Source organism: Callorhinchus milii, unplaced genomic scaffold (assembly GCF_018977255.1).
Source record: "Callorhinchus milii isolate IMCB2004 unplaced genomic scaffold, IMCB_Cmil_1.0 Scaffold4, whole genome shotgun sequence".
Classification (NCBI taxonomy): Eukaryota; Metazoa; Chordata; class Chondrichthyes; order Chimaeriformes; family Callorhinchidae; genus Callorhinchus; species Callorhinchus milii.
In genome coordinates, this window is record NW_024704745.1 from 11,121,723 (window position 1) to 11,265,901 (window position 144,179).

At 41.7% G+C, this 144,179-nt stretch overlaps 5 protein-coding genes across 8 annotated transcripts; 2 read left to right on the forward strand and 3 right to left on the reverse strand.

The window, feature by feature from the left end:
- The first annotated feature begins 15,977 nt into the window (after positions 1 to 15,977).
- creg1 (cellular repressor of E1A-stimulated genes 1) lies at positions 15,978 to 25,016 on the forward strand. The gene is made up of 4 exons (XM_042334523.1): positions 15,978 to 16,262; positions 22,672 to 22,791; positions 23,690 to 23,901; positions 24,300 to 25,016. Exons 1-4 carry the CDS (start codon positions 15,993 to 15,995, stop codon positions 24,301 to 24,303), a joined length of 606 nt encoding a protein of 201 aa, XP_042190457.1. The 5' UTR covers positions 15,978 to 15,992; the 3' UTR covers positions 24,304 to 25,016.
- A 748-nt stretch (positions 25,017 to 25,764) lies between these two features.
- On the reverse strand, positions 25,765 to 40,972 carry LOC103180149 (immunoglobulin-like domain-containing receptor 1). Its single transcript, XM_007895821.2, has 8 exons — positions 40,794 to 40,972; positions 33,858 to 34,028; positions 33,178 to 33,327; positions 31,527 to 31,646; positions 30,816 to 30,962; positions 29,711 to 29,842; positions 27,794 to 28,632; positions 25,765 to 27,193 (listed from the first exon to the last, which is right to left on the reverse strand). The coding sequence occupies exons 1-8, from the start codon at positions 40,837 to 40,839 to the stop codon at positions 27,152 to 27,154; spliced, it is 1,647 nt and encodes a 548-aa protein (XP_007894012.1). The 5' UTR covers positions 40,840 to 40,972; the 3' UTR covers positions 25,765 to 27,151.
- Positions 40,973 to 48,434: 7,462 nt separating this feature from the next.
- On the reverse strand, positions 48,435 to 93,733 carry LOC103180150 (immunoglobulin-like domain-containing receptor 2). Of its 2 annotated transcripts, XM_042334497.1 has the most exons (10): positions 93,582 to 93,733; positions 72,334 to 72,675; positions 72,074 to 72,193; positions 58,258 to 58,314; positions 55,032 to 55,178; positions 54,234 to 54,398; positions 53,254 to 53,367; positions 51,338 to 51,530; positions 50,010 to 50,634; positions 48,435 to 48,858 (listed from the first exon to the last, which is right to left on the reverse strand). In XM_042334497.1, the coding sequence occupies exons 1-10, from the start codon at positions 93,622 to 93,624 to the stop codon at positions 48,823 to 48,825; spliced, it is 1,842 nt and encodes a 613-aa protein (XP_042190431.1). In that variant the 5' UTR covers positions 93,625 to 93,733; the 3' UTR covers positions 48,435 to 48,822. The 2 variants fall into 2 exon arrangements, with proteins under 2 accessions (XP_042190431.1, XP_042190432.1); XM_042334498.1 differs by lacking the exon at positions 58,258 to 58,314 and having other exon boundaries at positions 93,582 to 93,732.
- A 5,013-nt stretch (positions 93,734 to 98,746) lies between these two features.
- LOC103180151 (protein maelstrom homolog) lies at positions 98,747 to 112,664 on the forward strand. 2 transcript variants are annotated; one of them, XM_042334723.1, is made up of 12 exons: positions 98,747 to 98,896; positions 100,868 to 100,969; positions 101,583 to 101,667; positions 103,455 to 103,610; positions 104,199 to 104,240; positions 105,221 to 105,351; positions 106,275 to 106,329; positions 108,426 to 108,567; positions 109,321 to 109,383; positions 110,822 to 110,951; positions 111,340 to 111,421; positions 111,916 to 112,664. In XM_042334723.1, the coding sequence occupies exons 1-12, from the start codon at positions 98,765 to 98,767 to the stop codon at positions 112,110 to 112,112; spliced, it is 1,317 nt and encodes a 438-aa protein (XP_042190657.1). In that variant the 5' UTR covers positions 98,747 to 98,764; the 3' UTR covers positions 112,113 to 112,664. The 2 variants fall into 2 exon arrangements, with proteins under 2 accessions (XP_042190657.1, XP_042190658.1); XM_042334724.1 differs by having other exon boundaries at positions 111,343 to 111,421.
- Positions 112,665 to 117,792: 5,128 nt separating this feature from the next.
- Positions 117,793 to 131,239, reverse strand: LOC103180152 (cell surface A33 antigen). Of its 2 annotated transcripts, XM_042334571.1 has the most exons (9): positions 131,035 to 131,239; positions 126,502 to 126,668; positions 124,778 to 124,994; positions 123,503 to 123,667; positions 122,339 to 122,455; positions 121,483 to 121,609; positions 120,011 to 120,061; positions 118,246 to 118,593; positions 117,793 to 118,197 (listed from the first exon to the last, which is right to left on the reverse strand). In XM_042334571.1, the coding sequence occupies exons 1-9, from the start codon at positions 131,084 to 131,086 to the stop codon at positions 117,888 to 117,890; spliced, it is 1,554 nt and encodes a 517-aa protein (XP_042190505.1). In that variant the 5' UTR covers positions 131,087 to 131,239; the 3' UTR covers positions 117,793 to 117,887. The 2 variants fall into 2 exon arrangements, with proteins under 2 accessions (XP_042190505.1, XP_042190504.1); XM_042334570.1 differs by having other exon boundaries at positions 117,793 to 118,593.
- Positions 131,240 to 144,179: the final 12,940 nt, after the last annotated feature.

Sequence of the window (144,179 nt, forward strand, 5' to 3'; positions counted from 1 at the left end):
GTAGATTGCTCTTTGTATAGTGTTAACTGGAATGTTCCTGGTCCATTGTAATTTCATGCTCGGAGGTGGGGGGGGGGGGGGGGGGGGGGGAGAAAAAGACATGTTTTTGCCATTAAAATGCTGGAGTGAGGAGTACTTACTGGAATATAAGGGATGGGGAGGGAGTTTCCTACTTTGTTTAAAGATAACTGGGGTACTTTTGATGTTCAATTTCCTGCTGTTGGAAAGTCCCAAATTTTTTCCTCTATTGAAGTGTGACTATCCTGTAAGTATGGGAAACCACCACAGCTGGACATGTAGGTAGAGAGTTTCATTTCCAAGAATAGACAGCAGTCATAAGGAAATCCATGGGCTACTCTTGGATGGAGCAGGACTGCAGAGGGGAGCAGTACATGTGTTACAATAAAGAAGGTGATGAATTTGAGAAAATTCTAAAGTGAAAGATGGTTTTAGCCCAGTACGAATGCCATATTATGTGCAAAACTTGAAATGTTCTCAGCTTGCCTATTCCTCCAAGAAGCATAGGTTTCGAACACTTCTGAGTTAAGGAAAATGAATAACATTGATTAGTTGCCCACAAAATACACAGTTACACCACTTTACAGTGTATACTGTGAAGTGTTTTGAGACATCTCAATGACGTGATAAGACGCTATATCAAATGCAAGGATTATTATATTGTTATGATAACCTCAATTTTTCTACTTTTAGTTCATTGCTGCCAGGTGTCTCATAACCACAGTGACCAACTTATGATTCAGTTTTCCTTCAAATAACAAAACTGTGAATTCAAGCCTTACCAAGAGACGTTTAGATTGATACCCGATATATTGACATCCAAAGTTGAGGTGCAGTATTAGTACAAGGATTCCTAGGACTGTCCAAGGTGGTTTCCTAATGAAAACTAAAAGCTGAGGAAATTTGACTAGCGAAAAATGCCCACAATGATCTTTCACATACCACTGAAAAGCCTAGACTCAACAATATTAAATAAGTAACGGAAATTGGTTAGATCTCAGAAGTGGACCATTCTATTTCCCCATTTTCCAAAATACCATCTATAATCCTGAAGATTAACATCCCTGCTCTGTAGTCTCGGTGTAACATACAGACTGACAAACTCACTGGGTGTACATTTTATTTGGAAATCTTGGTTTTGGTTGAATGTTTTTTTAAAGACCAGTTTATAAACTGAATTAATTTCATGAGGGTCTTCCTTCCCTATTAACGCATATTTATTCTTTCAAATCCTGCCCTCAGCACAGTGGGTGTGTAGGCATGATTATTTTGGATTCAGTTTTATTCCTTTGCAAATGGATAATTCAGCGGCTTCTGGAGTTTGGAAACCCTTGAGAATAGAAGAAAGCAGATTGGACTCTTTAAAACAGACATGAGCCGCCAGGAATAGGCAGATATACAGGTTAATAAGATCAGTAGAAACCTCCAGATTCAACATGAATTCAGTAAATATTGGGCTGCAGTCTAAAATTAGGGAACCAAAATCTCCACTGTGATTACTCCTATATTTTCCATAATCTTTTATGTAGGTGCATTGCATTTGTAATGCATTGGTTTGTAAGCTTGTATCAGATTGTCAGGATCAAAGTAAAGCAATATTTTCTTAAACGTTAAACAGTTCATGTCAATTTCCGCTATTTTCTTTGGCAGTGTAAACCTAATGTTTCTGACAAAACAATGGTGACGTTACTTTCCTTTTATAAATATCTTGTGCCCTTTTTGTGTCATTGTTTCAAATATAACAACTGTGTGAGAGCCTATTTAATTTCAACCTTTGTTCGTTTGGGTCACTTAGGTTCCCACTGAAATCAATAGGAAACAAAACCTTTGAAAGTTGCAATATGCTGGCAGGAGTCAGAACTATGAAGAAATAGTTGGCAATTAGGATAAATGTAGCACTAGAAAAGTTACTGTAAATATTGTTGCGTGCTGCCAAAACAGATAAACAGCTTCAAGTGCATCCAAACATCATTCTGTGAAATGATGTGCAATCTAAACCAAAACACACACATCACAAACTGTAACACAAACATCAAATAGGAAATGTATCATTATATCATTAGATTTCGAGGATGTACTGACAATCTTGTAGCATAAAAAGGAGACCATTTAGCTGATCGAACTTTGGCCTATGAATTCCTTCAAAATAAATTTGGTCACTCAATTCATGATTGCTTATGGGACACTGCTGTGTGCAATTTCACCCGCAAAATATACAGTCAATTCAATTTACTGTATATTCTGTGAAGCGCTTTGAGACGTCTCAAAGACGTAATAAGGCGCTATATCAAATGCAAGGATGATTATTATTATTACTGAAGTGGAGGTGCCAGCTTTTCCGCTGGAGCTAACTATTCTAGACCATTTCTAATTGACTTTAACATCTTTGTCCTGATCTTTGAATTCCTAGCTAAGCAATCTCTTACAACCCTCCTCTCTTGCCTTTATCCTTTGCTCTTCCAATTCTCGTCTGTTGCTCACTCCTCGCGGTCCATAATTGGTGGCTGAACCTAATGACACTGTTCTTCTGCCTGTCAAATGCTCTTACAAAATTTCTTCACCTTGCTTCCTCTCTACCTGTTTTCAAAACCACTTACAACAACAACTATTTATATTGCGCCCTCCATGCCGGACACTTACATATCTCTTTGACCGCACTTTCAGTCAACACCCTTAATTCTCTCTGCTCAGTGCTCCCCATCACATTTTGTGAAGTCTTTCAAGACATTTATCCGACATCTAGCTAGGTGATCACAATTTAATTTAAATCCCTTTAGTTTAAACACTACTGACATATAAAAATAACAATAATCCTTGCATTTGATATAGCGCCTTACCACGTCTTCGAGATGTCTCAAAGCACTTCACAGAATATACTGTAAAGTGAATTGACTGTTTATTTTGTGGGCGAAATAGAAATATCTATTATACAAACAAAGTACACTTAAGGATCAGTTGTTCAAAGAGAATAAATCAGCATGACTCATGTGTTTAGTGTGTTATTTTTTATTGAATCATGAGTTCCCACTCCACTGATAGCCTGAAGGACATTGGTCAACGAAGTTCCCATCCACAACAGCCAGGAGGTTGTAGTCTGATCTCATTCCAGGTGGCAGCAGTAGCACTACAATTGACCTAATGTCCCATGAGTATGAAAGGAGAATATAAATCAATTCACTTTACACTATATTCTGTGAAGCGCTTTGAGACGTCTGGAAGATGTGAAAAGCGCTATATCAAATGCAAGGATTATTATTATTGTTAAATCAGCTATTGCAGACCTCAAGGCTCTAAAATTTAAGATGGTGCAGAATTTTCTAAAATGTCACATTATTACAGTGCCAATACATTTTAACAGTGCGTTAAAATACAATCTTGCACTTCTGGGATCTCAGTTGGAATTCAGACCATATGAACGAACACTGTAAAATATTGCTTGGTTGTAAAAGGTCTTAAAATCATCATGGCCAGAATCATCTCCACCAAGTTCATAGTAACCAAAAATTAATTGCGGAAAGCTGCCCAATTAAGATAAGTTGGCAGTCTTGCTCAGAATCTAGGACTGTTGATAAGTGGAAGCGGGGAAAGCTTCTGTTGCAGTAGATAAGCCATTTTGTTTCAGAATATACTGCTGTGTCTGTCTGATAAAACTATGAATAAAGACATAGCTTCTTTACCTACTGTGAAGAGGAATCAAAAATGTAATCTTGAAAATACTCTAATTTAGTATAGTTCTGTACTTCGGATCGTGTTATGTTCTTTACAAAATGTGGTTTGTACTCAAGATATCTAAAGCATGCATTTTCATCTATTACACATTGTTTGGTTACTCTCCCAATGGTTCAGTGACTACAGCCCAGTGCAGTGCTGAGCCAAACAGACCAGAGGTCCCAGGTTCCATTCCCGCTCTTTACTGCTTCAGCTGACCTTAGCAGGAGGAGCAGATGAACCCAGGAGCCTCGCACTGGGTAGGGGTGGGAGAAAGGGGGAAAGGGGAAAGAGGAAAATCATCTGATGTTCCCACTCCCAATTGCAATTCAATGACTGCCAAGAATGCAGCAGAAACCTTCGCCCACTCCTTCGTCACTTCCTGGCTGGACTATTCTAAAGCCCTCCTTGCTGGCTCGGCCCCGGGATCCGTTATTGTGAAGCGCTCTGAGACGCCGTCCGGCATGGAGGGCGCTATATAAATCCAAGTTGTTGTTCTTGTTGTCGGTCTCCTCAGCGCCACCATACGCAAAATCTAATTAATTAAAAACTCCACTGCCCGGATACTCAACCGCACGAAACTCCGTACCCCCATCACAACAGTCCTTGCCAGGCTGCACTGGCTCCCAATCACCGGACAGATCGATTTCAAGATCCTCTTACTCATTTTCAAATCACTTAATTCCCCTGCACTTTCCGACCTATTCGACCTGCTTACACCACCACCCCCTGCCTCCACTCGGCTGGCTCCGGCCTCCTATTTGTCCCTCGTGTCCTCCGTTCCACCATCAGTGGCCGTGCCTTCAGCCACTATGCCCCGAAACTCTGGAACTCTCTCCTGCAATCACTCCGTCTTGCCCCCTCCCTCCGCACCTTCAAATCCTGCCTAAAGGCCTTCCTTTTTGATTGTGCTCCTCTCTCCCTCCCTCTAACCCTGGCTCGGAGTCAGACTCCACCACTGTGAAGCGCTCTGGGACTCTACCCTGCGTGAAGAGCACTATATAAATGCAAGTTGTTGTTTTAGTTGCTTCTTCAATGTATATCCATGTGGACATTGAGCACAACCAGAATGAGACTCCACCGTGAGGTGTTTCACCCTAGTCGTACACCCTGATAACACTCGTGCCTGGACTCACATACAAAGAATAAACATTTGAGCAAGTGACTAGAGGAAATGTTGGCATGTCAAACCTCACTTCATTACCTTCAGGAGAAGAGAAAATTTCCCGAAAATGGGAGTTTTTTTTAAGCTAAACTTTATTTACATTTGATATTGTTGAACTATTTCAGGAATTATGATGTGCTAATAAAATCGGGTGTGTATGCTACAATTTCCTGACTTTGCTTTTCCTGGGGGAGGTAGGGAGGAGAAGAGAATGGAATTCACACAAAGCTTCTCAGTTATTGAGAAAGATAAGCTGTAAATGCACACGTCCGGTTAGCTTAGGAGAGGTGGAGAATCAGACGAGTCCTATTGAGAGAACTACAGCAAAACAGGATATCAGTTGAAAGCAGCAGTGCTGTTTGTGCAGATGAATGAAGGGGGAAGAACTTAGAGGAAGTTGCTACTTGTTGTTCACTGTTGATATGAACCAGTTGAAATATAGTGGTACCAGTGAAACAAAACATATTGCTAGATAACCATCTACAAGATTAAAAAATGCAGAAATTCTGAAATAAAAACGGAATATTAACATTAACATAAAAGTTTCCAAAGGTAAAGTTTCCAAAGTTTCCTCTGTTCAGCGGGCTCCGGCCTGCTCCATGTCTCCATCGGTGGCCGGGCTTTCAGCCTCTCTGCCTCCACACTCTGGAACTCCATCCCACAGTCCCTTCGCCTATCTTCCTCCCTTGCCTCCTTCAAGGCCGGTCTCAAGACCCTTCTCTTCGATCGTGTCTTCAGTCGCCCTCTCACCTCTCTGCCTTCCCTCACCCCTACCCCATCCCTTCCCCATGCTCGGGTGCCAAACTCCTGACTGTCCAGCAGTTTGGTGGAGACGTCCTCCTGACGTGAAACGTGCTCTATAAATGTAATTTTGTTGTTGTTGTAAAAAAAAGAGTTCAGTTTAATCTCAAGGCCTCCTCCCGAGTCTAAGCGATGGACGATTCAGTGCTTCTTGCTCAGGATTTTCACATTTGGAGTCCTGTAGCTCAGTGGTTAGAGCACTCGCTTTGCAAGTGAGAGACCTGAGTTCAATTCCAGGCAGAGCGAAACCTTGGACAAGTTTCCTTACTCCACACACCTAATAATAATCCCTCCAAAACCCCAAAACAATAATAAATGGGTCATTTTCAATCTACGACTGCTTGTGGGACATTGCTGTGCGCAATTGGCTGCCGCGTTCGCCCACAAATATGCAGTCAATTCACTTTACAGTGTGTTCTGTGAAGCGCTTTGGGACGTCCTCCCGATGTGAAAAGTGCTAAATCAAATGCAAGGATTATTATTATTATTATTATTTTTCTGGGGGCCAACTGTTTAACTGATGTAAACTGATTAAAATGTGTCTTTAAAAATGATCTAGTTTAGTGATGCTTATCCTTATGAATGGTTTGACTGATTGACTCTGTGTGGATTTACTCAGACAATGGGAGCTTTAAAAATAATAGTGCCAACATGCGGTTATCACCAGCAGCCGCTGGAAGAACCAACGGGGGACTGTAACGTATGCACGTGTTAGCATTTCACTCAACATAATAATATAATAATAATCCCTACAAAAAAAAACAATAATAAAATGGCCATTTTCAATCCACGACTGTTTGTGGGACACTGCTGTGCGCAATTGGCTGCCGGGTTTCGCCCACAAATATACGGTCAATTCACTTTACAGTCTATTCTGTGAAGCGCTTTGAGACGTCGAGAAGACGTGAAAAGCACTATATCAAATGTAAAGATTATTATTATTATAACATTGTGTGTGGCTCTGTGTGAGATTACGGAACATCATAAAATGAAGGGGAAACCCATTTACGTTGCGATCATCGACTTCCACAAGGCTTTTGGAAACCACGGGCCTAATACTTTCTGGAATTAGGTAAGCAGGATGTGTCCTTCCAGAGAGGGAGCGCACATTCCACTCCAATAATCTATCTCTGGAATTTCCATGCATAGGTGGGATGCATTGAATTCTCAGTTCGGTTTGGATACTCTTAAGCACGGTGATGGATTTCCGCATGTGTCAGGCTGAACAAAAAAAACTTACACTGGTAAATTTGTAGAAAATGTTTTACTCAAATGATCTTCAAAACTCCCTTAAAAAACATCCTTCTTTTGGTTCTACTTTCAGTCAACAATCTCCTCTCCTCCTTCATTCTTTGTGGTATCCCTGTTCAAATAACACAGCGGAATAAAAAATACAAGCTCCCCCTTTTTATGTTTTATCAGCAGGTTTGCTGATTTCAAACGAAATGATAGCTTTTGGTGATAGAGTGACCCTATATTTCAGGAATGTGATGGGTATCTCAGAATTGACAGTCATCGCATTCTTTGCCAACGCTAACTTAACCATTGACTTGCATTCCTCTGACTTTATCCACTGTGGATTTGTGGACCTAGAAATAACCACGTGTACTTATTGTGCTAGGAAAGCCTTCATTTTATTAATGCATGGGTTGTATGCAAAACGAGGGATATCACAACTGAGGCACACAGCAACTTTCTTGGTGGCTCAGACAGGACTGGATCAGACATTTATAGAAACAGGATTGACATTAACTATTTGAAGGATCCTAGGTAAGCATTAGAACAATATCACACAATACCATTTACATAGTGCCTTTCACAACAGGAGAATGCCTCAAATCACTTGACACCACTGGCTGGGCACCCGAGCTTGGGGTGGGAGCTGAGGGAGGGTGGCTCTGGGATGCAGAGTAACGTCCCAGAGCCAAGCTCTCTGGGCGCTACCCTGCATGAGAGATGCTATATAAGTGCAAGTTGTTGTTGTTGGGTATTCAAGGGAAAGATGACTGAAAACTCAGTCAAAGAGGTAAGTTTTGAGATTTATTACACAAATCTCAGTGTCAGTTGTTCTTTAAAGTGCTTCCGAGATTTTATCCTGAAGCAAAAAAACACTTCACTCAACTAAAGTTGTGGTGAATTAGTTTTGGTCTTGTTTCCACATATTTGGTCTGAAGCAGTGGCTCTGACTTCAATTGTGATTCCCCAAACACAGCCACAAGAATGCTGCTGTACATTGGATGCACGCTGCTATTAGGCATTAATACGAAATTTGCTTCAAAAATTACTGGCCAAAAAACAGTGAGAGAAAATGCGAAGTGGGTCCAATTTGATGGAAGAAGATATAGAGACAGAAAAACTATTTAAAATAAAACTGCATTAAAGCTGCAATGTTAAGTTGGTAATGGGAACATTCTTCAAAAGAAAAGCTGATAACTTTCAATGAGGAAAAAAAGGGCTACAATGGTTTATAACACTCAATACTATTCGAGTGCTGTTTGAATCGCTATTAAAGACACATTATAACAAGGACCGACTGTATATAAATAAAGCACCTACAGGAATAGAACTGTTTATTTTTTATAAAGAACACTCAAACGTGAAGAGTATGGGGAAAATGAATATCAGTACAGTTTAAATACCTGCAAGTGGGCAGTTTGTTAGTATAAAGTGTACATTCTGACCACGGTAAAATAAACAATAAAAAGTAAACTGGCAGCCTCACTAGCATCAGTAAAAAGCTTGTTTTGTGCCTTAAAAATGTATGAATCAGATCCTCATTTTTCTTGGTAAGCTTCCCTCTCCCTCTGCTCTGAACGCTTTCTTATCTTAGGCGACTTCAACCTCCACTTCACCGCCTCCTGCTCTACCTCTGCCGACTTCTCCTCCCTCCTCTCTTCCCTCAACCTCTCCCTCCTCATCCACTCCCCCACCCACGACCGTGGCCACCCCCTTGACCTGGTGATCACCTGGGGCCTCACCGTCTCGGACATCACCATTGTCGTTTAAAGCCATCTCGGACCACTACTTCACCTCCATCAACACCTCAGTACCCCTTCCCCTTTCCCAACCCTCCACCATTACATACCCTCTATGGTAAAAAAAATCCTCCCTCTCCCTCTCCACTGCCCTGGAGTCATCTGAACTCCTGCACCTCTGGCCCTCACTGACCGATCTCCCCTCCTCACTTTCCTTTCTCAACAACTCCTCCATTCTAGACTCCCTTGCCCCCCTCACCTCCCGAACTGCCTCATACTCCCGTAAATCCCCCTGGTATACCAGCCATCTCCGTTCCCTCAAGGCACAAGTGCGAGCTGCCGAACGCGCCTGGATCAAATCCAAACTAACAGTTTATCGGCAGATTTGGCTTCACCACACCAAGACCTACCACTGCGCTCTTGCCTCCGCCAAATTCTCCTTCTACTCCAAGATTATCTTGGAGGCAAAAGACAACCCCAGGCTTCTCTTTTCCACCACAAACCGTCTCCTCCGTCCACCTTCCGATACCTTGCCCATCCTCTCCTCAAACTCCAACTGTGAGGAGATGCTGGACTTCCTCGAATCCAAAATCGAGGGGATACGTTCAGCCACCTCAGCCCGTCCACAGGCACCCCCACATCACCTCTCCCTCATGACTCACCCATCCCCCCTATACTCCTTCGACCCTGTCTCTTCCTCCTGCCTCATCATGACTGTCCGCAAACTCAAACCCACCACCTGCTCCCTCGATCCCATCCCCATCTCCCAGCTCCACCTTCTGGCCCCTCTCCTGTCCAATGTCATCAACCTCTCCTTGTCCACTGGTTCAGTTCCCACCGCCCTAAAAACAGCCGTCATCACCCCCACCTTGAAAAAACCTTCCCTGGATCCATCCCTCCTCTCCAGCTACCACCCCATCTCTAACCTCCCATTCCTCTCCAAGGTCCTGGAACGAGTCGTCGCGTCCCAGCTCCGCTCCGTTCTTTCTTGCCATTCCATCTTTGAGCCCCTCCAATCCGGCTTCCGCGCTGCCCACAGCACAGAAACAGCCCCGGTCAAAGTCACTAATGACATTCTGAACATCTGTGATCAGGGCTCCCTCTGCCTCCTTGTCCTCCTCGACCTCTCTTCCGCCTTCGACACTTGTCGACCACTCCATCCTCATACACCGCCTCTCCTCTTTACTTAATCTTCACGGACCTGCTCTTGCCTGGTTTGATTCCTATCTCTCTCACCATCTCCACTTTGTTGCCTCCAACGGTTTCTCCTCCAGTCCCCGCACTGTCATGTCTCCGGAACATCGCCAGACTACGGCACTACCTCACCCCTCACGCTGCTGAAACCCTGGTTCACGCCTTTGTCACCTCAAGGCTGGACTATGGGAACTCTCTCCTCGCCGGCCTTCCCGCCACCTCCCTCCACAAGCTGCAGGTCATTCAGAACTCTGCAGCTCGTGTACTGTCCCGCACCAGGCTTCGCGACCACATCACTCCCACCCTCGCTCGCCTCCACTGGCTCCCCATCCCCCAGAGGATTGATTTCAAGATCCTCATCCTCACCTACAAGGCCATCCATGCCCTTGCTCCCTCCTACCTCTCCAACCTACTATCCCCCTACCTACCTGCCCGTACCCTCCGTTCCTCTGGCTCCGGTCTGCTCCACGTCCCCCGCCGCAATCGCCCTACCATCGGTGGTCGGGCTTTCAGCCTCTCAGCCCCCAGGCTCTGGAACTCTATCCCCCAGTGCCTTCGCCGCCTCCTCCCTTTCCTCCTTCAAGGCCGGTCTCAAAACCTTTCTCTGACCGTGCCTTCAGCTCCCCTCTCGACTCTCTACCCCCTCCTCACTCCCTCCCTTCCCTCCCCTCACCCTGACCATTTCCCCCCTCCTCGCTCCCTCCCTCCCCTCCCCTCACCCTGACCATTTCCCCCTGCTCGGGTCATGACCCAACTGTGCAGCGCCTTGGGACGTCCTCCTGACGTGAAAGGCGCTTTATAAATGGAATCTTGTTGTTGTTGTTGTTGTCTGGCGTCCCCACGGCTCTGTCCTTGGCCCTCTCCTCTTTAATATCTATATGCTCCCCCTTGGTGACATCATCTTCAGACATGGGGTCAACTTCCACATGTTGACATCGAACTCTATCTTTCTGCCTCCACTCTCAACTCCAGGACCACTGCTGTCCTGACAGACTGCCTGTCGGACATCAAGTCCTAGATGAAGGTAAATTTCCTACAGGTGAATGTGAACAAGACTGAGGCCCTCCTGATTGACTCGCGCCAGCGCCTCAGCACCTCAGGCTCTGGCAGCATCAACCTCCATGGTTGCACACTACAACTCACCGCCAGTCAGGAACCTGGGTGTCTTGTTCAACCCTCAACTGTCTTTTCTCCCCCACATTCAAGCCATGACCCGCTCTGCCTTCCCTCATCTCCATAACATTGCCCGAGTCCGCCACTACCTCACCCCTCAGGCCACTGAAACTCCTGTTCATGCCTTCATCACCTCCAGGCTCGACTATGCAAACGCCCTGCTTGTTGGCCTTCCCAACTCCTCCCTCCACAGACTGCAGATAATCCAGAACTCTGCAGCCTGTGTCCTCTCCCGCACCAAACTCCGTGACCCCATCTCACCCACTCTCGCCTGACTCCATTGGCTCCCTATCCTTCAGAGGATCCATTTCAAGATCTAGTCCTCGCCATCCTGCCTCTGCAACCTCCTAACCCACCAGCCCGCCCGTTCCCTCCGCTCAACCGGCTCTGGCTGCTCCATGTCCCCCGACCCACCTGCCCCACCATTGGCAGGAAAGCCTTCAGCCACTCTGCCCCCAACCTCTAGAATTCCATCCCCCAGTCACTCCGCCTTGCCCCCTCCTTCAAGTCCCACCTCAAGACCCTCCTCTTCAACTATGTCATCGGCCCCTTCCCCTCCCCTCCCTTTTCCCCACCGACCCCAGCTTGGGTCTGAAATGCTGTACTCTGTCCAAAGCCTTGGGACGTCCTCCCGACGTGAAAAGCGCTATACAAATGTAATCTTGCTGTTGTTAAGAGGAGCTGTTTCTTTCAGTCTACACTGGCATCTTGTGGTTGGAAGGTCAGATTGCAACCACAACCTTTAATGTGAATTTCCTCTTTGGGGAGGTTTTAGAGGCACAAAACTTCAGTCTACACCGGCATCTTGTGGTTGGAACATCAAATGACACCTTGAATGTGATTTTACTTCTTTATGTAGCGTTGGAACCATAGAACTTTACTTCACAAAATAAGGTTTTCCGATCATTGTGTCTGTGTTGGCCTTATGAATAAGTAGTGAAGCCCACTGTGTGGAGCGAAAAGGATGGTAGGGAGTTAAGAGGGCTTTGAAGGTGAGGACCAGGATCTTGAACTGTATCCTTTGTGTGATGGGAAGCCAGTGGAATTGGATGAGGATAGGGGCGATAGGGTCATGGAGCCTAGTGCAGGAGAGGACACGGGCTGAAGAGTTCTGGATGATCTGCAGCATGTGGAGGGAGGATTTGGGGAGGCCGACAAGCAGTGAGTTTGCATAGTCGAGCCTCGATGTATGAAGGGGTGTATGAGGGTTTCAGTGGCAGAGCTGGGCAATGTTGCGGAGCTGAGGTGGGGGAAGGCAGAGCGGATCATGGCTCAGATGGGGAGTTAGAAAGATAGTTGAGGGTCAAACAATACGCCAAGGTTGCGGACTAGCTTAGCAAGGCGGAGTGTGCAACTATGGATGGAGGTGAGTAGGCGCTGACAGGAGCCAATCAGGAGAACCTCGGTCTTGTTGACATTCAACTGAAGAAAGTTAGCTCTCATCCAGGACTTGATGTCTGATAGACATTCTGTCAGGACAGCAGTGGTCCTGGAGTCGAGGGAGGAGGCAGAGCGGTAGAGTTGGGTGTCATCCGCATACATGTGGAAGTTGACCCCATGTCTGCGGATGATGTCGTCAAGAGGGAGCATATAGATGTTGAAGAGGAGGGGACTGAGGACAGATAATCATAACATATGATTAGAAACTTTTAAATACACTCAATGCAAATTAAATAATATGCTATATGGTCACCGCTGTTTGACATCCTATGTGCATAACTGTGTTTATTCAATCAAATATATATTATAATTATACATATATTGGTATATGTATTCTATGTAAATCCCCCAAAGCAGCACGTGAATTCTAGGTAATTATACACAATCCTATGCCTATTCTATGTAAATCCACCCGGTAGTATGCATATTCTAGCGAATTTGTAGAGCTGTATGTATATGCTAGGGAAATGTATTGTAACTATGGCATTATTCTATGTAAATCCCAATAGCTCATTGTAAAGGAATGTGTGCGTGTGTGTATTCTGTGCTAAAGCGAGACATATCAGTGTGTGTATATTCTGTGCGTGTGTATTGTGTGTATATTGTTTGTGTGTGTGTGTGTATATTGTGTGTATTCGTGTATATTGTGTCCGTGTTTGTGTATATTGTGTGTGTTTGTGTACATTGTGTCCATGTTTGTGTATATTGTGTGTGTGTGTCTGTATTCTGTGTGTGTATATATTCTGTGTGTGAGTGAGAGTGAGTGTGAGTGAGTGTGTGAGATGTGAGTGTGAGGGAGTGAGTGAGTGTGAGGGAGTGAGTGAGTGGGAGCTGTGCTGAGACTGTGAGTGAGAACTGTGCTCAGGCTGTGAGTGAGTGTGAGTGAGCGTGTGAGTGAGTGAGAGTGAGTGAGAGCTGTGCTCTGGCTGTGAGTGTGAGTGAGTGTGAGAGTGAGTGAGAGCTGTGCTCTGGCTGTGAGTGTGAGGGAGTGAGTGAGTGGGAGCTGTGCTGAGACTGTGAGTGAATGAGAGCTGTGCTCAGGCTGTGAGTGAGTGAGTGAGTGAGTGAGTGAGTGAGTGAGTGAGTGAGTGAGTGAGTGAGTGAGTGAGATGTGCTCTGGCAGTGAGTGAGTGTGTGAGTGAGTGAGTGAGTGAGAGCTGTGCTCTGGCTGTGTGAGTGTGAGCTGTGCTCAGGCTGTGAGTGAGTGAGTGAGTGAGTGAGTGAGTGAGTGAGTGAGTGAGTGAGTGAGATGTGCTCTGGCAGTGAGTGTGAGTGAGTGAGTGAGTGAGAGCTGTGCTCTGGCTGTGAGTGAGTGTGAGCTGTGCTCAGGCTGTGAGTGAGTGAGTGAGTGAGGTGCTCTGGCTGTGAGTGAGTGAGTGAGTGAGTGAGTGAGTGAGTGAGTGAGATGTGCTCTGGCAGTGAGTGTGAGTGAGTGAGTGAGAGCTGTGCTCTGGCTGTGAGTGAGTGTGAGCTGTGCTCAGGCTGTGAGTGAGTGAGTGAGTGAGTGAGTGAGTGAGTGAGTGAGTGAGTGAGTGAGTGAGTGAGAGCTGTGCTCTGGCTGTGAGTGAGTAAGTGAGTCTGAGTGAGAGTGAGTGAGTGAGAGCTGTGCTCTGGCAGTGAGTGTGAGTGAGTGAGTGAGTGAGAGTGAGCTGTGCTCTGGCAATGAGTGAGTGTGAGTGAGTGAGTGTGTGAGCTGTGCTCTGGCTGTGAGTGAGTGTGAGTGAGTGAGTGAGTGAGTGAGAGCTGTGCTCTGGCTGTGAGTGTGAGTGAGTGAGTGAGTGAGTGAGAGTGAGCTGTGCTCTGGCAATGAGTGAGTGTGAGTGAGTGAGTGTGTGAGCTGTGCTCTGGCTGTGAGTGTGAGTGAGTGAGTGAGTGAGTGAGAGCTGTGCTCTGGCTGTGAGTGAGTGAGTGTGAGTGAGTGAGAGCTGTGCTCAGGCTGTGAGTGAGTGTGAGTGAGTGAGTGTGTGAGAGTGAGTGTGAGTGAATGAGAGCTGTGCTCAGGCTGTGAGTGAGTGAGTGAGTGAGTGAGAGTGAGCTGTGCTCTGGCAGTGAGTGTGAGTGAGTGAGAGCTGTGCTGAGGCTGTGAGTGAGTGAGTGAGTGAGTGAGTGAGAGCTGAGGGTGTGAGTGAGTGTGAGTGAGAGCTGAGGCTGAGAGTGAGTGAGTGAGAGTGAGTGAGTGAGAGCTGAGGCTGAGAGTGAGTGAGTGAGAGTGAGTGAGAGCTGAGGCTGAGAGTGAGTGAGAATGAGTGAGTGAGAGCTGAGGCTGTGAGTGAGTGAGTGAGAGTGAGTGAGAGCTGAGGCTGAGGGTGAGTGAGTGAGAGCTGAGAGTGAGTGAGTGTGAGCTGAGGGTGAGAGTGAGTGAGTGAGTGTGAGTGAGTGAGAGCTGAGGCTGAGAGTGAGTGAGTGAGAGTGAGTGTGAGTGAGTGAGTGAGTGAGAGTGAGTGAGTGAGAGTGAGTGAGTGAGTGTGAGTGAGTGTGAGTGTGTGAGAGTGAGTGAGTGAGAGTGGGTGTGAGAGTGAGTGAGTGAGTGAGTGAGTGAGTGAGTGAGAGCTGAGGCTGTGAGTGAGAGTGAGTGAGTGAGTGAGAGTGTGTGAGTGAGAGTGAGTGAGTGAGAGTGTGAGAGTGAGTGAGTGAGTGTGAGTGAGTGAGAGCTGAGGCTGTGAGTGAGTGAGAGTGGGTGTGAGAGTGAGTGAGTGAGTGAGTGTGAGTGAGTGAGAGCTGAGGCTGTGAGAGTGAGTGAGTGAGTGAGAGTGGGTGTGTGTGTGAGTGAGTGAGTGAGAGCTGAGGCTGAGAGAGTGAGTGAGAGCTGAGGCTGTGAGTGAGTGAGTGAGAGCTGAGGCTGTGAGTGAGTGAGAGTGAGTGAGTGTGAGTGAGAGCTGAGAGTGAGTGAGTGAGAGTGAGTGAGTGAGTGTGAGTGAGTGAGTGAGAGTGAGTGAGAGTGAGTGAGAGCTGAGGCTGTGAGTGAGAGTGAGTGAGTGAGTGAGAGTGAGTGAGAGCTGAGGCTGAGAGTGAGTGAGAGTGAGTGAGAGTGAGTGAGTGAGTGAGAGTGGGTGTGAGAGTGAGTGAGTGAGTGAGAGTGGGTGTGAGTGAGAGTGAGTGAGTGAGTGAGTGAGAGTGTGTGAGTGAGTGAGAGTGAGTGAGTGAGTGAGAGTGGGTGTGAGAGTGAGTGAGTGAGTGAGAGTGAGTGAGTGAGTGAGAGTGGGTGTGAGAGTGAGTGAGAGTGAGTGAGTGAGTGAGAGTGGGTGTGAGAGTGAGTGAGTGAGTGTGAGTGAGTGAGTGAGAGCTGAGGCTGTGAGTGAGTGAGTGAGAGCTGAGGCTGAGAGTGAGTGGGTGTGAGAGTGTGTGAGTGAGTGAGTGAGTGAGTGAGAGTGGGTGTGAGAGTGAGTGAGTGAGTGAGTGAGAGTGAGGGCCATGTGATCGCGGTGGGGGATCAGGTGGTGGTGACAGACAGCGGTCGGGCAGTCGGGTTCGGCGCTGCCTCTCTCTCTCTCTCTCTCCGCCTCACCTCAGGCCCTCCGATGGCTCCGACGGCCCTCCTCCTCCTCCCCGTCCCCCTCCTCCTCCTCCTCGGGGCTCCGGGCGGCTCCATCCCCCCCCCCGGGCAGGTGGCCCGGATGGCGCGCTTCCTGTCGGCGCGGTGTGTGTGGGGCTCTCTGGCCTCCCTGAGCTGCCGCCGGGCCCCCGGCGCGGGGCGGCCTTTCGCCAACGTCTTCTCGGTCAGCGACGGCGGCAGCGGCGTCCCCTACATGTACCTCACCCCCCTGGAGATCTCAGTGCAGGACCTGCAGGTGAGGACATCTCCTCCTCCTCCTTCCTCCTCCTCCCTCCCTCCTCCTCTTCCTCCTCCTTCCTCTTCCTCCCTCCTCCTCCCTCTTCCTCTTCCTCCCTCCTCCTCCTTCCTCATCCTCCCTCCTCCTCCTTCCTCCCTCTTCCTCCTTCTTCCTCTTCGTCATTCCTCTTCCTCCTCCTTCCTCTTCCTCTCTCCTCCTCCTCCCTCCTCCTCCCTCCTTCCTCCCTCTTCCTCCTCCTCCCTCCTCTTCCTCTCTCCTCCTCCTCCTTCCTCCTCCTCCTCCCTCCTTCCTCTTCCTCCTCCTCCTTCCTCATCCTCCCTCCTCCTCCTTCCTCTTCCTCCCTCCTCCCCCTTCCTCCTCCCCCTTCCTCCTCCTCCTTTCTCTTCCTCCTTCCTCTTCCTCCCTCCTCCTCCTTCCTCCCCCTCCTCCCCCTTCCTCTTCCTCCTCCTTTCTCTTCCTCCCTCCTCCTTCCTCTTCCTCCTCCCTCCTCCAGAGGCTGTGCACGTGCTCTTGTTTTGGCACTGGCCAGAGAAGGGCCTCGGCTGTTTATTGGGGGTGTAGGGGGTGGTGGGGGGGTGTAGGGGTGGGTGGGGGAGACTCATAGAAATGATTGCAACCCAGTCAGAAAAATAACATTTTTTTTTGGGGGGGGGGGGGTGGGGTGGGGAGAAGAGGGGTTAAAAATGTAGTAATAATAATAATGATGATGATGATCGTTTGGTCACTTCGACGGGCGGGCGGGCGGTCCGGCGGTCCGGCGGGCGGGCGGGCGGTCCGGCGGGCGACCGATCGTTTCTCCCGCAACATCTCGCGGTCAGTTCGCTTCGTTCACTGTGTCCGTCCCCGTCGAGCGCTTCGAGACGTCTCGGAAGACGCGAGGATTATTCTTGTTACTATCGTGATGATTATTCTTCGGCGCACCGTGCCCGTGACTGCTCTTTGAAAGGGCTGCCCGACTGGTCCCCGCTCCCCCGCTCTTATCCCCATGGGCTTGCAAATGTTTTCTTCTTCAATTCCCCTTTGAAACTTATTACTGAATCCTCTTCCACCACCCTTTCAGGCAGTGAAAGGATCGTAGCAACGCGTTGTGTGTGTAAAAAAAAATGTCTCCTCGTCTCCCTTCTGGTTTTTTAGCAAATTGCCTTAAATCTGCGTCCGCTGGTTACCGACCGGTGGAACCAATTTCTCTTTATTTGCTCTTATCAAAACCCTTCATAATTTTGAACGTCTCTGTTGAATCTCCCCTTTTATTTAAATACAACACAACATACACCCGGTGGACTTCAGATGGTAGTCTATTTACCACCTTTCGGACACTTAAACCCGTATTCCTCCTTTTTTTCTGTTCTCTGAAACTCTCTTGTGAATCATCCCCCCCAATGCCATCCTATCCTCTTGCTCCAGTTTCCTCTTCGCTTTCAAAACCCACTCTAAAACCTGTCCTTTTGGAATATCTACCATGCATGTTAAATGCACGGATTATTATGTATTTACCAATTGTAGAAGACATTATTTTTGCGCAAAAGTTTTAGGATGCGGAACATGTAACCTTTGGGACGTCCTCCCGACATGAAAGGCACTAAACAAATGTCATTTGTTGTTATTGTGTGAGTGGCTATAAGTTTCTATTGACACTGAGCCAATCACACGTTTAAAATCAATGACGTTATAACCAGGTGAAGATAAAATACCGTATGCAAAAGTGTCCCGGGAAATGGGATTAGACTGCAGTGAGGAGCTATCAAAGCACATATACGATGGGCCAAATGGCCTTCTCTTCTGCCGAGACATCTATTCTATGAAACAAGTGCAACTTTGGCTTCACGCAGTACGCACAGCAGTTCGAACACAATGGGATTTAGAGTGCCACAATTATGAGAGATAATAATAATAATAATAATCCTTGCATTTGATATAGCGCTTTTCACGTCGGGAGGACGTCCCAAAGCGCTTCACAGAACACACTGTAAAGTGAATTGACTGTATATTTGTGGGCGAACGCGGCAGCCAATTGCGCACAGCAATGTCCCACAAACAGTCGTAGATTGAAATGACAATTTATTTTTTTTTGGTTTTGGAGGATTATTATTAAATGTAAAACGGTATTGATTAAACCAGTCTTAATTTGTTTGTTGTTATTATGAAACTAAGTAACTGAATTTTATAAGTATTTCTCTCTTGTTGCTGTATCCTTTTCAACTTGAGTTTGTAAAAACAAACAATTTTAGATAAACATAACTGAAATATTTTGCTGCTGCCCCACCCTTGGCTGCTGCCTGCTGATAATAATAATAATAATCCTTGCATTTGATATAGCGCTTTTCACGTCTTCTAGACGTCCCAAAGCGCTTCACAGAATATACTGTAAAGTGAATTGACTGTATATTTGTGGGCGAACGCGGCAGCCAATTGCGCACAGCAATGTCCCACAAACAGTCATGGATTGAGAATGAACAATTTATTATTGTTTTGGGGTTTTGGAGGGATTATTATTAAATGTAAAACGGTATTGATTAAACCAGTCTTAATTTGTTTGTTGTTATTATGAAACTAAGTAACTGAATTTTATAAGTATTTCTCTCTTGTTGCTGTATCCTTTTCAACTTGAGTTTGTAAAAACAAACAATTTTAGATAAACATAACTGAAATATTTTGCTACTGCCACACCCTTGGCTGCTGCCTGCTGATAATACGCATAGATCGAAGGCAAAGCAGTTCTGGACACTTTGCTGAGTTAGAAACATGTGACTGTCAAACAGCCCTACGTACTGCACCTCTGAGCACAAATATCCCACAAATTAATTATATAATGCAAATCAGGAAGTACAGCAAACCTGGCGTGCTTACAATCAAGTCCTTTAAACTCACAAATCAACATTTTTATATTTGTTTTTAAATGACTGTTCCTCCCCATTGCTGCGGGAAGGGTGTGGGTGGGGAGACCTGTTATGCTTTTGTTGCTTGTGAACTGTTCTTAACTTCATTCGTGCCCTCTTATCATCGAACACTTAACTGAGGTCCTTCTAATAACATAGCGTATGAAGTTTAAAACGAGGGAGCATAAATATAAGGTAGCTTGTGTTGGATCTATCAGAGAGTTTAGAAGGAGCTTCTTCACACTGAGGGTAGTGACGATGTGGAACTCATCGCTGGAAGCTGTGATTGAAGCAAAAAGCATCAAAAGTATTTCAGAAGGAACTTGATGCATTCATGAGGAAACCGAGAAGTATAAAGGAGAGGGGAATAGGGGAGTGGAGACGTGTGTAGAGAATACACACCAGCGCGGACTAGTTGACAACGTAATCCTAGAGTTTACTTGATTTTGAAATTTAGGTACATTATGTTAAACCAAAGTTTATAAGCTGTGTACAGGAGAACATGAACAGGATATTGTGAGACGTACACTGGTGATTTGTGTAAACCACACCAGGTTTACTGTACTTCCGAATTCACCTTAAAAAATAAATTTGTGGGAAGTTGTGCTCAGAAGTGCCGTACTCAGAAAAATGTGAACTGTCGTACAAGGCTGACTCAGCAAAATGTCCAGAACTGCTGAGTCAATCTTTGTCTTTGGATCTATGTGTTTCGATCAGCAGTAAAAGCATGTGCAGCATTACAGTTACATGATCATAGAATCGTAGAGTTATACAGCACGGAAGGAGGCCATTCGGCCCATCGTGTCTGTGCCGGAACTTTTAAAAAGAGCAATCCAATTCAATTCCACTGCCCCCGCTCTCTATAGCCCGGTAAACTTGTCCTCTCCAATGATTTCAAAGGTTTCTTTTATAGCGGTCTTTCAGTTATTTCATTGGCTTTCCTAATTGCCTTACATCTTAAAAGGACATCCTACGTTTTCCCTTGTCCAGTCTTATTTTCCCCCCCCGCCACCACTCTAGCCTTGTTCTTCCACTACTCTCTCTGGTTCTTTCTTTCCCTTATCTTTTTCTGCATTTTCCTTCTGATAACTTTCCCCATTTTTCAAAATGTTCATCTTAAAGTTCTTTACTTGGATAGACCCAGTTTGTTTCAGCTTCAGTAACTCTTAATACTCGGCAATTCAAAACGTTTGGATCCTCATTGAATTCATTCTCTCCCAAATCACCTGTCAATTTTCTGCAAATTTTTGTTTTTCCATTTCCAGTGCGACAAGATCCATTTCATCCCTAGGGAATTTAGCCTCTGCGGGGGAGAGATTCTATTTACACTCTTCTAATACAATCCCCTTTTCTAAAATCTTAGATCTGTTCCTCAACACTTTTCTGTTTCTGTTAATAACATAATATCATTATTATTATTAACATTGATGTGATTGCCTTGTTTTTATCTGGGTCCAAGTGTTCCACTTTGAGCTCTCTCTGCTGCTGTTTCCTTCTCTCTTTTCCGCTCCTTGTCATGTTTCTTCCAGTCACTATATCTAATGTCACTATATTAGACATTATATCATCCAAAGACAGATCCATATCCCTTTCCATAGTTGCAAAGTACTCTCTCACCTGATATATTCAGGAACATAGCAGAGGTAGTTGCCTCAAATATTGAGGCTATCACGAAGGTTTATTTAAAAAAAACCAACCTTCTGATCTCTCTCCTCAAAACAGTACCCGTTGCCTTCGTTCCTTCGGGTCTGGCCTCCTCCTCGTCCCCCGAGTCCTCCGCTCCACCCTCGGCGGCCGTGCCTTCAGCCACTACGCCCCGAGGTTCTGGAACCTTCCTCACTCCATTCGTCTCGCTCCCTCCCTTCCCATTTTCAGATCTCTGCTGAAGACCTTTCTTTTCGACCGCACCTTTGGTCACCTTCCTCCCCCTCCCCCTGGATCCGTTACTGTAAAGCGCTCTGAGACGCCGCCCGGCATGGAGGGCGCTATATAAATCCAAGTAGCAGTTGTTGTTTTAAAATCACTCTCAAGCCGGTGCCAGTTGTGTCTCAAGTTCCCGACCAACTTGAGTGGACACGGTATTTGCACATACCTTGGTATGGCAACTGATTCTCCTGTTCCCGAATTCATTTTTTTTGTTTTAAAGTCTGTGTTCAATCCAGTGGTTAATTCCAGTCCAAGTTCAATGTTACTTCTGACACCATGTAATGATTCTCAATCCACAACCCTGGCAATATTTAATAATTCCTTTCTTCTCTGCTCACAATAATTCAATACTTCATCCCAGGATCCTTTTATACTTCCTGCTTCCATTTCATTAGCTCTTTCTTAATTGCCTTTTACTTCTTAAAGGGATATGGCTACAGAAATACCTGCTTCTGTTGCTTTCTTTTCATTCTTCTAAAGTTTACCTACACACACCTACACTAGAATTCAATGTTTATGAACTCGAATTTTTGGATTCAGTATCTCAAAGAAGGAAGCAATGAGTTTACCACAGTTATAATAATAATAATAATCCTTGCATTTGATATAGCGCTTTTCACGTCGGGAGGACGTCCCAAAGCGCTTCACAGAACACACTGTAAAGTGAATTGACTGTATATTTGTGGGCGAACGCGGCAGCCAATTGCGCACAGCAATGTCCCACAAACAGGCATGGATTGAAAATGACCAATTTATTATTGGTTTTGTTTTTTGGAGGGATTATTATTATTATTAGGCGTGTGGAGTAAGGAAACTTGCCCAAGGTTTCCCCCTGACCTGCCTGGAATTGAACTCAGGTCTCTCGCTTGCAAAGCGAGTGCTCTAACCACTGAGCTACAGGTTCTTCTTAATACAGGGAGTATCAGAGTTAATGGGGTGAGGGAATGATTCATGGCATCTACCAATATTCCGTATGGGGTGTTGGAGAAGAAAAATTATTTTAGTTTGTTCTCACCAATGTACAGAGCAACACTTACTTTAATATTGGACTTTTTCTAAAACAAAATGGAAAATGCATGAAGAAATACATCTTAGAGTTCCGTCCCCTTCACACTGAAGTGCTCCATGATGCCACCTGACTTGAAGGGCGCCATATAAAAGCAAGTTGTTCTGTTTATTTCATGCGTTTGAAAAAGGATGCGTGCAAGTTATGAAGTAATAGGAAATACTGGAGGAGCCTTGATGCACTTGAAACATTGCCTTGTCTTGCTCTTTCAGTTGCTGTTTAGCTAACATTCATTTCCAGCATATCTTTGCTTTCAGGTTTTCTTTCATATCCTTGTGCTCCACCCTGCATTTCTCTGAAAAGGATATACAACAATAACTTGCATTTAAAGGAACGTAGGCATTCGTAAAGAGGAAGGTCTTCAGATGCGATCTAAAGATGGGTAAGGAGGGGACAAATGTGAAGGGATTGAGGCAGAGAGTACAGGAAACATGAAGGAAACACACTGACTTACCATTTATGAAGTATGATTTACTTTAGATATTTTACGATTATTTTAATTTGTATTAATTGGTATTCTCACCTTTGGTTCATTCAGTGTAATCCAACAGCATCCATGGTCATGACTTTGGCTGAGACAGACTATTGTCGTAAACATGGCTATGACCCCCAAAGTCCCCTTTGTTGTCGTGTGATCTTCTCTGGCACAGTTATGAAGGTATGTTGCTCTTTAGGACGGTTTGATAAATCCTCCCGGCTGTGAAGGTACAAAGCTCTTCTGATCTTCCTCCTTGATATTTTTTTCCAAACAAAATCTGTTGTTTTTTGTTTACCTTGTCATAAGTTTCTTGCTATTGAGTTGTTAAATGATGAGCTGTCAATATTAATGCTGGTCTTCAACATGGAACAAGGAGGCGTGCAACATTGTCAATTTCTGACCCATTAGAATTAGATTATTTGTACTGTATGCTGTACTCAGCTACCTCCAAGATTAAAATGCTGTACACTGTCCAGCGCCTTGGGACGTCCGCCCGATGTGAAAGGCGCTGTACAAATGTAATCTTGTTGTTGTTCGTAGTCAAATTATCCTCATGTACAGAGGTAGGATAGTCCAGTGCCAGGAATCCACATCCATTTGAGTATGTTAATGCTTAGTAATGCCACCGTCCTGTGGTATTATTGTCAACAGAACAAATTACAGTGGGAGGCAGGCAGGGTGTATTCTGCACCTCCAGTGTTATATAATAATAATCCTTGCCATTGATATAGCGATTTTCACGTCTTCTCGACGTTTCAAAGCGCTTCATAGAATAGACTGTAAAGTAAATTGACCGTATATTTGTGGGCGAAACGCAGCAGCCAATTGCACACAGCAGTGTCCCACAAACAGTCGTGGATTGAAAATGACCAACTTATTATTGTTTTGGAGGGATTATTATTAGGCGTGTGGAGTAAGGAAACTTGCCCAAGGTTTCACCCTGCCTGGAATTGAACCCAGGTGTCTCACGTGCCCGGCGAGTGCTCTAACTACTGAGCTAGTTCCTTTGTTAAAACACTTTTCCAATTTATTTCTTGTCTTGCAATCAATCAATTTTATGCACCTTTTATTTTTTCAGGTGAACGGATCAGAGGAGGCCTTTGCCAAAGATGCCCTGTTCAGCAGACACCCAGAAATGGCTGATTGGCCTCGTGATCATGGATGGTATTTTGCCAAACTCAACATTACCAATATCTGGGTGTTGGATTACTTTGGTGGAGTTAAAACAGTCACACCGGAGGAATATTACAGCGTCCAACCTCAAAGTCAAGTACAGAAGAACACTGACTGGTAAGAGGTTACTAACTTTTATAGCAGTTTGGGGACAAATGGCAGATCAGTGGTTTTAGTACTTTTTCTGTGTCCAGCTGCTCGAGATTAGATCTAGAGATTATATTTTGAAAAAAAATTCTACAGAACACATCCCACTCTTAGAATTATGCACGAAATTGTGAATAAACCTTTTGCAATATTTTTGCTTTCACCAAATAAAGCATTCAATGTGCTATCGCAATAAGTCCCGTCTTAGTTACTGCAAAGCTGCCATAGATAGCAAAATTTGGATCAACTGTACTGTTTTTAAACTCGCACGGGGCAGGGGACAGGGTTGCTTACCCTATTAAGAACAGCCGAATTAAGTGGCCTAACATCCAGGTTGCTTTCAACATTCTGTTTTTGCTTCCCTTTAGGTGAACAAGCTTGGCTATCATCAATGAATGGAAGTTTCACAATTAATGCTCTGCGTTGCTTTGATAAGATTTCTCCAAACAAAAGGTCGGTGGATTTGAAGACCTTGTGCTAAATGTGGTACCGATCGAAGAAATCAAACGAACAAATATTCAGGGTCTTTCTAACATTGATAGAAACATATTTTCCTAAAATTGTTGCTCTGGAATTTAATTGATTGCTTGCATCTTTCACCAGAGGACGTAGAGGATAGGGGTGTTATTAAAATTCCTTTTTTGTAATCTTATGCATAACTTGTAAACAAATTTACTAACAGTCCTATTTCTTGTAATGGGCCAAGAAAGTCACTTACTTATGTATTTTTTTGTAAACCGTAAGAGCTGTTTGAAATACAATTTACATTTGTTTAGGAAGGACGTTTCAAAGCACTTTACACATCTGACTGGGATCTTGAGTGGGGGTGGGGGAGGTAGGGAGGAGAAAAACAAGAGTTGCTCAATGTATCGGAATCTAAATTCACTTCTATTAAAATTGGGTATTTCAACTTCATCACATGTTAAGAGCAACATAAATTCAAAACTACAGTCATCCAGTGCATAATGTTGGATGTTATGTTGGGATATATTTTAATAAGCATGAAAAATTGACATTGTGCCAATATAAGATTTTTTAAATAATTGTCAATACTGTTTCATATTAAATGCTTTGGTTGGCTGAGATTACCTTTTTCACTTCCAATTACTTTGTCTATATGCAACTTATTTTATCTAAATAAGCAATATGGCTCAGGCTGCTGACTTCTTGTCAATCATCCCTACTCTGATCAGTCAATATGAGGCACCCTTGTGGCGGAATGAAAATTATGCATTTGTTATGGTGCCTTTTCAAGTAATCAAAATATTTCAAAATCTGTCACAAGATTTACTGTAAATGGTAGTGACTATGCATTTGTAGATGAATACGGCAGACAATTTGCTTACAGGACTATCTCACAAACAGTCATGAAAGGAATGATCAATTTTAGCAGGAGAAGTGTTGGCCAGGCTACCGGGAGAAACTCCCTTCTCTTTTTGGATAGTACCAACGGGATATTTAATGTCCTGCCGACATACAGAACCTTGGTTTAACAATTCATCCAAAGGATAGCACTTCCAACAGTGACTGACAGTAACTGACTGAATTCCCAGCTGCTGCCAATATACTTAAGGCAAAAGTCATTCTTAGGATTACTTTTCAATCCATTTGGGATCTTACCTAATGACACAACGGGGAACTGGTCTTCAGCATAAAAATGTGGTATTTATCATTGTAGAATGTGTAAGAAAACAAATTGCTAGTATTGTTTGCAATGCTAGTTGCTGAAGCTGGAGACCTCTTAAAATTTTAGATTTTTGAGTAGGTCACATTTTTAATCAATCATAATTGCTATTACTGTACTTAAATTTGCCAATCATCACACACTATTGGTAGGTAGCAAACAACATTTATTGAAAAAAGTATTGTACACTAAGACTTCTTAAAGATTTAAACATAAGGGACAACTTCATAATGGGGTCTCATTTATACAGTTTGAGGTTCAGATATTTCATCCGTCTTACACTGCACCTTGGCGCTGGTTGCACACTAACAGAACTGGCTGGAATAATATCAAATTGGCGAAGCTGTGAACACACCTCAAAGTGACCCAAGTCCTGCACATCATTCGTGCAGCCTACAGCAATGCAGTGAAAATAAAATTACTGGCAATCCAGAATACAAAACCTTCCACACATCAAGGCTACAACAGTGCATAGATCTGAGCTCCAGCCTATATATATATATATATATACACACACATACACACAATAATGCTTGACCCGCCAGTATTACCGGTCAGACAACATAAAATAGCGAAAAAGAATTTTAGATGGTAAAACTGAAGATTCAGTAATAGACTATCTCATATGTACATTTTTTTTTAAAAAAGGGTATAAATTCAGTGCTACAAACAAGAAAATAAGTTGTATCCATACAACATATTTTTGTATTAAAATACAGAAACAATTATGCAATTTGTTTTATTTACATAGCATTTAAATTTCAAGAAAGGGAGCACAAGTGTCAATAACAGATGTGGAATTTCAATTTAAAAGCCTATTTATAATCCTTTTGACATTACAATTTTCTTTGCAGTTTATTCAAATTGAAAAAAATAATAAATTGGTCACTTCAATCCACGATGGTTTGTGGAACACTAGCTGTGTATTGACTGCCGCATTTCGCCCACAAATATACAGTCAATTCACTTCACAGAATATGCTGTGAAGCGCTCTGACACATCTAGAAGACATGAAAAGCGCTATATTAAATGCAAGGATTATTATAAGAATGTGTTCAGGATTTTTTGTTTTCCAGTTCCATAACTTGACTCAAACCGAAATGCTCACCAGCCGTCTCAAGAGTTAATGTACTATTTCTGGCCCCCTCACATTTAAGGAATATTTTGCTCATTCTTCACACTGGCCCCATAGAAACAGCTGGATAGAATTTCAGAACAAGAGTCAAACTGCAGTCGTGTGCATCAGTCTAAAAAAAACAACCACATTCACACTCGAGATAAATCTCTAATTGTTCTACTTCTGCATGTTTCTCAATGAATGATCATGGAATAAGCTTGTTTATCCTATAAAGTTTGTCGCATTCCAAACAGACTATCTGTTATCTGCTTCAAACAGAAGCTTGGCTCAATTACTTTTTGTGCTGTGAAAGTCTCTAATGAAAGAGGTTTGCTTGAGAGAAGATAAAGGTCACCAGCTGCTTTGCAACCCACACCACGACCATTGGGTTGTGTAGAAGTGATGAAGGGGAGATTACTTCATATCACCACACTTTTACCGCTGCGAGAACTTCCCCGCTCCTGTCAATGTAAAAAAAAAAGCATGTTGATAGATTTCGGTTTGCGCAGTACATCAGGGAGTAGAAGGGAGTTAGGAGTACAGACATTGCCACGGACTGGTAGGGTCAAATGTTCCATTTCTTTGCTGTACATTCTATGTAAAACTATGCTAGTGTAGCCTGTTCATTCATTTCACTGGGTAACTCAGCAAATATAAAAAAAACAAACTGATATGAAACACAAGGTAGAGATACTGTAGATGAATTAGTATTTGCAGTTTGATTAGCTGCTGAAAAGCAGCTTATTTATTGACTCTCCAAAACTTGCAGTGAGAGTCCCAAAGAGACAAAGCTGAGCAAAGCTCGATGTTTATTTCTCATCATGCCAAACATTCCTTTGACAACTCTCTCATCGCTTAGTTGCAAATTGGCCTAGAACATGAACATGCATTGCGTGCTCCAAGTATTGTACCAATGCATCTGCATCTTAAACCATGCAACACAGCAGAATCCGAGTGTGCAAGAGTCAAGATTCATGCTCGCAAGCAGATTGTGTAAGGACAGCAATTATTAACAAGTTATTTGCATTCGGAAAGGTGATCCTTTAATGACCAAGACTCACCGACTGGCGGCCGTTATGTGATCTCCGTGCGCTGCTTTCCTGCGATGCCCCGTCCACTGAATGATAGCTCGGGGGCTTCTCATGGTATTTCAACGGCTTCTTGAGGGATTCCAGCCAATTCGCCATCCGATCGTCTCTTCTATCAGAATGAGCTCCGCCGTGCTCATAGTTATCCAGGGAACTCCATGATGCCCTCCGTCTTCCCAGCGACGGGGGAGAGTAGCTGCGCTCCCTGCGGCCGCTCCTTCGCTCAGTCGAACGGTCGGCACTCGTTCCGCGGCGCTCTCGCCGCCTGTCCTCTTCGTAACCTCTTCTGCCGCGTCTGTGATTGGAGCCGCTCCGTCGCGACCGCTCGTCGTAATCAGAGTCGTCGCTGTAACTGCCGTGGAATCGGCTCCTTGAGGGCAGCCTGGAACGACCCTCGTCCAGGTTATCTCTCCTGCTCCCCGCAGGGCGGTTGGATCTTCGGTCTTGGGAGCTGCGGCTGGACCTCGATCCCTCCTGAGGCCTCTGATTCCTGGGCTGCCTCTCATCGTGACGGTTGTTCCTGTGGGACGAGTTGCTGGTCCGGTGCGATGAGGGAAGGCTGGACTCCGGGATTCGCTGCAGCAACGGAGGCAGTTGGATGACCCGGCGCTCCACCTCTCGAACTCCGTTGTCCAGCGATGAAAGTATGCTGGGATGTGAGCTGCCGCTTATATGGATTCCATTTTGTAAAGACTGGGATGCATTCATGGTCTTCACCTCATGTTCTATGTAGTCCAGCATCTTGTTAGAAGAGCTTGGGTAGCCACTGTAAGGGACCACACTCAGTGGAATACTGTGCTTCATTGAATACTCTAACACGGAACAAAAATGAGCACAAACAGACATCAGAGATGGGGAGGGGGAAAAAAAAATATGTATACTCTGCTTATTAAAAGTGCCCAATTTAGTAGGAATGGTAATTTAGGACTCCGTCTGTGAATTGGAGTTCAAATATAATTAAGCACAATCACAAAGAAAAGTAGGAGATGGATGGTGGGGCTTTTTCAGTTTAATCCTAAAGTGTAGTTCATTGCATGGAGATGCGGGAGGGAGCAAGAGAGAAAACGATCCTGGATTTCCACACCCAGACTGACATCCGGTGAGCTCTGCTGCAAAGTGCATGGGTCAAACAGGATCAGCCTTGGCTGTGGTGCCCTCCACTGGTGAACTGCCTGCCGACATTCAGTGATCAGGCTCTCATGAAGAACCATCTCTTGGGCTTGTGCGCATGGAATGGTTCATCATTATGAGTAATTTAACATCAGGAGAGAAACTGCCAATGGGTAACAATTTCCTGTAAGGCTCCACCCTTGGCCTTTGCACTTCCAGCTTATGCTTTTATTTCAGATTTCCAACATCCCTGTTGTTTCTCTTTATTTATTCTATAATAATAATAATTCTTTCATTTGATATAGCACCTTATCGCATCTTTGAAATGTTTCAAAGCGCTTCACAAAATATACTGTTAAGTGAATTAACTGTATATTTTGCAGGCGTAATGTAAAAAGCAAAATACTGCAGATGCTGGAAATCTGAAACAGAAACAGAAGTGGCTGGGAACACTCAGCAGGTCAGGCAGCATCTATGGAAAACGAGTCAACGTTCTGATGAAGGGTCGTGGACCCGAAATGTTGACTCACTTTCCTCTCTCCATAGATGCTGCCTGACCTGCTGAGTGTGCCCAGCAACTTCCGTTTTGATAAAAGGAAGTAAATGGGTATATGAAAGTTACAATACAATAATTTGCATTGAAAACTTACAGGCTTGAAGAGGTATGGGGAAGCGAGATTGAAAGTGGAGCTTGTACTGAGAAGCGGTACAGACTTGATGGGCCAAATGGCTTTCTTCTGCGCTGTAAATTTGCATGATTCAATACACAAACATATGTACCTCTTGGAATCGGCATATTTGGATGATATGGAGGCATAAAGGTTTGTCTCTCTTCATCACCATACATTGACGGGTCCATCCATGGGAATAAACCCTTCTTGGCTTGTTTGAACAACTCGTGCCTCAAAAGAGCTAACAAAAATAAAATGAATTAATCATCAAATTTATACTTTCACACATCATATGAAACATATAAAATGCAGGCAGTTATTAAAGTGACTAAATCGTAAAACTTGTATTAAACTCACACATGACCCAAAGTGCTTTGTCCATAGTTAAGTGAACATAAGAGTTGTATTGGGTTTCACCAGAAAGATAGTCCAAAGTAGTCACAAGTTGATGGCTATATTAAAGTTACATAGTCACAAAGACTTCCATTAATACTGTCTGTTTTTGCATTGACTGGGAGGAGCTTTGGAGCCTAATCTTGTAGCCAAATTAAGAATCCCGATGGGTGAAAAACAACACTTTTGTCTTGCTAAAATCTAAGAGGTGATGGTGGGGAAGAATAAAGTGGAGAGAAAGATTTAAGGAACTTTAATATTTGTATATAAGGAAAGCAACACCATTAAAACAAGCTTCAATGTAGTCCAGAAGCAGTGAAGTCCAGTGAAAAACTTCGGAGGTGGGAAAGTTGAAATAAATGAAGTTAGTCATCTAGCTCAGGACTCTGTCTTTCTTTACTGGGTTCAATTCATGGCTTCATTCAGCAGCATGAATTTCGCAGATCGATCTTTTGTTTTTTGCTGTTCTCTTTTCTATGTTTGCAGGGCTACCTTCAGCTACACATGTGAGTTTTATATTTTGTTAATTTCCTTCCAGCCCCTAAATCAATGCTATAAATCTATCAAAAACAGGTTCATTCCTTTTATGTACACTTGATTCCCATAAAAATAAGGCTTCCTTTTTATTTCCCAAAATCCAATTTTCTTTTCCTCTTGATCCATTTATTTTTCCGTTTAATGAATACTCATAAATCCACAGGAGTTCTCTTTTATCATGCTGTGCTCATTTTGTCAAGCAGAAGGCAGAAGACCTCACTATTCTATAGTGCTTTGTGCAGACTTCACTCTCCGGCTACAAATTGGCTCTTAAAAACATTTACCTTTCTCTGGACAGCAGCAGCGTTTTGGGCAACAGATACATCGGACATAGCAGCAGCAACATTGTGGGCAGCACTGGCAGAAACAGACGCCGATCAACATAAACAGCAAGAGAGCACCAAGGATAATGAAAAGCACAGTCAGCCAGTCTGCAAGAGAAGGAACAGCATTTTAATAGGTGGTATGACTTAAAGAGCTTATTGTAGACAAGGTCGCGGACAGCTTTGCTGAATTAGATGGCGCTTTTTTTTAAATTCAAGTTTACTGTACAAATTTACAGAGTTTTTTAAAAAAGAAGTCTTCCCTCTGCACAAAAAGTACGTTCAATATTTACAAAGAATGTACAGCACGGAAATGGGCCACTCGGCCCAACCAATCTATTACAGTGTTTAATACTCCACATGAGTCTTCACCCATTCATTACTCTCTCCCATACCCTCTAGTCCCCTCTCCCTCATATGAAGGTTTAGCTTCTTATATATACACAGCCAGAAAAATACAGGCAATTCCCAACTGCTCTTCTTGTGACTGCCCCTCCTCACATACCCCCCAAAAAAACTTTAGTTAATATGCTATTGTGATTTTCCACTTTTAATGAAGTAAATACAGTAGAGCATAGTAATGATTTCAACAGAGGATTTTAACCAGCAAATACATTGAAAATTTATGGAACCTGGTCCTTACGATGTTTAAATTGAGTTATAAAAACATACGTAAAACAATGAGTCGAACTTCCTTGTCTGGGTCTCCAGTGGTGTCACCGGGTGCCTCAACAGAACAGAAATAGACACCATGATCCCACCACATCACTTCAGTAATTAGTAGATCAGCTTCTGCAAGGTAAACACATTCACATAAGATAATAATAATCCTTGCATTTGATATAGCGGTTTACCATGTCTTCGAGACGTCGCAAAGCACTTACAGAATATACTGTAAAGTAAATTGACTGTATAGTTTGTGGGCAAAACATGGCAGCCAATTGCACACAGCAGAGTCCCACAAACAGTCATGGAGTGAGTGTCCAATTTGTTATTTTTTTTGGAAGGAATTATTACCCCTGGAAAAATGATCCGCCAATTGACTAACAATCGGGTTCCTACTAAATGCTAGATAAATAGTTGTGTGTGTGGAGTAAGGAAACTTGCCCAATGTTTTGCCCTGCCGGGAATCGAACCCAGGTCTCTTGCTTGTGAGGCGAATGCGCTAACCACTGAGCTACAGATAAAGTAATCTGGAGTTACAGCTTTGACTATTAATGTTGAATTAAAAGGAAAATATTATTAATCCTTACATTTGATTTTGCACTTTATCATGTTGCCGAAAAGCACTTCACAGGATTTAATGCAAAGTGTAGTGTTTGTGCATTTGGCAGCAGCCAATTTGCACACATGAATGTTTCACAAACAGCCATGAAGTGAATGACTAAATTTTATCTGGGGGATTGTTGGCCAGAACACCAGGAGAAACTTCCTTCTCTTTTTGAATTGTACCATGGGATCTTTTAACATCCACCTGAAGAGGCACATGGGACCTTGCCTCTTTTTAAAAAAAATCTCATCTGAAAAATGACACCTTTATAATAAAAAATAATCCTTGCATTTGATAAAGCACTTTTCACATCTTCTAGATAATAATCCTTGCATTTTGATATAGCGAATTTCACGTTGGGAGGACGTCCCAAAGCGCTTCACAGAACACACTGTAAAGTGAATTGACTGTATATTTGTGGGCGAAATGCAGCAGTCAATTGAGCACTGCAGTGTCCCACAAACAGTCGCGGTGTGAGTGACCAATGTATTATTGTGGGTTTTTTTTCTTTGAGGGATTATTATTAGACGTGTGGAGTAAGGAATCTTGTCCATGGTTTTGCCCTGCCAGGAATGGAATCCAGGTCTCTCCCTTGCGAGGCGAGTGCTCTAACCACTGAACTACAAGACTCTACCTCCAACAAGACAACACTCCACCAACACTGTATTGGAGTGTCAGCCTTGACTGTGAGCTCAAAGTCCTAACATGGGGCTTGAACCCATAACCTTCTGAGCCAGAGGCCAGAATGTTAGCAACTGACCCAGGCTGACACTTCCAAACAAGTCAAGACGACAACTAAAATTAATTAGACATTTAGTTAAAGAATTGGGAAATAAAGAACAAGTCCTGGATTTGGTGTTTGGTTGCATGATGGCAGGCTTTAAAAGGCTGGGCAAAGAATTTAGTAAATAATTGCAGAAAGTTAATCTACGCCAAGGGGAGAAACCAAAGTCATTTTAACCCATGGCTTGTGAAGGACTTTAACAAGGGTGTACCAGATGAGTAAAAGCTACTGGATGCCGGTCCCTAATGATGACTCAATGCATTACATACGGTTCTGAATGGTGATCTTCCTCTGTCTATACTCCGTCCCCAGGGTTGGCTCATTCTGTCCCCGTTTCTGGATAACGATTCGAACCTGCCGTGTATCATCTTGACAGTCATTAGTTGGATCTTGGCCCATACTCAGCATTGCGATGTATGCTGGAAAGATGAGGCAAATGTTACAACTGATCAGTGGGGATACCCTTTACCCTTTCTCTCCCCTCCTCTCCCGATGGCACTGCCTCGTATTGTTCTGTACGATAATTCCCCAGATGCCGCAGACCTGCAGTATCTCCTTCAACTGGATGTTCTTCAGGTACAGGACAATACTTTGACAATCTCAGAGGCTCATACAATCAGGGGCATCAATGCTAGATCTTATCCCATTCACACCAGAGACCCACATGAACGGATTCCACAGCAGGGATCATTGGAAAGCAATATAGAGCTAGAACCCTCGCTGATATTTCCTTTCCCTAACCCGGGTGAATAGATTCTCCAAGAACAGATATCTCAGCACAGATCAGAGGCTGAATTCGAGAATCTTTCCGTGTGCTAAACCATACAGAACACATTTACCCACCAAGGCATTGAGTACACATGGGTGACGATCTGAATTATTCCCAAACATTCTGCATTTAAAATAGGTGGGAAATTAGATCTTGTAAAAGCACAATGTTAATACGTACAGGATGAATAATAATCCATTATGGGATCTTTGCAAAATGACTTGTAGCGCCAGGTAACGAGGACATCCTGAGCCTGGGATGCAGTTGAATATTCACATTTGACGAGAATGGAAGCAAACAGCATAGTGTAACGCCGGGTATCCTGGACTCTCACCAACAAACCGAGGCACGCTGCAAAAGAAAGTTACAATAGGTCAACAAGAGCTTAGTGAGATATTCAACATTAAATCTCTAACTCTCTAAATAAACAAATAAATTTCTAAATAAACAAACAAATCTTGTATTTGATACAGTATAGCACCTTTCACATCGTGAAAATTTTTCAAACCGCCACACAGGATATATTCTAAATTGTAGCGACTGTGTATTTTGTAGGGGATTCATTGAAAGCAATTTGTAGAATATGTTTTGAATTAATCAACACTCCGTGGTCCTTTGATTTCTCACAGAATTTGCAGCCTTCTGGCCAGCCTGCTTTATAAAAGCAACTGAGTGCCACTCCAGCAGCCCAGAATTGCTCATGGTTTTAACTTCAAGAACATTATCTTAAGAGTTAAGATTATGCAGGCTACATTTTTTAAGTTTTTTCCTGAATTCAGGTTTTACCCTGAGTTATACAAGTTTTATTCTGAGTCTCCAATATCTGAGATGTTCTCCTCACATCTCTCTTGTACTCCATTTTGTCTGATAGGTACTCCTTCCTGCCCTGAGTTCTATCTTCTCTGTCTCTATCTTTTCAACAGGTAACACCACTCCCAACATTTCCTTTCTTATTCCTCCAGTGTCTTAAATTCATCCCACACTCTCCCTTCACCGCATTGAGAACAGGATACCTCTCAGTATCATAACTCATTCCTTCCCAGGATAGCAAGATTCTGGGACGCAATCCCACACGGGGAACGCCACATAAATGCAAGTTATTGTTGTTGTATGCTTTGCCTTCCTCAATCTTCCCTTCCTTTTGCAATGTACAGGCTCAGAAATCGCCAGTGCCACATTTTGCTAAACTACCTTCGACAATGATAGCTTGCTTCATTAAAGCCTTTCGGCAGTTTAAAGAAAAAGTCAACTGTATTTTCAGAAATGGCCGTTTGTCCTTAAAGGGTTAATAGAAACCACCAGTTCAAGTGATACTGGACTGGCTATGATTTGGCAGTTTCTAATTGCACAATAGCTGGTCTTGGCTGCTGGCCAATTTCTTTCACTTTAATGCGTTATCCATTAGCTATGCAGACTTTAACTAAGCTGCATGAACACAACAGTTCAATAAAGTTCTCGGGTATTGCTTGGGTTTGAATACAGGTCCGACATCTGCAACATTTACACCATTTAAGAGCCCAGAAACCCGCACAACAAGAAACCAAGGTGGTTCGACAATGTAGCACCACTCTGGCCCTTCCCATCAAGTCTAAACAAAATACAATTCAAATGAACATCCCTGTGTCACTTCAGAGCTATTCTTATAACAACAACAATCCTTGCTTTTGATATAGTGCCTTTCACTTCGGTGAGGACAATCTCAAAGTGCTTCACAGGATTTACTGCAGCGAGCAGTGACTGCGCATTTGGCAGGCGAACTTTGAGTTATTCCAGTAAACACATGTGGGACACCAAGCAGAACAGTATAATATACAGGAAGATTTGTACCAATAGGATACAGAATGATTTGCATTATTATGTTGATACCAAATAATGGCCACTGTGGTGTGCATCCTTCACGCTCTATATTCCAGTTTATATTTGTCTAGACCAGCTGTTCTCAAAGACTCGCAGATGGTTGCATTTGAGAACATTTGGTCGAGTCAGGCATCTTCCATTATAATAATAATCCTTGCACTTGATACAGTGCCTTATGTTGTTATTGAGACGTCTATAGGCATCTTCCATTATAATAATAATCCTTGCACTTGATACAGTGCCTTATGTTGTTGTTGAGACGTCTATACAGGATATACTGTAAAGGTGCAGTGACTGTGTTTTTGGCGGAGAAACACTGCAGCCAGTTGCTCACAGCAATGTCCCACAAACAGCCATGGAGTGAGTAATTTGGGAGATTTTTGGCCAAGACACCGGAAGAGAGAAACTCCCTTCTCTTTTCGAATAGTGCCACAAGATCATTAACGTTCACCTGAACAGGCAGACGTTGCCTCGGCTTTAACGTCTCATCCAAAGGATTATACCCACTACTCCCACATTTGACTAGGAGTTTGCTTTCAAAAGAATGATAGTACATATTGCCCAGAAGAGGCAGGCTCCAAGAGATTTGCAATCACAGAAGGACAAGTTTACAAGACTATGGAAAGAGAGCAGGGGAGTGGGATTGATTTGGATAGCTCTTCAAAGAGCCGGCACAGACACAATAGGCTGAATGGCCTCCTTTTGTGCTGTATAATTCTATGATTCTACGAGAAGCATTAACTTAATAGTTCTTGTAGTTCTGTTCAATGTTACATTGGACCAGAATTTTATTAACAAGCAGACCAGCATCCAACTATATCTTCTGAAGTTCGGTTTCAATCCTTTAAAATAAATGATAAGACTTGTTTATTTTCATCTATTGTATTGTGGTGTTGTAGCTTGGGACGTCCTCCTGACGCGAAAGGCACTATACAAATGTAATCTTGTTGTTGTTATAGCTGCAGTGCGATTGCTGTATCCAATTCCCTCTCTGGGGCAGCCAACAAGCATTACATCAGCTCTTATTGATACCACAGCCTTTGTTTGCATTTGAAATCCCTTGTGGAAACTGGGTCACCTGAACAGGTCCCATTCCATAACTCAAACCAGATTCACCCCAAATGCAAATAAGGTCATGGGATTCAACGTACATCAAGAGAATGCAGCTCACAACACTGCTACGTATGTTATGCTGAAACTTACACTGCAGACAAACAAGAAAACAAAACACATTACAGGCAGGAATTCTGACACTTAAAAAGGATTTAGAAATAACCCCCACACAAAAAAAAAACACTTCCGCATGAGCCACATTGCTTATGTCAGGTCAATGCTTTCAACAGGCCACACAGTTTTTTTAAAAAAAAATTAAACCACGTACAGTTGCGGATATAAAAATCTTGGTGAACATGGGTTAAAATGGGTTAAAATACCGACTCGCTGGGATTTGAAGTCAAATGAAGCAAAGCTTCACGGGATGAAAGTCACCTCCCTCTGCTGGCTACAACATTCAAGTAAAACCAGTTGGGAGAGTTTGGAAAATGCCCTACACGGTTTCCTTTGTCTGAAGCGTACACCCAGATTCTAATTGAAAAGTAATTCCTTTCTCTATTGTACCTTGTTTTTTTTAAAACCCCCCACAAATTCTATGAATTAACTATCCAGCTTTAAGAAAACTAAAATCTGCAATGTAGTTTATTGGGCCTGTTATACCTTCAGCTATTTGGGAATGCACAATAATTCTGAGAGGAATGTACAATTTATTTTCCCCTCCCCATCCCCTGGGCAACCAACTCCAGCTCAGGTGCACATCTAGCTTTATCAAATGCTTTGAGATGTCCTCCTGGCATGAAAAGCGCAACATAAATGCAAATTGCACTGTATTCTATCAATACCTAAAGGTAGAATATCTCCAACACTATTTTCTCTTGAAAATGACAAGTCTGGAATATGATTCCACGGTCACCAATTGCCCTCCAGTTACTCACCCTAGAAACTGCTCTTGTGCGAGATTAGAGAGCAAAGTAAATAAATAATCCTCGCATTTGATATGCTTCCTATAACTGAAGTGTCCTAAAGCACTTCACAGGTTATGGCTATCAGGGTTGATTTTACATGTTTGTAGGCAAGTGGAAGAGCCATTTTGCATTCCATCTTATTTTGCATCTTATCTGAAGGATGACAGGATTAATGACATTCGCAGTTGCAATTGTTAAACAGATCATATTTTCGTGATTGTTGATAATCATAGAAAATATGAACTCAGTAACACTGATCATAACCACAGCAGATTTCAATTGAATGATTAGTGGGTGGAAAGAGATAATTCCTCAGTATAATGGAGTTTCCAGGTGTGTGGTTTAGTGCCAGATTAAGCAATGTATTTACTGTGCCAAGTCTGACTGGAATGCACTTAGTTTGTACAAACTCAGCCTTTGTTGCTCCTCTTCCTCTTTATTAAATTTTTTTTTTTGACAAAGACAAATAAGTGAAGAAATGCCAGAAAAACACACAAGGTAATGAATATTTTACAAAATAAACTGTTCTTTCAAACACAGTGCTTCATCAGAACTAAAACTGTGGCCTGCAACCCCCATCCAGAGACAGCAACCGAGACCACTAAACCCAATTTAGCAGGTGTGTTTAATCACCTCATCTCCTATAATAATAATCCTTGCATTTGATATAGCGCTTTTCACATCTTCTAGACGTCTCAAAGCGCTTCACAGAATATACTGTAAAGTGAATTGACTGTATTTGTGGGCGAAATGCGGCAGCCAAATGCGCACAGCAGCGTCCCACAAACAGTCGTGGATTGAAAATGACCAATTTATTATTGTTTTGTTTTGGAGGGATTATTATTAGGCGTGTGGAGTAAGGAAACTTGCCCAAGGTTTCGCCCTGCCGGAAATTGAACCCAGGTCTCTCGTTTGCAAAGCGACTGCTCTAACCACTGAGCTACAGGACTCCACTGTATAATGTATACATCCATAAATGTTTGAGCACCCATGACCCTCATTCTTCACATGAATCAAAATTTCTAATCATAATCTAAGCAGTTTCACCTGCAGGGAAGTTGGGTATCAAGAGAATACAATTTACATTTATATTGCGCCTTTCACGTCAGGAGAATGTCTCAAAGCACTTGCTACACTTTATTCAGCTTAAAATCAATAAAGTATTAAAACAAGTCTCAACTACATGATGAGGCATTATATCAAATGCAAGGATTATTATTAATAAAATAAAATCTTGTGGTTGTTTTCTGTCCCAGTTTATCTGTGGCTCAATACTCCACTAACCAAGGACGTGATCTGCTCCCACCTTTACTTATATATAATGTATCTTGCTCAATTGGATCAGGGGGTCTTTGATCATTTGTTATTTCCAAAGCAATTCTTCAGTGTGAAAGTGTACAGCAGATTTCCTGTTGACGGTAAATTACATTTACTAAAGCAAACTGCCCCTATAACTAAAGATCAACAGTGAGCTCAAGCCTGATGTGGAATAAAATGTTGGAACAGGCTCGAAGGGCTGAATGGCCTATTTCTGTTCCTATGTTCCTAAACACAGTCTTTCTGTGAAATGCTTTGAAATGGTTTATGTGATAATGCATTACCAAATACAAAGATTATTATTATTTTGCCTGCCCTCCTCCTCTAAATATTTTTCAAGGAAGGCATGCCTATGAGTCATTAACTTATGGAACCAACAGGAATCAAACTACAATCAATACGTATACAGTTGCACCAATATATTACAGGTACAACAGAAGTAACATGGTCATGGATCTTAAAACCAGGCTAATGGGCGAAATTGTGTGTGTTCAGTAGGTTCCCAAGTTTTCAGTGCTCAAGGCATGGCATCACTTTCCATCATGTATCACTTAAGGCAGGTAGATTGACAACAGGATGATTTGCCCTCCCACTGAGGAATGTATTTCAAAGTGGTAGGGTGCAGGCAACTCATTTTTTTACGCTGACATAAAATCCTAATAAAACGAGGATCTTTTAAGGCAATCTTTTGGATAGGCAGCTCGCTCAAAGGCCTGGATCCACATAGTGGTTTGGTAACAAAGCAACCCAACAGTCTGCCGAGTCTCTTTGCTTATGCTTCTCCACGCGCATCTTGAGTGGATGGTTATTATTTTTTTTTAAAAATCCGAACAGATCTGCAACAAGTAAATAAAATGCAGAAATGAAATGGACGCATTAAATTACAGAGAGTGCAATTTAATGCAATTCACTCAGCTCAAAAGGTGCAGGTGCTGGAGCAATGTGAACACACACAGACACCCCTAAGCTACTCTTTAACACTCTCCCTGATGGAACTGTTCAATATCTTAGGGAGCAAGTCTCCTGCTTGTAGCAACCACGGTTTTAAAAACAGCAACGCGGAAATAACTGGAAGAAATTGTGGAAAAAGCCCACACGTTTAAAGAGTTTAGTAGCAACCACGGTTTTAAAAACAGCAACGCGGAAATAACTGGAAGAAATTGTGGAAAAAGCCCACACGTTTAAAGAGTTTAATAGGAACAATAAAAAAGACAACGAAGGATTCTTCTCCCCCTCCAAGTTAATTTTCTTTGGGGGTGGGGTGGCCAAACAGGCTTTCTCCCAGAAACCTGAGCCACTTTTGTAAGGTGGAGAGATAATAATAAAAACCCTTGCATTTGATATAGCGCTTTTCATGTCTTCTAGATGTCCTAAAGCGCTTCACAGAATATACTGTAAAGTGAATTGATTGTCTTTTTGTGACCCAATGTCCAGGTAAAAAGGATCTAAACGCACACCCAAAGATTGGAACAGGTGTGGTGGTGTGTTTGTGTGTGGGGTGTGTGTGTGTGTGTGGGGGGGGGGGGGGTGTGGGGTGGGTGGTCAATGGTTCAATTCACATTAACTAAGATTATCGGAAATTCTGAGTTTACAGGCGATACAAATGAAATGGATCAATAATAATAATATTTGCTTTAGTAAATGTAATTTACCGCCAACAGGAAATCTGCTGTACACTTTCGCACTATTATTAATTATTATTATTAGAAATGGATCAAAGGCCAGGAAACCGCCTCCCTGACCAGATATTGGGAGTTGGGCTGAAAATGGACCAGGTTCCCAATACACCTGTTGCCATTTCCCCAGTTTGCGCCCTCCTCACTCAAAATAAATTCCGCACACATTTACCAAGTTTTATAAAGTTGATAGTATATGTTTTCTAATTAACCCCTTCAGTGGGGTTCGTCTGCTGATGGTTTCTTACCTGTGTACGTGGTCGAAAGGATGGCGCAAAGGAGCAGTTTGTTCATGGTGACTGGTTTCCAATCCAAAATGTCTCTTGACTTTGTGTTTGTTCAAGACTCTCCCTCTGATCAGAGTGAAATCATCCAACCAACTCCCACCTTGTCCTCACAGGAACAGGAGTGGGTTGGAAGTTCTCCCAACAATTCAAATGAATTGAGATAAAAGGAAACCAACCAACCAACAAACACACACACACACAGTAAAGTTGGTGGTGAAGTTTCTTCCAGTTTGTTGAAAGCAAAGAGTTTGTTGGTTAGAAGCTTGAAATGCTGTTCCTGTTTTCTCTCCCAAACCGGTTGGATTCGTTCAAAGTCCTGTCCTGCCCCAATGCAATGGTTTCACAGTAAAAGTCTCCTCTCTCTCTCTCTCTGTGTGTCTCTCTCTTGTTTGTAGCTTGAACCTGACTCGCCAAACAGGTGCAACATGTGACACAAAAAANCACCTCCATCCACCTTGTCTGGCAAATCCTGAGGACTTCCCACCCCTCCCAGTGTCACCTGAAGGACGAATGCATCAACGTGGAAAAAATCTGCATATCTTGTTCCAGCTTCAGATATTTGTTTTTTGTTAAAAAAAATCTCACCATCTTCCTTACAATGCTTAAGGATTGCCCCAGTCAGGAAAGCAAAGGGCAAATATATGTGTGTGTGTGTGGTTAGAGATGACAAAGAGCAATCTGGGGATCATACATTAAATAAACTACAGAGACCAGAACTATCTGAACTGCTCCTATTTTAGAGGTAAGAGAAAACTTATAGTGATGTAAGTCGAAGATCCAATGAATCTGAGACTGTTCCTTTGTCATCTGAAAGCCAGACAGGTGTTTCCACAGGGAACAGTCTGGGAGGAGCCCTCTCCTTAACCTTGCAAGGTAAAGGCTGGTAGGGATTTTCAGAATGAAAACAAGAGATCTATTAACACAGGGAAGACACTTTATTTTCACTCAGTGGAATTATGTGTGCCAAATTCACTACTCTGCTTTGTCCTTGTATTTTGCAGAGCCAGTCACTTGTGAAAATACAACCAGAAGCTCACAGATTGGGAGGCAGGTAGGATGAAGAATTATTTGGATGAACTGGAAACTCTGCAAGTGCTGTTACTAAGGCAACACCACCAGTGGGGACTGAGAGGCAAGCTTTACATCATTGTAAGCTTCATGAGTCTAGGATAATCATTAACTTCTCCAAAATTTGGAGGAGAGCAACACACAGGGTTTTGATAGGTTGCAATTAGATTTTGATCAAACTCAGTTTTGCCTTCCTCTTCGACTGTGCTTATAGTCACCTCCACCCTTCCCGCTGCGTCAAAGGATAATGACTCCATTATACCGTATATATAGTTGCTGCAATGTCTGGGTGCCAGCTTGAACGTTTTGAAGGCACTGTACCGTACATTTGAGATTTGACCTCATTTAATTGGGATGAAATGGACAATGTTTGACAGTGGCTTTTGTATCACTCACTGAGGATATTGCGTTTTTAAGGTAGTTGTATTTTCATCTTGTGACTGCGGCTGTTGGTTTACACTGTGTCCCAAATAATCCCAAATCTGTTTTTATTCAGTGGACATTTTCCCTCTGCCTCTGGTCACCCCGTCTCCGCGCCCCCCACCTCCCCACCCAGTACACCCAGGTCCAATACCGTCCCTGATCGAACTGCCACTCCGCCTTTGTCAAGCGCATTGAGATGTTATCCCGACGTGAAAGGCGCTATACAAATGTAAATGCACCTCCCTCCACAAGCTGCAGGTCATTCAGAACTCTGCAGCTCGTGTACTGTCCCGCACCAGGCTTCACAACTACATCACTCCCACCCTCTCTCGCCTCCACTGGCTCCCCATCCCCCAGAGGATTGAATTCAAGATCCTCATTCTCACCTACAAGGCCATTCACGGCTTTGCTCCCTCCTACCTCTCCGACCTACTATCTCCCTACGTACCTGCCCGTACCCTCCGTTCCTCTGGCTCTGGTCTGCTCCACATCCCCCTCCCTAACCGCCCTACCATTGGTGGCCGGGCCTTCAGCCTCTCAGCCCCTAGGCTCTGGAACTCCATCCCCCAGTGCCTTTGCCTTGCTTCCTCCCTTTCATCCTTCAAGACCGGTCTCAAGACCTTTCTCTTCGACCATGCCTTCAGCTCCCCTCTCGACTCTCTACTCCCTCCTCGCTCCCTCCCTCCCTTCCCTCCCCTCACCCTGACCATTTCCCCCCTGCTCGGGTCCTGACCCAACTGTCCAGCTCCTTGGGACGTCCTCCCGACGTGAAAGGCGCTCTATAAATGAAATCTGGTTGTTGTTGTTATTGTTGTTATCCCTACATGAAAGGTGCTATTAGAAGTACAAATTCCTGTTGTTGTTCTATCCCCTGTACTTGTTAATCTGGTTGTTGAGTGGATTGATTCCATGAGGAACAACCAATAATACATTTACAGTAGTTGCTGTGGGATGCTACCCTTGTGAGGGGCACTAAATAAATACAAGTTGTTGTTGTCTTCACCTGAGTCCACCATGAACTCTGTTATAAGAAAATAAAACAAGAGATCATAAACTGATGCTTGCAATATTACATTTTTCTCCCGAAGAGAAAGAACCTGTTATGTTAGCTTGGCTGAGTTGGTGGCAGGCTCGGCTGATTGGGAGGGTTGTGTATTCAAGCAGTGTTGGGAGTATGCTGCATTGTTGGAGGTGCCAACCATTGGTTTCTCAGGATTTACTCATAAACCATAACGACTGATTTTGGAGGTCTCCTTGGAGCTGAACTGGCTCCAAGGTTACTTGTCTGGCAACTGAATGTCGGAATCGAGCCAGCCCTCTGTGGCGGCCTCAGTAGTCCGGTTCCTGAGCCAGGCGGGTCGACAGTATTCCAGGGCACAGCACACCGAGTCCAGCTCATTGGCAAGACCTGGAAGACTGGGGACAGGGATTCAGCCCACTCAGCTCCTGTTAACCCTGCAAGCCAAAGCCCTAACGGGTACGGTGGTCCTAGCTGGACAAGCAGCAGAAAGCTTGCTGGACAGCAATATCAATGGCAAGCTATGCAGTTTTAGCTGGTTGGACTCCAGCAGTGCCCCAACACACACTCTATGGTCCCGAAGCCTTTGCTCTTGCCAACCTGCGCCTAATACTTTCCAGAATTTTGGTAAGCAGGAGAGAATGCACTTTCCGTTCCAACTATCTATTTCTGGGATTTCACGTGTTGGTGGAACGCACGGAAATCTCAGCTCGGTTTGGATACTCTTAAGCATGGTGAAGGGTTACCACATTTGAGGGGCACCCAGCTGACCAAAAAAAAATTGGTAGGCAAAATCCAGCAGACAATTCGCACACAGGAACGTCCCACAAACAACCATAAAGTGAATGATTTTATCTGTCGGACTGTTGGCCAGGACACCAGGAGAAACTCCCTTCTCTAATAGTACCATGGAATTTTTAACATCCACCTAAACAGACAGTTTCGACTTCTGATTGCATATATTTTGGATCCAGTGATCTTTCCTTGTGGGAGTCCGAGTGCCCTTTTGCCCCCTTGCTGTATGCAATTAATCACCAACTACCACTTCAGAATACTATTCTTCAAAGGTGGAGTATCAAATGCAACCGTATACTTACTTAGTGAACACAGAAGGCTAGGTCTGATTTTCCAGCAAGGTGTTGAACATGATTATTTAAATTTGGGGGAGAGGAAAGAGTTGGGGAGAGGAGTGAAATGTTTACTAGGATGTTTTAGCACATAATTTCCACTGGTGAGATTTAAGCTGTATTGTCTTACTGTACTAATTTTAAGACCCAGTCGGAAAATTTAAATTGCTTTTAAGCGTAATTGACAACTGACTGTGCGTTGCTAGGTGGTAGCTGCTGGCTCAGTGGTACTGCTGTTCTGAGTCGGAAGGCTGCAAGTTTAAGAGATGCACATTTGGTACTTGGTTCATATCTAACAATAAAAGCATGATGCAGTCAGGAATTTAGAAGAACCAACTTTGGATGAGATTTCAAACCAGATCTCAGGTACCTGTATTGGTGCCTGATAACGATCCTATGTTGCTACTTGTAAAGAATGAAAGCACGTCTGGTATCAATATTGCTCAAAGGGAGCCCCTTCTGAATATTCCCATTATTTTTCATCTCAAAGATATGATAAGGCGCTATATCAAATGCAAGGATTATTATTATTATAAATAGGACACTCAGTCTCATTGGGTACCTAGTTAAATATTTTCAGCAATAATGACAATTTAATATTTTTTAATACAATTTCACAGTTTACTGTCTATGAAAAAGAAGATATTTTTTGAACATTTACACAGCATGGTTCAAAAAAAAATCGAATACACAAAAGCGTATACAAGCATAATATCCACCAGCCAAAATGTACTGGTACTCTATGAGGAATCTGGATGAACATCATTCAATAATTGTCTTGTATGTATTATAGCACCAGGCTACTCACTCTTTTCCGGTTCAGATTACAAGAGAATTAACAACTCTTCTGTCAGGATAGGAAAATAAATAACAAAATGATTTAATCTCTAGAGCCATTTCCTCACCTTGCCGTAGACATGACCACTCAGGACAGCCTGAGACTTGTAACCACGAGAATCAGAATAATAGAATAACAAACAATGACAATAATTGCAAATTTCAATGTAATAATAATAATCCTTGCATTTGATATAGCGCTTTTCACGTCTTCTAGACGGCCCAAAGCGCTTCACAGAATATACTGGAAAGTGAATTGATTGTATATTTGTGGGCAAACGCGGCAGCCAATTGCGCACAGCAATGTCCCACAAACAGTCGTAGATTGAAAATGACCAATTTATTATTGTTTTTGGTTTTGGAGGGATTATTATTAGGCTCTGTGTGGAGTAAGGAAACTTGCCCAAGGTTTCGCCCTCTGCCTGGAATTGAACTCAGGTCTTTCGCTTGCAAAGCGAGTGCTCTAACCACTGAGCTACAGGACTCCGATCTTTGCAACCAGTAAGTTCTAGAGAAAGACTGTGGTGAAAATGCCATACGACGCATTTTAAAATAAACACTCCCAAAAATACAATTATGCCAAAAGCCTCAGAAAGTTTGTATTTTCACTGTCACCTTTGACTGTCACTCTTGTTTCATCTATTTACAAGTGGAATTCCCTTGTCTACAAGCAAAACAATTACAATTGGCAATAAGTCTGGGATGTGAGGGCAATTTTTTTCTCTAGCTCTATTGTAAGTGGGAATTAGACAGAGGCTTTGAGGAGTTATTTTATAATCTGAGTTAAAATAGCTTTGCACGTTGTTAAATTGCTGAAGTGATGGATAAGTTACAATACTGTATTTGTTGTCCTTTGCCTGTTGCTACATAACATACAGCATGCTACAGGTTACATTAAAACAGGGAATATACCCACTATAAGAATTCCTACTTTGAGATAAGCTAGTGATAGGGTACAGTTCTCAAAAGGCACTGCAGTAGCATTGATAAGGAACATGTTGTTCCCCACTTCAAGGCATTATTGGGTCTGAGTTAACATTTTCTACTATCAGAACTAACCAGTGGTGGACTAGTTACTGACACAATTTCAGTGCTGTATTGTAAAATATACAAATAGATGTCAGAAGTGTTTTATACTGTACATTAATTTGTGGCATGTTTTAATAATGTACCCAAAATGGACCATTTTTTTAATACTGGTAATTACAGAGCCTTCTCAAGTAGGGAGGAATTAACCTATTATGTGTCAGTAATGAAAACGGCACTTTTGGCATTGTTTTGTACACTAATGTACTGTTAGTATTAGATGCCTTCACTGATGCTAAACAAAATATGAAATAATGTTTTCGGCTGCAAGCACATTCTTAATGAATCCTATCTGGAGATTATTTTACCACAAATAAAAAATAAACTTACATCAAATACATGGTGAAGCATTTGACCCACAGGCATGTTATCTTATAAAGATTGTACAGGCAGCAGTGCTTTGTTTTCCAATATTGATTGATATTAATACATGCAACGTCCCAGAGAGTATTTAAAATATTTATAGCTGGCAATTTTTTTAAACCAGTTCAGACAAATTCTGCTTTTCTATGATCTATCAATTTGGCTCCTTAAAGTATCAACATTTCAAAGAACAATAAGATATGGCAAACCTGATGTGTGGTGCTAGTAATGCGGTGTGTATAATGATAAGAGGAGCACAGGGGAAAAGTCCAGATCGAACTGCTCTTATTTTCGTGTCCCACTATCACAACCCATAATACAGGGGAAATAAGGGTAGAGGTACAATATGAGTTATGATCTCACATCCTTATACTTTACCTGTTCCCTCTTGATAGGGCTCTTCCATGGCCCATTCAGAAAATACAATAGATTATATGTCTGAAAGTAATGCTGATTTGGCAGTGCTCCCAATTGCCAACAGCAGGAAAGTCAAGATCCATCAATTGTTTTTAACATGACCCGTAACAGTAGGCAAAACTAACACTGGGTTGTCACTGCTGTTGGCAAAGATGAACAGATGAAGGAGCCACCCAATGGCTTTGCATTGTTCGCTCAATTTTCTTTTTGTTTTCTTACTCATAGATTGTCACTTGACGACGTCCAGCTTTTATGTTACACAGTGGAGCGTGATTACTTTTCCATGCCCAGTTTGTCAACCGTATTTAGGATGGAACGTAAACTATAAATTACTGCAGTATATACAAAAAAATCTTAATAATTACCAATATTGATTGTACATCAATAGACCAGTCATTATAGGTGGACCTCATAAGATGTTTGATTTGAGGAAATGTTGCTGAAAAAAAACTGCGAGTAGTTAGCGATGATGGAAAGCAAGAATATATAAGGTGATTTTCACCTGCATTGTACAAAGGAATTAACTGGTGCTGATATTTAGATATAGGCCAGGAGATATTTCACCATGTTATGGCCTGTAGGAAGGAGGGAGAGAGCAGAAATGGAAAACTTACCCAAGGAGCCATAGTTTGTCAGGAGGGGGATTATTATTTTGTTCTAGATGATATCTGGGAGAGATTCTAAAGGATTCTGAATGGGTTACCCTGAACTAAAAAATCCAGTAAGAGTTCAGGTTGTATGTGTGTCTGGAGAATATATGGAGTTTGGTTAATTGGACTGGGAGAGATTACTCTAGGAGAGGGAACCTTACAGAGGTAGATACAAATCTAAATGGGATTAAGAAAGCAAACCAAGAATAATGCTTTCAGATACCACTATGGGAGCAGAACCAGAGGGCACAGTTTCAAGACAGACACCAAGTATCATGTTTTCTTACCTAGAGGATAACTAACAATTGGAACAGGTTGCTGGGAAGGGTCGTTGAGGCCAGGACCTGGGCTCATTTAAGAAAATGCTTCATCTGTGATGGGACTGTGGGTATGCTGGAAGGATGAGATCAAATGAGCCTAATGACCTTCTTAATTCAAACTAATCCTGTGATTTTTGTGACAAGAAGCATTTAAGCTTTTTTTTATTTATTTATTGGCTTCTGAGGACTCCTCAAAATGGCACTGGCCACCCATATTTAAATTTAGGTGAGATGCAGTAACCTATAGGAGTCGTAAATAGACTGAAACATATACGAGGGAATAAGTCATGGCATGGTGTGTTAACACTTTATGATGATAAATGGTTTGTGGCACAAATGGGGTAAGATAAGCACACTCCACTGTGAGGAACAATAAACAGGTACATAAAAGGTTTTCCACAATATTGGGAGGTAAGCACCAACCATAATGCTGGTTATGGCAGGTTTCAAAGCTGCCATGTTAATACTGAATAATATACATGTAAACCAATCGGCTGTAACACTAGAGGACTTGTACTGCAGCAGCCAGCTCCCATTACTTTGTAAACCATTTCCTCATTCATGTAGCGACCCTGCATTGAAACCCATCATATTCCCTGGGGTTTGAAATCCATGGCGTTTCCTTTTCTCACAGAGTACAACCTTGGAAATAGAAGCCTTCCACAATTCTTTTCAGGGACTTTACACCACCAATGCATCTCTGGCGGGGAACTGATTCTGTAAGGCAAAAGCACAATAGTCAGGCCATTGTAACAAGATGCTTAACAATATATTCCCCAAGTCTATTCACTGCAGTATTTTAATCCCATTGTTTTGACATTTCTTCCTGCAATTGTTCAATACACTATTACACTGCAAGGAAAATATGCTGTGGTCTTACACATTCACTCATGTTTAAAAGAAAATTAGATAAATGTCTGAAAAGTAGAAATATAAAAGGGCGTGAGGAAAAAGCAGGAGAATGGGTCTACATGGATTGGTCTTCCAAAGATCCAGCCTTCTTTTACGTTTAAATATCTGTAATGCTTATGGTTCCCATGTTGAAAAGTGATAAAGCTGCATAACTGAATCTTTCTCATGCAGTGCAGTGAAGTGCATTATTTACAAATGACTTGCTTGACATAGTGACTTAAGCTTCGACAAAGTGACTTAAGCTGGCAACCACCACGGCAAATCTGCCCTCTGAATGCCAATGAGGCTAGTGGCTGACTTTGGGTGCAGCTATCATAATGGGAGTCAATTGTGTGTGAAAGGTGCTCTATAAATGTAAGTTGTTGTTGTTGATTTTGTCAATTAATCGATGGCTCAACGTATTTCAATGATTATCAAGTGACAATTTTAATTAGCAATCACGTGATAATTTTAATTATTTTAAAAGTGATCATTTTAATTATCACCCGTGATGGTTAACGGCTCACATTTTCCACCTTCTCATTTCATATTTGGCTGTGTTGTAGCGGTTGACATTGCTCAGAATTTAACTGAAACACAGCAACGTCCTAGGGCATATCAATTCTATCAGTTAGATGTATTTCAATATTTTTCAAATTTACTTGTAATAGCATATTAATAATAATCATTGCATGAGGTGGCATCTATTAACATCTCAAAGCATCTCAACATAGTTTCTCTAATGTGTAGTGGCTGCATTCGTAGATGATTGTAGCAGTCAATTTGCATGCAGCAATGACATGCATGACTAATTTTATTTGACTGATTTGTTGGTCAAGACACAGGGTGAAACTCCCTTCTCTTTTCAAATTGGGATCTGAATGGGCAGACAGGACCTCGGTTTAATGTCTTGGCCAAGGGATGACACTGAGAAGGACTGCAATTTTTCTTTGGCCTAGAAAAGTAACCAAACTCACCATTTTCTTCTGTCTTGTTTGTTCTTTTCTGTCATTCTCTCTTTGTTGATAGTAGGGCCTTATTGCCAGATTCTCTGGTCTGGCTCTCTGCAGCTGCATTTCACTGTATGGAGGCAAAATCTCTTCCTCTTCTGCCCTATAGCTTGAAGGTTTCTCATAGTAATAGTCATTACCTCGCCTGCTGCTACTTTGGGAAGGTATTTCATTGCAGTAGCTCTCATCGTAAGACCTGCAATTGGCTTTTCTCTCCAGAATACTATTGATGAATGCATCGTCATAGGCTCCGTCACCGTCATGCGTGTATCTCAGTGGATATTCCTCCCGCCTCTCTCTCCTATTATTATAAGCATGTCCTTTGTCACCATCGTACACATCACTCCTGCTTCGACTTCTTTTGTTGTAATAGTCATCCGAAGAGCAGTCCTGACCATGATACCGATCTCTGAGCGCTCTGTAATATTCTCCTCTATCCGCATCCTTTCTCTCCCAATTTGGCTCTTGGGAGTTACCCCTCCTCCCCCTGCAATGATATGATTCAGCAAAATCCTCCAGCTCGTTCATCGACCTTGATTGTCCCTTGTCATGAAATTCCATCTTTTGCCTTTCACAAGATCGAGACCTCGACCTACAGAGAAATAATGTAAGGTTTATCCAGGGCCATTCAAAAGGATTCTGCAGAACTAATGCAGGTTTCTGCTGTGTGTGTGTGTGTTTAAGCTACTTGAGTAGAAATGTAACATCCCAAATCGTTTGGTGCCGTTTCATTGTCCTAATCCCTGCTCTACAAAAAATGGTTAAAAGACATCTGTAAAACGAACACAAGAAATGTAACATGTATTATGACCCCCCCCCCACATATGATTTGAGAGATTATACAAACATTCCCCTCCATCGTATAAGTTTCCAAACCATAAGCAGGGTCATAGTACATTTTCTGAACATATCCACTGCTGTTATTAAAAAAAAGCTTGTATTTTTCTCGATCATATTTGACAGAAGCTGCAACCGCAGTCAACTCATTTTTCCTATTGAATATGCCAATAATTTGCCAACAATTCCTCCAGCCTTATTACAAACAGATTCAATCATTGATGCAATTTAATTCAAACCTTCCCCCTCCTTCCTGTGGGTTCTGCCCCCCCGCCTTCTCGGAGTGCGGCTGTCACCCCTCTTGGCGTGTGAGCCAAAACAGTTCGAGTTTGCAACTTACTCTGCTCCAGATCACTTGCTGCTTTAACTTTAAACAGGCCGAGCTTCACTCGCCAGACATTGTGTTAGTATCACTCGTTGAAGGTGGATCTATTCTTTGACTGTTTTTTATACTGCACCTGTGGCTGTGGCGATCATCGTCTCTCTTTTCTCTGCCACTGAAACGTCCAGACCTTCGTGCCAGCTCAGCTCTGATTCCAGACTCCTCTTGGTCGCAGATGGTGGGCAGGGCTGGCTTTCGTGCCTGACGCAACACTTGCCTTAAATCAGTGTCCTGCTCATGCAGCGAGCTCAGCTCGGAGATAGTGCTGGCTGGGTTTAGGACAAAAAGTTTTTAAGTCACTACTTTCGATTCTCTCCTGAACATTTAACACCACAAACGTAGACCAGAAGCCTTGGAGCAGCTGCTCTTTGTCAAAATCAAAACCGCATCTGACCAGCATTGCATAAAGGGGAAATTATGTTGAGCTCTGTTGTTAGCTCTGTTGTGGCAGCATCCTCTCTATCAAAATGCCGGCGTGCTGTTTTGTGATGCAGCTGAACAATACTGGGCCATTCCTCACTGCTAGGAGCTAGACTGAAAGTAGAAGCAGCGTGGAACTTAAACAGGCGCATCCCTCTTGTGCAACAAAAGCTCCATCAGGTTTTCCAATTGTTTCTTTGGTCAGCTGGGTGTCTGACACACACAGAAACCCATCACCATGTTTAAGAGTATCCAAACCCACCTCCATGCATCCCACCTACACATGGAAATCCCAGAGTTAAATTGTTGGAATGGAATGCGCACTCTCTCCCTGGAGGGACGCATACTGCTTACCTAATTCTGGAAAGTATTAAACGCAGATTGGCAAGAGTAAAGGGTTTTACAACACCATTGTGGCACCAGCATCACCTGCACTAACATTTACAACTTTTTTAAAAAAAATTAAAAATAGCCCTGCAACAAATGAAAATAATAATGATCCTTGCATTTGGTACACTACCAAACACAAGGACCTCCCAAAATGTTTTGTGAGCATTGCTGCAGGGATCACATCTGTACCAGCTAACATGCCATCTGTGGAATTGGACGTCTCACAAACCTGACAATGCTTATGTAAGGTTACAAGCTCTTTACAGTGAACATGTTTCACCCAGAGTAATATTCTTCTTCAGTTATTCAGTTACTAAAAAAAAATTGTATGCTTTACACAGTTTCTTTAAAGCTGTATTCCACAAGCAGTGAAGTGAGTTCTTAAAAGCTTTCTGAGTAGAGGGGAAAAAAAACAAAGCACCACGTCTCCTCCAGCCTCTGAACAAGGTGAAATAGCTTCAAAGCATCCTTCAATGTCACGCCAGTAGACAGTATGACTGAGTATGAGAGACAACTAGACATGTTTCGAGATGGAGAAGGAATTGATAGAGATGTTAAGAAGGACAACTTGCATTTATATAGCATCCTTCATGCAGGGTAGCGTCTCGGAGTGCTTAATAATAATAATCTTGCATTTGATATTGCGCCTTATCACATCTTCAAGAAGTCTCAAAGCGCTTCACAGAACATACTGTAAAGTGAATTGATTGTATATTTCGTGGGTGAAACGCAGCAGCCAATTGCGCACAGCAGTGTCCCACAAACAGTCGTAGATTGACCAAATTATTTTTTATTTACTTTGAAGGCATAGGTTGATGCCGACCAAGGGAGAAAGAGGAGGTGACCATGGGTAGGCAATGTTGAAGAGGACTTAGTTGCTGACAGGTAATTGCTGTTGGCAGATATTAAGAAGAGATGGACTTGTTGGGCCTAATTACGTTTTCATGTCCTAAAACATCTTAGGTTGTAAATGCCAGATGAATTTTATGGTGCAGTAGCATCAGTTCCTTCTCACTGAGGGACATCTCCAGGCACTTTAACCAGGAGCCTGGGTGAGGGCTATCGAAACTCAACCCAGCTGTGGTGTAGCACATGAAAGTATGACAAAAGCAAGACTCGCTCCACTAATGCCAGCAGAAGAAACCCATCCCACAGTTTCCTCTCAATACCTATGCTCCGTACATTTCTCAAACTTTCTCCGAGAGGGGTCAAACTCTGCCAGCTCCTTCTCCACATAGTAAAGAACCTTCATGGAATCTTGCTCTTTGTTGGCTTGAATCCGGTATCCGCTTCGTACTGTGAAAGAAGAAAAAAGGGGACTTATTGAAATCTGATTTTATAATACAAGCTCATCAGCAGCCTCCAGTGTAAGAAGCAAAGTGGCAATGAATCTACGCTATTTGATTTGAACAATATCCATTCCTCAGCACAGTTGAAGTATCTTAGGTCTGTACATTTGTACCAGCCTAACAACAACAACAAATTACATTTGTTATGTATAGCACCTTTCGCGTCAGGAGGACGTCCCAAAAAGCTGGACAGTCAGGGATCCACACCCGAGCTGGTGGTTGGGATCAGGAGGTAGAGGGTGGGGAGGTTAAGGGTAGGAAGGGGTCCAAAGGCATGGTTGAAGAGGAGGTTCTTGAGATAGGTCTTGAAGGAAGCAAGGGAGGGGGCGAGGTGGAGTGCCTGTGGGATGGAGTTCCATAGTTTGGGGGCAGAGTGGCTGAAGGCTCGCCCGCCAATGGTGGGGCGGGCAAGGCGGGGGACGTGAAGCAGGCCGGAGCCCACTGAGCGGAGGCAGCGGACAGGTTGGTATGGGGTTAGGAGTCACAGAGGTAGGGAGGAGCAAGGCTGTGGGGGGGGGGCTTTGAAGATGAGGACCAGGATCTTAAACTGTATCAGGATCTTGAACTGTATCTTGAACTGTATAAGGTACTCAACAGCTGAGTACCTCAGCTCAGGCGGCTTTCAGTGTGTTAGAGAGATGGGTAGTAACTGCTGATTGGACGTACATTACCTGAACTTTGATCATTTGAATCAGTGTGAGACTTAGTGTTTAGATCTAGAGTCACAAGTGTCATCCTTCTATCATGAGGTTGCTCCTATAATATTACAAGATCGAACTGACCTTTGGTTTGAACAAAAGGTTGTTTTCTTACCAGATCCCCCAACATCGTTCTCCACAAGCTGAGTGGGTGGTGGGGCATTTGTATCCATTACAGTTGATGTAATTGGAATTGGTACCCTTGAAACACTGGGAATGCAATATGGCTGGTAGGCTGCTATATTGTGCCCAGCTTTTATTGCCTTCCCAGCCTCGTACACTGGGGAAGAGAAAGAAGGATAATGTTACATATTTGTCTTTTACTTTACAGAAACAATGTTGGTTTGAATTGTATTGACTTTTTATTTCCAGAGCGAGGAAACCCACATTATTACTAAACATCATTATATTATTACCAAAAGGAGGCTGGATGTACACATGAGGTAGAAAGTAACAGAAGAATATGGGAGGGAGTAGGAATGAGTGGAGAATCGTGTGGAGTATAAATCCTGGCATAGACTGGTTGGGCTGAATGCCCTGTATCCATGCTGTACATCCTATGTAAATCTACACAAAAATGGCAGGCACATGAATGAACATCTATTGCTTGTAGGGTGTCCGAATCCTTTGCCGCTCAACAGCCAAAGATGACTGTCACACAAAACCAGTAGTGAACCATTTCCGTGGCCACATACAAATTTTTGTCATCATTGACTTTTATGATCTTTCAGTGGTCTTTGTACACATATTTTTGCACAGAGAAGCTGTCAAATGCTCACAAATGTGATCTGTTAGCAGCATAGGATCCCAGAAACTCCCTCAGCGCTTAACAAAGGATTTGCGATCTGTGTTAACTGTAAAGGAGATAACGTAAATCCCTCTATCAGCTGGAGTGTGGGAATGACATACTCACAGGCTCGAGGGCAGCAGCAGGACTCTGGACAGCAAGGGCAGCGGACGTAGCAACAGCAGGTATGAGGGCAGCACTGGCACCAACAAATACCAAACAGGATAAGGAGAAGTAAAGTGCCCGAGCCCACCAGACCAACAAATGCCCACTCTGTAAAACAATAATATTCAATACAGCTCTGTGAAAGAATTATAGGATCGTGCGGAATGCAATGCATGCAGAATAACAAAAAAGTCTCACTGTTATATAAAATATACATCATATGTCGCGTTTGTTTATTGAATCACAGACTTTAAGGAGCCCACGCCACCATCAGTGCCCAAGCCTTCCGTTCCTATGCCCCTTTTATTGTCCCATGTTAGAGTCGAAAGTTAAATTGATGTAAATCAGCCACTAACTAACTAACAAGGGCACTGCTTTCCAATTGTTTTTAAAAAGCCCCTTTTACTTTTGCTCCACTTGCCTTATCACTAATGTCAGCTTCAATATCCTTCAAGGTTTACTCTAATACATGATTAGTTCAACACAGAAACACGATGATGACTCTAAGGGGTTAATGGGCATCGATGAGGGATTATGGAGGGAGATGGGAAATCAGGAGGGAGATGGAAAATCTCTGCAGGCAGACAGATGTGAAACCATGACAGAAATCAGACATTTATTCAATCACTTGCCAGAGTAAAAGTAATGGGCTGTGTCGTCAAAGGTTTCTGACTTGAAATTGAGAGGCTACTGCCTTTTGATATTGAGTTATTGCAATAACTTTCTGCTGCTAGACTTTTGTAACAATCTCAAATTAGTGTTATTACATTAGCTGAGATTATTGTGCAAGAGTGTGCGTGTGTGGGAGGGGTGGTAAAGGCAAGTATAGAGGCATGATATTGTATATCTTTTTTACCAAGACTAAAAAAAATTGAGGAGATAGTACATATCACATAACACATCCTAGGATACTGAAAAAGATACATCTCAGGGGATCTAATAGAGAGATGTAAGCTTTTAAATGGGATTGAGAAAATAAATCCAGAACGATACTTTCTGATGAACCAGGACAGCAGAATAGGGTTGCAAAGAGTAATTTCAGGACAAGACATGAATAATTTCTGGGTTATTACTTATTTTGCTGTGTTCATGAGTTTCAGGAACAGAGGGTATTCAAGGTATGCAGTGGAGGTTGCAAAAAGACTAGATAATCATTATAAAGATTATAAAGGAATTAAAACTGCAGTATCCTTAAACATATTCCATTCCTTATTTAAAGAACGTCATTAAAATGTGTTTTGAATTATTGCTCTCCTCCAATTTTCAATAATATAGTATGATAATAATCCTTTCATTTGATATAGCGCTTTTCACGTCTTCTAGACATCTCAAAGCTCTTCACAGAATAGACTGTAAAGCGAACTGACTGTATATTTTTGGGCGAAATGCGGCAGCCAATTGCGCACAGCAGTGATCCACAAACAGTCGTGGATTGAAATGACCAGTTTATCATTGTGTTTTTTTTTGATGGATTATTTTGATAATAATCCCTCCAAAACCAAAAACAATAATAAATTGGTCATTTTCAATCTGCGACTGTTTGTGGGACATTGCTATGCGCAATTGGCTGCCGCGTTCGCCCACAAATATACAGTCAATTCACTTTACAGTGTGTTCTGTGAAGCGCTTTGGGACGTCCTCCCGATGTGAAAAGCGCTATATCAAATGCAAGGATTATTATTATTATCAGGTGTGTGGAATAAGGAAAGTTGCCTAAGGTTTCACCCTGCTGGGAATCAAACCCAGATCTATCGCTTGCAAAGTGAGTGCTCTAACCACTGAGCTACAGGACTCCACATAGAGGTACAAAAAAATTAAGTAGTCAATAGGTGCAGAAAAATCAAAAGGGATTCAGATAAATCATAATACCTTCTGAATTTCACAAGGTTGGTGACGTGACTTTCTCTTCAGAGATCATTTGGGTATATGATCAGCACGGTCCAACATTAATCAGCTTGGTTAACTACATTCCTATGTTCCAATGTGTATTAGGGGTTTGGGAAAAAGAAGGGGAAATAGGACTAAAAGATCTAACATGATGCAATTAACTGTCAGAGCAGGCTGAATAGGCCTCTCTTTTTCCCATGAAACGTTCCATCTTTGTGAACAAAGGATGAACAATGACACATTTAATATTGGAAAAGATGGCCCCGATGCATTTTGCTTTTGAACCTGATGTCTTGGTACCTGCTGGATTTGAACTTGGTCTGCAAATAAAAGTCACTCGGCTGACCAGCGACTGACTCCCTGTGGCGCACTTTACCCTTTCTTTTAAAATGTTAAAGTTGCTATATCAAATGCAGAGGAATATTATTACTGGAAAGGTCTTTCAGAGGTACTCAGACAGGAGACGACACTTTGCAGCTTCCCCGCATTCCCTCAACTCAAAGCTGGGAGCATTCCCAGAACGCAGCTTACCCCTCCACTCGCCTTGGCACTTAGATAGGAGTGGCAAACTAGCGGCCGATGTAAAGAAACACTATACACAAAGGAGCACTGAGACAAGCTAACATCCCCACCCTCCTCCTGTAACCAACTCCTCAATTTTACCTCAAATTAACAGGTGAATGAATCACCTGTTGAAGTGGCTGCAAACTGTGTGTGAATTTGATCTTGGTCATAAAAATAAATTATGGGTGGGATTCTGTACCTCCCAGTTGGCAGATAGTGTCACTTATAATAATGATAATAATCCTTGCATTTGATATAGCACCTTATCACTCTTCAAGACGTCTCAAAGTGGTTCACAGAATTTACTGTAAAGTGAATCGACTGTATATTTTGTGGGTGAAACGCGGCAGCTAATTGCGCACAGCAGTGTCCCTCAAACAGTCGTGGACTGAGTGAGCAAATAATTATTATTATTTTGGGGGGGATTTTTGTTTTGAAGGAATTATTACCCCCGGGAAAGCGATCCACCAATCGCCAATCCGGTTCCTACTCACTGCTAGGTAAACAGAAGCGCATGGCAGTATCCCACAAACAGTCACATTTTGTTCGGTGAAGTGACAATTTGTTTTTGGTGAAAAGAGATCCGCCAAATGATTAACAACCGGGTTCCTACTTACTGCTACAATTGTTGTGATGGGAAACAAACTGAACACTTTGGTACCACAGTCAGTGCAGGTGGTGGAGGGCTTGGGGAGGGGTTAGAGGGAAGAACGGACTTCACGAGAAATACCAGTACCTGGCATAAACTCTACATCAAAACCTGGCAACAGATCTGCAACCACTCCACTCCTGCCTAGGAAAGAGAGAGAGAGAGAGAGAGAGAGAAAGAGAGAGAGAGTGAAAACGAAATTAGAGAAAGAAACATGATTACAAAGAATGAATACAGCAAGTTCATTCTGTACTTCTGACCAATGTATGTGTTGTCCTTGTATGCTTTCAAATCTGTGGGCTGCATGTTAAAGCTCCATTTCTACACAATCGTTTTTTAAAAAATTATATTACATAGAATGAAGAGCATTGAAACAAGACATTCTGTACCAGTGTTTATACTTCACACGAGTCCCCAACCCATCTAATCCCCTCTTCTGTATCTCTCTATTCCCTTCTCATGTTCAGCCACAGTCACTGCACTTTACAGTACATCCTATGAAGTGCTATGGGTCATCCTCCCAACATGAAAGTCACTATTCTAAATGTATAGATTATTATTATTATCATCATTATCAAATTTCCTCTTAAAAATATTGATGCTATTTGCTTTAACCACAGCTTCCAGCAGTGAGTTTCACATCCTCACCACCCTCTGCACAAATAAGTTCCCCCTGAACTTCCCTTCAGATCTGCTACTGGCTATTTAATTTCATTGCCTCGTTTTGGATTTAACAAGTGGAAACAGGCTATATATGTCCACCTTATCAAATCCTTTCATGATTTTATACACCTCTATCAGGTCTAGTCTCAATCATCTCATCTCCAGGGAGAAAAGCTTCAACCTGTCCAATCTTTAGTAGCTGTATCCATTCACTCCCAGTAAATCTATGCTACACTTTCTCCATTGCAACCATATCCTTCCTGTTATCTGTTGCCAGAGATTAAATTAAGTGCTTGGCTGGAGAAATTAGGATCAAATGTGATAGGAGTAGGCTGGTGTTCAAATTGAATTGAGAAAATGCAAGAACATATATTATCCAGGAGATTTTAAATATCTGAGGCTTCGTATAAAAATGTGGGATCAGTATTTACTCCATCCAGTACACAGAACACTGAGAAGACCTATGTGGAAGTAACAACTGAGGTCAACCCAGTGAAATAGCTGTGAAATTAACAAAATCAGTGTGAGTGGGCAGAAGTTCACACCCGTCATTCCCCCACACAGCGAGTTAAAAAGTTTATCAGGGGTATTATCAGGGAGAGACACTGGAGGGACAAACCCACATTGCTTCGTGTTGCCAGTCATTCAACAGCAAATATAAAGACGTGGAAACAGGTTGCCTGCCCCCTTTCTCAATGCTTTGTGAGGCAAAGAGAGACACAAAGCAAAAGGAGAGGCAAAAGAATGGAGTATAAAGAGTGGAGAGGAGGTAGGCAGAAAGGGGAATAGAAATAAATTACAACAAATGTTGTATTTTCAAAAAAAAGTCCCTTCTTTTTCTCCATTTAGCACATGGACAAAAACAGCTCGAAGGCAGTTACAAATTCTATTGTTTCTGTATTTTCCACAGGGAGCTAAACATTAACATGGCGGTGCTTTGTTGCTCTGAGTTGCAAGAGATCTTGCTCGCTTGTACAATAAACTGAGCACTGCAACTGTTTTCCACTCTGTGCTTACTTATTCCGTGCTTTACAAGGGCTTCTTATAAAACCTTTGGTGGGTCATGAAGCAAAGTTATTGTGCAGTATTTTAAAGCTACTGCAGGTATTTTGCGACGGTGAATTACAGAATTCTTTTGAATCATCACCTTGAAGCTGAGCGCAAATCCAAAATGACAAGATACAAGCGTTTGTAAGAACAAAAACAGTCAAAAGTAAGACTGAATCAAGCCTCTTGAGGTTTGGAATTTACATTGGTATTTTTTCCCCCGTAATGCATAATAGAACTGCAGGGACCCAGGCCTACTTCCTTATGCTTAGTTTTGCTTCAATTCGTGGCAGCCTCTGCGTTGGGAGAGGGAGCTGGGGGTGAATCAAGGTCAAACCTAGACCGGCAAATAAAAAAAATGCCTTCATACGTGTGGTGGCAGACAAATTCACAGCACCAACAAAAACTATAAGAAGTATTAAGAGTAGTTTAGTTTGCTCAGACACTAGGTGGCGATGTTGCCTAATTTAAAAGGTGCCAGTGAAACATTTCATTGAAGTTTCAACTCAGCATTATCAAACAATTTAAGGCTTCTTTTGTTGATGTATTTTATGGGACGTCTCCTTTTTTTTTAAAAGAAAAGAAAAACACAGCAATTAGTGTCACTTTTTGCTAACATCAAATTCGAATGGGGTTTATGCTTTGCATTTTTTCTTCTTCGTCTCCAAGGCTGCAGACACCCTCCGGATGGGATTGAAAAAGAAAATGCAGAGCACAACTCAGATTTGCCAAGGTAGCAAGGACAAGAGAGTGTGCAGTCAAGGTTGTGCAGGCAGGATAAATCTCATGGTTCATATCCTGGGGGAGGCGAGAGGGAAGCGGCTTCTCAGGAAAAGGGATTGAAAGACTGAAGCCTGTTTAGATGCATTTACTACAGGGAATGGGATTTCCAGAACATGGGAACACATCATTGCCTGTCTTCTTGCACATGGGAAGCCAGCTAGTGTGTTGATCTACTGTACAACAAGGTGTTAGGCTACTTGTTCATACTTATGATTCACCACAAAGCAAGTTAAGGTAAGAGGTGTCAGCCTGGCTCAATGGTGGTATACTTGTGAAGTCCTGTAGCTCAGTGGTTAGAGCACTCGCCTCGCAAGCGAGAGACCTGGATTTGATTCCCGGCAGGGAGAAAACCTTGGGCACGTTTCCTTACTCCACATGCCTGATAATAATCCCTCAAGAAAAAAACAAAACACAATAATAATTTGGTCACTCATACAGTCAATTCATTTTACAGTATATTCTGTGAAGCGCTTTGAGACGTCTAGAAGACTTGAAAAAGTGCTTTATCAAATGCAAGCATTATTTTTCAGAGTTATTACGCTTGTCTCTGAGTCAGAATGCTGTGGGTTAAAGACACGTCAGGGCTTTGAACCCATAAAGTCGAGGCTGACATTCCAGTACAGTGCTGGGGGAGCGTTGCATTGTTTTAAGGTGCAGTTCTTCGGATATGAAACAGAAAATCAAGGTCCTGGCTGCCTATTCAGGTAAACATTAAAGGTCTCATGGCACTATTCCAAAAGAGAATGGAATTTCTCCTGCCCTGGCCAACAATTCACTTCATGGCTGTTTGTGGGATGTTGCTGTGTGCAAATTGTGTGTATTCACCTACAAAATACACTGCACTTTATGTAAACCCTACAAAGTGCTTTGAGATGCCTCGCTGACATGATAAGGTGCTATATCAAATGCAAGAATATTTGTATGATTATTAAATATGCACTGACCATACCCACAGAGATAACAGCATTAAAGTGGGTAAGTAGGTTTTGTGTGTCAGTTAACTCAATTCAGCTCTCGTTAATTATACTTTAAATAACTGACTGAAGTGATTGAGTTCAGTAATATCTAGTTGCAAAATGCAATAACAAGAGATATAAGTATAAGTGCAGGTTATTGGCAGTTGATTAGTACAAGATAGATCACTGGAGTCCAAGGCCTGAGCTGAAGGAATCTACAGTCCTGCCCTGCCCACAGCACAGAGACAGCGCTCGTCAAAGTAACAAGTGACATCCTCTCTCTCCGTGACAGTGCTCCATCTGCCTCCTCGTTCTTTTGGACTTCTCCGCCGCATTCAACACAGTCGATCACGCCATCCTCCACCACCGCCTCTCTCCCCCCTCATCCAATTTAGTGGAACCGCACTCGCATGTTTCGAGTCCTTCTGAACAAATCACCAAAAATGCACCTCGGAAAATGCTTTTTCCTCCCCCGAAACTGTGGAACTCACTCGCTCAATCCGTCCACCTTGTCCCCTCCCTCCCCTCTTTCAAATCCCGTCTTTTTGATTGTGCTTACGGTCACCTCCCTCTCCCCCTGGCTCAGGGTCAGACTCCGCCACTGTCACCACCCTGTGTGAAGGGCACTATATAAATGCAAGTTGTTGTTATAGTGTTAATACTGTCTCATGCTGTACATTTCTAATAATAATTTCACTGGTTCACAGAATGTGCAGTGAAATAAATTGCCTTATTTTTTTCTGTGAACATAGATCAAGTAAAAACTCCTACAATTGCTAAATTAACATGTTGATGCAAGTGGAAGCAGAGCAATGTCACATCCAGCAATAAACCAACATGGCGAGAGAAAGCTGTTTTATAGGTTCTGGGACGCTACCCTGTGTGAGGGGCACTATGTAAATGCAAATCGTTGTTGTTGTATACCTTTCACTCCTCAGACACCCATCCTGGGCCGAGGAGAGTTCTTTGCCTGTGTAACTAAGCAGCTGTGCAGAACTTGAATATGAAACACTTGTTGTGTTTAATGCAATTAAAGAACAGAGTTGGTTGGTCTTGACGGGATCTTTAATAACATTAGAAAATGATCCTTTGACTTTTAGAGACTTTTTCCTGAGCTGAGACCAAACTGATTTACATGCATTAGCTGGGGTGATCACCTGAAGTCCTTGTGAACCATGTTACAATTGAGACCCCATTAACCAGAAATTAAATGTATTTTCAAATGTACTAAATCATTGCCGAAACCGAACCCTCTATGTTACGGTGCGAGATCCCACTAATTGATTGAATGGTATTAACTGTTTGTAGATATAGGTGACGTTGGTGACCCAGTGCTATGCAGAATGACAACATCTATGCAGCAGAACAGCTGAGTGTAGGGGAGCAAAGCGAATAAAGCATCTCATTCCACCAGGAGTTTGGAAAAATACATAAAGAGCATTTGAACCACAGTGCCAGAGGTTAACCACAATTAAAGATGAATCATCATGAAAAGAAGCATTTCTAACAGCATATCTGGTGTGTCGGAGAAGCCTTCAGGCCAGAGAAACATTTCCATTCACCTGCTCGGAGGTATAAAGGGTTAAAATACTCAAGGGACAGAATTCAAAATTTGGGATAAATTAAATATATTTGTGAGAAAGAATCAGTTGCACTGCCAATTTGGCTTAAGACACATTATCAGCAACGTCATAAGACTGCATATGGGATAATGGCAGTCTGTTTCATTTAAATGAGATTTGTCATTAATTGTCTTAATTGGCATTTTACCAGTGAGCATTATTCCATTAAAGCTTTGTTTAACGTTACGTGAGCGATGCAATGTAGTCATAAATTAACGCAACTGCTAGACTACCAGATTGTCAGAAATTTGACATTTTCTATTGGGTATTAAACGTAACCCTTTTATTTTAAAACAAAATAAAAATGTTATTGCTGGGACTCTTGCTATACATGTCAGCAGAAAATGGTGGGGGGAATGGAAAGAGGCACATCTAGGAATAGGAATATACCATTCTGTTATTTTAAAAAGAAAGCAACAGACACTGAACTCAAGGTACAGCACGATTTTCCAAATGTTCTTTCAAACTTATGAGTGCAGTGTTTTCATTCGAAATTGCCTTTCGCCCTGACTCTACCAGGGTTTGCTAGGAAATAATCCTTGCATTTGATGTAGCATCATTACCGTCAAAACGTACCAAAGTGCATCAAAATACAGGATGTTCACAAAATCCTGTTACCCCCTATTTTTTTGTCCTTACAATGAGTATTTTTATTTTCTGTTGCAGATGAGTCAAGTATAACAATGTCTGATACCAGTAACTTCCTTATCACTCCACCCATGTTACGGAAGATGTCGCACTGAACATAGCGACAGATTATTATCTGCCAGGGAAATGATGGCGCACACTCACGCCGATCCTCTGGACGTCTAAATACAGTCAAACACTTTTACGGAATACAATTAAGTACTTCTAAATACAATTATCATCATTCTTCCACATGTTTCAGCTGTTGGTAGTGCACTGCTGAAAAAAACCACGGGGATAAAAGGACTTTGTGAACACCCTGTACCGCGCTGTATTAGGTGGAGATATCACAGCTGCTAACCGTGTGTAGCTATACTGTGTAGTACAAGTGTTATTCAGAATGCAACTGCTTTTAATGCTTAAGACCACATGAAATTAAAGTACAGCGAGATTAATTACTACGCTCGCTGAGTGCTTTCAGGGCCCCCGAAGGTAGGAACGACTAGACTTCTTGTTGGGCAGACTGTTAGGCCACACAACTGCAGTACTTGAAACCATTCGCGCTCTCGGCAATCGTATTCTTCCCTTTCTCCGCTGCGCCACGCTGACTAGAGTCGGGGAGTAAAATCCATATCTGACCCCTGAGCCTCCCCTTCATTCAAGCCAATTGTTGTCATGCCAACAGGCGATGAAGTCGAGAGGCTCAGCCGAACAACACTCCCTAATTGGAAGCCCTTTTTTTTTCATTTTAAAAAAAAAGGAAAAGAAAAGAAAAAGAAACACAGGAGGAGGAGCAGCAGCAGGTCATCCAAGGGAGCCGGGCTGCGTTTGTTCATTATTCAATGAAGAGGGGTGGGGGGGTGGTGGGGGGGAAACCCACACGCAAACACTGCGGAAAGCAGACAGTTCGAGATGTGTGGACGGAAAACGAGAGTTCAATTAATTTGTTTTACTTCTGTTTGGCTGGCGGGGGTGGGTGTTAAAAAAAAATCATCCTTCTCTTGGAGCTTCTCGGGAGAAAGGGATGTCGGCTCACGGAATAGAAGTGCTTCTGTGAAGATCAAAAGGCCTGACAGGCGACAAGAGCCTTTCAAATGCGGTTGCTGTGGAAACGCCGGTCGAGGCTTTAATCTTCAAAACTGCTGCTACTTACAGCTTCTTATTTGTGTCCTTCCCAATAATGAATCCGCAGTCGCTCCACTTCGAATACCCACTCTCACACATCATGCACTGAATTGACAATGATTCACTTATGGAAGATTGAGCGTGCGTTCATTTGTGTTCTAAGCTTGTGCCTTTGCGTCTTTTTTTGGTGTGGGGGTGCATGAGGGTGCGGGGGGGGGGGGGGTTGGGGAGAGAGCCCAATAAAGCTCCTCTTGATCCATTTGCACCAGCAACGACAACTTGCATTTATGCAGCGCCCTTCACAGTGATGAGGAACAGGGGACAAGCCAGGAAGGGAGGGAGTGGGAGCGACCGTAGGTGCAGTCGAAGAGGTAGGATTTAAGGCTTCAAGGCAGGAGAATGGGCGAGACGGAGAGGTAGAAGGAGGGACTTGTAGAGCTACGCGGTCCAGCGGTGATGTGGGCAGGACGGGGACGCACTGCATGCCTGCGTTAGCGGAGGGGGAAGGGGGAAGCATTTGAAAAATGTAACCACATTAACTCAAATGTGTTTCCCCCTTTTTGGTTACACTTTGCCAGGTTTCACCTGGAGCTGCTGATGGATCACCTCAAAGAAGTGAGGCACTCACTCTATGTTGGGGGAGGTGGGGGAAAGAGGAGGTAGGAAAGGAGGGACAAGGGAAGCGTTTGCTGATCCAACACCCTCTCGTTGTTTCCCCTGACAGACACTAACTTGCCAGCAATGAGGGGGCTGGCACGGAAACTGCATCCTTGGAAGACTGCGGCCTCCCAATTGGAGGGGAATCCGTGCTCACGAGAGCAGCCCACAGGGAGAGGCAAATGAGAGACGAGGAACAAAAAACTGGGTAAGATAACAAGCATAATGAGAAAACTGCTGACCCTTAAATTTGGGTCACTGGATAGCAGATTGCACACGATTAATGCACTCCCAAGGATGCCTGTCAAGCCCTGGTAACTCTTACTGACATGAGGCCAAATGTATTTTACATTCATTTTGATAGATAAGGTGTTGGGCTTCTGTAACCATTATTAGATTACGGCTTACTTCCCACTATTATAAAATACAGCCCTCCCCATGACGAGTAACACACACAGCAAGCCAATAAAACTGATAGCAACTGCACCAATTCAAGCTACTCGTAACTGGGGATTTTGAGGTCGGCCAGGGCTTTGAAGATATGATGGGCTTCACCGATTTATGGCACTAATCCTATATCTGTGTATTACATTACGACTAGAATCCTGAATCCAGGTAAAGGCCAGAAGGAATCTAAATCATTAATCAAGTGCTTTTTTTGTATATACATATAGCAACAGCCTGATCTTGGCCACTGGAAACAAAACATGACACATTAATTCAGCTGCCTGCTTTAATCTCCAATCCCTGAAACCTTTTTGATTGTAAAGGAGTTTCCTTTTTACTACTTGGGGCAGGAAAGCTTCTCTCCTCCTATAGCATGAACATCTCTCTCCCTCCCCCCACACCCCAACCTCAAATGGAGAAGGAAAATTGAAGCAGAGAGCTGAAAAAAAGAGGAATGCGGCTCAATTGTGGGAGAGGAATGGGAAATGAGACAAGGGGGCTAGAAATGGATGAGAGAACAGAGGCCCAGAAGGTTAAACAATGAACACAGTGACAAGTCATCAGCATCACACATTTATCCTGAATTCTAAACTGCATATGAAAACGTGTAGGGAAAATTATCCAGCAAAGCTCAAGGGAAAATCCTGGGAGAATTTTTTTAATACTTTTTTTAAAATAATATATACATATGGCAACATCCTGATCAAGTACTGGAGCAGTATTGCAGGTGTTAACTATTTTACGTCCGACAAAGAAACTGCAAAGCTGTGTGCATAAATGTGATTAGAAACCAGAGACCCGAAGCAGTCTCAACCTAAGAGCAGGAGAAAAAATGATCACAATCTTCAATTTTAACACTAAGGCTAAGACTCAAGTGTTTGTGCAATACAGCTAACACTGTATTGTTAGCTGTGGCTTTCGTATGTCCAAAAATAATTGTCTTCTGTGTGTTCTGTGTGAATCGCCTCATATTTACCTTTGTCTTGAAGAGTACCTCAAATCAATGGCATACGTTTTGGAACTTGTGGTATGTTTAAAGGAGCTGCAATTTATTTTACGTTTGGGGCTTATTTTACGTTTTGAATTATAGGGGTGGGTGGGGAGATCTAAGGAGGACTTTACAAGTAGATTTTACATGGACAGTTACAAGGAGTACTGAAGTGCCAGGCTATGAACCGAATGATCATGAATTCCTTGTCCCGGTGGGACTGAGTTTTGGGATATCAGCCTGGGTGATAGATGGAGCTCCATGCTGTTTTGGCAGACTAAAGGAAAAAAAATACCAATTGCTAGGAATCCTGTGGGGGTGGTGAGGGTGGGGGGGAGGGGAGAATCTGAGTGACCACAAATAAATATTTTTAAAAAAACCTCAGGCAGCACAGGCTGACGTGTGTTCAAAGATTCAGTTTGATACCCTGAGGTTAGGTGAATCGCAGATTGCTCTACTTAAGAAAATAAGTCACGGGGTGGGGGGAAGGGGGGGGCTTCTAATTAACTAACCTGGCAACAGTAATAACAGGTTACTCTTATATATAGCATCTTTCTCACAGGAATAATGTCTCCAAGTAATTTACTATGACTGAGTGGAAGGGCGATGGGGGAAAAAAAAAGTGCCAGTGTTGTGGCAGAGAAGGTACAGGGCATGAAGCAGGCTGGATTTGGTAGAGTGGCCAGAGGAAAATAGAGCTGCATGAGATTGCAGATTTAGGGTTTGGCATGGCTGTGGAGGCATTTAAAGGCAAGAATGAAGAGCAAGCAAATATTGGGAGTGGTCAGTAAACCTATAAATTAATGACCTCTTTATGCACTTATAAATGTAACCACCGAGTGGAGAACAACGTGCCTGTCAGCAAGGTTTGTAAATTTATTGACAAGTGGAGAATAAATAAAGGCTTAATAAATACAAAGAGATTGTCTGTTGTTTTCTATTTGTCCACATAAAACTTGTATTTTCTTTTTGGTTCCTTTATTTCATCTCTCCTCACACTGCAGTTCTACCTAGTCTGAGTAACTACAAGAGGGTTTTTGTTTCACAAATTAAGATTGCAGGTTTTGCGCAGAATTATGGAAAATTCTTAAATCCAACCTTGATCTAGAAGCAGTTTCCCCATGGATCTTAAAAAGACGCAGCTTTCAATTTCACACCGAATCAACACTCTGAGACATTGTCCTATATGAAGTTGTTGTGGTTGGTTGAATTTAAGATTTTTTTCTTAATTGGGGTCAATTTTGCGATATTTCTGAACAGATTTCTTAATTGAGAAATTAATTCTTAATTGAGTGGGGACTCCTTATGGTACCTGGAAGTTCATTACCCACATCACTCCGACTCGAAGGAACCCTGCTCCAGAAATAGATCAAGTTGGAGTTACGGCTTCCAGATTTCTTAAATAAGAAATAGGACAATACTGCAAAAAAAAAACCTGGTTCGAATACGTGTGCTTAACTATTCAAAAAGGACTTTTAAATTCAGTCCGGATCAGATAATTGTAAGTTTCAGAATATAGCAGCTGGTAATATGAGATAAGCTTTAAAGAAAAAAATAATGCCCCACGGTTACATTTTTAAAAAAAAATACCGTCAACTTCTCGCAACCACCTAAGCACAGTTCCCGCGAGCAGAATTTATCCATCTCTCTGATCCTGCAAAATGCGCCTGTTTACTTATGAGTTTTCTGGGTTTGTGCCTACAAGGATAACAATCGCCTATGACTAATTGTTCGGATTACTAGACATTACACAGTCATGCGCCATGCTGCCAAACTCTTGTTATTGTTACTAAAAGATAAGAAGCTAACGGACCTTGACAAAGTTTAAAATATACTTGCATTAATATAAAAAATTGATGCAGCTGCCTGTAAAATTAGTTAGTTATTAAATCAGAAGCACGGGTACTTAACAAGTACATTACTCATTTAAATACACCAGTCAATTCCTTTTACTTTCTTTTAAAAAAGAAACAAAATCACAGCTGCAGACTTCAGTTGAACTGTCGTTTGTAAAACAATCCCAAACGGCTTCACTTTTTCTGTTCTGTCCTACAATGAGTTCCTCTCACTGACTTTACTTTTCTCTGGCTCATGTAGATGTAAGCTGTACTTTCTGCACGTACTGGGTCTCAATCACTGATCACTGGTTATTGAGCTGCTGTTTGTATGACAAATAGGAAGTAGAGATTGGCTCTCCCTGAGAATTACCTTCTTTGTCCTAAAATGAGGACTGAGAGTTTTGCTTTGATGTTGGAACCTTTGGATTTGTTTTCTCTCCACAGATTTCCGAATCCAGGCTTTTTTAAAAATATATAATCACAGACATTTGTGTTTCAACAGTGACATATCAGCCGGTGTGTACTGTTCAGTTTCCTCCACATAATTATCGAAGTAACTCCTTAACTCGGACTACCTGTTAAATAGGGTACTAAATGTCCATCGAATTCACATTCAAATTTGGTAAGACTGAAATGTACTTGCACCTCTTTGATGGTAAGTGACAAAGAATCAAAAAAACATCTGCCTGATTTATTATGACCGCAATAATACTCATTTGTCACATCCACCCTTTGTAGAATTACAGACAGCGAAGCTGTCCTACAGGGAACTAAAACGCTTTACAAAAGCCCTTTTAGTCGCTTGTAAATCAGTTATCCGCAGTCAGTGATTCTACAAGTTCTGCTAGTGCGAGGCTATGTATCTTTGATTTGCATTGAGAACTCAAATCTCTATGGATCTGCATGGGATTTTCTCCCTCTGTGACACAGCCCCCTCCTCTCGAAAATTAAAATCCCTGCAGTTACTGTGGGTCTGTTGAATACCTTTCATATATAGAATTGTTTAGATATTCGCAGATGTTATCACCCTTAGTTCTAAAGCAAATTTGGGAATTCATTTCTTTCCTAGTTAGTGGATGCGTTTTTATTTCCAGTTATTGGCAAGTCAGGATCTTATTATACTTTGGCTAAACTCTTGGGTCCTGCCCTTTACCTAGGATCTTCAGATAGCGACCATCTTCCCCCACAGTTCATGTCACGCAGCCTCGATCCTTACCCCCTAGGTTATAAACTCCTGCCCTGAAATCACACTAGCTAGATAGAAGACAGATAAAATAATCCAATTTAAAGTCCATTTCACTAATCATATACCTGCCAAGGGGCATTTCTCATTCTTGAGCAAACACTCTCTCTCCGTTTCTCATAAAATCTACTGTAATGGCGACTTCTTTTTTGAAGCAGGTTTAAGCAGTAGATTTGTGCCTGCCATCTGCTCTTTGCAAATGCTAATCTGATTGATCAAAATGTCAAAATGTCTATTTTAGGAGGCCAGTCTGAGATCTCATTATTCACAACCTACTAGCCTGCCAAGTGTAAATGCCACAATTCTAATGGCTCCATTTTCATTTTTGCGCAAATGCCTGTGCCCAGGGCACCATTGCCTCTAAGCACCACATATCTATGCTCCAGTAGTGCACACAGGGTGCAGAGAGACACTGAAACTGCTTGTCAATGACATTTAAGCACAGCATTTAAATGTAGCAGAAGTTGTCTTCCTTTTATTGCTTTGCTTTGTGGGAGGAACCTTAAATCATTGATTGACCATCACTGTGGATATTCAATACTAATAATCCCTGCATTTGGTATAATGCCTTTTACATCAGGAGGATGTCTCAAAGCGCTTCACAGGATTCACTGTAATTGTAGTGACTGTATTTGTAGGCAAACACTGCAGCCCATTTGCACACTGCAATGTCCCACAAGTGGCCATGAAATGAATGACCAATTTTATTGGGGGGGAGGGGGGTTGACAGGAGAGAATTGATGCCCAGGACACCAGAAGAAACTCACATCTCTTTTGAGTAGTGCCTTGGGATCTTTAATGTGTACCTGAACAGGTAGATAGGTATACTGTTTAACATCTCATCTGAAGGATGGCACTCCAACAATACAACACACCACCAACAAATATTTATCATCTTTTGAATACCTTTTAGAAAGTTTTGTCTCAGTCTTCTCTCCAGAAAGCACCGTTACTTGACTCTATTATCTTATCTAGTTACCTAAGTGATCAGCATCTGACTAAAGTGACATATCAGCTATTGTGATACTCGATTCCTCTACAACACCATTAATTAAACTACCATTTCAAGTATTCCATTTATTTTTGCATTCCACAGTATCCCTGGTTATTTGTGGTATCAAAGATTGAAAATTGACGTGATAATTATTATGGCTAATAATTGTCACATCACCCAAGTATCAACTGGCGGCTAAACTGTTCGAGTGTAATTGTTAATGAGGCATCTCCGTTGTCAAAAAACATTGGGGCACCATTTAGTTTAGTGATGGAAAAGGGCAGTTTCATAAAACCGTAGAAATATAGGCACAGACGGAGGCCTTTTAGCCCATTGCATCTGTACTTTGCTTTCAAAACAAAATTCCAGTTGTACAGTTTGAGGTTATGCTCTATAATGTCTGTAAACATATGTCAGTCTTCTCTATCTCTAGTGCACATTTTTGATGGTTTTATATTTACGCATTTATAAGAGGAACAGCAAACAATTCAAACTCCCACTCCATTAGGAGCATCCCTGGAATCATCGATTTGTGTTTCACTTCATTTAAATTCTCCCTGCTGAGCCGGACAGATTAGAGAGGCCCCAGGGTCAATCCCTGGCCTGTACTGAGATGGCTTATTTTAGCTGAGGGGAGGTAGAGATGCTTATAATTGGTCTCAACATCCAAGGTAAGAAGGGACAAAACAGTCAAAGTTACCCTCAATTGTGTTCTACCCTATAATCCTTGCTGGAAGTGCAAAGGTGAGGACAGTATCAGGCTTGGCTACACTGCCTCCCACAGTTGGATAGCCCAGTGACACTCACTGTCGAGGCTAACAGATGAAAAATGGTTACTTGGTCAATTTGCTTAGAGAGTGACCTTGTGCCTGTAGAACAGTACCTCACTAACAGTCAAACACACTGTACTCACCCATCACAAGCAGCTCCATTCTTTGTTCGCTATTACCCACAATGTCATCTGAAGTGATAACTGAGCAGTAATAAACTCCACTGTCACCCCAATATAACCTCCCAATCTGGAGATCTGCATCTGAAAGAAATCAAGCGATGAAAGGTCACTGACCTGGACAAAGCCCAAATTTCCTTGAGATCTAAGAGTCTGTGGTAGGGTCATATCATACTGTATTTCTTAATTGTTAGTAACAAATAAAAAAAACACATCTGCCTTACTGTTGCTGATGGTAATCTCCCGTCCCTTGTAATATTCTCCTAAGGTGACTGCAGAACCCTGACTTGAGGCCACAACTCTGACAGTTCGACTGTTGTCAGCGCAGTCCAGGTACGGATCCCAGTTGAGGTTCTTTGGGTTCTGCGGATCGAACACGTGTGTGGCTATGCTCTGGATACGGAAGGCATCTTTGGTGCGGTCCTGGCAGTAAGACTTGAAACGCCACTGTACCACTGGCTTCTGGTTAGAGGTAGTGGTGTACTTGCACTGCAGGACAACAGGCTGGAACAGCATGGCTACCTTCTTATACTCCGAAAGAGTTACTTGCACACCAAGGCATTTACCTGTAAGCATAAACAAATGTGCTAGGCATTAAAAAGAGTACAAACTAGTCCATTGCTGTGTATTTTATGACATTCATTGGAGCTTTTGCCGTTACTGTATTCATACTACAAAGTTCTATACTGTACAGAACTCAGACTCCATCGTTGTGCTCTCAGAGCTCCATTTGGTTGTACAATGCCTGAGTAACAAACATGCGTCAGCCCGGCACTGTTGGCAGCATTCTTGTCTCAAGAGTCAGAAAGTTGTGGGTTCAAGCCCCACTTTTGAACTTGGAACTCATATAGTCCAAGCTGACTCCATCGCAGTGCTGCAATGTCAGAGGTGCCGTCCTTTGGTTGAGAGGTTAAATGGTGACCCAATCTCCATCTTCAGGTGAACAGGTTCTCGGTTTAACATCTCAACCAAAGAACACCACTTACAATCCCTGGCACTATTCAAAAAGAGAAGGGAGTTTCTCCCACTGTCCTGGCTAACAATCCCCCAAATAAAATTTATCATTCACTTCGTGGCTGTTTGTGGGACACTGCTATCTGCAAAATGGCTGCAGCATTCACTCACAAAGAATAGTTACTGCACTTTACAATATATCCTGTGACGCGCCTAGGGACATCTTTCCTACATGAAAAGTGCAACATCAATTTTTTAAAAAATTAAATTGACTACCAACATGCACAGTATTAGCACAACAAAATTCACTTAGATACACCAGACAGAGTGGAATACCATCAAAGTTTAACCATATTGTTAATTTCATTACAGTGCTTTGTCAATGTCCATTTTAATATTATGTAACAAAACACTTCCAGTTTACTGCACTTGGTTCTGCAGGATTTCTATATCTGCTCAACTTCTCTGTCAGTGATCAGTAAAGTCATGGATTTGTAAAGAAAAGCTCGAGTGCAAAAGCACTTCACAGAATATACCGTAAAGTGAATTGACTGTATATTTTGTAAGCGAATGCTCTCTGACCTTAGTTTAAAGTGGGTCCTGGAACTCAATATTGTGGTTTATAAATTTGCCCCACTGACACAACAATGGGAACAATTTTCATTTATCTTTCACATCGGGAGGATGTGTCAGGAGTGGAGTGGAAAGGTGACTGAAAGTACGGTCAATGAAATGGGCCTTAAGGTGGGTTTTAGAAATGGGGAGGGAGGCACTCTGGATGGAGTTCCAGAGACAGGAGTGGGTGGGGAGGGGGTAAAGAGTGGCTGAACACTTGCTCACCAATGGTGAAACAAAGGACCTGAAGCAAGCCTGAATTGGCAGAGCAGAGGGGGTGGAGGGTGAAAAACAGAACCCCAGAAGATCACAGAGATATGGTACAGCAAGGGTGAAGGCATTTATAGGCAAGAACAAGGGCTGTCATTAACCAAGGCCACCATAATTAGCTTAGTTTCAGATTCCTTTTCTACCAATGAAAGCAAAACATTTGATTTGAAAGCACGTTTGCAACACTGGTGTCAAATCCTTGTGTGTTCTCCATCTACTTGAGCAAATTAATTCACCTCACCACAGATGCTGCCTTGCATCTGTTTCACCTGGACAAACGCAGTTTGACAAATTAATTTTCCAGCAGGGTAGTTTGCATCCTAAAGCTGTCGTACAGATTGTCAACAGCTTGTTCTAAAAAGAAATTCAGCAGCATAGAAATGAACAGGAGTGAAAATCTGCATGGTGATCAGATTTGTTCTAATTCAATCTCATCCTGTGTGGAAGAGTGTACAAATTGGCTGCCATGTTCGCCAACAAATACACTTTACAAATACACTGTCAGGTTCACTACACTTTACAGTAAAATCCTGTGAAAGGCTATGAGACATCTAGATGATGTGATAAGGCACAAAATTATATGCAATGATTATAAAAGGTTGCATTCTGTTTGAATCAAAGAATGTTACAGGGAAGAAACAGGCCATTCTGACCCTCAGGTCTTTTCTCTACATGAGTTAATCTAATCCTAATACTCCTGCTCACTCCCTACAACCCTTTAATATTGTTCATCCTCTCTGCATCTGCGTCTGTTGTTGCCACTTTTGCAGACTGACTTTTGACTATTCCAAACCTACCACTGATATAATGGCAAAATATAAAATCTTATGCCCTCTACCAAAGTAACTGTGCAACTTCTGTTTAAAAAGCAGTGTACAATTTCACATGAAAGCTAAGCTTTTCCTTTATAAATCTCTCATCATACACATTGTATCCAGATGTATGGTATCCATATATATTGGACCTAAATTGTATCCATATATGTGTGCTTATCAAGATGACTGTTGTCAGTGGTGGGATGGCAATGTGTTACTACGTTTTGCATGTGTCAGCAACACACACTCGTGATTAGAAATGGAGCAGGCACGAGATATAGAAGGAAACTCCCTCTTTTCTGCTAACAATAGGCACAAAATTCCATCCACTCACATGGCATGTGGTCCCTTGAGATGGTAGAGAATTGTGGAAAATTCTTAAATCCAGTCTGGAGTTGGAAGACAGTACTTTTTCAGATCCAAGGGAAAAACGGCTTTTCAATTAAAATTGAAATTTTAAGAATTTTCCACATTGCTGCACGTTCTTAAGTTTTAAGATAAAAAGAGCTTGTAAGCTAAAGATTAAAGGTGCAATTTCAGACCTAATAGGCCTTAACCCAGAGAAGCATTTCTCTCTTGCAATATTCTGCCCTGCTCTCAGGAACTCCATTCTGAGTGTCTCCTCCTTGTCCCTTCCCCCAACTTCAAAGCCCACCTTAAGACCTCTATTTTCAGCCACAATTTAGGTCATCTTTCTTTCCCCCCACCCCTCACCCCCACCCAGCACAGTTCCCAGCTGACACTGTGAACGGGTTTGTGATGTCCAACCTAATGTGAAAGGCACTGTATAAAAGTAAAATTGTTGTTGTTGAAATAAGCCATCTTGAGCGAGATTGCATATTTTGAAATTATGGACAGATACTCCTGCTGTATACCCATATTCTATACTAGATTTTGACTTCCCAAACTCTCAGCAGCACCCTAACTTGGACCCATTTGTTTCAGCGCAGAACTGCATTTTATACACAATAATCAGTAATTTAGTTACATAGTGTGATACCGCATAGAAATAGGCCATTTGGCTCAACTGGTCTGTGCCAGACACTAGCCCCATCCATGCTATTATCTTCAATTATGCTCTCCATTCCCTTCTCTTCATTTACGCATCAAATTCTCTGTTATGTTCTCACTGCCCTCTGCGGAAGGAAGCCAGTGGTTAGATTTCTTTCAAAATGCCTGGATGAAATTATTTTTCTCTTTTTGTTACGATTTACGCAACACATGAGCAAATAGCAATAATGAAACAAAAAGGGTCCTACTAGATTTTATATATATATATAATATACACACACTCTTGCATTCTTATTGTATGGATTATAATTAAATAAACCATGTCTAATAAATAAACAATTTAACTAAAGAGAGTTAAAATTCTTCTGTTCAATTTGCGTTTAGAAGAGCTTGTGCGAGATGCAGAACTGTAAATAACCCCCTTGAATCTCTGCCCCCCCCACCCCACCCCCCATGACTTGCTCATCAAAGGCTATGAAGGCTCTGTATCCTTGGAAACAGAGCTTGTGACCTTTGCTGCGATACATAGCCAGGGTCATTTTAATCTTGAAGTATTGTGCCTCATTTGTGAAATGTTACCACTTCAGGATTTCTGTTCTAAAATAGCGATTAAAAACAGGTCAATATATAAAATATTACTTGCATTTGATATAGCGCCTTATCATATTGTTGAGATATCTCAAATCGCTTCATAGAATATACTGTAAAGTGAATTGACTGTGTATTTTTGGGGCGAAATGGAGCCCAGCTATCATTCTGTTGGTTGCGATTAACCCCCCCCCCACCCACCCTGACCTCTGGCTTCAATCCCTCCCATCATAAAACGCTTCTGCCGTCAATGAATAAATATGTCAAAGGACATGTAACCTACAGGCGCATAGGAAATCATTTGTGCTGATTTTTCAATGTTCTGTGTGAACAGATATTAAAAGTTACAAAGCACTATCATACTCAAGTAATTGTTGCAATGAGTGCAGAGGAACAATGGGCCATTATAACAACATCAGCTTTCAATATACAAGTCATCTACATATTGAAAAATCATGACAGGAAGAGATAAAAGGGTTAATGTTTAAAATAATCCCTGCTTTTTTTAAAAAAAAACAGTGCCTTTAAATGTCAAAACATGTTAATTGCTGCTGAGTGTAGTGACTGTTTTGTAAGCAAACACGGCGGTTAATTTACACGCAACAATAGGGCACAAACATTTCTGAAGTGAACGATCAATTTATCTGGAGGATTGTTGGGCAGGACATCAGCAGAGAAACTCCCTTCCTTTTCTGAATGGCATCATGGAAATTTTAATGTCGACCTGAACAAGGCTCTCGGGTTAATGTGTCGTCACAAAGGACGACGCAGCCAACAGAGCAGAGCTCCTCCAGGACTCTATTGGATATCAGGTCAAAGTCCAGTCACAAGTGTTTCACCCACAACCTTCTGAACAAGAGATGAGAGTGCTACCAACTGAGCCAAGCTGAGATCTGATGTACTGTTTGGCTGGTGATTAAGATTTCTAGACATATTTATTCTGTGGCAGGGGAAACGTTTTATGATGGAGTGGGGTATGGGATGAAATGGCAACCAAAGACCCCAGAATGATGGCTGGGCTCCTTTATCGTGTCCATCCTCACCACTGATAACAGCACTTTTGAGGTGAAATTGACCGCCAGGGTCTCCTGCCTGACCCATGGAAAAGTGAAATCATCCCAAATAAACAGCAGTTACAGGAACCTGGAGTGGATGATTTATAAACTGGTTAAATGGCACTTCTAAGTAGGAGCCTGGTTTTAGTCAATTAGTGGATCACTTTTTAATTCCTTAAAAACAATATATATATATATATCATTTGGTCACTCAATCCATGACTGTTTGTGGGATACTGCTGGGCGCAATTGGCTGCTGCATTGGCCCACAAAATATATAGTCCCAACACTTTACAGTATATTCCATGAAGGGCTTTGAGGCGTCTCGAAGACGTGATAAGGTACTATATTAAATGCAAGGATTATTATTATTATTGTACCGAGGCAGATCATATCAGAGACGGGACAGTCTTGACGCTGAACTAAGCTCATCATCGACAGAAGATTCTTACATGGGGGAGTAAGGGAGCAAAAACATACTCCCCCCCCACCCAAATTTGCTCACCCAGCCGTCAGATTCCGTTGCCAATGTATTTGTTGGTTATCCAGAAATAAGAATTTTTCTTCGAAAGTCTGCCACATTATTTCTAAGCATCCTAGCTGAAGTGAATTCTCTACATCTGTTCTGAAAATTTTGAATCCTGTATATCTGGCGTTAGCCTGGCTTAGTTACTCTCACCTCTGTGTCAAAAGGTTATGAGTTCAAGCCACACATCAGATCTTTGAACTCATAATTCAGGCTGACACTCCAGTGCAATGCTGGGGGAATGTTGTATTGTCAGAGGTGCCATTTTTCAAATCAAATATTAAAGCCAAGTCCCATCTGTCTGTTCAGGTGGATGTTAAAGATCCCATAACACCAGTTGTTCTGGCCAACAGTCCCTCAGATAAAATTGGTCATTCACTGTGTGGTTGTTTGCAGGACATTGCTGTGTGTAAATTGTCTACAAAATACACAATCACAACATTTTACAGTGAGTTGTATGAAGCACATTGAGGCATTTCAATGATGTGATATCAAATGCAAGGATTATTATTATTATGATTGTTATACACCCTCTTGAATAATATTTCGGCTACCTGTAATATGCACCTACTGGCAGACAGTTGACAAATACCACCAAGGATTCTGGATGCTACCTGGACACTGACAGCAGCAAGAAATCTTCAAGGCAAGTGTCAGTGAATTGCTAACAGTGATTGTTTGAAAGTCCTTACTCAACAGATGGTACAACTCTATCGTTGACTCACAAGTCAAATGAAATCTCAAAGTACATTGATCCTTTGTTATGTCAACCCTTAGAAACATGATCCCCATCTGTCTGCCCTCACTATACTGTTTGAGGTCTCGGTCTGCTCTCGGCAGCAAATATTTTTGAATAGCTTTAAATTGCTACTTTTCCTACACAAACCCTCTGATCAACAGGAAATCAATGGATAACAACAACAAAATTACATTTGTATGGCACCTTTCACGTTGGGAGGACTTCCCAAGGCGTTGGACAGTCAGAGTTTCAGACCCGAGCTGGGAATCCAGATTGGGGAAGGTGGAGGGCAGTAAGGGTAGGAGGGTGATCAAAAACACGGTTGAAGAGGAGGGTCTTGAGATGGATCTTGAAGGAAGCAAATGAGAAGGCGAGGTGGAGGGACTGCGGAACAGAGTTCCAGAGGGTGCGTGTAGAGCGTCAGAAGGCCCACCCGCCAATGGTGGTGTCGGTGAGGTGGGGGACGTAAAGCAGGCCAGAGTCCGCTGAGCGGAGGCAGCGGGCAGGATAGTAGGGGGTTAGGAGGTCACAGAGGTAGGGGGGCAGCAAGGCCGTGGAGGGCTTTGAAGGAGAGGACCAGGATCTTGAACTGTATCCTCTGAGTGATGGGATGCCTCAGGTGAGGATGGGAGTGATAGGGTCATGAAACCTGGTGAGGGAGAGGACACAGGCTGCAGAGTTCTGGATGATCTGCAGCCTTTGGAGGCAGGAGTTGGGGATGCCGACAAGCAAGGAGCTTCCATAGTCATATATATGGAATATATCACATAAACCTTAATATATCACATAAATCAATTTCTCAGTGAACAATAGGACATTAATTGCCTTGATTACTGCATGGGACAGTGAGCCATAACATTTAAAAAGATCAGATTTGGCTAGGCCACACGCTTAATAATGATCCCTCCAAAAAAACAAAACAATAATAAATTGGTCATTTTCAATCCATGACTGTTTGTGGGACACTGCTGTGCGCAAGTGGCTGCCGTGTTCGCCCACAAATATACAGTCAATTCACTTTACAGTATATTCTGTGAAGCGCTTTGGGACGTCTAGAAGACGTGAAAGGTGCTGTATCAAAAATGCAAGGATTATTATAGTACACGATCACAAAAGTACAGACAAAGCCTGGGTAAGTTGGCAGTACTCTCGCCTCCAAGTCAGAAGGTTGTGGGTTCAAGCCCCATATCAATGTCGCATAGTCCTATCTGACATTCCAATGCAGTGCTGGGGGTGTGCTGCATTCTTGGAGGGGCTTTCCTTCAGATGAAATGTTAAGCCAAGGCCCCAACTGCCTGTTCAGTTGGACGTGAAAGATTCCATGGCACTCTTCAAAAAGCGAAGGGAGTCTCTCACAATGTGTTACCCAACGATCCCCAGTTGGTCATTCATTTTTGTTTGTGGGGTACTGTGGCTGCAAATTGGCTGCTGCATTCACCCACAAAATGCAATCATTACACTGTCCAGTAAATCCTGTAAAGATCTTTGAGACATCCTTCCGATATGAAAGGCGCTATATTAAATTAAGGATTTTTTATTTTGTATCATCCTAAATGTTTAAGACAGAGTCGTCTTAAGGCTCCATGGATATCAAGTCTCAAGAAGGGGCTAGTAAATTGGAATGAGATTGAGTAAACTGGCAAGGGAGATCCATAGGTGAAATTTCATTGATTTATTACTAGATTGCCAAATATTTAAGATCTAGTGAAATAACTAAAACACTTCTCCATCCATTCCAGACATGTTTTTAAAATGCTGCTCCAGAAAGATATGAGAAAAATAGTCTTGTAGAACTGTACTATTAATTCAGCATAATGTCAATTGTCTATTGAAAACTTCATGTGATACGCACTACTTTGCTACAAAGATTTACAAAAAACAAACATTCAGGACAATGCTCTCACTTCTCTCCCAAAGTGTTGTCAGTGGCAGTCCTGCGCATCATGCACATACAATAATAATAATAATCCTTGCATTTGATATAGCATCTTATCACATCTTCAAGACATCTCAAAGCACTTTGCAGTTTACTGTAAAATGTAGTGATTGTATTTTGTGGGCAAAACGCGGCAGCCAATTGCGCACATACAGTACACAGCAGGTGGCGGGCGACATGACGGCTCAGTAAAGATCCTGAACCTGATGGTTTACAACAGTTCTGGTAACTGTGGGCCCACTGGACGCCTGCACTGCACTGAATGCACTGAAAACATACTTAAGATGCAGTGAAGTGCTTAATAATGGAACCACCCTGAAGTTAAAAGTAATTGGTAAATTAGTGCAGGAAAAGTTTCAGCTAATTGCAATTACTGAAATGTCTGTACAAGTAAACAGCATAAATTTATAGCAAACAGGAACTGTTTGTGAAAAAAAACAAAGAAACCAAGCAGCTGTACTGTAGTAGGAATGAAAAACAAGCCACTTTCCCAACAAACAAGCATGATCATCTGCTGTATTCTGGTTTACAATTTGTTGAATACAATGAAATGGGATATTTCAGCACAGGTTAAGAATTGGTAATGTTTTTACAGAGAGAAGGATTGTAAACTCTGCATCTCTTACTTTTAGCTCGATGATCATATTGGACAAAATATTGGACAAGATACCCAAAACTCACGAAGAACATATCATAAATCAAGAGTTATAACTTAAAGCTACAAACTAGTACAGAACACTGAGCACTCAGCCCCTTGACAATGACAAGTTCCAGTTGTGGATGTCACTGCTTGGTAGGGGTCTTATCAAAGCTAACAGATTCCACTTACAAGAATGCACTGCACTCACTGCCTAATTCACCAATACATTCCTTTCGTGACAGCAAACCTCACCTCCCCAAGTGCCCCTGACACCTGAACAAACAGAATTAAGACTAATCACCTAAATCGAGAATGCAAAATGACAAAGTCCGATAAACAGTTGAGAAACACTACGTAAACTATAAATAATGAAATCCCTTATGAATAAGATAAATTTGATATCCAGAGCCTGACATTAACTTTCAGCGCAAGGATCCGTATAGTATCATCAAGCAATGGCAATTGGAATTCAGTTTAGATTTCCACTTTGCAGATGCTAGAGATGATTTGGCAACATAGTACTCCCTTCCTCCATTATCCACTGCTGTCTCTATAGTGGTTAATTTACTGATGGTAAATACAGCCGCTTAATCAAATACAAGATGAAATCAGATAAATCAACCCCCTTTAACTAAGGGAGGAGCTACTTGTCTCTTATATGCAAGTCGAACATTAGTTGAGCTGAGGGTTTAGAAAATAGTGGACAAAAAAAGTGATAAAAACTTAATCCTTTGCTGAGGTGAATGTAGGATTACATCTCCAGGTGCTTCACAGGATTTACTGTAAAGTGCAGTGACTGCATATTTTGCAGCTGAGTCCAGCAGCCAATTTGCACACAACATTGTCCCACAAACGGTCAAAAGTGAATGACAATTTTTTTTCAGGCGGACTCTTGGCCAGTTGGTCCTTTTCTTTTTGGGCAGACAGTTACCTTGGTTTAACATCTCATCCGAAGGTCAGCACCTCCAACAAGGCAGCACACACTTTCAGCACTTCATTGGAGTATCAACCTAGAATACGCAACTTCAAAGTCCCAACGTGGGACTTGAACGCACAATATTCTGATTCAGAGGTGAACGTGCTACCAATGGAGCCAGCCTGATATCTTGATGAATTCATTCTGAGGTTAGGGATTTTGGAAAAAGCATTCGACGAGCAAACTGCCTTTTAACTTACGGATTGTGATCAATTTTCCATTCCATTGTGTGAGACTGGACAGTGAATGTTGGCAAGTTTCTTTACTAGAGTGAAAGCATGGAGCTACCAGAAACATTATTTTGCTTATTTTATTAAAGTGCAAGTTTTTATTATTTTTTGTATCCATGTCAATTTTAGTGACAAGTGTAGTTTCATCTAAAGGACACTGCCATTGACCAGCCTTTGCTATTAAAACTGCACCTGCTGCCCTGCTGATCTCAAAGATAGACAGTAATTATGGAGCTAATGTCCGGGGTCCACACTATCACCCACCCAGCATGACAGCAAGCAACCTGCATAGAGAAGGTAATGGGAAAAACAGTGCAGGAAAATCTGTTGTTTCATTCAAATTCAGATACAGAATTAATAGTTGGATGCAGTGAAGTATGAATACTACAATTTGATGCTTTTTTTATTTGTAGTTCATAGAAAATTGGATCAAAGCTTAATTCTCATTCAAGCAAAGCATTTTGTGGCAAACGTGCACTGTTTCTCAAGAGTATTTTTCTTCCATCATCCTCGCAGCACTCTACCCTTTGGCTAGGAAACTGTCTCATCTCTGACATGCTCCAATTTTTACTCTCAAAATATAGGCAATTTTACAGGAGACTGCACACTGACTATCCTTACCGATGTGCTAAGAAATACATAATATAAAGGGGCAAGTCCAAAGTTTGTGGGAGGTTCATTTCATAAAACATCTTCCCTTTCAAAAGGATTTTTTGTGAAAATGTCATTGCAAACTAGATTTAAAGAAGCATCGCCATATTTTCTGCTTGCAAGATAATGCCAACCCCAAATGTTCCGAGTGCCACAATGGTAATTTTCCCTATTATTTTAGAAGATAAGGATTTTACGGTGTATTTAAAGTATATTAATTCCAATAGCTCTTAAGAGTAGTGCCTTTTATTTACTGTTTAAATGGTGTGTTTTGCTTTTGCGGAGCATGACAATTCTGCCATGTGCAGAACTCCACTTTATTTGAAATTAGACACGAGTCGTTTAGAGCAGGCAGTAAAATTCCAGTTCCCCATTCGAAATCACTCCACTGAATTCAGGTATGGGATTGGTGGAGTACATCATTCTTGTAGATGCTACAACAGATGAATATGGTTTCTGTCTTTTAAAGTGCTGTGAAAATTCACCAGATTCCATGTTCAGAGTATTTGTTGTTCTTTTTCTATTTGCCTGGCTTGATATCAGTATTCCTGATTCCCCATCCTATTTTTTCCTCAAACCAATGAAAATATAATGACAATGGTTTGTATTACAATTTATTTCCCTGCATTAGAGTCTCTTAATCACAATAACATTCACTTTAGTTTCCAGAGTATGACTGAACTGAATAATGTCTGCTGTCAAACGCTACATAGAGAATATTGCACTTGCTGGTGAGGGGTATGTGTTGAAACAAGTTTAAAATCTTGCTTTGTTGAGGAGGTGGCTGTTTTCATAATTTGTGTTTTCAAACATTGCAAGGGATACAATGTGGATTAAATGTATATGTAGCTGCAAAGATCGATGATCGACAACTGAGCAAGGGTGTTTTGGCAGTAACACAAATGTTTGTTTAAACAAAGCAGAGTGAAATGGCTACCACCAAGCATGGAGATGGAATGCTTCACTGGGAATAAATGAAACAAATACTTCGAGGATAGTGCTCACATTTTAAGCTCTGCTTTCTCACCATTTGCAATAAACCCACTGTAGTGTAATAGATAACCTTCAAATACGATCAGAACTGATACACTCCCTAATGCTTTTATTTTGAACATTCCTCGCGTTAACCCACCTCATTTTTAAAAAATGACAATACGTCTTCTCCTTTATTATCTACGATAAAGGTTTCGAAACACTGACTCAATAGTCAACATTGAGAAATTTGGTTTAACAAACATTTGTGTTACTGCCAAAACACCCTTGCTCAGTTGTCGACCATCGATCTTTGCAGCTACATATACATTTAATCCACATTGTATCCCTTGCAATGTTTGAAAACACAAATTATGAAAACAACCACCTCCTCCTCAACAAAGCAAGATTTTAAACTTGTTTCAACACATACCCCTCACCAGCAAGTGCAATATTCTTTATGTAGCGCTTTGACAGCAGTGAATAAAATTACTGAATTTATGCATTGTGATGAAGGGGCTCACATCCTAAATAGTAACCTATCATCTTTCAAAGGCTGATGGTGACTTGCTTTATAATTTCCAGCACCTTCTGTTTCTATTTCAGACTCCAAATGTCAGCGGGTTGCCTTTCATCACTGCAATATTATGAATATGGATTAAAATTGTAACGTGTTCCGTAACGTGTCCCGACAATGACAACATATGTGCCAAATTTTATATTTTGTATTTTGGATCGGCAATTTTCCCCAGACAATTTAATCTCAATTAACTGGTATTTTGTTTGACTGGTCATTCTGTGCACAATTGGCTGCTGTGTTTCGCCCACAAAATATACAGTCAATTCACTTTACAGTATATTTTGTGAAGTGTTTTGAGACGCCTTGAAGGTGTGATAAAGCACTATATCAAATGCAAGGATGATTATTATAAACTATTGGCCATGAGGTTCTCTGCTTGGCAGTTGGACCAGATAGGACCTGTAAACTTGGCCATCACCAATGTCAATGCTATTCCAATGCTACAGCTGAGGATTATTGGAAATCCATTGAGTCAGTGATTGAGACCAGGATATTGGGCTCATTTAAAAAAACAGCAGGATGCTGTGATGCAATACAAAATTACAATAAACAAAGTTATATTTGTACAGCGCCTTTCAGATCGGGGGGATGTCCTGTGATAAGAAGGTGGTAGGCACCCTGGAAGGATTAGATCAAATGGGTCAAAGGGCCTTCTTCATCCGAATCTCTCTTGTGATCGTGTGTGAAAGGCAATGTTGGCATTTCAACTCATAACCTTTTGGATCAGGTTGCAAATGGCAATGAATAATCCATAGTATTTGCAACAACTGTAATCTTGATAAACATGAGGAGAAACTTCAATCTCACAAAACCAAATTCAAAGACTGGAAACCGTATTAACATCGGTATCAGTCCGATGAAGAAACATTTTTATTTGTATTGAACAAACTAAATTGTAGTGATATTTTACAATAAACATTCCACTGAATTAATGGCAACAAAACCCTCTTGATTTATCTGTATGATGCGCCTGTGGATGCAGTAGGATAATTGTTAAAAATTAATTTGACTCCACTTCCAAGAGTAGAATCATTGGAGCAGGAAATTTGATTTGGTACAGGACATGTGAATCATTCTACTGCTGAACCTTACTTTTAAGCATCAACCCGGTAACCTACGATTAGGGTCGGCTTTTATCTCAAGTTAAAAAACAAACTGGACTTGAATTTTTACTGAAGGCTGAGTTCCATTTTGTTTATCAAACAGATACTCCTAAAATAACAAATATTTTTGGATTTGATACAGCATCTTTCACATTGAAAGGTTGTCTCAAAGCACTTCACGGGATACGCTGCAAAATGTAGTGACTGTATTTTGTAGACACACCTATGCATGTACTTTTAGTGTTGATTCATTGTGGAAACTGCTTTGAATCTATGCTCAGTGTGCAGTACGTGTATTCCTATAGTTCTTCAGGATTTGAAAAATTCAAGCCCTGAATGTCCTACAGGAATGTCTCACCATTGAAATTATCACTTAAGACATGTTCACAATAATTATACATTTTTAAAAACAAGTCTCAGTGTGCTGATGAATCATCATCCCAATGTTGGCATGAATATATTCTTATTCAAATCAATTTAATGTAGGATGGTGCACATAATGGCAGATTTCCACTTGTCTTGTGCACTGTTCAACATATCACTAAATCGTCAATTGTTAATTCAAGCAATAGTTTCTAGTCTGATTACCCTCACTAATGTTTAAAGTCCAGGGCACAAGTAGCATTAACACAAGGAAGACTCATTAAATTTGAGATCAGTAGATGCCTGGCCGAATTTGTTCTCCAGGTGAAAATATAAAATTGGTCATTCACTTCATTGCTTGTTTGTAGGACAATGCCATGCAAAAATCTGCTGTTGCATTCCACTGCAAATACACAATCACTACATTTCACAGTAAATCCTGTGAAGCGCTTTGAGACATCCTTCCAACGTGAAAGGTGCTTTGTCAAATGCAAGGATTATTATGATTATATTATGATTATAATAATACTAGTCCTTGCATTTGATGTAACATGATAAGACACCTAGAAATGCAGCAGCCAATTACACACAGCAGTGTCTCACAAACAGTCATGATTGAATGACCAAATTATTATTTTATTAAAAAATTCTTTGCCTATAGTTTCTCCGTTTCCAATTCTTTCAAGGCTCTCTGCAATTTCCAGGTGCATATGTGTAGGTGTGTGCAGTCAAATCTGTACAGTGTTATGTCAATTCCATTTGAATTGTGAATAAATGTTTCAATTGGTTTCAAAGAACGAGTGAGAGGCCATTATGCAATTGGAATGCGTGAAATGTTTTACTTGTGCATACCTAGAATAACTGGGCCATATTAATTCAAATTGTTTTAAGTGCAACAAGTAGTTCTAGGTTACCTTATTAAACACGGTTAAAGTTTCAGTGTTTGATATATAGTAGCTGTGAAGCTCTGAAAGCAATTTATGTTTATTTAAAATAGTATAATTAATAACTACTAAAGAACAATTTAAAAAAATAGGAGTTTGACATATTTATAGTTTGCACAAATAGACTCTCCATTATATTTCACTGGAAGGTCAAAGATCAACTATCATTCCTGTTTTAAAAGTAGCTTCAGGATTGCCAATTTTCTTCCCCTCTCCACTCTTAAAAGCCCCGACCCAGCAGCTCTCCAGTAACTCTCTTGAGATGGATTTAGGAGCAGAGCTCAGAATCAAACTAGCAATTCGAATCTGATTTATTTTGCAGTTTTAGCACTGATTCAACAAGAAGAAACTGCAGCGCTGAATCAATGCTAATCTGAAGTATAAATAGAGCATAAATGTTTTCTGTCCAGCTGAAAACTCCCATCTTTTATCTCATTAAAAAAATGAATCACTTGGATCACTGCTGCCAGTGGATCAATATTAGAATAATTATACAAGAGCACCTCTGTTTGTGTCCTGACACGGTCAAATCATAGATAGTTTAACACATTCTTTTTTGGAACAAACTCCTTTTGTTGAACTACTTGTAAGAATGGTGATCCATCTATTAAAGACTTTATAGCAGTTGCATATTGACAATCTGGAATCTGTAAATAAATCTTTGCACTTAATATAGAACGGTTCACATCAGGAGGACATCTCAAAACGCCCCAGGGGTGGTTAGTCCAGAGAGTTGTCCAAAACACCAATCAATAGTGAGGATGCCATTGCCAGAAAATGGGGAAGTGGAGCTTCAGTCAGCTGTATTGAAGCAATAAGATGGAGACCTCGAACTAAGGTTTTGCGGGTTATAACTCACAGCAGAGGGCAATGATTTTGAAAAAGCAACCTCATTGTAATCAGCTTTGCTAACTGAAATGGAAACATTTGAATAAAGTGCCTAATACACACTGGGATTCCCAAGCAAATTTGCATTGTCATCTTTTATTTCAGTGATATCAGTAATCACCATACCAACAGCTCAGGCTGTTCAAGGCTGTGATCACGCTCACTGCTTCAGTCTCCCCATGGGTTGACATTGGGCCTTGAAGGCCAAAACAATGGGCGCTGTGTCTTTAATTAGACCAAGCATGTCGGAGCAGAATGGAATGTAGGCCTGGAATGAACCCGTTGCAGTACCTTTATTTCTGAAATAATGAGAAAGCTTACTGCTTGGAAAGGAGCCACTTCTGTTATTACAGAAGTTGCGAATGGACAGCAGCATTGTCAGAAATTGTTTGCTTTCCCACCACATCAAGGAAACCGTGAGCGAGAAATTCATTTTGCCACAAAATGTAGCACTGGCGTCAGTTTTGCGACTTATTTAATACTTATCGCATTGAATGCACCTGCATGTACTGGAGATGGGATCTCCTCCGCCCTATGCTATTCTCAACAGCGTAACATATGTGAAGTATATATTGGGATGGTCTGTTGCCACGTCTGCTCAGCTAACTTGGGCTTGCTCACATCTCCCATTCTATCCTCGATACCATCTGTGGCCAAGCTTTCAGACTCTGCACTCCTAACTTCTGGAACTCCCGCCGTCCCTCTACCCGACCTGAAGATGGGGAAGGAGGGGGCAAGGCAAAGGGATAGAGGAAGAATGTTCCTTACAATCTACCTGATCAAATGTGTTTGCCCCCACTCCCCCGTTCTTCTTGCACTACCCCTCTCTCCTCGCTCTACCCCCCTCGCTCTACCCCCCTCTCCTCGCTCTACCCCAGCCCCCCCTCTGCCTCCCCATCCCCCACCTTCCCCTCTCTCCCCCGCTACCCCGCCCCGCTCCCCCCGCCCTGCTCTGCTCTCCCACTCTCCTCGCTCTCCCACTCTCCCCCACCCCGACTCTCCTCCCCCACCCCACCCTGCTCTCCTCGCGCTCCCCCACCTCCTCACTCTCCTCGTTGATGAAACTTGAAAGTATTTAGGATTTGAACAATATCTTTGGCGCTAGAAATGAGATCCTTATACTCTGCTATGGGTAGTGTGAACAAGAACACTGTGTGGTAATAACACAAGTATAACAGCAGCTAATCACATCTGACCCACAACAACATCACATGACACTCAATTAAGGTTGTGCCCTTCACTAGATTACTTAAAAATGATCCCTGTATGAAAATATCATAAGGGTGGTTTAACTTCCAACTAGTTTTCAACTCTTACAGATACTTAGATTACAATTGGCCATTCAATTTATTTTCTTAAAGAAGAGCATTATCAAGAATTGTATAAAAAACATTAACAGGGCACTTACTACTGTTGGCCTGTTACCAGAAGATACGCAAGAGCTATGCTATTTCCATCAATGCGTCACTGCAACATTTTCAATCCCATAGATATAGCAGTTTCTGAACCTTGAATTCTGGCAACATTCTTCCCTTGGAAAAGCATGACATGGTTGTTTGAATCTACAGCTCCATTTCTTGTCTCCCATTTCATCAGCCCTCCTTGATCACCAGGAAACCATGGGTGGAGCCCCTCACTGTTCAAAACTTAGATCTAACTACAGTACATACAAACAAAACCAAAGGATAAGAGATAAATGATTACTGATGACAAACTGCCCAAAACAATACAGCTTGGCTATCAATCCACAAGCGCTAATGACAATGATATGACTGACTACTGCTGCTATTCTTTTGATATGGTTGCGCCTGAAGACTTTCCTCTTCGACCATGTCTACGGTCAACTTCACCAACCCCCGGCTCACTGTCTTGCCATCTCTGGGGTCCCCCAGTCTTGGCTCTTGCGAACTTGCACTCAATTCTCTCAGGAAATAGGTGGACAGGGTGCATTCCCTCCAGAAAGAGAGTGAACACACCATTCCAGACACCGAGAAATGTCCATGTGTAGGTGATATATATATGTGGAACTCTCAGTATGGTCAAGATACTCTTAAGCATGGTGATGGGTTTCTACAATGACAAAAAAAATGCACTCTACAGTAATAGTCACTCTTATCACACTGTGACAAATCAGTAAATCAAAAAATTAACATGAATTATTTTTCAGAAAGCTCCAGCAAAATTCTTTATAAGATCACTGAGGACACACTTTTTTCCAGTCTGACAACTCATGAAAATAATGTTCAGACTGTTTGCACATTTTGTAACAAGGTGTAAAAACAAAACTTTATTTAGTGGTGACTTCTTTAGTGGATACAAGCTTAGCAATGTTAACTTACTGTTTCTAGGGTTGTGGTTTTAATTTCTGCAGGGAATTTCTTTCCAGTTACCACCGATGGTGTGCAACAAAAAACATGATTTATTTTCTTGCTTCTAAATCCCATGCCAGACATATAATTTGTCATTTTGTTTGCACAAATCATTGCTCAGTATTGACTGTTCAAGAGAATAACTATCAGGTGACTTGATGTTTTACTATGTGCTGTCAAATAATATTTTTTCCCATGTTATTGATGGAACAAAACATTTGTTCAGATTGTGTTACTGCCATTAAACATTTTACATTAATAATAATAGCATTTGATATAGCGTCTTATCACATCTTTGAGATATCTCATTGTAATTTAACCGTGCTGAATCTTGGTAACTTATGATTATTCTCTTTAGTTTACATTTAATTTATGAAATGCAATATTAAGCTTTGTTACAAGAGTTAAAACATTCACATTGAGTGCTAACTGGGCAGAAGTGCTTCCTCTTGGTTTTGTTAAAAGAAAAACAAAAGAAAATGCAACTGTAGTAATTTTAGAAAACGTTTTGTTATTTAAAATCTCCACATTATCACCTCTTTCCCTCATCATAGTGGCAGCTATACGTTTGACTTCTTGTTATAGTGGGGGGGAAGTTTCCAGATACTTTCTGCGGTGGGGGGGGGGGGCAGTATTCTGATGCATGCATGTAACACATATAACATGAATTTTAACTCATGAATTGGCATTCCATTATAAATAACATTAAACTATACGTTTGGAAACTGTGTTACAGTTATTTATTAAAAACAGAGGAACAAACTCACGAAACCCTCGTGAAAGGAGCGGAAATAGGAATAGGACTTAACTTGAACAAATTCATGTTTGAGGGCTTGCAGAGCAGAATTAAATCCCAAATACTGCAGTGTGTTGTTTCAAAATCAATTGCAAAACTGCACTTCAATTTCGGTGGCTTTTCAGATTGCCAAGCAACGAGAAATGTCGCAATTGTATTTAATGCAAGGGCTTGGAAAACACACTCAATCGGCCAAAGAGAACCCACTCTCGTCCTCCAACAACTGGAACGGCCACAAAGCTTTGGAGAACTTCTTAAGTTTTGAAAAAAAAGACCCACGCTTCTTATTCAAGCACAGATTTTTCCAAAGTCCAGTTTCTATTACTCGGTGCTGTGTTTTGTTTTGTTTGCGTTGCGGTCCCGAACTCCTGATCCAAGCATAACATTTCTTTTGAACTTTGGGTGGAGAGAAACGACAATAGAGTTGACTGAAACTGGGGTCAAGAAAGATGTGCTGAGTATGAGTGAGTGAGCAAACGAGTGAGTGTGTGTGTGTGTGAGTCAGAACTTGTACAATGCCAGTGTAGGGGGTGGAGTGGGGGGGGGGGGGGGGGTGTGGAGGGAGTGGAAATGGTGTGCAGGAATGAGTCAGGATGTGCACTTATAATAATAATAATAATCCTTGCATTTGATTTGCATTTGCATCTACAGACTGCTAAGTTTTGCGGAAACAAAAAAGATGTTGTTTTTTGCCTTTCCCCCCCCCAAAAAAAAAACCTGTTGTTTTTTTTAAAACAACACAACAACAAAAAAAGAGCATAAAATTACACGATGCAAGTCGGGATCCTGTCGTCTTGGTTTGTTGGAAAAAGGGGGCTGCAGAGAAAGCCATCCCATGGCTCACACCCCACACCCCACACAAGGCACAAGACACGAGCACAAACCAGGAGGGGTGGGTGGGTGGGTGTTTTTTTTTGTGTGCCTTGCGGATAACGGAGTCCTGTAGCTCAGTGGTTAGAGCACTCGCTTTGCAAGTGAGAGACCTGAGTTCAATTCCAGGCAGAGGACGAAACCTTGGGCAAGTTTCCTTACTCCACACAGAGCCTAATAATAATCCCTCCAAAACCAAAAACAATAATAAATTGGTCATTTTCAATCTACGACTGTTTGTGGGACATTGCTGTGCGCAATTGGCTGCCGCGTTCGCCCACAAATATACAGTCAATTCACTTTACAGTGTGTTCTGTGAAGCGCTTTGGGACGTCCTCCCGACGTGAAAAGCGCTATATCAAATGCAAGGATTATTATAACGGGCTCGCAAAGAAATGCGGGTGTGCAGGCACTTCCCCCACGCAAATCAAACGCGTTGCAAAAGGAAATAAGAAGGCGTGGGAATGAGGCAGAGCCTCGAGGGGAATAAACACCGTTAAAAGTTTAGCTGCTGGTGGGTGACATGTGGGCGAAGGAACAGGAGGAGAGGGTATGGGGTGGTGCGGTGTGTGGGTGTGTGTGTGTGTGTGTGTGGGTGGGAGAGGGGGTGAGGGGTGTGTGTGTGTGTGTGGGTGGGAGAGGGGGTGAGGGGTGTGTGTGTGTGTGTGGGTGGGAGAGGGGGTGAGGGGTGTGTGTGTGTGGGTGGGAGAGGGGGTGAGGGGTGTGTGTGTGTGTGTGTGGGTGGGAGAGGGGGTGAGGGGTGTGTGTGTGTGGGGGGGGGTGGGAGAGGGGGTGAGGGGTGTGTGTGTGTGTGGGTGGGTGGGAGAGGGGGTGAGGGGTGTGTGTGTGTGTGTGTGTGTGAGAGGGGGTGAGGGGTGTGTGTGTGTGTGTGTGTGGGTGGGAGAGGGGGTGAGGGGTGTGTGTGGGGGGGGTGTGTGGGGAGGGAGTGTAAGGGAGTGTTTGGGGAGGGGAGAGAGAGGGAGGGAGAGAGAGAGAGAGAGGGAAAAGTGGGACAGAAAAACTCCTCCAAATCCCTCTTTTAAAATAAAAACGAAGTGCGATGCAATCCTCTGGCGGATCAGCGCAGGGAAAGAAACCGGTGGAACACGATCGTGGCGGTGGTGGTGGGGGACGGCTTTTGCAGAGAGAGGGTGAGAGTGGGAGCAAAAAAAAACACCACCACCACCACCACCACCACAACAACAACAACACAAACAACGACCAAACAACAACAGCCCCTCCTGGTGATGATGGAGAAGCCCATGTGGGATGGGTTCACTCACCCGCTACACTCCTGTGGTGTTTTGTTAAAAAAAAAACCACTCACACACACTCACACACTCCCAACACCACAGTCGCGTTTGGGGTATTTTTTTTGGTGGTGGTGTGTGGGGGGAGGAAGGGGGGAGGGAGGGGGGGGGGGGGGGGAAGGCTGCAAAAGTTCAAATGCATTTAAGTTTGAAAGGCTTTCCCCTCTCCCCCACCCCTCTCCCTCTCCCCTCTCCCTCCCCTCTTCTCCCTCTCCTCTCCCCCTCTCCCCCTCTCTCTCTCTCCCCCCCTCCCTCTCTCTCTCTCTCTTACCTGTCAGCCAGAGGAGGCAGAGGGGCACTGAGACCATCCACATTGTCGCACTGCTTTCACGTTACATGGCAGAGGCTTTGTTAGGACCGACTTGAGGTGGTGGTGGTGATGGTGGGGGGTGTGGGTGGGATTTATAATTCCCATTGCAATCAGCTCCCTCCCTCCCTCTCTCTCTTTTCTCTCTCTCTCTCTCTCTCTTTTCTCTCTCTCTCTTTCTCTTTTCCCTCTGCAAACTAAGACGTAAAAGTATCTCAGCCAAAGGCTTTGACAGCCACCTGTTACTGGCCACTGGTGGGGAGGGGGGGGGGGGGGGGAGGGAGAGAGTGGGGGGTGGGGGGGGGGGGGGTTGGGGGGATTTACATTGGCGTAAACAGATCAACAGTAGCACTTAAGAGGTCGGCTGATACCTTTCGTCATCCGGATCGCCATTGACCCACAAACCAAACCCCGGGTTGTCTACTCCACCCTCTGCACCTCCCACCCCACCACCTCCTCCTCCTCTCCCCCCCCCCCACCCTCCTCCTCTCCCCCCCCCCCCCCCCCCCCCCCCCCACCACCTCCTCCTCTCTCCCCACCACCTCTCCTCCTCTCTCCCCCCCCCCCCCCCCCCCCCCCCCCCCCCCCCCCCCCCCCCCCCCCACCTCTCCTCCTCTCCCCCCCCACCACCTCCTCCTCTCTCCCCCACCTCCTCCTCTCCCCCCCCCACCTCCTCCTCTCCCACCCTCCTCCTCTCCCCCCCACCACCTCCTCCTCTCCCCCCCACCACCTCCTCCTCCCACCCCCTCCTCCTCCCCCACCTCCTCCTCTCCCCCCACCATCTCCTCCTCTCCCCCCCACCTCCTCCTCCTCTCCCCCCCCCACTCTTCCTCCTCTCCCCCCCATCTCCTCTCCCTCCCCACCTCCTCTCCCCCCCACCTCCTCCTCTCCCCCCACCACCTCCTCCTCCTCACCTCCTCTCCCCCCCACCTCCTCCTCCCTTTGCCTCTCGATGGACTTTGCCAATCACATGGCTCCATTCAAGCCTCTTCAAGGTTGGGTTGAAGTTGGGATGACATAGCTGTGTGGGTTTTTTTCCCCCCCAATTGAGTCTTTTTTTTTCTGTTTTCAAAAAATACTGCGTTGAATCCCCACTCCCTCCCCCCCCCCCCCCCCCCCCCCCACTTTGTTGTTGTACACCCTACCAGCTCTTTAGATAAACAATGTCAGTTCTCCTCGACATAAATACATGAAGTTTTTCCACCAACAAGGAAGACCTTTAGTAATAATAATAATAATAATAATCCTTGCATTTGATATAGCTAGCGTCTTATCATGTCTTTGAGACGTCTCAAAGCGCTTCACAGGATATACTGTAAAGTGAATTGAGACTGTATACTTTGTGGACAAAACGTGGTAGTCAATTGCGCACAGCGGTGTCCCACAAACAGTCGTGGATTGAGTGACCAAGTAGTTGGACATTGACACTGGATTATGTTTCAAAGCTCCACCGAGACTAATGTGTTTAGTTAGGAAGATCTGCTGCAATTGTTAGCAAAAATATTTACAGTATTTAACTTGCGGTATTAACATGCTTTTTTGTAACCAAAAACTTTTTGTGCTGACAGACAACAACTTGCATTTATGTAGCTCCCTTCATGCAGGGTAGTGTCTCGGAGCGCTAATGTTAATGAACAGAGCTAAATAATTTCAATAGAGCAATAAGCATATCCTAGTGAGGTGTATAGAATCTGCTAAGATCAATGGGGTCTAATATATGGTGAATACCTAAAAAAGGTACTGTTGTTGTAACAAGATTCCCTAATAGGAATCCAAATGGGTATTTCTATCAGGAACTGTAAGTGTATCACATAGACATCATAATCATTCCTGAATGGACACAACCCCGATAAGGAGAGAGTGGTGCTACATTCTTGGAGATGCTTCTCAGATGTTAAATGGAGGTCTCCACCCTCAAAGCAGACTCCATCAGAGTTGAGTTCCTGCAGGTCAACGTGATGTGCTTCCATTTGCATATTTACAAAATCCTTCCACAAATCACCTTGCTGCACATTAGACCTCAATGAATTCAATGATCAGTCTTCTCATGCTTGGAGTGTGCACCCCTACATAGCACTGAACACATTAACTTTTATAATAATAAGAATCCTTACATTTGATATAACACCTTGTCACATTGTTGAGATGTCTCAAAGTTCTTCACACGATTTATTGTAAAGTGAATTGACTGTATTTTGTGGGCGAAACGTAGCAGTCAATTGTGTACAGCAGTGTCCCACAAACATTCGGGGATTGAGCGACCAGAATTTTTTTTTAGGTATTATTATCCTCAGAAAGCCAATTGACTAACAACCGGGTTCCAACTTACTGCTAGGTAAATGGAGGTGTGTGGAGCAAGAAAACCTGCCTAAGGTTTTGCCCCGCCAGGGAAACAAACTGGGTCCTCTCGCTTGCTTATCAGTCAGCAACTGAAGCAGTCAGAATTAAGTCCAAACTATGGTGTGTGAATCATGGCTCTGAAATTTTGTGTATCACATTCCAAACTGGTGAACTCCTCCCTTCCTGCTACAGGAATTACATAATTGCATAATTGTATAATTATAAAATTGTACAAATTGGCTACCACGCTCGCCTTCAAAATACATAGTCACTACACTTGTAAAGTATTTTTGCCTACAAATATACAGTCAATTCATTTTACAGTCCATTCTGTGAAGCGCTTTGAGACATCTAGAAAACGTGAAAAGCGCCACATCAAATGTAAAGATTATTATTATTATATATCCTGTAAAACACTTTTGAGATTTCTCCTGACATGGAAGGCAATATATCAAATACAAGGATTGTTATTATTATTACTGCAGGCTTTTAAAGCACATGCCTGACCTCATTTTGTTACTTTTTGATTTATCAAGATTGCTCTGCGACTCTTTTCAAACTAATATACTCTTAACAATACAAGACCAGAAATGACCATTGTGATCCTTCTAGCTGGTCCCAAAGTTAAAATATACATTTGTATTTCTTCAAAGAAATGGTGCTGGACACGTATGTATATTTCTTCAACTTAGTTCTCCGAGATGCTACCCTGTGTGAAGAGCCCTATATAAATGCAAGTTGTTGTTATTGCTGTCTTGCAGTGTGCACCTTAGCCATTCACCCAGGTTGCACAATGATTCTTTTTAAAAACAATTACTGGGCTTAACACTTTCCATAGAGCAATGCCTTTATCAGATCATGATGAGGCTTCAGATGAATATTTGCAAATAGATCCCACAGACCTCCATGTGGTGAATTAACTTTTTTGTGGGCCTGGAGCTTGTTTGCTTGAGCAAACCTTTCCTCTCTTTTTAAAGCGTGTCATTGGATCTTTAGCATTTACCCGAGGATGGAGCCTCAGTTTAAATGTCTCATCCGAATGACAGCGCCTCCATCAACATGACACTACACCAGTACTGTACTGAATTGGCATCTTGGACTATAATCTCAACAACCACCATTTATTAATCTTAACAACAACCATTTTTAAAGCAACCTTCACACAAGATAGTGTCTCAAGCCCTCAGGTCCCGATATGGGATTTGGACCGATGGCCTTCCAACTCTGAAGTTAGAGTGCTACTAATTGAACGAAGTTGTCGCCTAAAACTTAATAATAAATAATAATAATCCTTGCATTTGATATAACGCTCTTCACGTCGGGAGGACGTCCCAAAGCGCTTCACAGAACACACTGTAAAGTGAATTGACTGTATATTTGTGGGCGAACATGGCAGCCAATTGCGCACAGCAATGTCCCACAAGCAGTCGTAGATTGAAAATGACCAATTTTATTATTGTTTTTGGTTTTGGAGGGATTATTATTAGACGTGGGGTAAGGAAACTTGCCCAAGGTTTCGCCCGGCCTGGAATTGAACTCAGGTCTCTCACTTGCAAAGCGAGTGCTCTAACCACTGAGCTACAGGACTCCACGACTTGCATTTATAAAATGGATGAACCTCTCAAAGCACTTGACTTGACGAGACCTCACCGGTCTCCCCTCCTGCACTCTTCACAAAATTCAGCTCATTCAAAATTCCACCACCTGCATTCTCACCCGCATATCCCGATTACCCCAGTCCTTGCCAAACTCCACTGGCTTCCTGTCACAGAGCGGATCGACTTCAAGATCCTCACTCTAGTGTTTAAATCCCTTCATTCCTTGGCACACTCCTATGTCTGTAACTTCCTCACTCCCCACAGCAGTACCCATTGCCTCTGCTCTCCTGGGTCCTGCCTCCTTCGTGTCCCCCGAATCCTCCGCTCCACCATCGGCGGCCGTGCCTTCAGCCACTATGCCCTGAAACTTTGGAACTCTCTCCCTCAACCCCTTTGCCTCGTTCCCCCCCCCCCCACCTCCCCCCTTCACCAACTTCAGGTCGCCCCCGAAGTCCTTCCTCTTCGACTGCACCTACGGTCACCTTCCCCCTCTGCCTGGCTCGTTCTTGGGCTCCGCCATTGTTAAGCGCTCTGAGATGCCGCCTGGGGTGGAGGGCACTATACAAATGCAAGTTGTTGTTCACAAGGAGCGAATAAAGGAGGCAATTTTCTTTCCTGCTCTCCCGAAGACATTCAACTCTTTTTTTTTTTAACCTCTACTGGAATTGGTAGAGTTACCAAGGACGCCAGTGGTGACCCTGATAGTTTTGTCCAATTTTTTTTTTTTTGGGTGGGGGGAGGGCTATGCTTCGTGTTTGAGCCTTTGCGGTCGGCTTTGGCGGGCGCTGCAGCCGAGCCCAATGGCTGCGCACGCAACCTTTGTGACTGGGGGTGGGGGGGGGGGGGGGGTCGAGAGAGAGAGAGAGAAGTGCATACAGATGGAAAGCTGAGAATAAAGGCAAAGTGTTGGTTGTGTGACAGAAGGCAGGATTTGGGGTGAGTGAGTGAGTGAGTGAATGGATGGATTGGATTGGATGAGTGAGTTGAGTTGAGTGCCATGTGCTGCTGACCTCCCGCCTGCAGGTGGCGCTGTGCGCGGCGCGGCGCGGCTCGGCTCTTCCCGCCCTTTGGAGCCGCGTGACTCGGGCGGGATCGTGAAGAGCAGGAGCGCCCCCCCCCAACCAACCGCCACCCCCCACCACCACCACCAACCACACCCCACACACCCCCCCGGCCCCGGGCCCCGGGCCTCAGCTCCTCCCGCCAGACATGGCTCAGAGGAGGCCGCTCAGGAACCCTTACTATTTCTTCATGTTGGAGAAGATCCCGGAGCTGAGGAGGAGGGGTTTGGAAGTGAAGGGCCTGAAGGAGGCGGCGCCGCTCTGCAGCTGGGACTGGGTGGTGAGAGGCTGCTCCCCCCCCCGGGGGCAGGGCTCGGGCTCACTCTCTGACCCCCCTCCTCCCCCCCCCCCCCCCTCTCTCCCCACCTCTCCCCACCTCTTCTCACGCTTAATAATAATAATAATAATAATAGTAACTAATAATAATAATAATAGTCCTCGCATTTGATACAGCGCTTTTCACGTCGGGAGGACGTCCCGAAGCGCTTCGCAGAACACACCGGAAAGTGAATCGTGTGTGTGCGTGTGTGTGGGCGAAAACGCGGCGGCCCCCAATCGCGCGCGGCGGTGTCCCGCCCGGCGGTGTCCCGCCCGGCGGTGTCCCGCCCGGCGGTGTCCCNCCCGGCGGTGTCCCGCCCGGCGGTGTCCCGCCCGGCGGTGTCCCGCCCGGCGGTGTCCCGCCCGGCGGTGTCCCGCACGCGGTCGCGGATCGAAGATGACCGATTTATTATCGGTTTTGGGGTTTGTTTTTTTTTGGGGGGTGGGGGGGAGGGATTGTTGTTAGGCTCCGCGTGGAGTAAGGAAACTTGGCCCCGAGGTTTCGCCCGGGACCTGCCTGGGATTGAACTCGGGTCTCTCGCTTGCAAAGCGAGTGCTCTAACCACTGAGCTGCAGGACTCCGCAAAGGGAATCCAACCTAAACTGGGAATTCCATGCCTCCCACCTGCACATGTAAAATCCCAGAGGATAGAGGTTGTTGGAACCCAAAGCCCCAGCACTCTCTCCTCACTCTCTCTCTCTCTCTCTCTCTCCCTCCCTCCATCTGGAGGGATGGACGACGCACTCTCGCCAACCTGCACCTCATACTTTCGGAAAGTTAGGTTGGCGAGAGCCGAGGCGTGGGGACCCCCAGAGCGTGTGCTTGGTGGTCCCGCTGCGGCCTGACCGGCTGAAACCGCAGAGCGTGTCATCGATATCGCTGTCCGGCAAGCGCCTGTTAACCCTGCAAGCCAAAGCCCTACCTGCAGACCACCCTGCCAGCTCGGGCTTTGGCTTGCAGGGTTAACAGGCGCTGAGTGGGATGACTCCCTTTCCCCCCCCCCCCCTCCCTGCCCCAGTGACTGGTCTGCCCTTCCAAGTCCTGCCGATGAGCCGGGCTGGTCGTGCTGTCATCAGCGGTGCCCAGGGACACTGCGGACCCGCCTGGCTCAGGAACTCGTCTATCGAGGCCGCCGCAGAGTGCTGCTCGATTCCGAAATTCCATTGCCGGGCGTGTCACCTTGGAGCCAGTTCAGCTCAAAGGTACCCTACAAAGGTACCAGTCGCTATGCTTTGCAATACATCCTGAGAAACCAAAGGATGGCACCTCATCAGCAGTGCCCTGGAATACTGCGGACCCGCCTGGCTCAGGAACTGGACTACCGAGACCACCACAGAGGGCTGACCGGATACTAACATTCTGTTCTCAGTGCCGCTGACTGCAGCTCCCTGTACAGAGCTCAGTGTGATTGACTATAGCTCCATGTACAGAGCTCACAGTTTGTGCTCCCTGCGCAGTGACTGCTGCTTATTTTGACTACAGAACTAGCTGTATAACTACAGAGCTCAATGTAGAGCGCTGACTGGCTACAGAGCTCACTGTGTGATTGTAAAATGCCAAATGCCCTCATGTCACTTTACAGCGCTCCTTGTCAGTAGAGTCCTTTGTGTGTTTTGCACTGTAATTCCCTGCCACATTGTGTAACTGCATAATTGCATAGTATCTGTGAATGTTAGCAGTGCAATCGGTACTAATATTAGGGCATTGTACTGCAAAAAATAGTGTTAATGATAATATATTATTAAGCCCAAAAAGAGGAAAGGTGCTTAATAGAAATAAAAAGCAACAAAATGTGACTTTATTTGAACAAAAAATGTTACTAATATTTGATAGTTACTCAGCATCTTTTATGTCAGTATTTAATAATGAAGGTGCTGATTAGTAACAGGCTCCAAACTGTGCTGATTATATTTAATTTTTATTTTACCAAAGTTGCTGACTGCAATGGAGAGAGAGAAGTATGTACAGATGGCGCAGCAGTGGAAAGCTGAGAATGAAGGCAAAGTGTTAAATGAACCTACAGCCAAAAATCAGGTCTGCAGAATCTTAATTGTAGTATAACCTTTTCAGTGTGAAAAAATATAGCTAAGCTTGCTTTCCTTCCTCCTGCCCTGTTAACTCCAGGTTTACCATCTCATTTCAGATCTACAGGAGTAAAATGTTGGGTGAATGAACATGTCATGTTTTGTTTGTAAACTGTAAAAGTTTAAGATATGACTAGAAGTTTGTGCCTGCAGTCTGGAGCTAAACAGAGTTTCCTGGTTGCCACTGATTGAATCGTCCGTTTCATTGAATTAGCTTGTTGCACTTTGAAGACTGATTTTATATTCTCCGAGACTCTGCTCTGTGTTGGGCTGAGCTGCAGGGCTAAATATGGGTTGCTCACTAGTGATGGCCTGCCAAGTTGGAGCACAGATTGCAGAGTGTGATTATGAAACACTCATTGTCTTTTATGCCTTTGAATGTCCACCACTTCCTTGTGTTTGGACTCGCTCGTTTCAAAGAGCAAATCATTTGTTACATGCACAGAGTGAATGGGTATGATGTACTCCAGGCAAATTGTTTCATTTTGCATGTGCAAAACCTGTGCCGTAGTTCAAGGGGCTTACTTTGTCTCATATAATCTTTATTTTTCTTAAATCTGCAGAACCCTCTCTTCCCTGCTGTAGGAAAACCAGCCACTCATAATAGAGATATAGGCATCCCACTTATGTTCTGGCCAAGCGATAAAGGTATTTCACTTCATTAACCGTAGTGTAAACCTGTATGATTTGAGGATTTCTGTCCGATGTTTGTTGAGATGAAAGGTTTTTCTGTTCCCATGGTGTGTTCAACTTACAAATGTATCTTAAGATGGTAAATAGTAAGTGTAATACTGTCTTTTTTGGATCTGATTTAGAAATGGCAATAAACAAGGTTTATCTGACCTGCGTTAAGCAGTCGTGAAACGTTTGTTTCTTTTAATCCATGCTTTAGTGTTTTGGTAAGACTTAATGGAGAACATTTATAAATCTGAACTATACAGTATTGGTTGGAGGCTTATGGAGTATAAACACCGGTACAGACTAGTTGCTGCCGCGGATACCTGCACAACTGTCGCTGCATTTTCAAAGTAATTTGTTGTTTCTGAAGAGTTTTGAGACATTTTGAATTAATAAGGCACCGCATCAAATGCAAATCAAAGTAAGCACCCCATATCTGCCCATCAGATAACTGCTTGCCTACTCAACTGAAATGCTTTTGGGATCACAAAATAATGTGTAGCCATGTTTTTGTACTATCAGTCTTTGATTGTATCTATTTTTAGCTCATGGCATATTAATTGACTGTTGCCCCCCCCCCCCACAATGTGTTTTACCATCAACTTGCATTTATATACTACCGTTCATGTAGTTTTGTTCTTTTGAGCTTGTGTTCATAGGGCAACTATGGTTCACTTTCATGTGCCTGGATTTATAGAGCAAAGGATGCAAGAGTAATCTTACTGATAAATTATTAGGTTGGGTTAATACCACATGTAATACAGTACTGATTTGCCTATTAATACACATTTCTTTCTACTGTTGCCAAAGCTAGCATGTTTTAAAAGGGAATGCAAGTGTTGGATATTTGGAAACATCTATAATTTTATTTAAATTGGATATTTGAAATATTGTTAGTTTGTTACGATTTGTATTGTAAACAGCGCTTGTACAAGCATGAAGCAAGAACACTTGTATGGATAAAATAACAGTGGGATTGCAGTACTGGTCTGGGAGAAAATAAGATATTTTATAATGAATTATTGTCAGGTGTTTTACTGTTGTGTTGCTTATGTTTATTCTTTAGAGTTCATTCTTTAGAATTAAAATCTAATTTGCAAATTTCTCTTAATCTGCTCGTAAAACAAACTAGTTACAACCTCTTCCTAAAGTGCACAATAATTATAGTAGAATATGAGCTAAAATCATAGCATGTCATAGCAGAATAATGGGCTATTCAGCTCATTCAATCTGCGTTGTCTTTTTTTTCTCCACATGAATCACTTAATTAAATACAGTAGGAAGCTGCTTACCTGAACACCAACAGTTGCATATCCACTTACCAATTTGGACTCCAGTGTGGAGGAATTGTCCTTCGGATAAGATATAACTGTCTTCAAAAGAGAAAGGTGTTTCTTTCTGTGTCCTGTCCATCGATCCTCCAGATAAAATTGATCATTCACTTCATGACTTCTTCATGGCACTGCGTGTTGCAGTGCGCAAATTGGCTCACCATTTGTCTACAAATGCGCAGCCACTAATCTTACCAGAACTCTTGAGATGTTTAATAGACCCTTTATCAAATGAAAAGATAAAATGACACAGGGATTACTGTACTGCTAGATGGGTTTTATTGTTGATGAAACTAGTTTTCTTCCTACACCCAAATCATGACCAGCCTAATTTTGTAAAGTGTAAAGATTATTCTCTAATATAACTGTTACATTTCTCTTTCTGCTCTTTTCCTCCCCTTTTTCCCACCCCATTATCTCAACAAGCCGTGTGTGATGAAACCTTCTATTTTATCAGTTTTATAAGCATGGCAGATCTACCCTCAACCTGCACTCAGCGTTTTTTGCCATGTGAAATTGGTTGTGTAAAATATTCAATGAATCGAGGCATCATTGGTGAGTTTCATAAATTCATAGATCCAGGTGAGTAACCACAATACACTTTGTTTTGTTAGTTTAAGGGAATACATCATATTCTCTGTAATAGCTTGGCTAGGATATTTTAGAACATGTGTATAGCTTGGATTGCTGGAACAGTAATAGTTAATAGTGAATTAGAATTCTGGTGCCCAAATTACATTTGGTCTTAACCTGTAAGACCATTTTGCTTTAGAATGTAAGATTGGGCAGAATTGTGGAAATTTTTTAAAATTAAAACTTAATTTTGTAGATGGTTTAAAATGAACTTCAGTAAGACCATGTGGCTATCAATCATCTGTTAAGAAGTTTTTAATGCAAGATAATTGGCACTTGCAAAATGGCAGCTCGCAATCTCTTTATGGCTCATTGTGCAAAGCAGCACAACATTGTTCTTTTAAAAAGAACTCAGTATCACACGTTAACCAGGCTCCTATCACAATGAGTTAGAGGATTAAACTTTGGCTTTAAATAACCTACAACAGCCTTCATTTTTCTGTTTGTACATTTTTTGGTTGAAATGAAGATGTGTATTTTCTGCTATGTGATTAAATCACTTATTTTTTCAATTCCTTTCTATTCTCACTAATTCAGGCACAATCCCTCGGGGATTTCGTTACCATTGTCAGGCCTCAAGTAAGTAGCTGAAAACCTTCTACTTGATTGACCTTCACATTAATGTTTATTGAAACTCTTGTCAATGGGAAATTTTACTGCAGGTTGAGGACTGTCATCCACAGCACTGGCAGCACAATTCTTAGTTTAACTGCAAAGCAATATGAACTAAAAGTTGATAAACAAGTGTGTTATGCCCAGTTCATACCAACCTTTTGGAGAAACCAATTGGTGAAATTGTTACCGTAAAGATAGTAGGAATTGGATTTGTTGCATACAATGCTAGAAGGATTCACCAGAAAATCGATCTGCACAATTGCAATACGAATCCAGACGATGTAAAATGTGCACTAAGAGAATGTGTAATCTTAAATTTTTAAAAAAAGGTCTTTTGTACAAACCTCCCGAGCTCCCATCGAATATAACTTCATGACAGGAAGTACAGTATAGATCTGTGTTCTTGATCCTAAGTTCTTTCCTGCTGAAAACAATAACAAATTATTTCTTGTTGGAAACAATAACAAATGCTTTCCGGCTGGAAAGAATGGCAAATTCTTTCCAGCGATATAGGAATGTATTAATATACACAGTGCATGTGGTTGACTAGTCAGTTTATACCTATGGTGCAAACTGGAATTCAATTCCAGGGACTACCTTTTCTTTTAATCGTTGCCTGTCGCAGAAAGGTAATTAGTTCAGTGAAAAAAGAAAAGGACGATCAATTAGTGAGACAATAACTCAACTTAATGAGGTCTGGGAAAATCTATAGGAGAACATCTTTTGATAAGAATTTAAGTTTATTTTTCAGCAGTCACAGTGATTGTCTCTTGTCATCTCATGTAACAATATTTTGCTCATTATAACATTGAATGGAAAAACAACAGCATATTTAGGAAGGAAATATATTACCTCTTATAAACTACACAAATCATGGTTAACTGATTTTGGTCCAATTTTTTTTCAAGAAGTTGGTAGAATTTTAAAACTAAACTTGTTACTAGGTGATGCCACCCACAAGATTCCTCTTTCAAACTTTGAACTTGGAAGCGCCAATTACAACCACATCTTTCAAGAGCTCTTTACTTTTCTGAAGCCAGTAAAGACCAACGGCTGTATTGCAGTATACTGTAAGGTAATATGTGATCTAATTTTGAATAAATCGGGTGGAAAATGCCACTAGTCTGAGATGTGGACTCCCAAGAAAATGTTGGTGAGAAGGACCAGCCAAATAGTTCTTGTTTGTTTGTAATTAATAATCCTTGTATTTGATATGTCCCCTCTAACTTCCAAGTGTCTCAAAGTGCTTCACAGGCAATTCCAGGAGATTGCAGGGTTTGGATAGGTCAGTTGTCACAAAGCAGGAGAGAGACAATCATAGCACAATGCCCCTTTAAGACCTTTGCTTCTGCTTGCCTCCCGGCAGCTGTGGACATGTATTTTCTACATTACCTTGGTCCTGCAGTCAGGACAGTTGCCCTCAGAGTGACATTTAAGAAACATCTTAATGGATGCAGCTATGAGTAAACTGTAGGATAGGTATTCTAGAAGGATGAAATCAAGTGCGCTGAAGGGCCTTCTTCATCTGAACCCTTGTGGTCCTGTTCACAGGAAAATTGTGACAGTAGTTTGCTACCTAGAATGTCCTGTGTTGCTGGCTAGCTTTTCAGATCTTCCACCTGAGTTCTAGCCAAGGACACTCAAACACTGAGAGTGAGGAAATGCCTTTTTGGAAACCGCTGAAATGCTGAGGCTTAGTATGAGTTCATTCATTACTAGCTTTGGCCAACATGGAGTGCTCCAGTCACAAACATTTACTCCTAGCCCCTCAGGCCATAATAATGTTTTCTTTTAGATCCAAAATGGTTTCTGTGTTCACAAGATCACAAGAGAGGTATGGGATGAAAAGACTTTCTAGCTCTGGGTCTCATTATTTCAGAATAACAAACTTAGTGGGTTTGTACTAACTTGGCTTTTAAGTTAATCTTCATTGCACTTGCTATTTATCTCTGACTCGAAGATTCTTTGAAGCTAAGATCAGTTTACTTTCTTCTCTAGTTAGCAGAATGTTTCAGAGTGGACTGGTGCCTGAACTGGTTAGCAAGCAAAGCAGGTATGTTTGTGATTAAAAAGAGCACATGAGATTAGTGAAAACCTGAAATGAAAATAAATGCTGGAAATCTGGATCATCACCTGGAAGAGAAAAATAGCTTGAGGTTTTGGGCATGACCCTTGCCAACGTCAGAACTAGAATGGGGAGGGTATTATTTCCACTATTCGGTGAAAGTATGATTTCTATATTATTTATTTATTATAATTTCTAGTCACTAATGACTAGAAGGTTTCAATTGAGGATAATTAACAAAGGCAAAGATTTTTGGAGTTGTTAAGATGTAGAATGCCCTGCCAGGTACTAGGAGAAAACTAAACAGTTATCCAAACATGAATTATTTGCAGGGGTATGGGAGGGGGAGGAGGGAAAGGCAGGTAAATGGGACTGAATTGATTTCTCTTTCAAAGAGCCAGCAGACATAATGTGCTGTGATTTTCTATATGAATAAGTTCAAATGAGTCTCTCCCAGCCCTTCTATTCTGGTGAAGAATTATGCTGAAAATGAATTAATATTTTTCTTTCAGATGATTATTGACTTCTTGTGGATTTTCAGCATTTTTCTATTTTTACGTTTGCTTATAATGTTACTATACATAAAATATTTATTAAATAAGTATGATGACTGTTTCCATGAATGTTTTCTGTGTTGTCAGAAGGATATTAGTATATTCTTGATCTGTATTTTTTCTACATTGAATGTTGGAGTTGGAGTATAATGTGAAAAACGTGTCTAAAACTTGTCATGTTATCATGAAGAATGGTAATTTATTTAAAGTTATGAGAGGGGAAACAATATCTCTAAGTAGGGTTACACTCTACATGTTTTTGCTAGATATATTTACAAATGACTTGAATTATAAATTGTCATATGTAGTTAATGCCTATTATAATGCAGTAGTTGGTGTCCCAAATTCACCTTATCGTGGAAGCGATTGCCAGTACAGTACTTCTGCCTTCACTGCGCACTGCAAGTTTATTATTTGCTGCTGTGAATATCAAAGTACAAAATCTATTAACACGTCAAATTATTTTTGAGATATACTAAAACATATCCCTCTGCTTCTCCGTATTGTATACAGGAGAGCAAAAAAAAACTTAAATGTAATTCTGTTAGAAATCATCAAATTCATTTACTCATGCAAGTGAGTAGGACATTTGTCGAGACATACATTTTAGGGAATATCATGTTAAAAATCATGCATGTTTTATGGTAACCACGTTACCGTCATCTCAAACTTTTTATATCAATCTATTATCACAAACCAATCCCGCAGGAGTTATTTTAATTTGACTATCACCTCATTGGCCTGAGAAAGCAAGAATGGAATTGAATAAAATAATAAGAATAATAATAATCCTTGCATTTGATATAGCGCTTTTCACGTCGGGAGGACGTCCCAAAGCGCTTCACAGAACACACTGTAAAGTGAATTGACTGTATATTTGTGGGCGAACGCAGCAGCCAATTGCGCACAGCAATGTCCCACAAACAGTTGTAGATCGAAAATGACCAATTTATTATTGTTTTTGGTTTTTGGAGGGATTATTATTAGGCGTGTGGAGTAAGGAAACTTGCCCAAGGTTTCGCTCTGCCTGGAATTGAACTCAGGTCTCTCGCTTGCAAAGCGAGTGCTCTAACCACTGAGCTACAGGACTCCTTTTTGAAATCTTTGAGATGCATTGAAAATTGTTAGATTACAGTATATCCTTTACAGTATATCTTGTGAATCACTTTGAAATGCCTTCCCAAATTAAAATGAGTTATTATTTTCATTTCTGTCATTTTATGATCGTCCATTTTTTTCGAATGGAGCCTTTTTTCCAACCCTGTTCTTTCTTTCCCATTACAAATTGCCCACACTTACCATCTCAGCACAGCATTGTTGTTTGTACTTGAAGCCCACAAACAGGACAGAGTCTAACTGAGAAACTGTCAAATTCTGGAATTCACACATGCTCAGTTTCACGAGAGCTGGAGTTAAATTGCAAGCACATTACACTGTCTCTTGAAAGTTTCCTAAATGCATCAGCTGAGTGGGCAAGGAGGAGGATTCTACTATTATAATAGTTGTGAAATTCCTTAAATGTTCATTTAGGCACCATCAATCCGGTGAAAGTTTATGAGCTGGAGGAATTGATTGTGAAACTGTACGAACACAAACTGATGCAGACTCCTTCGAAAACCAGGGTGGAAAGAATGATGGATGTGATAGTTTGGGATTATGCTCCAAATACCAGGTTTGTGCATTAAGAATGGGAGTGGGGAAACACAGGGTAACAAGTTACAGGCAGTAGATCATTGATGAGCCTTTTGGGAGATGTTCAAGTGTGGAGAGAGGTTGTGGGGCAAAGTAGTTTTGGAAGCAAGGATAAGGCTTGATGGTTGAATGCCTGGCCTCTGATAGTGTGGAGCGTTGGGAATGAAGCTTGAACAGTAAAGCAGGATCAGATCTAGAGTGCATGGGCTGGGACATAGGACTGGAAGAGGATTGTACAAATAGGTTTTAATAACAGCAATGAAGGATTTGAAAGCAAAAACATAATCCTCTCAGTCCTTGTAGATTGTCAAGGAACCGTATTGATGGAAATGCAGATCTTGAGATGCTGAGACCGACTATGGAAATATCAATTGGTCATTTCCAATACAAAATGCAGGGAGCAAATGGACTTGTTTTCTAAAATTGAGACTCCTGCCAGCTGTTTCTCCTTTCTCCAGCCCCCCACCTCTCTCAAGAGTCACCCTTACCCAATACCCATCCTCGATTGATTTGCGTTTTTCAATGAAAATCACTTCAGTTCTGAAACTGGGCAAAATTGCCAGCACATATGGCACCGCACAAGAGGTTGGGTGCCAAGTAGAAGAAATGTTATTGTGCATTTAACTGTTTCACCCGGGAAAGCTTGATGCTGATCTTGGGTGCCTGAAAATGAAATTGCATTGATAACTTGGAAGAAAAAGCTTCTAATATTCTTCACTTTTGTTTCCTGAAGATGTAAATGGCATGATGAACAAGATGTTGTGTGCTGTGCACTGGCAGTAGCCAAGAAATGCGCGTAAGTCAGATTCTGACTTTCACCCATTGTCCAGACGAAAATGTAAGGATTGTTATAAAAGAGCTACAAGCGGCTCACGGCTCCTATCACGGCCCCCACCCTACACTCCTGTGCCCCCATCCCTCCCTCCTTGTTCTTCCCCACCATCACCCTGCTGCCTCGACCCCCTCCCCACAGTCAACCTGTCCCTCTCCTCAGGCTCTGTCCCACTCCTCCTCAAACCGCTGTCAGCACTCCTTCCCTTAAAAAAACCTACCCTGGATCTCTCCAATCTCACAAACTTCAGAGCCATTTTAAACCTGCCCTGCCCACAATACAGAGACTGCACTAGTCAAAATAACAAATTATGTCCTTTTTCTCTGTGATAAGGCTCTGCCTCCTCCCACTGCCTCCTCGTTCTCCTGGACACAGTCGATCATGCCATCCTCCTCCATCTCCTCTCCTCCCTCATCCACCTTAGTGGGACTGTGCTCACATGGTTTGAGTTCAGTTTAACAAACCGCCAACAATACATCTCAGCAAATAGTTTTTCTTCCCTTCCCCGCCCGAAAAAACTGCAGGATATCCCGAGGCTCAATACTTGGCCACCTTCTTTTCTTCATCTACATGCTTCCTCTCGGCGATGTTATTCGCAGACATGGGGTCATCTTCCACATGTATGCAGATGACACCCAAATCAACTTCTTTCAGCTGCGACTCCCAGTCTGCTGATATCAGCTTGTTTGACTGACATCAAGGCCTGGATGAGCGCAATTTTCCTGCAGCTGAATATCTTTGTCTATACTTCCCGGCTGGGCTATTCCGATGCCCTCCTCGCTGGTCTTCCCCAACTCCACCATACACAAAATTCAATTAATCCAAAACTCTGCCACCTGGATAATCATCTGCACAAAACCCCCATACACCAGTCTCCACTGGCTCCAAATTGCAGAATGGTTCGGTTTCAAGATTCTCTCACTTGTTTTCAGATCCCTACATGCCCTTGTACCTCCCTACCTATCCGATCTGTTTACCCCCACTCCATCACCTGCTACCTCTGTGCGGGTGGCTCTAGCCTCCTGTTTGTCCTTTGCTCACTCCACCATCAGTGGCCGTGCCTTCAGCCACTGCGCCCCAAAACTCTGGAACTCTTTCCTTCAATCCCTCTGCCTTACCCCCTCCTCCCCACTTTCAAATCCTGCCTAAAGACTTTCCTTTTGGATCGTGCTTACGGTCACCTACCCTCTCCCACTGGCTCGGGTCAGACTCTGCCACTTAAGCACTCCGGGACACTACCCTGCATGAAGGCCGCTATATAAATGGAAGTTGTTGTAATAGGCATGACTTTCAGTTACACATGACACAGTGGTATTTTTTGCTAAAATGGAATAGTGAATCATGGAAATTAGCCACCTATTTTATACATTTGACCAGATTATTTCTTACCTTTTAATTTCAGATACTGCATCAGTGAATCATTGTCCTCCACTTACAATTTTGAGATTACACCATCACACGTCCCTAAGAAAGAGTTGGATTATGGCACCAAGTTGAACCCTAAAGTGCTAGTGTTGGATAACAATTACAAGGTATGTCTAACTATGTTTAGGATATAAACTCAAATACTGAGGATTCCTTCCTTCCCTCTACCCACCCAGTATTCCATTTACTTAAGGAGTTTTATTTGGGCACTTGAACAGTGAATTAGATTTTCCCTGTTATTGTAAAACAATAACCTGCATAATTGATGGTGTTGATAATTGTGGTGCTTTAATGCAGTTTCATCATATGTAAGATCAAATCAAGAACAATTCTTATGTTTCAAGGCCTCTTTTATACATCTTTGGTATACAATTTGGTATAAAATCAAGCCTCTGTGACCGACCAGAAAAGGATACTGCATTTTAACTGCAGAAATATTTATTGAGAAATGTGATGCAAACTGAAAAAATCTTTCACTTTTACCATCTCCTAAAGCAGTCAAAGATGGATAGGAGTTCTGTGGCCAACAGGTATTTCAGTTCACCTGTTCAAGGTGAAGCTTCCAGCATCTCCCTGGGTAAGTGGAATATAATTTGATAATATTGGTTTATTTTCTAATGAATTTATTGCAAAAATATTGATGATTAATTTGTATACCTAAATGCTGCTAATAATCAAATATTAGTTAATAGAATGACTTAAATATTCTAATAAATAATCATAAATAAATTAGGGCTGAGGTAAAGATAAGCCATCATGGCTGCCACATTTCGCCCATAAATATACAGTCAATTCACTTATTATTATTATCTTCATCTAAAAGAATGGTGGAATAGGCTTGAGGGGCTGAATGGCCGAGCTCCTGTTCCTATGACTTCCATCAACATGAGCTTTGCTCCCACTTAAGAGTTGGAATTTGTTCCACGCTTTTCTCCTCTCCCCCCAACCGTTTAAAAAAAAATGTGTTAATGTTGATGAATGACTTCCTTGAGTAACTGTTGATAGCATTTGACCAGAAAAACAAAGTAAAATAACCTTATTGCAAATATCCCTTGTATCTTTTTATGCTAGGAGATGGAAAGTGTACTTCAACAAACAGTTTGAGGGAATTTCCTATTCCTATTCCAGCCCAGTTTGGGAGAGGGAGAGGTGCTTTGGCTACATGGCTGAAACTTCCAGCTCGCCCACAACCAGGAATTCAACATTTAACCAAAGACTGGGAAATCTTAAACCCTTCACAAAGCGCTCTGGGACGCTACCCTGCGTGAAGGGCGCTATATAAATGCAAGTTGTTGCTGTGGTGAAAAGCACTTAATATAGCAGTATGTTTTCACTTGATATTTCTGCCAGACATCTTTGTGTGTGGATGTTAGAAATAACCTAGATTTAGATGTCAGGATGTTCCAGTCTCTTAACCCAAGACAGTGTTAATGCAAATTCACAAGAATGTGTCTGTTTGTCAAAGGCAGTTGCATTGATGACAATTACAATGATTGCAAGAGGTTAAGAAGCCTAAAGGATTTTTTTTTTGTAAAATTTGGACAGAAAAAAATCATCTTCAGAGAAAATGAAAGCACAACCCGTTTGGAATGTTTAAATTGTGTGTGTGCTTTGATAGAACTGACATTACGGAAATGCACAGGAAAAACAAATTATTGTTCTGGAGCCATGTTAAAAGATGTAGAGATTGTGTTTTGGCTGAGAACTGCTACAATAGTCTTAAAAGAATGTTTTTTTTTGGGGGGGTCTGATTTGTTTACTGTACTTAGTTGACAATTTCCAATTTTGTTTATTTGTTAAATAAAATAATTTTAGTGCAACCCAAGCATTTGTGTTGTGGTTATGTAATGAAATTTACAATAATTAGTTACCTTTTTTTTCCCCCTTTGGGAAAATTTTCAGCAATAAAAACAAAATTGCCTCGTATCAGTGTATTTCTCTGCTTTGTTGTTTGGATGTAGGAATTTAAGGCAATTGTGTGCTTGTTTACTGTGATTTAAAAAATCCCAAATATACAATGCTTTGAACAATGTCTTCAGTGGAGTACATAGGTAAAGATTGCTCAAAGGGGAAAACCTTAAAGTAGAGATTAGTACTTCTAATGTAAAGCATGTCTTCTTCCCATTGTCCATTTGCAGGTTGAAAGAAGAAACACCTGAGCTGAGAGTTGAGGTCAGAAGGGGAGGAGGGCGGGGGATGGCCGAAGGCACGATTGAAGAGGAGGGTGTTCAGACGGGACTTGAAGGAGGCAAGAGAGGGAGTGAGGTGGAGGGATTGCAGGATAGAGTTCTAGAGTGTGGGAACAGAGATGCTGAATGCCTGACTGCCAGTGGTGGGGTGGGAAGTGCGGGAGACCTGAAGCAGGCTGGTGTCTGCTGAGCGAGGGAGCAGAAAGGCTGATATAGAGTTTTGAAGTTGGAGAGATAGGGGCGGGGAGCAAGACTGGAGTGTCTTGAAGGTAAGAACAAGGGTTTTGTACTCTATTCTCTAGCCATTCATGCCTGGCCAGTGAAGCCAGGCAAGAATGGGGGTGATAGGTTCTCGGAGCCAGGTGCAGGAGATGATATGAGCTGTTGTGAAAGTTCTGAATAATCTGCAGCTTGTAGAGGGAAAAGGTGGGAAGTCCAGTGAGCAGCCAGTTGACCTTTGATAGGAAAGGTTTGAAATGAGGTGGTAGTTAGAGAGCAGAGATGGGTCAAGGAAAGGTTTTTTGAGGATATGGGTGATGATGGCTGTCTAGGGGGGATGGGTGCCAGTGGACAGGGAGAGGTTAATGAGGTTTGTTAGTAGGGGGCAAGGAGGTGGAGTAGGGATGGGGTCAAGGGAGCAAGGGGTGGGTTTCTTATAGGAAATGACGGAGGTGAGTGAAGAGACACGGTCAAACATGTGGGAGAAGTGATTTCAGTGGAGAATTAATTAGGCTTTTTGACCATTGAACTACAGGTAATCCACTTGGGATCTTGCTGCTCAAACTTAATTTATGCTACACTTTGAATCATCATGAACCACATGTTCAAGAGCTTCAGGTTCTAGCAAACTAAATGAAATGCTCAAAGAACAACAATTTGCATTTATATAGCACCCTTCACACAGGGTATCATTTTGGAGCTTTTATTAAAATAATTTTGTACAATACATTGAGTAAAATTAATCAAAGCAAAAGATGAAGCAATACATCTGCTTAAATGAAATAATTTTACAGCAAGACTCAAAGCAAGCTGTTAATGATTTAAAGATTACTTTAGAACATTAACTTTGTATTGGCATAAACATGCATCAATGTGGGAATTGGCCCTTTTGAAAGCAAAGCTCACACCTGGTGAAGTTACAGATCTTTATGGATGAACAATTTCATGTTTATTGTCCACTAGCAAGACTGTATGAATATACTGATTTTTCTCTTGGAAAACTTGCATTTACACACCACATATTACAAAGTAGAATAGTGTTCTACCATCACTGTGACTCCACCCATTCAAAGCAAATATTACACTCTAAAATGACAATTCTCCAAAATGAAGGCTTACAGGACATGCACCAGTCTTCAAATGTCTCTATTCATTGGTTTGTTCAATAATCAAAACATCACTTCTCCATAGCATTTAGGGTTAGCTAAACAAAATTAATTTCAAAGAAATTAATTAATCACTTAAGTAATTTTCAAAACCCCCACCAAAAAATTTACTTTCCATATACAGCTTCTGTTTAAATTACCTGGTGTGTTGGGATTATTTACACGAAATGGAATTAGTTCCATTTATCAGTGCATCATGCTGACCTGTGGCAATTTCACTCCAATGTAATTTACTTTCAGTGGAGCTCTTACAGGTTTGTTTATTTGCAAAATTCATTCCTGAAGGAGAAACTACTTTGTTGAAGAACTAAATTCCTTACCCAAAACATCTTATGCAATGACTGACTGGAATTCCTGACTGCATCTCAGCCCAAAGCCCCTAATGCATCATGAGATATCAAATTGGCCTGAATTCTTTTCATGTTAGTTAATTGTTTGATATACTTTGACACATCCATGTAAAACACGAGTTTCAGGACAATAGCTTTCTCCTGTGAATTGCTGATACTCTTATTTTGCTCTTTTGATTAGTACTGTAATGCAAAAATGAATTGTATCTAAACTGACCAAGATGATGTATAAAATAGTTCCAAAGTAATTTTTGCATATAAAATATTGATTTGTTTTTAAGTATTTTATGTATCAAAATATTTTGATGAAAGTTGAACTGATAAGACATTGTACATATTTTAAAGCTGAAAGGGCTTCATAATTTGCTATTAGAAAATTTAAATCATAAGGTACTCAAGTCTTTTAGGTTCCAGTAGTATTGTTTCAAAAACATAAGTTCTTAACATTATCCAACTCACAGTCAAGAACCAGCATTGCCTCTATTTTCTGTTGTATTCTGTTTCAAGCTAAAAATTCATAATGGCAATCATGTTTAACAAAGGTTGCTGAAATAACATTTGGACACAAACTGGTCCTTTAGTATAATTCCCTCATAGTTTAAAAAGACATTGAGTCATTGGCATCTTTCTAATCAATGCTCACTATCAAAAAGGGTTTAAAAAATCTGAGGTAGGAGAAGTATGATTTGGGCAATTACACTACAAATCATCCTGCAAGATAGTAGAATAATTCCCTCATAATGAGACATTTAACCATTTACAGGGCTTCCGAGCTGCTGCTATTTTCACAAACTAAAATCAGAAGGCAACAATGGTCAGTGCATTCTTCCCACACAAAGATTGGAGAAGACCCTATATCACTGTACCAATTGAGCAACAAAAATCATAGGTTTAAAGTAGCCAGTAGGTACCAAGAAATCTCAACCCATGCATGTCAAAGGAATATGCAAACAGTTATACAACTAGCTTTTTAAAAATCTGTAAAAGTGATTTATCATAATTTCCAGTAGCTAATTTGCAATTAAATGCAACTTTTTTTTAACGTTAAATGACTATTTACATTTTGTTTGGCAAGTGAAATGAGTATTTGGCAAAACTGCGAATAACAAATACTCTTCAATTACTTCTCATTGAATCTTTAGAACTTAAAATAGTCGCAAAACTTAAATGTCAATTAGCATTTCATTATTTATTAGGCATTTGATTAGGAGGCAATGGAGATGATAAAAAATGTAATATAAACAAAGGTGAAAAGGTGGCTGAGATCAGAAGATATGCCTTTGGAAATTTGCTCTCAGTCTACAAGATCCCAAAGTAAATTAGAAGCTACTACTCACTATTTTATTATCTATACCAGCAACAACTCTGGTACTAGTCAATGAGATTTACAGCACACCTTCAAATCTAACATTGCAGTACAAGCTTCATTATTTGTGACCCTTCACCCAGCAGCCAACAATACCGACACAAACGTACAAACAGTAAAGGCAGTCAAGATAATATACATTTAGTTGCATTTTACTGATTAGAAACCTATTTCTCAAAGTACCAGCAGTCAACTCAACAACTTCAGTAACAAACATTATCTGAAGCAAACCATAAGGAAAAATGTACCGGCTAGTAGTGAGACAGGGCAATAATTGCACCTTAAGGTTTTGATGAACTTGAAAGGCTCTGACCACAAGCTTCACTTTTGTGGTTTGATATTAGAAGATTTCCCATTGATTTACTGCCTCGTTTCTCAATACTGGCCATGCATTAACAAAAACTCAGAGTGAACACTTATAAATGAGAGAAAAAAATAGTATAGTAAATCTCAGGGGAGGCAGCAGAGAATTTACATGTGTGAGGAGACAATGTAGTATTTTACGTTGGACACCACAGCAATGAGACACTATACTGTCAACTATGGTTTAACATTTGCAGCCCCTGCCAAAATATTTACATTAGATTTTGGGGAAAATCAAGTTCTGTTTTGCTGAATAAAATGTCTTAGTGTTCTTAACATGAGAATGGAAATTGCCCATTCAACCCACCCAGTTTACTCCTTCAGACCATTCCCATAATGTTCCCATAAAAGTTTGGTTGTAGGTCACAAACTATCAGCTGAAAACAATAACTCCAAAGGAACTAAAAGGAGCCCCAACAACCTTGCAACTTGCCCCTTGAGACAAGGAAAAATGATGGAAATGACATATCACAGTAGTAACAGGAAGAAAGTTAGAAATGACAACAAATATTTTGAGGCAACTTTTGAGAAACTGCTGTATGGTCACTGTCAATGAAGTCTGTTCTACTTAGGAAGCTCATTAAATGAGCAGTGACAAAATAATCCAAGTTGAAATTGTAACTAGTTGACTTTTTTCCCCCAAAAAAAGTACAAAGACCTTTGCCCCCACCCCCTCCACAATTCATGGCCCATCATTTTCTCCAACTAGTTAAAGCAATCACCTTCATTCAACAACCTCCCTCTCGGACAAACCGGTTCACACTTCCATGAACCTTCACCCTTATATAAAGGCCACTTTGGCCCAGTCCCCTGAGAGCTTGAAGACGGGTTTTTACTATTCGTTTTCTCTCACTCACAACTCATTGAAAAAAACAAAAAACAAAACAAAAAAAAAACTTTCAGGAGTGTTCCTTTGTGGAACCCTGCAAGTTCTCCCCTTGGGTTTTAGAAAAGGAATGGACACACTCCAAAGATGACGTGTTCAGCTGAGTCTGCAAATTTATTTTCTCTTATTTAGCGAAGGAAAATGTTCTATTTTTTTCTATGGACTTTTATCTTAAAAAATTTTAAAAATAAAATATGGTCAAAAACATAATAAAAATGTACCAATGTAAAATGGCACTTTTGCTTTAGGTGAGATTTTTTAAAAATATGAACAAAACCATGGGTGTATCCTCATTTGGAACATTTCCACCCTCAAGTAGGATGTGAAATCCAGACGAAGATCATTACAAGCCCTGAGAAAAGTTGAATAAGTGAACTTGCTTTTTAATATATCTCCACAGTTTATGGCATACGGGTAATAGAATTTTACTGAAAGCTAAATAGGAGTGTCAGAATTTAGAGATATTGCAAATTATCTCCCCAGCTGTTGTAGAGCAAATTGTTTTCAAGCATTATAATTATTCTGCGGGTAGTTGCGTTCATTGGGAGGCACCAATGCTACCTCGGCTGAAGGACGGGGGGAATAGTCATCATCGTCAAATTCATCATCATCGTACGGAGTTTCATCATACTGGGGCTGGTTGCCTTCGTAGTTATTGTACTGATCGTTATACCTGTCGTCATATTGGTTGTCATTCCTGCCCGCGTAGCGATCGTCATTCCTGTCATCGCGATAGTCATTCCTGCCTCCCTGGCGATCGTCATTCCTGCCCCCCTGGCGATCGTCATTCCTGCCCCCCTGGCGATCGTCATTCCTGGCCCCATAACGGTCGTCATTCCTGCCCCCCTGGCGATCGTCATTCCTGGCCCCATAACGATCGTCATTCCTGTCGTACCGATTGTCATTCGTGTTGTACCGATTGTCATTCGTGCCCCCATAGCGATCGTCATTCCTATCATCGTACCGATTGTCATTCCTGCCCCCATAGCGATCGTCATTCCTATCATCGTACCGATTGTCATTCCTGCCCCCATAGCGATCTTCATTCCTGTTGTTGTACCGATTGTCATTCCTTCCCCCATACCGATCGTCATTCCTGTCGTTGTACCGATCGTCATTCCTGCTGTTCCGATCATCATTCCGATCGTCATTCCTGCCGTCGTTCCTAGGCTTTGCAGGCCGTCGCTGCATCTCCTCCTCATACCGGGTTCTACAAACACAAAAAGCCTTCCATTAATCTTTGATTCACAAAGCAAAGATGCAGAGCCACACAAAAACAAACTTGTTTAAGTCTACTTTTCCATACAAATTCTTCCCAATTTTCTCCACCATTCTTCTTTCTTAAAGACATTCAACTTTTTTTTTCCCCTTCCGTGTGGTTATGGTCACACATGCACTGTTTGCCCTCTGGTGCCCAGGCTTTATGTTCATAACAGAGTGGGGCATGGGCGTCACTGCTATCAGATTTCTCTTTCAACCTCAGGCTGCTGAAGCACACTGTAGCGACCCCAAGATAATAATAATCATCCTTGCATTTGATATAGCGCCTTATCACGTATTTGAGACGTCTCAAAGCGCTTCATTGAATAAACTGTAAGTTGAATTGACTATATATTTTGTGGGCAAAATGCAGCAATCAATTGCGCAAAGAAGTGTTCCACAAATAGTCGTGGATTGAATTGACCAATTTATTATTATTTTTTTGAAGGAATTATTACCCCCAAAAAGCAATCCACCAATTGACTAGCAACCGGGTTCCTATTTACTGCGAAGTGAATGGCTGTGCAGAGTAAGGAAACTTGCCCAACATTTTGCCCTACCGTGAATCAAACCCAGGTATCACTTGCGAGGTGAGTGCCCTAACCACTGAGCTACAGGACTCCAGAGATTACCCAAACCCAAAACCCGCATAGACTCATAACTTAACCTGGGACCTGCCCAGTGTAACTCAGCTACTCATGAAATAAACTTGCTGAGCCATCAGAAAAGAAAGTGAATGCATGTTTGTGGCAGGGTTCATGAACTATTTAATCTCTTTGTACCTAGGTTTTGTAGGCTCTCGCTGTCACTCTAGCTCTTCTTACCTGCCCTTTACAAAAAGTATTGCTCACATAGTTCTTGAATTTGTTATTGCACTTTAAACACTGTCAAAAAGTCTCAAAACAGCCATTCACAGAACTTCTCACACACCAACTGGCTCCGAAGCTAAAATGATGCTCAATGACCATCTGGTCACTTACCAACATCACATTCAGTGACTTTTTAAAAACAAACCTTAAAAGGCCCACACCCTAATCTCATCATAAAATAACCTGCATTATGGCGATGCGTGTTGCAACTGGGGTTCTACTGTATTAATCTTTTTTATAAACGGCTATACTTGGATAAAGGAAATGGAACGTGATGAATAGCCGAATCAGTTTAGTTTTAGGGTTCCAAGATCACACAAGTTAACAATAGTTGTCGCTGAACAATTTTTTTAAAAAACATGAGTTGCTGGGTCATGTAACAGTGTATTGCAAAATGTCAATGGAACTTTTAGTGGGGGATAGAGAAAAATCAGCATTATCCTTGTCAAATTCATCATCATCAGAAGTTCACCATACCAGGGTCAGTTCTATTTATACCTAGGCTTTGCAGGTCGATGCTCTGACTCGTCATCCTCCTCTTCCCGCTCCCTACAAAACAAGTACATTTGATTAATCTGGTCAACAAGAGATCAACTCTCCTGCCAAAGTGAAAATGCAGCAAAAAAAATTTCCCCATCACCAAGTTCACTCTGTCCAACAAAAATCCCTTACCAATTCTCTTCACAAATATTCCCTCATAATAATAATACTTTGAATTATTATTAAATCTAAATATTAAATCTACAACAGCAACAACAACTTGCACTTATATAGCGCCCTCCACCCAGGATAGCATTTCAGAGCACGGTGACTGTAGACACGGTCGAAAAGGAAGGTTTGCAGTCAGGATTTGAAAAGGGGAAGAGAGGGGGCAAGTCAGAGGGATTGAGAGAGACATGGCAATGGTGGCACAAGAGACAAGCAGGATGCCGGTGCCAGTCGAGTGGAGGCATCGTGCAGTAGATTTGGGAGTGAGGAGGTCGGAGAAATCTGCAGCACAGAAGAAGGCCATTTGGCCAACTGTCTGTAATGGCTCTTTTAAGGGCAATCCTTTCAGTCCCATTTACCTGCCCTTCCATCATAACCTTGTTTCTTTTTAGATATTTACCTAGTTCATGTTTGAAAGCTGATATGGATTCTGCCTGAACCACCCTCCCTCTTGCATTTGATATATATAATGCCTTATCCCATTGTCAAGACATCTCAAATCGCTTTACAGGATCTTATTGTGAAGTGTATTAACTGTCTACAGACTTGGCAGCCACGTTGCACACAGCAAGATGTCACCATAACCATGAAGTGAATCACTAAGTTTATCTAGAGGATTGTGGGTTAGGACACCAGGATAAATTACCTTCTCTTTTCTAACAGTGCCATTAACGTCCACCTGGGACCTTGGTTTTAAAGTCTCATCCTAAAGAAACGGCTCCTGTAACAATACAGCGCACCTCCAGGACTGCATTGGTGCGTTAGCCTAATGCAGGGTGACCAAAAGGTCATCATCCCATTACAATTTCTGCTTAGTCTTAAAATAATGATGATTCTTTTCAGATAACAGGGTAGCTGAAAAATAAGACTCTTTGGTCAACCTGTACTGTAGCTCAAAGTGCTGACATGGAGCTTGAACCCACAACCTTCTTCTGACTCAGAGCACCACCAACTGAGCCAGACTGGCACATAAATCACGTAAAAGGAAAATAAATCTACACTTTACCCGCCCAGGTCATCAGGACTGTCTGAGCAGGTGGTTTGAGCAGCAAGAGACAACTACAACACTATCACATTGAACAATATAATTGTTTCTCACTTGCCCACATTTCCTTGCCTGGCCAGAAGCCGAAGCAGCCCATACGAATATTGGAAAGCTGTCAGGCTAGCTGTACACTCAATTTACTGTCCAAACTAACGTGACGGAGGTACTTAAGAGGCTTTATGAGTGTTCAATCTCTTTTTTTAAAAAATATACTTACTCCATTTCATAGCCTTCCGGAGGCCCTTTTGAACGACAGCAGCAACAATAAACAATGATGCCAATGATAATCAGGACAGCCACTCCACCCCCAACAAGTCCAGCGTAAAGCGGAAATTTCATGGCCGCTAAAAAAAAGAAAAAAATTATTTGTGGCCTATGAACATTACTGAAACACCAACAATAGTTTATGCAGACTTTAATAGATATACTATCAGAATGGCTTGATCCATTTTCACTCGCAGGCAGTCAACCTCCGAGGTACTTGAAGGGTAATGTGCAATAGAATGATTTCCTCTTCATGTTTGGACTCCTGAGATTGATAGGAATCTAGTTTTATAGAATGGCTACACTTCTTCAGTAGACCACATTACAACTCAAGGTTTTTTTTTGCTTTTAACTTTTAAAAAAATTCTCCATAAAACGTCACATTATTTTACTTTGCTTTGATTCCATTTAGCTTTTTTTAAAAAAATATATAAACAATACACAAATGTAGTACAAAGGCGAACAGAAGTTCTAAATGAAAAGAATCTAAGTCAAACCCATGGGTCAGTTGACAAGATATCCAGTGGCTACATTAGTCCGCAAAACATTAACGCACCACAGAGCATACTTTATTACACTATATATTACCAACTATATCAGGGAAGATGTTCAAAAAAATGGTTCAATTTGCTCTCAAGGAATGTCTTTGTGCTGAGGTACATGCCACGTAAAACACAATCATTTACTATAGTATAAGAGTTTTAAACAGAAGCACTGCATTTTGTATTCACATTTACAAAATGGATTGTATAAATTCAGAATTATAGAGTCAAAAATCCCCTCATCTTAAAATAGTCAATGATACTTACGAGCCAAAACTGTTAAAGTTACATTGCAGGTGGCAAACTTGATTTTGTTTCTTGAAGTACATATGTAGAACCCAGAATGAGTACCGGTAAGATTTTTAAGCAGTAATCCATCTTCCTCTGAGAGGGAGGAACAGAAAAGTATCAACGTTAACGATGCAAAATGCTGGACAGCTTGAACTATTCTGCGCTTGACTCAAACTAATAAGAGTTTACAGGCCCGAGTTTGTCTGCCCCTTAATCTCACCTTTAATGGCTAAGAGCTTTGTCAGTTCTCATGTGCGCTGATGATAACGCTGCTTGCAAATCTTATTGCGGCTAGAATATCAAAACATCTCAAAAGTATTTCACAGGGAACTGCGATTATTGGTGACCGTGCATTTGTTGGCAAACAGGCAGTGATTTTGCAGAAGGCCAGTGTCCCACATAAAGTGAATTATCAATTTATAATAATAATCCTTGCATTTGATATAGCACCTTACATATCATTGAGATGTCTCAAAGCGATTCATAGAATATAATGTAAAGTGAACTGAGTAAATTTTGTGGCGAAATTTATCTGGATGACTACTGGCCAGGACACCAGGAGAAACTTCCTTCTCTTGATTTAATGCCATGAAATCTTTAACATCCAACAGGTGGATGGGTGCTGAGTTGTATATCTCATCTCAAGGATAGAATTTGCAATAATGAATAATAATAATAATAATGAAGCATGAAGTACTCAATGAAGTGCAGCCTAGACTGTGAACTCAAAGTTCAAACAGACAAAATGTCAACATTAGCAATCCAATTCACCATTGGGTTGCAAGGGAAAATAAGACAAAAGTATACAAATTGGTCGGTCACTAACACTATAAAACCTGACACATTTCAGAGATTGACAAATTGAATCCAAGAAATCTAAACCTTGAAATTCAGATCATAGACACATTAAGGGTATAAAGGCAAACTTTGACGTGTTTTTAACACGTCAGTTCAATGAAAAACTGCTGCAGGTTGACATGAGAACCAATAACCTGCCCTGATGATGGAGAACATTACTTTTTATAGTTATGGATTTATCCAACGCGATTATTACTAATTAATAGAGAAGGTCTTAAAATATTGCTAAGAGGTAAAACAAAATTCTATTCAGACTCAAGTATTTGAACAATGGCTACTAACGTTGAACAGAATTTGCCGGCAATGATCTTGGCAAGTTCTCAATAGTGTAGGAATTCCACGAGTAAGTAGGTTTAGGGGACCCCTCATCAGAGTGACATTTCAATATCACATCTTGTCCGAATTCAGTACCTCCTGCGATGGAGCAGGCAGGTGGCGAAGGAGCAACTGCAAATTGAAATAGCATAACAAAGATTACTTCATTTACCTTTCCAAAACAAAACCCAGCCAGGCAACAACAAATTACATTTGTACAGCGCCTTTCATATCAGGCGGACGTTCCAAGGCGCTGGACAGTCAAAGGATTCGAAACCAGCTGGAGATTGGAATCAGGGTAGGAATAGGAGACGTGACTGAAGACAAGATTTATCTAATTTGTATATTGTGTGGTGCGAAATATTTTTATTATTACAAAGGGAGCGTTCTTTCCATAAGATCTCCACCACTGTGTAGCACTCAACACGTTATCCTGCACGTTATGCAAATCCTGCACGTTATATTATTTTTGTCATCGAACAAAGACATGACATCAGATACCAAAATGATAAATATTTAAGATTGTGTTGATCGTCAAGTTCTTATAAAAAGTCACCTGATGAGACGAGAGTATCTCTCTACCCATCTGGATGAAATACTTGTAAATTCGGTGGGTAAGGAGAGTAAGAGAGATGAAGGCAATTCCTCATTAAATGGTCTATTTGGGAACTTGTGGAAAGTATCCATTTGACAAATTAACATTGCAAGTTCATGGATTACACTATTAGTGCCAACCGGGTTGTTGTGGTGAGTGAAATTTCATTCAATGTCTACTTGAAAAAGTTGTGTGGAAAACACCCAGAGGCATAGTCCATATCCTTATCCTTAATATTAAATGCTTGCATTTTTTTTACTGCGCTTATAATGTCAAAATTCTTCAAAGTACTTCACAGGTAGGTAAGTAAGTAAGTTGAAGGCAAACACAGAAACTAATTTGCACGCCATAGGTCCCACAAACAACTATGAAGCGAACAGGTAATCTTGAGGATTGCCTGATTGGGAGACAAAAGAAACTTCTTTCTCTTTTCAGATTGTGTCACAGATACCTTAACGTTCACGAGAAGCACTATATAGCTCCTTACAGCTCTCTATCGTTAACTTTATGAGTAGTAAAATGTGTTTTTCCCGCAGATCAGTGTCCTAAACCTGGTTCACAAATCATGTAATAATAATAATACTGTTTTCATTAACAAAGCTAAAAACTTTAATGAGATAAAGCAATTTTAACAATAAAATCCTTACTTAATACAACGAGCTCCACTCGGTCTTTCCGGTCACCTTCCAAGTCTGTGGGAAGTTTGACTTCAACCTCGTATGTACCACTGTCCGATGTGATTGTATTGTTGATTGTGATTGAACAATCATTAAGCATAACGTCGCCTGTAAATTTCACTCTAGTTTTATACTTGGTTCCAATCACCGGTTCATCCAGAGCGTTGAACCACTGGATTACGTCAATCTTAAGAGAAATAGTGTGAAAAAGCAACATTTAAAATAGTCAGATATGTTATTATCATTTCCAAACTTTATTGCAATTTCTCTAGTATTATGTCGTAGTTTTTAAATATTTGGCGGTAAATCTGACTTTGCGCACCCCCGCCTCCCCCCCCCCCCCCCACACACACACACCCACATCGGATTCGAACCAGTAAGCTCCTGGTCCTTAAGATGAGATCAGCTCTACCCATTGCACAGCCAAAACCCTGAAAATCCTGTGACTCTAAGACCACCGAACCAATATGAGCTCACTTCCTATTTTCATAACCACAGAAGTTCTGTTAGAAAATACCATATTTTGGGGCCTGCCAGTCATAATATCTCAACAGATGTTAGTATTGATTGAGCCTACAGGGAAACTCTGAGTCGCTACCCCCGAGTGAAGGGTGCTATATAAATGCAAGTTTTGTGGTAGCTCTGATTTTGCCTTCTTAACCCCACCCCCGCTTCCCCCTCAACTTCTCACCCACCTCAACCCAAAAATGGGTATATTACATCTGAGTTTTACTCTGTTTGAATCAGTTTAGCCTTTGCCACGGGACAATTTAAGACACTATCCCAATACAAATATTTGAGAGCAAATAAAAGTGCCACTTCTCAGACTCTTGAATCTTCTCAGTGAAGGAATGCAACTTAACATTGATATACCGCTTTGTTTTACAAGAAATACCTTGAAATTCTGTGAAAGCTAGCTTGTGCTTGAATGATAAATGGCTGAAGTGAGTCAGACTTATTCCACTTTTTCTACTGTTTTGGAGGCCTAACAAGGCTTGGTTTTATAAAGCTAACTGAGCAAGTCTTTCTTTCTCACCTCTCTCTTTAAATTCCGTCTCTCCCCCGCAACCCTCAGCACACCCCCAGAACACTAAACAATGGCTGACTTCTGGGTTGTCAGATTGCTACTGGCATTGGCAAAGAGAGTAATGATGAAATAGTAAAATATGAGCAGCACACAGGAAGGTTATGTCAGTGGTGACTTGATGACCCAGATGTCAGCCATTTTCCATCCTTTGGTAGAAGGTTTAAAGTTGTAAATGGCAATTTCCAAACAGATACCGGTAAGTTTTTGATGCAGAGGGCAATCAGCAACCGGAACAGGTTGCCAGGAAAGGTGGTAGAGGCTAGGATACTGGAGTCATTTAAAGAGCAACTTGATGCAGTGATGGGGCGGGAGAGAAGTTAGTAGGGTGGGTGTTCTGGACGGATGAGGGCCTTCTTCATCCAGACCAATCTTATGATCACCAGTCTTTGAAATATTGGACCCAGAGGATCACATTACAATAGGCTTTCCCTGTAGTCATTCTGTCACGGCATTTTATCGACTTTTTCCTCTCCAGTTTGAAGTTCTCATTGACATCAAGCACGAAAAAAAGCTCAAAATCAATTACATGTGCCTTGCAGCTGATATTTTTTTAAGAAAGGATCCTGATGAATAAACACCTCATTACCCTTTCAAGGTTTATACTCACCGTTTCTTTATCTGGATCATCAGGAATGAAATTCCATATAATATTAAGCGCATTCCTGTTGGTCACCGAAGTTGTGTACTGGCATTTGAAATTAACTTTATCGTCTCTAGCAACTTCTTTCACTGTATCCACAATGTCAACTTTTATTGCAGTCACAGCCGTCAGCACTGCAGATAAAACCATAATTCTTAAAGCAATACTGTAATTGACTCGTCACATATACATTTCTGAACCAAACACTGAATTCCAGTGTTATCTTATCGGATAAAACTAGTCCAACTACAATTAATTAATATACAGTCCGTATCCAAAGCACACTTTCTAATGCACAAAACAAATGACATTGCGATGATGGCATTGCGCAATTAGTTACAAGTTTCTGGTGTCATATTTGGTTTCAGTTTCATGATTCACTACTCAAACACCCGGCCCATGGAATCATGGCTGTGGGGGGAGGAGGGAAGAAGAAGAAACAACCTGCTTGTTTGTGTCTGGAGAACACGGTTGCAGAGGCATTAGGGAATTCGGCCAGCTAAAGACTACATAGCTTAACAGTCCGTAAGGACCATTCTATTCTGTGGAGTCCTGTAGCTCAGTGGTTACCACACAACACGGGGCCCAGACTCGAGGAGTGAGCACAGCAGTCGCTTGGGATGTTGAGGCAAGAATCTAGCAAACTCTGGCAGCAATAATCACTGGAAATAGAACCACAATTTTTCTAAGAAAAAGTGGGATTAGAAATCAGTAATGTAGACTCAGTGGAGATGGGTCAATACAATAAAAAATTACATTTGTATAACGCCTTTCCTGTTAGGAGAATATCCCAAGGCACTAGACAGTCAGGGATTTGGACCCGAGCAGGGGGTAGGAGGATGGCTGAAGGGGAAGTCAAAGGGGGTTTATTATTATATTATTAAGCATTTGCTCATCTCGCTTCAGTCCAGAACACTCCTCCACAGTACCTGCATTACATGGTGCAATTTACCAACTCAGCCACCAGGGGAGTCCAAAACACCAATATTCATGTCACAAAAGACGTCAGTTTATTAATATTGTGCATTTCTAACATAATGTCACATTTACCCATCCTTACAGCATCTTTCTGCTCTCTCTCCCCCCCACCCACCCCAAAACAAACATTAATACACATTAGTACACAAGGCTAACTCTTGCAGCACAGTGTATCTCATTAATATCCACAAAATATACAGTCAATTCATTTTACAGTGTATTCTGAGAAGCGCTTTGATACGTCTTGAAGACGCAATAAGGCACTATATCAAATGGAAGGATTATTATCTCCACTATCTTCTATCCAGCAAACCCATTTTCCATTGGGGATTTTTGTGGTATCAGGATTGAAAGAAAAGGGGAGTATATATGTGGAGGCAAAGAGGGCAGGTTTGAATATTGCAGATGTGGGAATAGTTGAATACCCTGAAGGAATTGCTCGATTTCCTTTAGGCGCAGATAATAACTGCAGATATTTCCCCAGAATGCAGGATGGGTGAGTAGTGTTTCTGGTCAGGGAAGTGGTCATTTTCTCATTTCTTTTGCTACTGTGAGATTCTGATGGACATATTTCTTATTGTTAATGAAAGGTTATTTCTAAATACCTACTATGAGGAGAATTTCTGTCTGGATTTATTCTATCAAAGCAGCATTTTCAATGTCCAGAATTTGATAAATTCTTAAACTCAATCGGAATTTTAAAGCCGTTTATTTTTGAAGCCATAAGTTTATTTTGAGAAGGTCAGGAAAGCGATGTCAAAGTTAACACATTACAATACAAAATTACTTTTGAATAGCGTCTTTCACGTCAGGAGGATGTCCCAAGATGCTGGACAGTCAGGGATTTAGATCTGAGCTGGGGGTTTTGGATAAGGGAGGATGGAGGGTGGCCGAAGGTGCGGTCGAAGAGGAGGTTCTTGAGACATGCCTTGAAGGACATCCTATTGATATGAAAAATGTAATTTGCTGTTGTTGTTGGAGACAAGCAACAGAGCGAGGCGAAGGGAGTGTGGGAGGGAGTTACAATGGGTGGGGGCAGAGAGGCTGAAGGCCCGATCGCCGATGGTTGGGTGGGCTGGGCATGGGATGTGGAGCAGGCTGGACCTGCTGAGCAGAGGGAAAGGACAGGATACTATGGGGTTAGTAGGTCACAGAGGTAGGAAGGAGTAAGGCTGTGGAGGGCCTTTAAGCCGATTAGGAATAATTAGAAAGTGAGAGACTGCATTTAAGCGACATAATAATCTTTGCATTTGATATGGCACTTTATCACGTCTACGAGAAGCCTCAAAGCCCTTCACAGATTATACTGTAAACTGAGTTGACAGTATAATTTGTGGGCGAAATGCAGCAGCCAATTGTGCCCAACAGTGTTCCACAAACAGTCGTGGATTGTGTGACCAATTTATTTTTGTTATTATTTAGTTATTTCTTTTTGAAGGTATTATTACATACCAACACATCAACTCCATGCTGGGGAGAATCCTCATTTTAAGGAATATCATTGGGAAGCAACAAGGGAAATCCGTGGATTCATTGTTGAACTGGTTTGAATGATGCTTCAAAACATCTTATAATAATAATTCTTGCATTTGATATTGCATCTTATCACATTATTGAGACATCTTAAAGCGCTTCACAAAATATATTGTAAAGTGAATCGATTGTGTATTTATGGGCGAAATGCGGCAGCCTATTATGCACAATGGTGTCCCACAAATATTCGGGGATTGAGTGACCATTTTTTTTTACTGCAGAAAGCCATCTTCCAAATTAGAGTAGAATTTAAGAATTTTTCAAAATCATAACATTTTAAGACGATGGTACCAAAGGCCAAATCCGTGACAAATTTCAGGCCTCAGACACAGGAGCAAAAGGTTCAAAACATGGGCTTGTGTTGAATAGAAGAATCACACAAGCACATTGACTGGGAAAACAATATGGGGTTATTGTAAAAGAGATCAAATGCCATTAGCCGAGTCCTTGGCTGCTTTGCAAAAGGAAAACAAGGCAATGGGTTGGGACCAAAATAATTTGAGTTACTCTCCAAAGCATTGGTTAGGCCCCATTCCAGAATATTTTATTTAACATATCATAGAAAGCATATTATGGTCTTTTGAGAAGGTATATTGTTGGGGAACAAAGACAATGCCAGGACTAAATTTCTCAGAAGGCTTCATTTTTTTGTCGAAAATAAAGGGGACTTCAAAGTGACCCAATGGTATTAAAATTTCTGAAGTAATTTTAATAGGTTTCTGCTCCAGACAAATTGCCCACACTGAAAAGGGGGGAGGGGTCAAAGAAGAACTGGGACATAATATTAATATTAGGAATTTCAGGCAGAATAGACGCATGAAATAAGTTATCAAGGATACCATTGAAACCTTATATAAATAGGTTTGGAGCATGTATGTTTGGAAAAAGAGGAAATTGAAGAATTTACGGTGAGTTGCCAGGAATTGGTAAACCATAACCACTTAAAAGAGCTCAGAGCAACCATGGCGCGGAACTCACAGTTAAGACCGCAGGGACTGCACTTAGCATACAGCGTACTGGACTTAATGTGGGTCAAAGTGAACATAAAGGAAGAAACTCACAGCCGACAAATAGTCTGTCTTAACTCTTTCAATATCTCGAAGTTAGCACTCAATTTCAAGGCGCGTTACTGCTGTGACTCCTAACACGTTCTCCTTCTAGAATGAATTGCAATGGTCAATGAAATCTATTTTTTTTCAATTAAGCAACTAGCAGCTAATATGGCAGAACTGGGGTAAAGTTTCATGGCAATCCATTTGGGTTTTCAGGCCATCTTTGAAGTTTTCCAGTGCATTCCCTGCCCCCCCCCCCACCTGTGGTATTAATTGAAAATAACCTGGCATTTCAGGAGGACAGCTCAAAGCGCTCCCAGCTATTAAAGCTTAGTGACTACATATGCTTACAGGCAAACACAGCAACCAATTTACTCCCAGCCACATCCCACAAATAACCGTGATGGTTTTCATCTGGGGGATTATTGCCCAGGAAACTGAAAGGAAAAAAANCGCCACCTCAATTCGTTAAGATAGATTCTTTCATAGTTTTAAATGTGTTCCTCTCACTTTTATAAAGTTTATTCTAACCAAACTCACAAAATGCCAGATGCCTTTGTTTTGCTTGGACAAGGGGAAAGGGAAGGAAAATACTTGCGAGAAAGATAGGAATTGGTGATACAAGCCAGGAGGCAAAAAACAAGAGAGAGGCCGGGGTGGTAAAGAGCAGGAGAGAGAGAGAAAAAAACCCAGGAGAAATTGTACAATCAGAGAAAGAGTTAAATTATTATAATTTGCATGTGTTAACAGTACATTTACGAATATATATATATATATCAGATTACATTTTCACATCTTGCCACTGGTTTGTGGCCGCACCTTTAGCTCAAAGGCTCCACGCGAAGGTGCACTGCAAACTGCAGTCTTAACAACTTTCCAAGGTGTGGTCTGCAGCCATTTGCAGCAGGTACTCCCGGAAAACAAGCCAAACACTCACCAGAGAGAAGCGCCGCACCAGTGGCAAGCAACCTTTCCTTTCCCTTCATCATGATGCAAATGCACAGAGTTTATATTTAAACATTTAATACAAAAAAAAAGGATCCTTTTAAAGCCCACTTCTGCTTTGTGGTGCTGTCCACCTTCTTCAGCCTGTGATCTGATATGATCTAATGTCTCTCTCAGCCACGACCCACTCTTTTGCAACCGGAAGATCTGTGACCTGTCAATCATCCACCAGGTATCTGACTCATTGGAGAACTCCAGACCAATTGCTACAAAACTTTACCTGGGCTCTGGTTGGGCCAACCCATTCCTACACACCTTTACCTGGATGACTGTGTTACTGCTTTTCCTTTACAAACTGTAAAGTATGGCTAAGCGGAAGAAGATCTACCTGGAAAGGTGGTGACTAGAAAAGATCAGAATCTTGGCTGTGCCCAATGAGATCATCACCAGTGGCTGATCCTTAGTACCATGAGAAGTTTCGCTTTTAATTTATATGAAACAAACTGTGTCTTCCTTTCCAAAATCATACCAAAGAAGTCCCATGTGTTTTTCATTCTGCGGTATTACTATTCAATGAATAATGTACAGAGAATCGCACATATTTCAATGGTTTAGGGGGACTTTACCATGGCAACGTCTTTAAGAGTTAAACAAATTGGTGCTCTTTTACAAGTCGTGCCCTGGAATTTTTAAACATAATTTTAATATGTATGAAAGTATTGCTTAATTCATTTTCTATGATTACATAGATGCAAATATGAGTGCTATAGCTTAGGCTGCAATAGGTTGAAGATGTGAAAAAGTAAGCTTTTTAATATGCTCTGTGGATAACTATTTTGACATATTTATTTTAATAATAATAATCCTTACATTTGATATAGCGCCATCCTGTTGGAAGAATATATCAAAGTCTTTCACAGGATGTACTGCAAACAGTGGCAGATTGGCTATACAGGAATTCAGGAAATTTCCAGAGTGCCCCCCATGTTTGGCTCCAGAGCATCCCCCAAGAATTCATGCCCTGATTGTACATCAGTAGTGACTGTGTATTTTGTCGGTAAATGTAGCAGTCAATTTCCACACAGTGATGTTCCAAAGTAGCTGTGAAGTGAATGACCAATTATATTTGCTATAAACCTTAATGCACAACACATGTAGATCAAACAAATACTGTGATCTGGTATTCTGTTGCACTTATCTGCAGGGCAGGTGGCTCATATTAATCCAAGCTGAAAACTAGTTAGGGATGATATTATAGAGCTCAAAACCATCCACAGAGAAAACATGGGTAATAATACTAATAATCTTTGCATTTGCTATAGCGCCTTAATACATCTCTCAAAGTACTTCAGACCCTGGTTGGTTGCAAAATGTCAAAGTCTTGGTGATGGAGATATGGGTGTGTTAATTAGTCAAATGATGGATCCTTAAATGAGTGCACATATTATACTAAGAGGAAAAGATCGATCTAAATAGAAGTTAATAATGTAGAACTGCATTTCACTGTTTGTATGGTTCATTCCCAAGTGCACATGTTACACAATAATAAATAATAACAATAAATCTATTGTTGCTTTCTGCAGTACCACAACCAAGGGCCTGTGGTCAGGAACAATGTGATATCCCATCTGTGAGATACACGCAACCTGGTACCTGATCAGGCCCATGGTATCTGCTTCAAACCAACACAGCACAGCAATACTCAATGATGAGCATAATATAGCACCAGGTGAGTAACAGGAAATCCCATTATAAGCAAGTAATGAAAACAACAGCAAATTACATTTATATAGCACCTTTCACATTGGGAGGAAATTTCAAAGTGCTTCACATAAATGACTGGGCACCTGAGGTTCGGGGATGGAAAGGTGGGGGTGGGGACGTTGACAGGATGACCCACAGCGTGAAGGAAGGGGGACACTATTACAGGGAATCAAGCAAGTTCATGTTACTGCCTGGAATGGTTCATTCATTTTCAGTTTTTGCAGACATCCTTTACATTCCTCTTAGTTTGGCACGTAACACGGGTACTACTATGAGAAACACAATCTAGTACATGCAATCCGTTAAACAATCTGTGGATTTTCACTCCTCCAGGTATAAAATTCAGTGTTCAGTTTCTCCTGCTTCAAAGACCTTCCCCATGTGTGGAGTGCTTCGCCACTGTCAAGTGCCCTGGGACGCTACGCTGGGTTAGAGGCGCTATATAAAATTTGTTGAGTGTTTTGGTCCCAAAATAATTTGAAACTAAAAATTTCTATTTGCACTTAAAGTTTGTCTTTTATTTTATTTTTTGTTTCCAATTGGTAGCAATTTGATTCAATTTGATACAATGCAGAACTGATACCATTTTATTTTAATTTGAATCTTGAGTACACAGCACCATAAATGGATTGGAGGGGGTTGGTCATATGTTGGGTGATTTAAACAGCATCTGGGCATTTGGAAGGGGCAGCACTGAACTTTTCAATGATTAATTCACTCTCTTGGTTCTTCCTAAGAACCTTTCCTGGAGTCCTGTAGCTCAGTGGTTAGAGCACTCGCCTTGTAAACGAGACACCTGGGTTCAATTCCAGGCAGGGCAAAACCTTGGGCAATTTTCCTTACTCCACACGCCTAATAATAATCCACAAGCCTCCAAAAAGAAAAGCAGTAATCAATTGGTCATTTTCAATCCACGACTGTTTGTGGGATACTGCTGTGTGCAATTGGCTGCCGCGTTTCGCCCACAAATACACGGTCAATTCACTTTACAGCATATTCTGTGAAGCGATTTGAGATGTCTAGAAGACGCGAAAAGCGCTATATCAAATGCAAGGATTATTATTATTATTATTTCCTAAACAGTTGCACTTCAATGTTATCTATCTAATCGGAAGCAAATTTAGAAGCACATCTTTATTAATGCCAAGAAAAGGCTAGAGAAGTTAGATTAGATATGGAAAGTTGACTATTATTTGAACCCCTTTTGCTTTGTGCACAAGAGCAGTGGGGAGATTGATAGTCTGTGATGTTGGATTGAATGATTGTGTGTGTGTAAGTGAGCATCATTGGGGATTTAAACAAAAAGTATGATATAGTAGGAATACAATTGTCTATAAAGCTTTTGTTTCATTAAAACCCTCTGAATATTGTTTTGGGCATATTTGACTTGTACTGCATGAATGGAGAAAAATAACCCTCCAACTCTCAATAAAAAATCCTTCGAATAATGTTGTGGAACTGAATTTAGTGCTGCATGTACCTGTTTAAAAGGGACTAGGCAAATTATCAATCAAAGAGGAAGATATCGTAAGGACGCATAACCTAGGTCATTGGTATGGAGCTTGGTGGGCAAGCATAATGTTCCATTCCTGATCCCTGCAATGACGTGTTAGCTTGGACTGTGGTACTTGTAACTAAAAGGTGATCTTTTGGCATTTTGCTTGCAGATTTGAGATTGTAGATTCAGAAACTCATTCCAATGTTGTAAGGTTACGTCAGCTTGGAGACTGGATGTGCAGTAAGGTGCATGGATCCAATTGTCATCACCAACCTCAATTAACAAGCTTAGTAACAAACTACAATAAGCATCACAGTTATCTTTAGAGTTTGACTTTGCCTTTCCAAGAAGCTTACCGTTTATTTTCCTAATTCATGGGAGAGATGATGCATTTTCAAAAATTAAACAATCTGAATTCTAGCTGTCCTTGTAACACCATCTGGTATATGAAATCCATTGTGGAGTCCTGTAAATTAGTGGTTATAGCACTTGCCTTGCAATCAAGAGGACCTGGGTTTGATTCCTAGGCAGTGAGAAACGGACAAGTTTCCTTACTCCACACGTCTCTGTTTACCTGGCAATAAATAGGAACCTGTCAGTCAATTGGTGGATCGCTTTTCCGGGGGTAATAATGACTGTTTGTGGGACACTGCTGTGTGCAATTGGCTGCCGTGTTTCAGTCAGTTCACTTTGCAGTATATTCTGTGAAGCGCTTTGAGAAGTTTCGAAGATGTGCTATCAAATGCAAGGATTATTATTATTCATTTGCTGCCCCCCTGTATCTCTTTATTCAACAAAATATATAAAATACATGGAAACTAAATAATGGTATCTATTAATAAATGTAATTTCTGAGTTATTTAGATATTTTTTATTTTGTGATCTCCCCATACACATGCCAAGTCATTTTTAATTCTAATTAAATTCCAGTAACATTTAGTGCAGAGACTTCTTTTCTTCATTAAAGTTGTTTTAATAAAAACAAAATGCAGCCTATTTCCTGAAATCCACATGTAGTGGACCTGATTACACTTTCATCTTTAGTAAAGTACTTCCCATGAACAATGTTGCGAAAAAGGGGATTAACACAAAATAGCTATGTTTTCATGCTCAGAAAATTCAACCAAGCCAAATGCGTTTTAAAATTCAACCTCAATCTGCATCTCACATTGCTGTAAATATTGTTTCTCCTTCCCCAATGGACTCCCCAAGTAGGACTGCTGATTCACTCTGTGAAAAAAATATAATCTTCCCACTTATTAAACAATATCTGCTCGAACAGTTAAAAGACGATCGCTCGGTGTCCTGGAGCACTAGTGTTTTGTGTGGAAACATTCCTTTTTAGCTCCCCTGACTTGAATGATTCCCTTGGATCATCTTCAATTTCACATTCCTCATGACATTAATCACTTGACTCAGAACATTACACAAACCCATAACTCAATACATTCAAAACCCTGGGACTTCTGATATTATTTCTAAAAAGGTCTTATTATACCTTCCGGCTGTGATGCTGCAATATTTGAACTTGGTGTTTGTTGATTTAAAGAGCTGTATTTGTTCCATGTTACTTACTTTGCTCATGGAATATTGCAATTATCAAACTGTATTGTTCACCCAGCATGTATAATATTCTAAGTGGAGTTTATTTAAATCTAAGGAGAACTAAGCGGAGGACCCCTCAGGACTGAGCTTGTCACAAGGTGATATTCTGGGCAATTGAATATTGGAATCAAGTTGATCCTTTTTGGTGGTCTAGGGGTAGTCTGGCTCATGAACCAGGCAGATCCACAATAATCCAAGGCGCTGTTGACCACAGACCAGCCAACTGGCCTGTCAGCACGATATGGAGGGTTAGACCAGTGACGGGGGCAGGAATTCTTTCCACTCATCTCCTGTTCATGCTGTAAGGCCAAAGTCCTAACAGGATGGTAGGGTGTTCCTATTTGGAGAAGCAATGGGAAGCTTGCTAGACAACGCGTTGTGGTTTTAGCCAGTTACAATTCAACAATTACTCCATAGACAGTCTAAGATCTCCAAGCCTTGGCTTACGCCAACCTTCAAGTAATAACTTTCCAGAAGCAAGGTGTGCCTCTCCAGGGAGAGAGAGTATGTATTCTATTCCAGATCCAGGAAGATATCCATAGGTAGGTGAAGTACATGTACAGAACTCTATTTGGTTTGGCTATGATTAAGCATGGTGCTGCATGTGTCAGACACCCATGGTCAGTTCAGTTTCAGCATGTGTCAAACACCCACCTGACTTAAAAAAAAATGAGCACTTGCCTGCAATGTAGTTCTGTAGTTTCATGGGAAGAAAAAGTGGTAGAACCAGTTCCACCCCAATATGTAAATATCTCGTAAATGTTTCTTGACGAAACCTGTAGTACATGCCTCTGTTTACCGAGCAGTAAACTGGAACCCATTGTTAGTTGATTGGTGGATCGGTTTTCTGGAGTAATAATCCCTTTAAAAAGTAAGGGATCTCTCAATCCATGACTGTTTATTGGACACTGCTGTGCGCAATTGGCTGCCGTGTATGGACCAAAATACACAGTGAGTTCAATTTACAGTATATTCTGCGAAACGCTTTGAGACATCTCAAAGACGTGATAAAGTGTCATATCAAATGAAAGGATTATTATTTTTATTATTACTAGAAATGTACTGTTCTGCACCTTAGAAATGTTGATTTGCAGCCAGCAGTGTGTGGTTAAAATGGAAAAAAATTGAAAGTGCTTTTGGTGTTAACCTTTGTTGGATGGGTATATAGTGGGGGGTGAATTTACGTTCCTTGGCAATCTAGCATTTGAGAATGCTGCAGTGATGGGGAATGTGTACCTAGAGGGGATATTTAAGTTGTAGTTTAGAGTAAAAAAAATACACAGTTACTACATCTTACAGGATATTCCAGGAAGCACTTTGAGGCATCCTTCGGACGTGAAAAGGCACCATGTGAAATACAAGGATTATTATTTATTAGTATATTCTGACAACAACAATTTATATTCACATGGCATTCTTCACGAGAGGTAGCATCTCAGAGCTCTTGCATTGGCCAAGTTTGACGCTGAGCCAAGGAGAAGGGGGTGGGTGGGGGGCGATGGTGGGGGGTGGTGGGGTTGACCGAAGACACAGAACGCACGGAAACATCAACTGTACCATTGCGACATTACCATTCCTTACATGGGAGACAGATGCTGCTGACAGAAGCGAATGGTAGGGAGGCATCTGGAACACTTTATTACTTCGAGTCCCAGTGAGCTTAAATGTAATATAATATATAATAATAATCCTTGCATTTGATACAGCACTTTTCACGTCTTCTAGACATCTCAAAGCTCTTCACAGAAAATGCTGTAAAGTGAATTGACTGTATATTTGTGGGCAAAATAGCCTGAGCAAAGAGAGCAAGCCATTAGTAAGGTCAGGGCCAGCTATTGGGAATTTCCACATTGCTATTGGTAGTGTGTGGTACAATGTATCTGTTTGCACTCATCAGCTCTTCCCATCCTCAAACTGCGTCAATCATCTTTGTTCTGGTGGATGTCTGTTACTAAGAATCTCCTGAACTCAAATCTTGCCCATTGCCCCATTCCCCCCCCAAAAACGGCTGTTTAGTGTAACAAATACACCTGCTATAACGAAGTCTGATTTTGTGTCCCGAACATGCCATGAGTTATAATACAATAATAATAACATGTTCACGGGACACTAAAAATAAATTACACCCAACGCCATGGTCAGTCCGATGCCATGGTCAGTTCAGCAGTGCAAAGAAATGGGATGAATCATTTGTTGTTTCAGCATCACCAGCCAGCACAGAGGCTATTTTCACAGCACATTTCTCTCTCCCGCACTCCAAATCTATAGACGTGTCAACGTCATTAACAAAGTCAATGTCAATCTCTCTCTCTCTGGCCTACATGGCAGGTTCACTCTTTTGTGTGCCTGTGTTGTCAATTTATTTCTTGATATTAATTGCTGTTCTCTGTTGCTGTTGCCTGATCTCAATATTTCAGACTCTATTTCTATCAGTTGGAACGATCTTTCTTTCTCTCTGTTCGTTTGCTACCTCAAATATTACAGGCTTCAGTCATTTCCCTAAAGGGCATCAGGTGATGTGCTCAGACGACGTGTGAATGAATGAGGATTCTGCCTCAAACTCTTCTTTGTGGGAGAGTAGCACTTATCCAATGGCTTTGAAATGTTGGATGTTTCAACAGCCCTTTGTTATGCATCGTCTGACTTATACATTTCATACAAGAATAAAATTGTGAGTAAAATAGTGGAGATTACTGTAAAACAATTGCCTCTTCATGTCCTAACACCTCCTTATCTCTGATTTTCTGGTACCTCACTCCTCAGCTCCCCTTCTCCGCTCAGCCAACACAGCCCTGCTTTGCATTGCCCATCCCCTCCGCACCACCATCTGAGCCTTCATCCAATATATTCCTAATCTCTGGAACGTACTTCCTCTATCTCTTTGCCTCACCCAGTGTCTTATCTGTCTTTAAATCCCACCTTAAACCTTCCTGTTACATTGCAACTATGGTCTCCCTTCCCTATAAATGTAAGTTTTGTTGACCAGTAGTTATTGAATGGCTTTGAAAAGTAGAATATTTAAACAATCCTTTGTTTCATGTCGGCTGCCCTGCACATTTCACCACATGACTAAAATCGTGATCAAGATGGTGAAGAGTACTGTGTAACAATTGTCAGGGAAACTTCACTCTGAATCTCATTTTAGCCCTTTATGGCATCTGTCCTATTATATCAGTGAGCGGTAGTGAACCCTGCAGCTCAGATGCTTCTCACTTCAGTATCCAGGATCAGAGAGGATTTGACCTGCAGGAATCCCTGTGGAATTTCGCTGATGCTAACATCAGCTGTGTGCTTCCCTGCAGGAAGAGCAAATCCGAAATGATGGGTCTCCATTTGGAAGAAAAAGATTAATGGCACGTTTCTAGGGTTAGAACGATATGAAGTGGAAACCTGATTTATATTTCCTGTTCCGTATTCCATTCATTCATTCATCAAAGCCAATAAAATTAACATCTGGTTTTGAAGTGTGCATTGTTAAAAAATATTTGATGTATTCTATTTAATAAATAATACTTGTACTTGTTATAGTGACTGATCATATTGAATGTTTCAAAGCGACCAATTAATCTGTATGTTATTCTTTGGTAAATTTGGATTTTTAAATTGCATAAAGTGGCATACCTAACAAAGTGAATATAAAATATATATAATAATCCTTGCATTTGATATAGCGCTTTTTCAAGTTGTATCGAAACATCTCAAATCATTTCACATGATTTTGCTGTGAAGTGTAGTCATTGTGTATTTGCAGGCAAACACAGCAACCAATTTCACACAGCAATGTCCTGCGAACAGCCATGAAGCGAATGACCAATTTTATCTGAGAATCATTGAGAAATAGCCTTTCTGTACCTCTAACAAGCCAGATCACAATGCTTTACAAGCTTTTGTGAATGTTTTGCCGACTACTTCTTCCTAAATAGCATGGGTAGCTAGCTCCAATTTAATACTAATGTTGACCTGTCAAAGGGCAACAATGACAGATGTTTGGGCCAGAAGAGTATGACAGAGCGACCAGGGGTGTATGTGATACATAATAGGCAATCAGTTGTGTGTAAGGGTTATAGGTACCACATGTCACATTCTCAGACAGTATCCATTGTCATGCAAAAAGACTGATGAGTACATGGGTACACTGCCATTTTGTTCTGGAAAGTAAACAGGAAGTTTGAATCTGCAAAAATTCCAAAAATCTACGCATTTTAAAGTGGAGAATACTTTGAAAAACACTGTTAACGGTGCTGTACACATCAGCTGTGCTGAACCTATCAATTGGACTGGAGAGTGTTGATGCACAGCGTGTATTTTTTCCTGTGTCAATGTGAAAAGCTCCTCTTTTTNCCGCGGTTGTTATAAATCGTAACATTAACAAATTAAAATTTAAAAATAAATGACTTATTTAAAGAAATCTTTGCAAAATTCTGCACTCTTTTAAATTTTAAGACTTAAAATTACTCTTAAGGCTAAAACCACCATTGAATTTTCTGGAGATGTCTACTGTATGCTGTCCGGCAACAAAGAAATCTGGCTCACTGTTTCCTCCTCCAGCTTTTGGCACCCAGGGACAATGTAAAGCTCTCAACCACCACCATCACCACAGCTGAGATTCGCTGCCTTAGCACTGCTCAATGATTTGTCCTTGGGGTCAGTACTGTGACAAGCAGAGCATTTGGCCACTACCTCCTCTTTTCACATGCTCGCTGTCAGATTTACAGCGACATTGGCAGAGGCTGGGCTTCAGAATAGGAGAAGGCTGTTTAGCCTTTGAGTTCATTAGATCTTTTAATCCCATTTACCCACCCACCCATCCATCCATACCCCCTAATATGCAGCACCTTGGGACATCCTTCTGACATGAAAGGCACTATACAAATGTAATTTTGGATTGTATTATGTCCTTACTCCCTAAATATCCACCTATCTCCTTTTTACACATCCCAATTGATTCAACCATTACTTCCCTCTGAACAGTGTGTTTCACGTAAATGTCACCTACCTGCTCTTTTGGGTTCGTTCACATTAAAATGCAGTCACTTCACTTACGATACATCCTGGGATGTCTTCCTGACGTGAAAGGCTCTATACCAAATGCAAGGATTATGATTATGATTTTACCACATCATCTTGGTTCCAGACACACCTTTTCTCTCCCTGATCTGCTTGTTTAGTTGCAAGTTCTTTCTCCCCACTCCCGTTCTGTAGTATTAACACCTCTATTCGCCCACAAATTAGTCAATTCACTTTACAGTCTATTCGAGAAGACGTGAAAAGCACTATATCAAATGCAAGGATTATTATTATTATTATTCCCCCGCTTTGTTGCAATCCCCCCCTTTGTTCTGCATCATTAACACCCAGTTAACCCATCATCGCCTGTCCTCTACCCCATTTTCTCCTTTATCTTCCTTGCTCTGCCTCCCCCCTCTCTGTTAGCCCTTAAAAGCCTCTCCCTCCCAACCTGCCCCAGTTTTGACGAAGGGTCGTGGACCCAAAACGTTGACTCACTTTCCTTTCTCCATAGATGCTGCCTGACCTGCTGAGTGTTCCCAGCGACTTCTGTTTTTGTTTTCAGATTTCCAGGATCTGCAGTATTTTGTGTTTTGCAAGGATTATGATTATTATTTCAGATGAGATATTAAACCGAGTCCTGTCTGCCTGTTCAAATGGATGTTAAAGACCCCGTGGCAAGATTCGAAAAGAGAAGGGAGTTCTCCCAATGTCTTGGCTAATAATTCCCCAAATAAAATTGGATACTCGTTTCATGGCTGTTTGTGGGACATTACTGTGGGCAATTGTACTGCCTCGTTTGCCTTCAAATACACAGTCACTCCATTTCACAGTAAATTCTGTGAAGCGCTTTGAGACGTCCTTCCGACGTAATACAACATTATACCAAATGCAAGGACTATTATTGTTATGTTATTACACTTTAAATCACTCTGTATAGGTATTTTCGAAGTGTTTACGGTGATATGTCAGTCAGACCAATACCACTGCCACTTTACATATGAATGGATGTTTCTTTTCTTAGTATGTTTGAACTTCCTAAAATAGCTGTTTTTTTGCAGGAGGTAATATTCTGTTCACCAGGTATTTTGTCAAGCTATTTCTTAATAGCCTTAGTAACAGTCCCAGTTGTACTGATGATTATAGGAACTATGTCACATATATCCGCATTCAATTTGTGGATCGATCTATTTCCTGATTTTCTCTAGTTCCTTATTTGTTACATTGTAATCACTTGGGATAGCTATGTCAATAATACTACATGTACAATCTATTTAGTTATTTATCATAATACATTATCTTCCTTGTTACAGATTATTGTTCTATCTATATGTACTTGTGGTTCCCAGATTTTTTTTATTATTATTAAACTCGGGTAAGGGAATAATACAAACAGTTAGTTTAATTTTTTTTAGAAAAAGAAACCATTGTTAATCAGTTCTTCATATTGCATACTTTTACAGTTTTTTAACACCTCACTGAATATTTGTAACAATGAAAGTTATTAGGAGTAGGTTGATAAAAGCCTTGCTCTGTTTTGAAAGGTGAGCTTTGACTGTTCTGTAAAGAAAGTCGAATACTCCAGTGATTTTCCTGTGTAATAGGGATTTAATTAGCTTTCTTCCTGTCTGACAGTGTGATGTGTTCGAGGCACACTTGTATTAATAAACCATAGGTTATGTAAAACCCAAACCAATCTATACCCTATATGTACGTCACCAGAGACCATCATTTAGAATTACGGGGTATTCGTCTGTTTGTAATTTATACTGACTGGGTAAATTGTGTAATTTGTGACCAGTGTGAATTGAGTTTTTATTATTATAATTAATACGACAACAACTTGCATTTGTAATAGCGCCCCTCACACAGGGTAACATCCCAGAGCCCTTGACAGTGGCAGAGCACAGCGCTGAGCCGGGGGGAGGTGACATTCCTTAGCACATTCGATATATATGTATCATCAGTGCGTTATTACACATGTTTTCCAGATGAAGGTGACATTTCATAAAATGAAACCTGCAGGTGACATTCTATTCCATTCAGGGACATTTGATTGCACTGTTCCTATCACTGTGGGTACTAATGCACATGTTCGTATTGAGAGATAAACAGTTGTGAAATCATTGCTGAAAACTCTTTCAAAAAAATTTGGTGTGTGTTTGCACAAAATCCTATAATGGATATCTGATTTGTTCCAATAGCACTGCCAAAGTGATCTTTACTGCAGATAGGACATGCTACACCGTAAAAATATTAAAAAACTGTCAAATTCCATATTTCTTTATCTGAAATTCTCAAACCTGGACCATTATTATGTGTCTGTGCTTTGCTAGCATTGCTTTTTGGTTCTTTTTGAAAACAGCAATTAAGTGGCGATGCACTAAACTTGCACCTTTACAAGGCACAAACTACAGGAAAAAATATTAAGATCAATTTTTCCAGATTTTAAAATGTATCAGACATGACAATCTGGTCAGAGCCTGTAACGCACATTGGGAATGCATACTGGAAATACAGCGCAATGTTGTTGCAGATGTTTTTGAGATGGGGCTGACATTTCATATAAATGCAAACCTGAATACCTTGTAAAGGAAGAGGAAAGCATCTGAGATTGTCTTCAAAGGGAACTGAGGATACATCGCAGAGAGTTTGAAAATTGGTGCCTCGATCTTGATAAATGTTAATGGGCTTTCAGTGCTGAAGACATTCTCGCTCTTTTGCTGAGTATAAGAATATCCCAGCCTCTGAACTGGATTAAAATCATCCTTTCCCAATGGTAAGCACAGTTATTGTATCAATGCTGTTCCTAACAACATACTTTGACAAATTTGGACTCTCACAATCATGTCCAATTAAAATTTAACTACAGTATAACACATACTGCGTGAAGGACATGAATCCCTTTGCTGTTGCTAACAAACGAGTCTTCACAGTGTTGTATGTATAAAATATTAGGCTGAAATAGAGGGCAAGAGGTGTGAATGAATCCTCTCAAGCCAGTGCCAAGTAGTTGGTATCCTGAATATTGGCACCCGAGGGCGCTGCTGCTATGCCAATAGACTGTACTCCACTCTGTTATTTGACACTTGTGAAAGACACAGCTGTTTCAAAAGCACGGGGGCAGGTAAATCTAAGGGCAAACTATGACGCACAACAGTAATGTACAAGGTAGTACAATGGTAAATATAAACAATGATCAAAACTGAATTTAACATTGGCTGTTCAAGCACAGGTTCTATTTACTATGTTTCTCTCTCCAC

Coding starts and splice junctions, on each gene's coding strand:
- LOC103180149 (XM_007895821.2), bottom strand. CDS start 40,839: ATGAACAAACTGCTCCTTTGCGCCATCCTTTCGACCACGTACACAG. Junction 29,843..30,815: donor CTGCTGCTGTCCAGAGAAAG/GTAAATGTTTTT, acceptor TATTTTTGTTAG/CTCTTTTGAGGCACGAGTTG. Junction 27,194..27,793: donor CACATAACGGCCGCCAGTCG/GTGAGTCTTGGT, acceptor TTACATTGACAG/GAGCGGGGAAGTTCTCGCAG.
- LOC103180151 (XM_042334723.1), top strand. CDS start 98,765: ATGGCTCAGAGGAGGCCGCTCAGGAACCCTTACTATTTCTTCATGTTG. Junction 104,241..105,220: donor TTACCATTGTCAGGCCTCAA/GTAAGTAGCTGA, acceptor ACTTGTTACTAG/GTGATGCCACCCACAAGATT. Junction 108,568..109,320: donor GATTATGCTCCAAATACCAG/GTTTGTGCATTA, acceptor TGTTTCCTGAAG/ATGTAAATGGCATGATGAAC.
- LOC103180150 (XM_042334497.1), bottom strand. CDS start 93,624: ATGTGGATGGTCTCAGTGCCCCTCTGCCTCCTCTGGCTGACAG. Junction 72,676..93,581: donor CTGCCTCCTCTGGCTGACAG/GTAAGAGAGAGA, acceptor TTATGCTTACAG/GTAAATGCCTTGGTGTGCAA. Junction 72,194..72,333: donor GGAGATTACCATCAGCAACA/GTAAGGCAGATG, acceptor GATTTCTTTCAG/ATGCAGATCTCCAGATTGGG.
- creg1 (XM_042334523.1), top strand. CDS start 15,993: ATGGCTCCGACGGCCCTCCTCCTCCTCCCCGTCCCCCTCCTCCTCCTC. Junction 16,263..22,671: donor TCTCAGTGCAGGACCTGCAG/GTGAGGACATCT, acceptor TGGTTCATTCAG/TGTAATCCAACAGCATCCAT. Junction 22,792..23,689: donor TCTCTGGCACAGTTATGAAG/GTATGTTGCTCT, acceptor TTATTTTTTCAG/GTGAACGGATCAGAGGAGGC.
- LOC103180152 (XM_042334570.1), bottom strand. CDS start 131,086: ATGATGAAGGGAAAGGAAAGGTTGCTTGCCACTGGTGCGGCGCTTCTC. Junction 126,669..131,034: donor TGGTGCGGCGCTTCTCTCTG/GTGAGTGTTTGG, acceptor TTTTATCTGCAG/TGCTGACGGCTGTGACTGCA. Junction 118,594..120,010: donor CATCGACCTGCAAAGCCTAG/GTATAAATAGAA, acceptor TTGTGTTTGTAG/AACCCGGTATGAGGAGGAGA.